We start from the raw sequence: 121,896 nt of genomic DNA, 5'->3' as shown, positions 1-121,896 counted from the left end.
AGTCCAACTCCTAGCTCCACACAGCACCACCCAAACCCTAAGGCTGACAGCAGTGTCTCAGTGTTCCCTCCAGCAGCTTGGGGCCATGCCCACTGCCCTGTGCATGCTCACTGCTCTGTGGGGCAGAGCCTTTCCCTAACCCACACCTGTCCTTCCCTTTGCCACAGCTCCATGGTGTTCCCTCAGGCTCTGTTGCTGTCACCAGCAAGCAGAGTTAGCACTGCCCCTTTGCTCCCTGTAGATGCATGCTGTAGACCACCATGAGGTCTCCTCCCCTCAGCCTCCTTTACTGTGGTCCAAACAACTGAAGTCTTCCCTTGTTGGCTGTATGAGGATTTTGGGACAAAACAGCAGCAATCTCTGTCATGGGAAGACCCCATGATCTTGCTGTCAGCCTACAAGGTGGGGCTGGGTGACGTGACACACAACTTGGGGACATGGGTCCATCCAAGCCATCTGAGCTTTACCAGTCAAGGCCAGCAAAAGCATTTCTCTGCTGGCCAAGGGCAGCTGGGTGACGGCTCAGTGTATTTATCTTCTCTGCCCCATGGCAGTGAGCAAAGTCCAGTTTGTTTTTTGAGGAAAACAGGAAACACTTCTGTGAAGCAAGCTGACACCTGAAGTAATAAGTAGGGATGCACGGGTGCGTAGAGTGGCACGCAGCCCTGAGAGGCGGAATGGGCGCTGCGCCGACGGCAGGCGTTGGAAGAGTCCATTCTCCAAATAGGGGGGGGAATAGAAGAAGAAGTCATATTTGTGTCTGTATCAGTGTTTGCGCCCAGCTGGAGAGATTTTCCCAGCCTTATTCTGAACTACATGCTACGTTGTGTTAGGGAAGCGAGAGGACTGGTGCGGATTAGCCTCTTTCCCGCCCTCCCCAACCCCCCCCCCTCCCTTCCTTACAGGGTGGTACGTGCTGGGCGGGGCGCAGCGGGCGCAGTGCTGCCGGCTCCGCCGCCCGAGCGCTGCATCGCCGTCGCTATGGCGCTGTGCGGCCGCTCCGCGTTCCTCCGGCCGTCCCCGCGCCGCCCTAGGGCCGCCGAGGCCTTCGTCAGGTAGCGGGCACCTCGGGACGTGGGACGTGAGGCTGTGGGGGGAGAACCCTTTGGGGTAGGAAGGGAAGAACTTGCCGGTCTGCCTTGCTGTTTGTGAGCGGGGGTTGCGGTGTTGGCTTGCCTGGGGTTCAGGTGTCAGTGGGTTACTGGAGCGGTGCTGCTTTTTAAAGCCTCCCTGCGTGTGTGTGTGTTAAGCTATAACGTATTAGCTAAAGGGTTTCAGCATCACAGGGAGCAACTCAGGCTGCGAGTGGTTCTAATAGGAGCACTCAGCGGTGTGAAATAGGATGGCAGTTGCACGTTGCCACCAGGCAGGTGGTTACCGGGTGTTGAAGTGGCTGGGTGTGAGCTCTAGGCTTGCTGTTTTGCTCGAGGAGAGGGAATAAAAGCACTTTTGCTTTTCAGACAGCGATGGAGGGCGTCCTGTTGGCATGGAGTAGGTGAATATGGCTGCTGGGTGATGGCTGTAGTTAGAAAGGGAATTGGTTGCAGGAGGGGGAGAAAAAGGGAGGATGGACTGTCTTCTATATATACAGAATGAATAAGTTCATTGCATGCTTGTTTAGAAAGAGTGTGGTACTCATTTATAGCTGGAGAGCATCTCACAGTATGTGATCAGCAGCAAAACACCCAACGAGCAGGAAAAAAACAACAAAAGCACCCAAAACCTGGAAGAGAAAATGGTTTCTACTCGAACCCCTCTCTTTTTCTGAGCCGTTTTTGTAATTTGAGATCCTGTTTCAGAGTTGTCATGAGATCGTTCGGTGAACATCTGCAAGCTGTCGAGCTCCGCTGGGAGATCTGGGACAGCATCTGCAATTTGACTGTTCAGAGGAGGCATGTCATCTGTTCTTTATTTTTCTTCCCCTCTCCAGGATTGGTTCTTGTGCAGTCTTTTTGCAGCCCAGATGGAGGCAGGGTGGTCGTTGCTTGCAATGCATTTCCCGAGTGGTCAGCAGATACCAGGCAGTTAATAAAAATAACTTAAAACAAAACAGTCCATTACCCTCCCTTCCTCTCCCTCCCCCATGCTCCGAGTCCCAAACAGGAATGGAAAAATTATTAAGACTATATAAAGAATAGAGAAACGGGCAGAGATAATTCTTGGAGCTCTTCCATGTGCTTCGGAGTCCTGCTGTGCTGTATGATGTGTTGGGGGCTGACCACAGGGACCCTGAGCATTGTAACAACAGAAGGAAGAACGAGTTTTACCAAAAAGAAAAGAGGAAAAATCGTCCCTTAACTAAAAGATGAGTAATGCCCAAAGAAGGATATGCCTTTTTGGAAGATGATGTCATGCTTCGTGTGTCTGTGTTTTGTGGAGGATGAGTGTTTTAATTGAGAATACATGGCATTTCTGAAAAAAAAAATAACCCACTTCCATTCAACTTGCTGGTTAAATGTCACTGACTAAAATCGATGTGGGCTTGTTAATTTTGCATTACCTTTGTGTAAGATGGAGGGGGCAGATCCCCTTTGTTAGTTACCCATGTTTGTAGCAGATGCACAGCAAGAACTAATCAGTGCTGTGTGTGGGGAAGTGCAAAATGAGTACTTGGGTTCATTTTATGTTGTCTGCCTATACACCTAATATTATTGTCCTATAAAGCGTTCTGGTTTTAATCACTGAGTGGTGAAGTGTGTGGTTTTTTTCCTACAGCTTCAGGGGAGCAGTCAGTGGGGCGTATGAGAGCATAGTGCTGTAGGAGTGGAAGGGCTGTTGTGGTTTCCCAGGCAGTTTTAGCTGGGAACATCTCTGTGTTGAAAGATTAACAGTTTGTACACATGTGTTCCTCGTGTCATTATGCCAGGGTTCAGGATTTGTAATAGCTTGTTTCACCTAATTGTTTTTAATCACAGAATGGCTTGGATTGGAAGGGATCCCACAGATCATCAAGTTCCAACCCTCCTGCCATAGGCAGGACCATCAGCCTCTGGAGAGGTGTTTTTGTTTTTTAAGGAGCTCTCTGTGTTGTAGCTGCACAAAGAAGGACCTCAAGTTCAAGGGGTGAAGAAGAGGAGTTCTCAAATCTAGGTGGCTTCCTACCATATTGGAGAAGTGAGATGTCTTAGGGTCTGTTGACTGCCAGGCTGGGACCGAAGTTGGAAGGGATGCTGAGCTGTATGGTTGATAGAAGTGGGAAGACAGAGTAAGGAGCAAGAGTCACCAAGGAGAGGAGCAGAGCTATGGCATGAACTCAGCTGTCACCTTGTGTTTCTGAGCAAAGGTTGGCTAAGGGCAGAGCAACTCAACTTGAGCTGCTACGCTTCCTCAGACGTCGTCACATTCTTAGGTGATACATTTTTGGAAGGGAAGAGTTGGCATCCTCGGGGGCACGATGCAATTTAATAATGTGAAAATACGGGGTTGGCCTTCATAAATCAGGTTGCTAATTGGGTCATGGTGGCTGCAGGTCTAGCTGGCAGCTGCACATGAGTAGATGATGGGCAGCTATTTGATTGTGCTCGTGGAAGAAATTCGCTTGGCTTTCAGCCCTTAGCTGCTGCTGGGGCTTCCAGTTGTATTGTGGCCACGCTGGCACGTGTCTGCTTGACACTTGCATTAAAGCAGGTTCTGTCTGCTGATGGTCAATAAGTGTTATTTATGCTACTGTCCAGCTGGAGGGCAAGGAGTTTGGTCCTGTGAAACGCACGTTGAGTTGAAGCTTCTTCCTCCACATCCAGTTTAAATATTAAATAACGTTGCAGAGCATACTCAGTGTTTCTAAAGGTGCTTGGTCTCCTGGTTGCAATGGAATTGGCTGCTCATTGCAGAGACACCGAGAATAGATGTGAAATGGTGATGTGTTTAAGGTGAGCGAGCTCCGATGTGTGTCTGTTACATATCCAATGCTTTTGAAATTGCTCAATTTGTGATTGCCTTCAGCTCTGCCTTTATCTCTTTTTCTCTTTTGTCTTAAGATGGGGATCGTGTCAGACTGTGGGAAGTCCAGTGCTCTGCTCTGTGCAGAAAATAAGTGTTTCTGGTCGACGCTGGGAGGTCAGCAGAAAGCCTTGCAAAGAGCAAACTTGATTTATTTCATTTCTGGCGAGTAGAGTGGAAACAGATGGTGGTAGCAGCCAGCTCACTAGGAGTGAGAGCTGGGAAGAAGGAGGAGCCATTCTTTTCTTTCCTTTATATTTAAGCTGGGTAAAAATTGTATCTTAGCTAGGCAGCCTGCATCTATTTAAGTCATTCTCTGAAGACAAACCTTGCTGATGTGAAGGTTTGCATTGTCTTGCTGGGAGTGTCTCAGTGTTCCCCCATGTCTGCTCTCTGTTAAGGCTTCATCACGTGTGGGTTTTTAGCCTTTGTGGGGGAGGAGTGTAACATCTGCCAATATGGAGCAAAACATGCACAGCTCAGTGCTGCCCTGAAATCACATCCATCAGCCCAACAGCACAGCAAGAACAGCTGTGCCATCGCAGACACTGACAGGGATCAACCTGAATCAATAGGAGATCGATGCTGATGGTGCTGGGTTTGTGCCACTGGGTCACAGCAAGAAGCTCGTGCACAGAATGACCAGCTGGTAGCAAGCAAAGCACCATGGAAACATGTATTAAATGGACATTAATTTGTGTGGCATCATTTTAAAAACGTATTTGCCTTTTTTTTTCCCTTTTTTTGCTGATTGAGAAAGGCACAGTTGTTAATTCTGTATGTTTGCAGTCATGCACAGCTTTGTCTGTTAGGAGGTTGTGCGAGGCTGTTACAAAGCAAGGGATTTTGCATAATCTGTATGAAGACCTGAGAACAGATGAGCATTTCTCATTCTTACAAGTTAATGATTGTCAGTTTTCTTCCCCTCTTTCTTTTATTTTGCATCTACTCCAAAATTAGTGGAAGATTGAGTAAGGTAACAAAGGATTTCTTAATTGACCTAAGCACACACTGTTGCCAGATGCTGCCCCACACTGTGGCTTGCCTTCTGACCCCCCTTCATCAGCAGTCAGGTCAGCTTGCTGATGGCTGCAAGCATTATATATATATTTTTAATCCCCTCTCTAGTGTTTGTTTGGATCCATAAGCTCAGCTGACTTGACACGTGGCTTCAAGATCATTAGTACAGATACAAAGGCAACGAGAAGGGAGCCTTGCAACAAAGAGGGCTCTAATTCTGGTATAAAGCAAGGTAGAAATTGCATCTGCTGTTACGAGTGTAGTGGAAAGATTCTCCTTTCTCCTACCCACTTTGAAAGCAGCCTGGCTGCCTGTGCTTGCCTTTTGGGTATGTTTGCAGTAGACATAGTTAAGTAACTTGCAGCTCAGGTCTTGTCCAGAGCTTGCTGAAGTCCAGGAATTAGGGATTGCCTTAGAAGGGCTCAGTAAGTTGTGCTTTCAAATGTTCCTAATGCTCGTTTTCAGCATCGAGCTGCTGTAACATGAAGCTATGGTTGCATACCAGTCAAAATCTTTTACAGTGATGGTGGTAAGGTGCTGGCACAGGTTGCCTAGGGATGTGGTCGATGCCCTGTGCCTGGAGACTTTCAAGGCCAGGTTGGATCAGGCCCTGGGCAACCTGACCTAGCTGTGGTGTCCCTGTTGTTTGCATGGGAGTTGGACTGGATGGCCTTCAAAGGTCCCTTTCAGCTCTAAGGATTCGGTGATTCTGTGTGGAGATCAGAGTCCTGTCTTCCAGGAGAGCATCCCAAAACCCCAAGGGTTATACATCCACAAATGTCATTCATCACTTGTATTTGAAACAGTTTTACTGGGGCATAAGGGAAGACTCAGTACCCTGTATACAGCACCCACTTCAGAGGTGGGAAAAGTCAGGGATTTTGTTCCCAGGACCATTGCTTTGTTTTTGTCAGCTGACTGCTTAATGTGAAATGCAAGAAACTGCCATTTTTTCCTCTGACTTCATGCACAGTCCAGCCTGTATTGTTGAAAAGCATGTAGTGATTCCCTTCGGTGTTTCTGAATAACGCCTTTCTTCAGACACAGAAGTTGCCTGTTTTTTTCTTTAATGTCACCCTTTCAATGTAATGATTGATATACACTTGAAATGACATTGAAAATGTCTCTGAAAAAGCTTTTTCAAAGATTTCCTGCATAGAAACCACCTCTTTAACTGAGGCAAGGAGAAGTGTCCTGCTGAAGGTTGGTTAGAGGTTGAAATAGACGTGTCTGTGGTCTTGCATTTGTTATGAAATAATATACAGTCTGAGCTGCATATTTCCCTTTCTTGCTCCTCTCTGCTCTTTGCATGGGCACGCAGTGCTCCTTTTTCTTGACCTGTTTGATCAGGTCTTGCTTTTGTCAGACTTGAGTGTGTCAACAAAGATGAGCCTGCCTTTGGCTGGAGAATCACTTGTCCCTTGCCTTGAGAGTTCAACATGAGTTGTGGTAGAGGGACTTGTAGACTTTGCCCCCTGAGAGGAGTTTGCTGCACATCTACTGCTTGCACCTTCGCTTCCAAAGCCTTTGTGCTATTTTATTTATTTCTTTTTTATTTTTGGGAAGTCTCTCAGTGTGGCCTGCCCTTTACTGTTAGTGGGGGTGTTGGAAGGGCAGCTAAGATGAGGTGTAACACGCGTCTTTCATCTCTTTCCTGTCTTTCAGATAAAGTAGAGCATGGTAATTGTAGCTTCACTGAGAAGATCTGTTTGCTTTTTTACTTAAGTAGCTATGAAAATCAGATTACTTGATGCTGCTTTCTTGCTTGTTTGGGCGTACCAGAAATCTAGCTCAGTTTAAGAGCTAAAGGTAACCTGGGAAAGATAACCTGCATCTTAATGATGGAAATATTTCAGGTATCTCACTGGGTATAGAGGGGGAAAAGGTTCCTGGTTTATTTGCATTGTGTTATTCGCTCTTAATGTGTTTTGTGTTGTGCTTTCTATCAACTGGAAACCCAGGGACGTAAGTGATGTTTGTTACTATGCCTTTCAGAAACAAATCTGCAGTAAAAAGTTCAGTTCTTTTTGAGTCGAGCTTTTGTTACGAGGTTATAGGCTTCCAGTTTTCCCAGTGTGGACTCAGTAAATCCAGATTGTGTCTGTGCTAGGCAGTAACAAGGGCACATGCTCATAAGCAGTAGCTACAGGTTCTAGTTTTCTCTTTAAGGACCAATTCTCTTTCTTTTGCAGCTGCAGCCGCCTGCGAAACATTCAGAGTATCCTGACACAAAGCAGCAAATCTCAACCTGATGGAATCCTTTGCATTTTAGGTTAGTGTCACTTTTTTTCCCCCCTCTCTCTCTCTCTTCTTCTCATTGTATTGATACAGATGGCCTGAGTTTCAGAAACAGTAACATAATCTCCTTTTATTGCCTTTCATCCTTCGTCTGATAGTTAAACTCTCTCTTTCCTAACATAGGTCTACTTATTAATTCCAGGCATGCTTAGTGCAGTGATAACAGTATCAGTGCTCTTAAGCAAGCCGTGAGAAAAACTCAGTGGCTGGAAGGAGGAGAGGATCTTTCTCAGTGTCCACACTGAAGGAAAGATGGGTGAGCTTCACCTGTTTGGGACAAAAAGTCAGCTATCCAGGCTGTGTTTTGGTTCCAGCTGGTGCTTGGTGTAAAAGGTGAAGGCTGGTGTGCTGCAGCTGGTTCCTCCACAAGTGCAGGGAAGTGGAAGGGACTGGAGAGGACCCCACAAGTGCCAGTTAGTAATGATGATGTGTATGGTCGTGGAGAATGGTGTTTGAGAACAAGCTTGACTCTTCTCCCTGCTTGGCTTACATGGGGGGGGAAATGGGGAAATTGACAATTAAAAGCTGATTTTAGCAGAAGTGATAATTCAAAATGCATTTAAAGAGTTGCTTGAGAAACCTGGGAAGGAGTTAACAAGGTAAGTGGTGACAGACCAACAGCATGTGGTTCCAGTGCTTTAATTCTTCTGGGATCAGGGAAGATGGGCCATACAGAAAAAGCCTGCAGAGAAGGTAATAGGTTTTTTTGTACAGCTTTAGTATTTTTGTATGCAACATAGACTTCTGTTTCTTAATATATATTCAACATCATGAAGTCAAAGTCAAGAATATACAACTACAGTTCCCTGGAGAACAGAACTAAAGAATAGTTTCTCAAAGAACGTGTAATGGTTAAGGATGAAGAAATCTACTGCAGCCCTAAAGAAGCTATGAGCAGTCATTAAGAAGTGCATTAAGGAGTGATAGAAGGATGAATTTCCTGCTGCAGCCTGTTTGTATTAATTTTTATTTAAATGGTGCAGCAAGAAAGCTTGAAGTTTATTTACTCAACCACAAAAAAAAAATAGAACTTAGTTCTCTTCAGATTGATGTTGTCTGTGTGTTATGACTTTTCCTAGCCCACATTTTCTGTAGCAATGGTTTGAGATTTAAGGTTAGTAGTAACTTTTATGACCTATAGAGGTGGCTGTGTCAGTGAAACTTAATTATATGAGATAAAGAGCTTGGTTTTGCTTTTGGTGCCAGCCTGGTTTTGTAAAATACATCTAGTTGTGCCATCTCTGCCATTGGCTCTGCATCACTCCTTGACTGCTGCTAATTCTGAAGCTGTGGTTAAGTCTCAAGCAAAAGATTGACCTGCTTTAAAACAAACATCACAGCTGAAGAGGAATCTTTGTGTAAGCCTCAGAGTAATGTGGAATGTTTAAGACCATGCATAAGACCATACCTCTTCATAAGAGTTTCTGTTGTGGAAGTATAGGAGGCATTTTGTTGTGAGACATGTGCTCTGTGTTAATCTCCTTCTGCACCCACAATGAGACTGTTGTCTAATCTGACCTGTCTAATGTAGTCTGAAGAATTTCTCACATAACTTCTGGTTAAGTAACAATGCATTTCTTACAGAATGCTTTTAAATCAGTCTTCAAATTCATTCTTGGTGTGACAAAAATGTCTTGATTCCTCTTGACATGCGTGCAGAGTGGATAATCTTACACTTTTTTTTTCTTTAAATAGCACGTTATATTTCTCCTGGCTATATTTAAGAACCTGGATTTAGTGTGTTTTTCTCCCCCCAGCTAATTGCAGATAATCCTGGGACTGATATCCATAAGTATTGGACAGTGGCATTCTTGCAAAAAGAATGTGGAGGTCAGGAGAGAAAAGATGTGTGTCAGATGTGTCTTTAAAAAGCTCAGTGGGGCTGTGTAGCTGTTTGAGTTAAGAAAACAGTGTATTGAACTACCTAAATTGCATTGTCCACTTTTTTTTTTTAATGCTGGTGTTTCTCACAGTTTATTTTTCAGCAGATTTTTAGCTCTCTGTTAAATTGGTCTGGTTCCCACAGATGTGTGTTTGGTTTCAGTAGGTTGTGTCTAGATCTGCCCGGAGATTGTAGCTCTTCTGATTGATCTGAAGTTTGATCTACAGTGTAGATAAGTACGTTTTATGGACCTTGACATTTACTTTTCCTATCTTCTTCAGGGACAGTGTGGCAGTTCCACAACTGCTTGATGGTTTTGAGTGGATTTCAGAGTGTCCTGTGTGTTCCCTCCAACCTTACCTTCCTGTGCCCCTCTAGCTCACGTGGGTGCTCAACGTGTTACAGAACAACTGTTGGTTGTGTTGCAGAAGGGCATGCCACAAATGCTTGGCTGGGGTGCAGAAAGCAGCACTTCTCCCTCTAGGTTGTTTCTGTCAGCTTAGCAACTGGGAAATGGCAAATATGTGAGATGGCAGAGCTGAATAACCTTTTGTCGCAGAAAATGAGTCTCAGTCTACCCCCAGTCTGCTCCTCTTTTTATTTTTTATTTTTTTGCATCAGTTCTGGTGTCTGGCACCCAGTACATCATGCTGAGCTGTTGGGCTTTCCATACCTGGCTGACCCTCAGCCTGTTTGATGAACTGAATCAGCCCTGAGAGGCCAGATAAGGACGGGCTCCTGAGGCAGCAGCAGGCAGTGCTGGCCTGAGTCCCTGTCTAGCAACGCCCTTGTGATGAGCTGGGGACAGGGATTACTAAATTTGCAGCTCAGCTGGAGCCAGGCGTGGGGGTTTCCTAGTTACTGGCCTTCCCCATTGTTCTCTTGAGGGCTCCTGTTAGACTTTTTGGATGCATCTTATCTTTGTCATAGTTTCGTTTCCTGTTTATTTTCCACCAACTGTATCTGTTCCTTTAACTCCCTCTGCCTCTGCAGAACACAGAATGTAAAATCCTGGCTCAGAAAGAGGTGGTGTGTACGAGTGCCTCTCTCAAACTCTTCTAACAATAATTACACCTTGTTAATAAGGACATTTCTCATTTTTCTTTTTTCTTTTTTTTTTTTTTGACTTATTCCTTCTGTTTTTTCTTCCTGACTCTGTGTTATTCTCTTAGCCTACCCATGATGCTCACCACCTTGGCTCTCCAGGAGCCTGCAGTTGTAAGCCTGGTTGGATGGAAGTGGCCATGATGTTTGCCCCTTTTCCCTTGTTCAGCCTGTAGTTGGGGATGTCTTGTTAGATTAGTATTGGGTGTGATAAGCTGTGTTAGCTCGTGGAACATGAGTAATGCCTTTTGCAGAACAACTGATCTAACAGCTTGCTGCCACTGAAGGGGACCATCCGAACTCCCACTTTGTTCCCAAGTGATTGCTCATCTGATTGCCTTCAAAAGATACTTAAGTTAGGCAAGTCAGCAGTAAACCAGATTATCTTCAGGACATTGTGCGTGCTCGCTTTCAAATATTATCGTAGATTTCAAGGTGACTGATTACATTTAAATAGCTCTCAAGAGCAAAGGGCTGGTTGCTTCCTGGGAGGAAGCATAGAGGACTGGGCCTGAGGAGTGTTTAGCTGAGTTGTATTCATGCTGTGACCCTGAGTTCCAGATGAGCTACCAGGGCTCCCTTTTGTCAGGGGACACCTCTGAATGTGCAGAATCAGAGCATCGTGGAATGGTTTCAGTTGGGTCACGTTATTCCAGTCTGTGTATTGCATATTTTGTCAGAATACCTTTTCATTATTTGTTCGAAGTTTGTGCTGGCTTTCTGGTGACTCAGGGATTATACTGTAATACTTGCAAGATAATGTTTAATCATGTATTCCAAAGCAGGAGATTTAGGTCACAGGATTAGTTTGTTAGGAAGCTTCAATCAAGAACATATTTGTTAGGATGAACACTGCATGCGGACAGATGTCAAGTTTGTGTCACTGTAGTTGGAATTCTGTTGCTTCAGAACACTGCAGACAAACAGACTTCTTTTTAAAGCAAGGCCTGTCGATTTAGGTCATGGGAGGAGTGTGAGTATGCAGCAGCAAACTTGCAAAAACTCCCTTTTCCTTCTCCTTTTCCACTGTGTTAAACCAGAATGCCTCCAGACCGTGAGAAGGTGTTCAGATAAAACTCCTGTTTAACCAGTTCTCTTATTTGAGAAGAGCACAGACCTTTTCAGGTGTGCTGTATTAAGGCAGATCATCTCATGTATGATTTTGCTTTTGCAGGAATAGATAGTCGGTACAACGAAGGTTGCAGGGAGCTGGCCAACTATCTGCTTTTTGGCTTGTACAATCAGAGTAACAATGACTTTGAAAGAACTGGCTTTCCTGAAGAAGTTCTTGATGGTAAGTAGTGCATTTTCACCAGTTCTTTCCTCTGGAAACAAGGTGGGCTGGGAAAAGAGACTCTGCACTTGTTCTATGGGAAATTGTTCTAAAAAACTGCCAAAGAGCTCTTGATTTCAGACATGCCCCACTCAGATGTTATAAACATGGAGAAATGCACCCATTATGAGAAGTCCTAGTTCAGTCACAATGTGTTTATACCTTCGTTATCAATTATTGTGTGATAAACCAGCAGTTTTAAAGCACTCTGGGTTGTTTCATTGGTTTTTTTTTCCACTTGAACATATTTACTCATTTTTGTAATAGTTGAAAGGCAGCCAATCAACGTGATCCCAGATTATTCCCTTATTTTAACAAAACTTTAAGTATCCATCCTGTGTGCTGCAAGGCTGGTTTTCACTTGGAGCCACCTCCTGATGTAATATCAGGCAAGAGCAGCTGTAGTTTACACTTCTGAGTGCTCTGTGAGTGCTCATCTCTGACACTCTTGGCTCGTCGAAGGACAAGCTGATGCAAGTTCTTTGCAAGACTTCAGAATAAACCCACAGTTGTTCTGAACAGTAGAAAGTACTGCTATAGTTGGAGCAGTGGATAGCTGCCAAGTGTTCCTTCTCAGAAAAAAAATAAAGAAGTGGGGAATGATTGTTTATTTTAAATAGTTAAACAGTTTCTTTTAATGAGGTACAGTGTAGGGAAAGTGCTTTCTGTTCAGTTCCTGCGTTCATTTTGTGGTCCTGATGCTGGAATAATGCTTGTTCTGGTTGTTGCAGATATAATCTTATTAATAAAACCTGATAGTGTCCATCTGTACTGTAACCCTGTGAATTATAATCATCTTTTGCCATATGTGGCTTGCTGGAGGAACTTGCATTTTCACTGCCTAACTGAAAATGAGGTAAGTGGAAAAGGAGTGCAGATAAGAATTGCATTTCATTAATACCTTTCTAATGAGCTCATTCAAAATGGAACATTTTATTTACATCCCTTCTGGAATTCTTTTTCCTATTTCATATTCCATAGGGAATGATCTGTATTTATGTATGGATTTTAATTTTTTTTTTGGGGGGGAGGGCAGTGTTTGCACAAAAAATATGTTTTGAATACTCTGCATTTGCTGACACACAAAAAGAAATTGCTCCCCCACTAATTTACTCTTGTTTTGATATGACTCAGTGATCTCTCAATGAGGAAAAACGTGGGCTAGAAGAAATGCAGAATCTGAATCATGTACAACAGTCAGCACTGTGGTTTCCAATGAGAGCTGTGTTTGCTATCAAAGCAGTGTTTTAATGCATTGTATGCCAGTAGTGTTGGAATAGTAGAGAAGATTGGCTCAGTTAGGCATTTAAAAATCAGCAAACTCTATTCTCTATCTTGGTTTTATCTTTCAACTGTTCCTTTCAAGTGGTATTTATCTCAGTAATGAGAAAGGCTGGGTTATGTCACTCACTTCAGTCAGAATGTGGCTACTGGGTAAGAGTTTCATCTTGCACTTAAAAGCTAAGGTATTCTTAGAAAAGCTGTGTGTCTTGTGGTTGTTCTGGTAATGATAGAGGGGCAAAAAATGAAAATAGCTGCCCATTCTTTTGTCCATCCAGGAGTGAAGGTGCTTGTAGACAATGAGTTGCTTAGCTGCCAAGGACTGTGCCACTGCAGTGTTACAAAGCTGTTGCTTCCCTGTGCTACTGTGCAGGTAGTTCTGGTGGTTATCAAGGTGCAGAGTATGAACCTTTTTATTCCAACTGAGTCTGAAAGTAGTGTTTATTTAGTCCTATTAAGGCAAGCTTCTTTTCCCCATTAAGTTCTGTTTAGTTATTTTTCTAATTTCGAGTGATGCTTGAAATCTGAGGGAAGTGTCTTAAGTGCCTTGATGAGAAGGGGTGAAACGAGTGGAAGAATAAATGTGGAGGTCACAGTGACAATCATTTTGTTTCCTTCATCTTCCAGCCTCAAAGTGAGGCAGATTATTATTAATAATGTTTTTGTGGGGCTGCTTTATGGTGAAATTATATCCCAGAATTATGAAATAATTTAGGTTAGAAAGGACCTTCAGAAGTGATCTTGTCTAACCTCTTGCTTAAGCCAGGGTTAACAATGAGATCAGATCAAGTTTTTATAGCTGGGTGTTGAAAACCTCCAAGGATGACAGCAGAATTTCACTTGGCTGCCTGACTTGTCTGTCCTAATGGTAGAAAGGGTTTCCTTTTAGCCAATACTGGATGTCTTTTTGTTTCAAATCTTGCTCTTTGTCATACAGCCTATATGGATCCTGCCTTTGCCATCTCAGTAACTTCTTTTAGGTGCTGAAAGGAAGCTCTGAGGTGCAACCACAACAGAGCAATAGCAGAATCTCAGCCTCTCCCCGTGGGACAAGTTCTCCAAGCCCTTGATGTGCTTGGTGGCTCTCCACTGAACGTGTTTCACTTTGTCAGTGTCTTATATACCAGTCCCAAATTATACTCTGGATTAGGGTCCCATGAGTGCTGCGTGGAGTGTGATAATGACTCACTGTTAAGATGGAAGCAGCTGAACTGCAGGTTAAAACCCACCACAGCAAAATCTTAAACCTTGACCTCATAAGATTTTGTTTTGTTTTGAAAAATGCTGCTGAGGGGACAAATCTTGCAGCATGCCTGAAGGCAGTCTGCCAGGCATTTTGGAATGAGGAATGGAGGTGTTTTTAACACACTGCTGCTAGCATAACTGCAGTCTAAGCTGTTTAAAAATAAGCTGCATCTGCTTATGGGCTTTTCTATGATTTGTCCTGCTAAGTAGTCACCTTAATCACACAGTGCTGGCTTGTAATGATGACACAGCTGGAAAGGTAAACTGTACAGAAACAAATGGAAAAGTTTGAGATCCCTGGTGCTGAAAATACAGGGTGTATTTCATTGCCTCACACAGCTCATTCATGCAGCAGCACTTCCTGACGTTTCATATGTATAAGAATTGCCAGTTTCCTAGATTACTTCTGAATTACAAAAAAAACCCCCACACAATAAAAGACATGCTGTGTCAATCTTTAGATATATCCTGTTTACACAAAGATTGCTTGGAGAGGCTTTTAAGCAGCCTTCTTTTTCTTTTTTAGTCAGCGATAGAAATAACTTTTGCTTGCTTTTCTAAAAGTGAAACGTTGCTCTGGAAATAAAGCAAGCAGTGCCATGCCTGACTCTGTAGGTCTTGATATATGTGGCAAAACTTTTGCTTCTCCTTCTTTTCTTTCCCGTTTGCCTGTAACTGAACCACGGGAATTTCAAGCAGTTCAATAAATCTTGCCCCTGGGTTGTGACAGTGCCTGCTATCAGTACAAGCTGGGAGAGGTGAGGACAGAGCACAGCCCTATTGAAAAGGACCTGGGGATACTGGTGGGTGGCAGCTGGATGTGAGCCAGCAATGTACCCTCACAGCCCAGAAAGCCAACAGGATCCTGGGCTTCATGCAGTGACGTGTGGCTGGGGCTCTGAGCTGTGGGTTCTTTGCAGGGGAGTTGGACTAGATGGTCTTTAAGGATCCTCTCCAGCTCAAACCATTCTGTGACTAATTTAAGTGGATATCCTGTCTTAGTGAAAGGAAAAACATACAACTGAGGAATGCTTGTTTTCAAAATGGCCAAGGAAGGTAGGAATTTACTGCCAAGTAAGGGAAGGGATTATATAAGCTTTCTGAGTGTCATGACTGTTCTGGTTACAGAACCGATGCAGTATATATATCTACAATAATAGATAGCAAGCCTTTAGCATCCTGACAAAAAACCAGTTCCTGTTCTGATGGCATCTTGAGTTTTGAGAAGCTGGCAATTGTGTAGTGCTTGGCTTTGACCTGAAACTTTGATCTGGTTTTCTGGGACTGAGTAAAGAACACATGATGGAGGAACTTGGGCTGCATCTTAAGTTCAGACTTGTCTGAGATGAGCTTGCTCTCAGAATGAATGTCTTGGCTTTACCCTGAAGCTCCTGAGAGCTGCATACAGAAATTTCTTAATCGTGTAGTTTACCTTGGGCAGTGTAAAATAAAATAAGATAAAAGGTAAGCAAAGCACCTCTGCCTTCTGATCATGCTCTAAAAAGCAAGTGTCTGGTGAAACGAGGTTGGCTGTGTCTTCTGTCCTCCTGCTTTTCTTCCATATACTGCTCCTTCAGTCAGGAATTAGTTCTCATTGCTCACTTGTGGTCCGAGGCATAACAAGTCAGTCTGTTGTCCTGGTTTAATGTAGTCAGTCTACTGAGACTTTTTCCCCCTCTGTTTTCTTTGTGGCACACCAGGTATTCTCAAAATATTTTTAGTTGTAGAAAAATTGTCTGGAATCAAACAGCTGATGTTCAAAAGATTTCACCAAAAACTGGAAAATGCCACATGCATTTATGCCTTCATATAACCTTATTAAAAACCTTGCTGTAAAGCTTGATTTAATAATTAAAAAAAAAAAAAAGGCCCTGTTGGCTCGAATATATCCGTGCTGTGATGTAGTTTCCAAAATAGAGAGGTGGAAGGGAGTTTGCAGAAGCTGTAGGTAGTATTTTGGTGGATTACACAATGTGACACTTACCATGACATTAAAACTATACCGTATACATTCTCTGTATAGCAGAACTAACAGTCCAGCTATTTTAAATGTCATTTTTTCAGTATGAAGATGAAGAAGCTGCAGAGGAGTTCAAGATTTCCAGCTTTGTAGACATGGTTCGAGATTGCAGTCGCATTGGTATTCCATACAGCTGCCAAGGTAGGTTAGCTTGCTGTATGCTTAGCATAAATGTTCTGCAGCATGCAAGTCATGCAGTTCAGGGAGCAAAGATTTCTTTGCCTTTGGTTAAGAAATAAGGATTAATCTGGCTTTTTTTTCTGCTTAGGAGTTGGGTTTCTTTCTGAAACATGTTTAGCCCTTTGACTTCATCTGAAGAGTGAATGTTCTCAGTGTGAGACAGAGAAGTGATTTGCATTCAGGGGAGTGTGTTCTGCAACTACAGAAGTTCTCTGTTCAGATGGGAGCTTGATAAATGCTTCTTTATGTAAAGAAAGAATAAACATTTCGTTATGCGAGTTTCCTTTTTTAGCACTGAAGAAACTGGGCTGTGTGGCTTCCTGTTATGATCTGTAGCCAGCCTTGCACTCTGAACAATTTAATCTTATATTGTTTAGTAAAGTGTGTTTTGCTGTATCCCCAACAGTGAATAATGCTGAAGCAAAGCAGTGTGTGTGCTTACTCACTGTGGGGTTTTTCAGCAGTAGTACAGTAGGTGAAAGACGAGTGGTTTTCTTGGTTTGGGTTTTTTTTTTTCCCTTGTGAAAAAAAATGACTTTTTTAACTGTTCAGATTCAAACCAGACTACTTTCATTAGCTTTGCTTTCTCAGTAACAGTACTACATTTTCCCTCTGCATGTGTTCTTGACATTTAAGCAGCAGAATCTGGAAATCTTGTAGGTGTTCAAGATTAGGTTGGATGAGTGCTTGGGCAGCCTCGTCTAGTGTCAGATCTGGAGGTTGGTGGCCCTACCCGTGGCATGGGGGGGTTGGAATTTGATGGTCTTTCCCATCTAAGCCATTCTGTGATTCTTTGAGGCAAAGAAACTGTAAGGAAAAGGTGATACTCTCTCACTGCCTGTAAAATCCTTAATGAGTTGGGACAGGGGAAGGATGGAGGCCCTTGGTTAGGAAATCCCTGCAGAGGGTGCGTGTCTTAAGGATAATGATTATGCTTCAATTCAGATGACTTACAGCTCCTATGAGGAGTTTTGTTTTACCAGACTGAACATCTTCCCCTTCCCCAACCTAAAATTCTGCCTAAAATGGAGACGGTGATGATTGTATTTAACTTATGGCCAAGTAATAGAAGATGTTGTTATAAGCACTGCTTCCTGCCTGTTATCTGGAATTTTAATGGATATATTTTTCTAATATTCTTGAAAGCAAAATTTTGAGAATACCTTTTGTTAGGCTGGTAACTGGAGAAAGGGGACAAAATTCGAAGTGTAGAGGAAAAAAGAGCCTTCAAAAGCTGCTTTCCTCACCCAAGCACACTTCCAATCACATATTTGAAGTTGTGCAAACAAGATAATCAAATGCCCTTATTACAATCTCAGAACACTTTAACATCATACAGTAACTGACAATATTTGTGAGAGGGATGTTCATGTGAATTGTTTTTTTTAAATGCAGGTCATCTGCAGATCTTTGATATGTTCATTGTTGAGAAGTGGCCTATAGTGCAGGCTTTTGCCCTGGAGGGAATTGGTGGCGATGGCTTCTTTACAATGAAATATGAGGTGAGTACTGAAGATTTTTGTTTCTCTACGTAGTCCTTTTTGAAACAGAAATAGGTTAATGGAATCTTTTTAAGGCAAAAAATGCCTCATGAGGTTATCTACTTCTGACTTGCTGCTCACTGTAGGCTTAAGTGAAGTTTTTCAGGGTCTTACCAAACTGTGTTTTGGATGTCCAGGGGGTGAGACTCAGGTCTCACCAAAAGGCTGCTATGAGCTGCCCTGTCCTGGATAAATGGTTCTTATCCCACCTGGAGCCTTCTGCTGTTATTGAGGAATTTTTTCTTATATTCTGTGGTGTCCTAATAGCAGTCACACGACTCCTTTAGCTCTGCTAGTTGGGAGCAGATCTTCATGAGAGCTATAAGAGAAGCTGCTCAGTAACGAATGCTCTGAAATGAGCTGAGAAAATGACTGTTGCTGAGAAAGTCAGAGGAGTGAGCATATTACCTCGCCTTTGAGCTATGTTCCAGCATGAGTTCTTGCTTCCTTCCTCCTTCAAGTCATAAGGGGATTTCAAGTGGGAAGTGGCATTCTTAACTTTTTACATAACTGTTTTTGCACGGTTGTCTGTTGAGCAGCTGCTGTGTGTCACAGGCAGGGAAAGAGAAAACAATATAAGAAGTGCATTTGGGATTGCTGTAAATGATAAAAGTTAATACTTTTTAATAAAAAGTGCTTTTCTTGATCTATTTGTAGCACCTCAAACTTACCATCCCTCTGCTATGCATTCAGTGCTACTAAATTAGAGGATCTGACATCCAGTGAGAACTTGTTAATCTTTTCTCAGCATTTTTAGAATGCTTGTTCTCTTACACAGCAATACTGTAGTAATGTTTCGGGTGTTTTGTGGTAGAATAAACATTATTCAATTTGAGATACTGTTATCTGGCCATGTTTGGGAAATGGTTATCATCATATTATGAGTAATGGAAATAACTCTGTAAAACAACGAGGCTGGGGGAACAGAGTACATTCAGAAGTAATTCAGATACAGATGTCCTTCAGGGATATGTTTTTGAAGAGTGTGTTTTGTACACACCCTCTTAATGCTTGGAGGAAGGTAGTGCTAATTGCCAGGTTAAACTAGCTTTGCCTAGATGTCAGTTTTGCATGTAATATGAATCGAGTATTGTATAGTCCTTGGGATCTGCAGGAGACAGCTTTCCCTTTCTGGTTGCACCAGCTGTCGTTATTCTGAACAGTTTAATTGGGTTTTCAAAAGAGTTTTGTGAATTTTGCTTGCATCTTTCAAACAAATCTTTGTGCATACACAAGCTACTGAGCGTTGAGAATATTTGCATCCTTTCCAGTCCATTCCTTTGTAACCAATAGTGGAAAAATACTACAGAGTTAAGGAGGACTGTGGCTGGGCAGTGTGCTGCAGGTCTGTTTTTGATGCAGCTCTGTATCTGGGACATTCCTCCTGGCATTTCTCACAGAGCTACATTTAAAATGTTTTTCAGTTAATGGATGTCAGCGTTGATTTGTGGAAAACATACAGCAAGATGGATCCTGTTTCCTTGGAGGACTTGCTCTTTGAGGTAATGCTGGTGTAATGTTCTGAACCAGTGACTAAGCTGTTAGTGTGGCTGCTTAGCCCAGTTGCATGCTGTTTTTTGTTTGTTTTTAATGGTATGTACAGACAGCCTGCATGCATGGCAGGGTCTGTTTCCTTTCCTCACATGGCTGCAAAGTCTACAGAACCTGAAAATAGCTACATATGGATTCCTTATAACTCTTAACATGCCTGAAAGTCTTATGAAAGAATCCCTAAATGGCATAATTCTGTACTTTGTTCACAGTCCTGTGACCTGAAGGTTGCATATTTGTGTGTGTTAATCCTTTCTCTGCTGTAAGGGGACAAACTGCCATACATAAAGCTTTTCTTCCAGGAAAGAACACTTCCACCATTGCTTATTAATTGCTTTAAGCAGATAACAGTGACACACAGTGGCTACCTTGGAGCTCTGTGAAACACAAACACACACTGTAAAGTGATTTCTCAATTGAAAGAGGTGGGCAGATCTCAGTGCTTGAGAACAGAGCCATGAATGTTCATTTATTCTTCAGTTCCTGGCTTGACACTGAAGTAAACTTTTAATAAGTGGCAGCTTTGAGAAGTATTCTCTGTTAATAAGTATCAGTAATTTTCACCCATTTGGAAGTGAAATATCTGGGACCATTTTCTTGAAGATAAGTCTATTCAGAAGCAGGGTTACTCAACCTTCTGTCTTCTTCTTTAAGTCTTCAGCCTGAAAATTGTTAAAATGACTTGAAGCTTTCCCTAAAACATTGACATTAATGAACAAACTTTTCATGTAATTCTGATCTCGTAGGCCTTGATGATTTTGAGTATGCCTAGCTTCCTTAGAAAGAGTGAAGTTGAGTGAACTTAGCATTTCATATATATTTTTCCTTTTTTTAGTTGAAAAAGTGAATATCTTTTAGCTGTTGTTCTTACTCTGTCGTTGAACAGAATTTATTCTCTGTTGCATAGAGAAATATAATTTGGGTTCATAGAAATACCAGCAGTGACTTCTTACTCTGGTGTGGTACTTATCTTAACAATTAATGTTGACTATTTTTCTTCTAGGATTTAATGACTTTTGAGCATCAGTGGACCAACTTTTTTGCTAATTTTGACACTGAAATTCCCTTCATTCTGGAACTATCAGAATCTCAGGCAGGGGAGGTATGCCTGTCTCAATTATTCTTTGAAATACCAATGTCATCTATGCAGAGGTAATAATAAGCATTCCAAGTTGTTGCTATGTTTTTTCTTCCTACCTCATCTCACCTTTGATATTTGAAGAATCAAAACCTATAGTTTGAGTTCCCATCTTATCTGTCCATGGCGTGGGACTGCGTGATGTAACTGAGAGTTGAGTGCTCACTCATAATTCAACTTAGCTGTCTCAGGTTTGCATAGCACATCTCTATTTGTAGGAGGATCAAATATCATTGCAGTGGTAGCACCTGCATGTGTACTGACAAACTGAGGCTTTACATGTTGAAATAGGGGAGAGATAAAAATAGTGCAGTGCATTTGCTTCTTGCTTTTTGGTAGTGGCTGCTTTTTTGTTTTCTTAAGCTCATGTAAAACTTAATGGTGTCTAGGTTTGTTTACAGAGAAGGGAAGTTTGTGAAGGTTGAGGATCTTTTCTGAGAAGGATATTCAGGTTTGCTCTTGGTGATAATGAAGATAAATCACGTTCTATTCATTTGATTATTAATCAGAATGTCTTTCCTTTTTCACAGCCTTTCAGAAGTTATTTCAGTCATGGAATGATCTCAAGCCATATAACTGATAACAGGTATTAGTCATTATTGTGAAATTGTGGTGTTGTGAGTTTCTTGATGGGTTATTTCCATATCTCTGATGCTATAAGAATGCTTATAATTCCTTCCAGAACTGTTCTGATGTTACATCTTGTCTTTGCATACACTCAGAGACCCTTTTGTAAGGGATACCTCAAATTTTCACATCACAGAATTGTAGGGGTTGGAAGGGACTTATAGAAATCCTCCAGTTAACCCCCCTGCCAAAGCATCTCCCTGGCCAAGGTTGCACAGGTAGACATCCAGGCAGGTCTCCACCACATCTCTGGGCATCCTGCTCCTGTGCTCTGTCACCTGCACTGTGAAGAAGTTCCTACACACCTTTGTGCAGAACTTCCTGTGCATCAGTTTGTGGCCATTTCCCCTCATCCTATTGTTTTCCTGGGTTTTAATTCTGTAGATGTTACGTTGGAAAATGTCACTGTAAGATCAATTCCTCCTTCTAATGCGATGGACTTCTTCATGGTCAAATGTAAAAATAAAGCTCAAGAATTTGCTGCTCAGGATAGTTGTGCTTGAAAACTTGGATCTTCTATTTATGATATAAAGAGCTAAAATATGAAGGTTGAAGGAGTCAATATACTGTTGTATGTCACAACACACAAAGCCAGTGTTTAAAACAAGGCAGTTAAAAACCCCGGTCTTAGCCTACTTAAGTTGTGGGATTTAGGTCAACTTAACTTTGTTTTGGCCCAGAATCTTCACAGGAGAGAGGAGGGAGGTCATGTGTTGCAAAACCAAGCTTTCTGCTGTTTTGAGCTACAGAAAGGTTGCTTAGCTCCTCAACGTCTATGCAAATTCTTCTTTTTTGGGAATTCCATGACATTGAACTAACTCCACTGTTGATTGTTTTCAGAATTGTATGTTATTTTGCATTTAAATAATAAAAAGCCTTGATCTCACCAGCTGAGTCATGGGCCCCAGGCCAGAACTAAAACCAAACAGTGTTTGTTGAATTCTGCTGTACTTATTTCAGGGTTTTGAGGTATGCTATTGTGTATGAAAGAAATCAGTCTTGTTAATTCAAGTCATTTTTCCTTTGGAACTTGGTCTTTTCAGTGGGAAGATTTGTGACTTTCATCCATGCAGCTGTATTCATTTTCTTTTGTCCTACTCTAAACACAAGAAATTGAACAGTTTGTCCAATGTGCTTGAGAGCTTTGATTTTGTTTGTTGCTTTTAATTTTCTTCCAGTATCTAGATATAGTAATAGCTTCTCTTGCCCTCAGCCCCAGCCGGCAGCCTTTCGTTCTGTTTGGTAGCCACTCAACGAAAGAAAACTTGAACTCTGGTAACTTCAACTTTCCTTCAGAAGGACACCTTGTTCGAAACACTGGCCTTGGTGGGAGCACTGCTAAACACATGGTGAGGTTTTTCAGCAATTATCCAACATTTTGTAGCAGTGTATATTGTTGTTTCCTTTGTATTGTGCCCTTAAAACGCTTGCTTTCCTTCAGTTAAAGACCCGATTGTTAATGTATAAGAACAAACGTTACCTTAACAGTCAGATGTTTTTCCTCTCTTTCCATGTCAAAATATACTGTCTGACTGCTTTATTTTTTTCCTTTTAAAATTGTGGTGCTGTAAATGTGTGGCTGAGGGAGAGGAAATTATAGCTGTGACACTCATCCTAGATGTAAAATCTTTGCAATGGTAGCATGTGCTGTAGTTAACTCTGACACATGGATTTTGAGTCACAATTATTTAGCTCCTTCTTAACAGCATGATGTGTTTGTTTGTTTGTTTTTCCATAATGGCTTTGTAAGTACACAAGAATACATATGTATATCCAAATTTCAGAGTATGCTTCAGGAGCCAAACGGCTCATGCATGACTTTTTTTTTCCAGTCTTTCTGGTGTTCAAAGAATGTTAAGATTAAGCTGTAAGATTAACTTGTTTCCATTTTCAAGTAAAAGCTTAGTTATAAATCATATCATGAGGTCGATGGCTTGTTGCACTGCTGCACAGGGGACGTAACTGGGGAAGCGACCCCAGGGAATTCAGATCCTCTGCCTGGCTGGGCTGGGTGCATCAAGAAGGTAACTCGCAGCGAAGGAGGAGAGGTAGTGTGCAGCTTGTGATGTGTAGTTCTCCCTGCTGGCTCTTCTCTGCCTCTGGGAGTGTCCGTCAGTTGTGCGAGTCCAGAGTTTGTGCTGGTGAGGAGATGGATGTGGTTGAGAACAGGTCACGTGGAGTGAGCGTATGATTGAGGGATTGGTTTTCTGATCTTGTCGTGACATTTCACACGTAGCTGCCTGATGGATGGATGAATATGGGTACTCCTGACACTTCACGTGTGTCGGAGGCCTGAGAAAGAGTTGTGTTAGCATCCCAGTGAAATCTCATTCACCATTTGCTGCCGTGACTTTATTTCTCTGAAGACACCCCCAGCTTTGTTTTTTTTTCTCCCCATGTTACTGTTCCAGTGGAGTTGAGTGTGTTATCTCTCATAATGCAAGTACAATTTTTTCTATGATGCAGTACCTGCTCCATCTCTTGTCTTGCAATTCTGACGTTGTTCTTAAAAAGATGGTTTATTTACAGGTACAGGTGATACTGTTTTAATAGGGTATCATGAAAATAGTAAATAAGGCCAAGTGCAAGCATAGTTATCGGAACCTGACACACTTCCCTTTTCATGAGAAGAGCAGTTGGCATAGAAAGGTGAAAACGCATTCTTAACACTTACGGAAGTCAGAGCTCATCTCCTTTCCAAAGCCTTTGAATCGTTCAGGTCAAGTCAAAAATGAAATATACCTTTGAAAAACGTAAGTAGTTCTTTTTAAACCAGCTGAGTCTGTGTTGTACGCTTCCTGTAGTATATCAGTTGTTAGAATACTTAAGGGGAACTTAGTTTATTGTTAATCATTGCACCAGTTTTTGATTTTTTTTTACTAAGGTCTTTCTATATCTCATTAATACTGACCACTAGGTAGTGCAGTGTGTGTCTCCAAAGGGACCTCTGGCTTGTTCAAGGACCTATTTTTTTGGAACCACTCACGTTCCTTTCCTGGGTAAGTATGTTAAGCATACTAACCATTATTCTACAGTAGTACTTCTCTTTGAATATTTAAGATTTAAGTTATTAAAAGTTGGTTATGATTCCTATATGAGTGTTAGGCAGCATAGACTTTGTTCAGTGGTTGATCCTGTGGGTTTTTCACAGGGGGCAAGAATAGAGGGACAAACCAAGGGTTTTTGAAAGAACAGAGAAAACTCTTTTGAGTCATTTTCAGTCATCTTTCTAGGCTTGAATACAGAGCCTTGTAATATTAATCTTCCCTAATAAAAACAAGCCAAATCAAAGATGTAAAATTGGCTTTGGGTCTATGGAGGGATCTGTAGATAAATTCAGTCTCCTTAGGATTAGTATACATCTTCAAATTGCATCCAGCTCAGAAAGTGTTAGAAGAGAAGGTAAGGTGGTCAGAGAGACAAAAGAGAAAAATAACTGTATGATGTGTCTGCACTAGTTTTGTTGTGTTTTTTTTTCCTGGGCATCGAGTGATAGCAGCTTTAGAAGACAGGGTGCAGGTCTTAATTCTGACCGTTTTATGTACAGACTGTATTGACATGACTTCATCTGTGCTTTGATCTTTCTTTAAGTCTACAAACCAGTTGAAGGTATATAAAGCACTGGATAATTACACAAAAAAAAAGTATGCAGCAGAACTGTGATGTCCAAGATGTTCTGTGCAAATGCCTTCTAAAAGGGCTCAAAAAAACCCATTTTTTTTCTTTACAGGAGATGACAACGAGGTACACAAGAAACATGAACAAGTGTAAGCTGCCAACCTTATTCCTTAACTCTTCTTTACTCTTTGAAATTTGCTGCAGTAGGTCAAACTCCTTTTAATCAGCAGTGTCTATTGGCATTTTCAGAGCTACATTTTTAGTTAAAATAGCATGAATGTGAGAAGGTTGCAAAGGATGCTGATGAGAAAAACAGGAATTGTAGGTGGCATGACATCTCATCAGCTCTACAGTGAAGTGTGAAAGACAATATTAGCAAACTTCACTTAATTCAGATTACCTCAAAATGCACCTTAAATTGAGGGTGAAACTATTTATAACTGGGAGTAGGCTTCATAAGAAGCAAGTTCCATCAAGCTGAGGTTTGTATTTCACAGTGAAAATTCCAATGTGGAGTACCTCTAGATGGCAGCTGTCCCCTCACCAGTGCTACCTAGAGTCCCTTCCTCGATTTTGGCCACCAAGGAATGCCTAGTTAGCATTTTTAGTAGCAAGGGCACAGTGCTGCCTCAGCTTCAACTTGGTGCCCATTCCTACAGCCTGTCAGGGTCCCTTTGGATGGCAGCACCACCCCTTGGCCAGTCAGCTACTCCTTCCCATTTTGGGTCATTTACAAACACTTTGAGTGGAAAGTAAAGCAAACTTCCATTTTCATGTTTTATTTTTTTAGCAAGCTACGAAGCTTTCAGAGGCTTTTACCTTTGCAAAATAACATGTGATTTATCCACTTTGATTCCTTCTTTTCTTCCATTGATCACAGTAGATAATCTGCTTTGGGACTGTTGCCAGTCCTAACAAACTAGGCCTTTCTAGAGAAGCTTTCTCCTCCTTATTAGTTAGAATATTTTCAGGACCCTGGTTTTAGCAAGAAAGAATGTTCTGGAGTGAGCCAGTAATGGTGACCTTTCATGTTAAGTACTGTCAAATTCTGATTGCTGTGATAATGCTTTTCAAAGGTGTGAAAGCGAGGATACTAGTCTGAGGAAGAGAGTTGTTATTTTTTTTTTAACAATAATAAAGCTCACTTGTGTGTGTAATCTTGCTTGTATATGAGGGTTCTAGTTGAGTCCTATCACTTGTTATATTTATTTATTTTTGTCGGTATCTTTGAATTCAATCAAAGTGCTTATGAAATATCAGTTCACTGCTTGGCTATATTTGGGAACTCAAATTACAGCCTGGAGTACAGATTGGCTGGATTGTGTAAACTGACTGCATTTTTAAGTATCCCCCAGGGCAAACTGTATTCATTTTTTAAAAGACAAATGCTGTTTTTTGCCTCTAGTGTTACAATTTTAAAATGAGCTGAAGATTAGGAGATGTACAGCATGTTAGTTTAAATTGCAGCCCCTTGTGAGATGATTTCTTGGAACTGTTTTGAAGGATGGAGTTAGAAGAACAGTGCCTCTGTAGGGATTGTTTGAATTGGTTGGTGTCTGTCTGGGCAAGTTTTGGTGCGTTTTGATGTTTCTTCATATTGGGCCATGCTTGGGAGCTTCAGATGCTTTCTTTCCATCCTTTAGAAATGCTTTGCTTAGGCTTAAATGCTGTATTGTTTTCTTTCTTTCCCTCACCATCCTTTATCCGTGATCTCTAGCAGTTGCAGAAGGGTACAAGTCTGGAGAAGTAGCAATGTGTTGTTGACCTCTTTGTCTTTCTTTTCCAACTTGGTTACAAGACAAAAGGCTGATGCTTTTCCAGCTTAGTTGCAAGACAAGAGGCCAATGCTTCTTAGTTGGGCACAGATTCTTGTTTTCATTAGCTCTGTAGCTATGAAGATGTCAGGAATTGTAAATCACTCTGGCTTCACTAATCTTTGTTTATTGCAGTAGTATTCTTTCAGTTCCCTGTCCCAGGAGAATTACCCTAAGCCTGATGTAGATGTTCTCTGAAGGTGGTGACTGGCTCGTTGTAGTTCTGTCTTTTGCTTGAAATTCTCCCGATGAGGACAGTCTCCAAAGCTGGTTCCATGTGCTTACCAGCCTGGTTTTTGCAGAATGTGGGGCTGCCATTCTGTTTCGTTTGAACATTTATGGTGCAATCTTTGACACAGTCCCAATGGAAGTCAACAGTAATGTCTTTTTTTCCTTGACCAATAAAAGCAAGGCTACTTTTCTGCCAAGAGGTTTTTGTGAAGATACTCTGTAGTCTGAGCAATACCAATTTGTTTGCTCTTTTTTTTTTTAAACTGAACTATTAAGCATAAAGCTACATGTATAGTTATGGATAAGAACTGTTTCCTTGTGAGGGAGTTTTGTGTTAGGAGGAATCTGAGAACCTTGGAGTTGAGTGAGTTGGAAGGGACCTCTAGAAGTCAGCTGGTCTAAATGCCATGCAGTGAACAGGGACACCCACAACTCCATCAGGTGCTAAGAGCCCCATCCAGCCTGACCTTGGGTGTCTCCAGGGATGGGACATTCTCCTCCTCTCTAGACAACCTGTGCCAGTTCCTCACTTCACTTTCTGGGAAGAACTTACTCCTTATATCCACTCTAAATCCCCCCTTTTTTCATTTGAAACCAGTTCCCCATGTCCTATCACAGCAGACCCTGCTAAAGAGTCTGCCCCCTTCTTTCTTACAGCCCCCTCCCATAGATAGTCAAAGGCTGCTAATAACATATAAAAATGTTCCTTTTGAACAGTGGAAGAAACCAAATTCTGTCCATTTAGTAAATGTTGTTTGTATTTCTCTTCAGTGCACTGTTGTCGCAAATATATACTGCTGTTGTAGAGGCTGTGCTTGCTGGCATTGAGTGCTATGCTAAAACTTCCACTGAATCCAAGGTAAATGAAGCACTGATTCTGCACGTTGATTGTCATTGTTGATTTGAATTATTTGCAATGTAAGATTACATGCAGACACCCCCTCATCTCACCTCCCCAGAGCCCAAAATATTTCACAGAGCATTTCAGTCAACTGCATAACATAAATAAGGTTAATACTGTGACTTCCAGCTGGGCTTTCTGAATTCTGTTGGAGAAACTTCAGAATATCTAACTATTTTACAGTTGTTTTTTGTCTTTCATGAGTTTTCCTTACCTTATAGTAAGAAAAATGAGAGAGGTTAACAAATTTTCCTGGGTGCCTCAGTGTATTATTGCTTGCTGTGTGGTCTCTGCGTATCTTATAGGTGCTCTCATGGTTGCTGGAATGTTGAAGTACAGAAAAAGATGTTTTATTCCCAATTTCCTTTTTTCAGGCCAAGGAGGCAGCAGAGCAGATGCTGATGTCTGTGTTAGACACCCTGCATTTAACACAAATGAGAACTGCACTGCGGTGAGTGTTTTCAAATACCTGTTGATTTACGTATCATGTGAGGCTTCTTTTGGGGGGAAAAAAATAGGCAAAATGTTCATCTAAATTTAATTTGCATGATTGGTGAATTTCAAGACTTCATAACACGTTCAAAGCCTTTAACAATCATGACAAGTACTTTGTTTTTCTTTTCCTGTTTATTTAATCACTGGCAAGTGTTTTGCCTTAAATCTGTTACTGCTTTTTTGTGTTTTGTTCTACAGCTCCAAAGTTGCTTTTCAAATTCAGGCTGTGAATAATCATGGAAGGTTTGTATCACTTCTTGTTATTAATCAGTGTTTTAATAGATCAATAGTTCAATAGATTAATGTTACAAGGTTATGCTTTTTTGATCCCCATATAGTCTAATTAATCGAAATGGCCTACGTAAATAAGAACATATTTTAAGGTGAAACAGCTTTTCTGACTGTTATAAAGTCAAAATGATCCAATCTTTTAATACTTAATTATCTTTTTTGTTCTAGAGTTGCTCCTTTAAATGATGAGGACAGCCTGAGTTTGATTAAAACGGTAAGTAAGCTGTTCAATATTTGCCTTACACATTTCTATTTGAAAATAGAGCTTGACTGGTTCTTTATCTGGGTGGAAATAAGGGAGGGAGATTACTTCAGATGCTGAACCTGAGATAAGATGGACTTCGAATGTGAAGTCAGACAGTGAAATTTGGAGTCAAGCCTTAACTACGGTTAAGATCTTGGGCTTTCCACTTCAAAACAGAAGCATTGTGTTGAAGGAAGTGAAAAATACACAGGATTTGCTTCTTCCCTTGAAATATTTCAATTTCTGCTTTCTCTTCCTTTCCTGTCCAACTGTTCGGTTGCTGCAGGCATCTATGATGGTGTTTGACATTCCAGACTTGCTCACAGGAAGAGGGTGCTTGGGATCTGTTGTCTTTTCAGAGTCATTCCTAACATCACAGATACATGTAAAAGAAAAAGGTAACTAGTTTGAATTCTAATGCTGACATTGTCATACTCTGAACATTCTTGCCTGGACTAGCATAAGGGCTCCTGATGGATGTTATTGCCATTATGTTTTTAAGCCTTTTGGTGAATTCAAGGATCTGGATGTTTTAGCTTGTAGTAATGATTATTGATTATCATCAAGAGATCCCTGAAAGGGTTTTGGTTCTGTAGCTGCCTTGTCATACAGTAGGGCTGGGGTGTCAAAATCCAACTGTGATGGGTAACTTTCACAAATTTCCTTCTATCTTAGTGAATGTTCTCTACTGTAGCTCACTTTCATCACTGTTGTGCTCTTTTCTTACAGTGTCCTTTAATTTCAGTTGCTTTTTGCTCAAAAGCTAAAATGGAAAGATAGAATATTTAGGAAGCTTGGTTTTGGAATAGATTTAGTTTTAAAATACAAAATATTGAGTAATAGCTTTAAACAAGTACATGTTTTTCAGATTCTTTACATGTGACAGAGAAGCATAGTTTGTTAAGAATGACTGGATAATATTCTTGTATTCAGACCTGCTGAGAGGTTTTTAACTGTGTGAGCTGGGATGCTTTTGGTAGAGAGCAGAGGAGGAAGCATATTTTATTAAAAAAATGCTCTTATAAATAGATTGGTTAAAACTTTGTAGTCTGTCTTCAAATAGAAGTCTTCGACTGCAGTTTGGGGTAGGTCACAGGCAGGAATTGAGAAGGGAAATCTGTAGCTCAGGCCGTACTGTGAGCCAGAAAGGGGCAGCAAACAGCCAAAAAAGCTAGCTGTGATAAGAGGTGCACCAGGTTTACTTTTGGTATCATACAGTGGTTTTGGTTGTGTTACAGCACAGGAAGACTGGGAGCTGCTCCACTGGGAAAGCTTCACTCACTAAATGAGTTGGGGCTGTAATGAGGAAACTTGTATTTTACAGAGGAATTTCCAGTCATTAATGTTAAACAGTCTGAAGTATACGGATGGTTTATACTACTTTGCTTTCCACTTACTTCCCTGCAGATGGCAGTATTAACTCAGAAACCAGCCACATAATACTGACTGCAGCTATCCCAAGATACGCATCGTGGCTGGTTAGTACACAAAACCTTATTCCAGTTTTTTTTTCCTGTAAATACAAATTGACAACTGAAAACTTGTAAATGTATGGAGAAAAGGTATAGAACCCACACATTGGTACACAGTTCTGTAATGCTATGTTTTTTAAGTTTGGACAAGATGTGTGTAACTTCTAAATTAAAACTGTCTGCTGTTTTAAATCCTTTTCTCCACTACTTCAATTTTGAGCTGTGTGAAGGCAAGAACATTAATTATTGTGGGGACACTTAAGATCAGTTAAGTGTCTGCCTCAACAGAAAGCAAGGTCTGCTTCTCCACCTCTAATATAGTAACTGTTAGAGGTGTATTTCCTCTGATGTAAATGAATGTTTGGAAGATGGATGACACAATGCCAGCTGGCAATCTGTACTTCTGAACGACTTTAATAATTGTGTTTTCAGGGATTGGGTAGGATGTAATATTTTGTGCCTCTACCACACAATTCTAGTCTGTTAAGAAGAATTTAATACAGTAAATATAAATATTAATTAAATTAAAAAATAAATACTGGTAACACACTATTGAAAAGCATAAGGCTGTCTTTTTTCTGGCTACAGGTGGAAGATAGTGATGTGAAACTCTCTGAAAAGGCACAGCTAATATTGAAGGTAAAGTGAAATTAATGTGATTACTTTTCTCAGGAACTAATAATCTAGAAATCTTGACTGCAAGTAAAATTGGCATTGAGCATGCTTTTTCCTCCTCTTCTGTGAAGGAGTTGTCATCTACCTTGCCTGTTTTGAGCCTTGACCTACAAATAAATAAATAAATACATGGCATGTAAAAAATGGGAGGTTTTCTTTCATTCAAGAGCAAAAAGATTAAATATGGCTGAGATTTTGTGGAAGTACTGAGTATTATCCATGGGCTTCATGTGTTCCAAGAAAAAAAACAAATTGACAACAAAACCAAACCTCAGTGCCACTCTACACGCAACTTTCTTCTAATTTAATTAGGACACTAAAATGTCTAAAGGAAAACACTTCAAGCAGTATGAAAAATAAAAGAATTTGGTGTCTGGGAACATCTTAAACCACACGAGTTTCACATTTCTGGTTTAATTTGCGGTTTCTAGGAATCTTCATTACAAATAGATTTATTTTCCTGTAGTGTATACTTTTAGTTCAGTAGATTGACAACCTAAAAACAAAAAGCTATGCCTTGTGGTTGTGACAATAACTTGCAACTTAATAGCTGTTGGCAAAACCAAGTGGCCCCGGGAAGTGCTTTTAAGAATTATGCTCTTGACGTGCTGCTCTTTCACTGCTTCTTCTGGATCAGTGCAGCTTAAAACTCTTGAAAAGTTCTGACAGATGCTGTTTAAAAGTTTTTGGGTTTTTTTGAAGTAAAAACCTTAAGAAAATATTTCTATCCAAATTATACTATCTGTGATGCTACTGTTTGTTTTTCCTGTTTAGGAGGACAAATCTTTTCTGGGCACATTACTTGCTGGAGATGATGGAGCTTACATTTATTCTGGCAACCCACAGGCCATGCCTGCAGAAGGTGAGCATGTTTTTAGTTGCCTGCAGCACCAGTGCACTTTTTGGTGTGTTTTTAAGTGTAAAAGATGCACAGGTGTTGGGATTCACAAGTTTGGTGTCTGTTCGTACCACAGAATCATAGAATGGCTTGGGTTGGAAGGGACCCCAAGGATCATCGTGTCCCAACCCTCTGCCACAGGCAGGGCCACCAACCTCCAGATCTGGCATTAGCTCAGGTTGCCTAGGGCCTCATGACCTGCTCTTGAAAACAATGTGCCTTTTCCCTTAAGAACTTAATTAGCACAATTATCCCAATAATATGACTAAAGAATAAACTCTGAAGAACTGTTAGCTGGATTTTCCCTCACTTCACATTCATTGATGTATTAATGTCCCTTGCTTTGCTGTCAGAAAACTTAGTGAATAAATGTTTTGTCTTGCAACTTATTCATTAGGGCACAGTACTTCTATGCTCCTCTGTCCAGAGGAGGTACTGCTGTCTCACTGTGGCTGTAAAACAACTGTACTGCTATTTACATCAGAGTGCTCAGCATCAGCTGACAGTCTTTGGGAGAAAATACTCAGCTTTTCTTACTTGTAACTACATGAGGAGAGTACTGAGTGTAAATGACACACAAAGGCAGCTTTCACACGGTGGAATTTATTTTCACCCTAAATATTTTAAGGGGAAGGTTAATGCAGGGTAACATACTTAGCTGTTTGGCAGTACACTGCTGGCTGTACAGGCTCGCTCAGTAAAACCAGGAGGCTGAATAGTGAATTTTATCTTTTAGCTTTGTGAAAACTGGCTGTCTGCCCCACTTGAGCTGCATGCTTTTTTCCCTTTTTTGGTCGATTTAAGTTGCATGTTGCTGTAACTCTGGGGTGGAGGGTTCTAAGTAGGTGACATAAGGACCGTTGTGTAACACGTCAACAAGAGAGATATTTCCTTAGGTGTCAAGGGAGAGTGAACTAGGTGTTGTTCCCTTTCATGTGCACTGCAACACAGTTTGTGCTCCCCTTGGAGCCCTGCTGGGGTTGCAGCCATGTAGATAGGCAAGGTTAGGTGGAAAAAGGTGCTGGCACACGGGCACCCGTCTCCCCTCTGTCATTTGTGCCTTGCTATAATAAGCTTTACATCGTGATGAGAAGCCATGGAAAAAATGCAGGCTGTTAACCCTTTTCTTTGGCGTGTTAATACATCCGTGCTGTGTTTTTGTAGGATGAGCTTAGCTGAGTCAGCCAGTCTTACCAATTAAGCCGTGATTAACGACTCATGAAAAATACATAGCTAGCACATCAGGTTGTTCTTTTGACTGCCTTCACTGTTAGAAGAGACTGTTCTAGTTCTGATTAATTACTGTTCTTTTTTGGCTTCCCTTTTTCTGAAGAGGAAAATCTTTTTATGAAAAGATCAAATCTGGTTTCTCTGCCTCTTTTCCTCACTGCCACATTTGGTGATGCTCTTTGAGATCTGACGAAAACGATGCTCCAAGTGCTGGATTTTGCCATTTTTTCTTCCTCTCCACCTCAGTTTAATTAGGTACAGCTTTCTGGTTTCTTGAACAACGTGGTGGGTTTGTTGATACCTCAGCTCTGCCCCCGTTTTGCTTGCTCTGAATTTGGATCTTGGATTTGTGTTGGTAGTATTGCCCTGCTTAGGGATAGCAGTGTGTTATATAATAGTCATCTTTCCAGTTAGTGTTAACTGGTGGCTTCACTCTGGCACAGCTGTGTTCGTAGTTCACAGACTGCTTTTTAGGTGCCTGATGAAATCACTTAGCTGAACATTGTGACTCGAGTCATATCAAGCTCTTATCAGTATTATGGCTTAATAAAAAAATACAATTTTGGAGATCTCGCTCATTTCAAGAGGAAAATGGTCTGGCTCCTTATTGTTCCTCTTAAATGTTGTTTGATAGATGGAGCTTGGATGTGTGGTCGTGTGTAACTCTATCTTGGAGCTGGTCTGCTGCTCAGCTTAGCTTTTTCTTAGTGCTCTGAGTAGTGCTGCTATATCAAACAAGATAACCTTCCCATGGGGCTGTACTGTGTGGGATGTGATCCCACTTTTAATGCACAGTGTAGCACTGCTAGCAGCGGTCCAACGAGCAGCCCCAACTTACTCTTCTGTTTGTGGCTTTCCTATGCCAGCCAGAAGCTGGTATCAGTTCCTAGGGCTTAAGTAGAGTTGGCTTTTTTTATTATTTTATCCTGAGCCTTGCTGCTGCTTGTCTTTTCATCTGGTTCCCCATGCTAGCAACTCTGTAAGACATCAAGAAAAAAAGGAGATGAATCGGGTGTCTCCTCTCGGCTCTGTAGCTTGATCAGTCACATGCAGGAAAACTGTTGCTACAGAAAGTTATGTCAGAACTACAGAGTAACCGGGGTTAGGGAGAGGAGTCCTGATCCACAACTCGTGGCCCGCTGAGGAAAATGATGACTTGTCAGGAGTGGGATTCGAACCCACGCCTCCAGGGGAGACTGCGACCTGAACGCAGCGCCTTAGACCGCTCGGCCATCCTGACAGTGCTGTGGTGTATCAGAGGCAGTGAGAAAGCATTTATGGCAGTGCGTGCACTGCACGTGTGTTCGGGGTGGGTGTGGTGTATGCAAGAGAAAAGGCAAGCCTGCAGATAAAGGACTTCTCTCAGCGAGGAAGTGAAGGGAAACAGTCACCTCAGACTTTTATTTTTATAACATTTCCATGATGGCTGCTGTTATTTTGTCACGTTGCCTGCAAACCTTTCTGATTCCTGCAAACCTTTCTGATTCTATGATTTTCACGACTGGTGAGCTTCGAGGGGTGAAACTGAAGCAAGCACACATGTAGACATAGCCACGACTACTTCTCTCATGAGTGTGACCCAGTGAGCAGCAGATAACTGTGCTCTGAGTGCTAAAAGCTATTGCAGGATTTTACTGAGTTGTATTCCACGTTGAGTATGATAAAATCGTGCAAGAGCAGAGATTGTTCCTCAGAAAGAAGAGGCATTCTTCATGTAGTGCTGAAATACTGATATATCTCTAAATTATTCTTTTTGTCTTTCAAATTGCAGGCAAATTGTACTTCTTCTCAGATGGCATTCTCTTCTGTGATCCCCACCATGGCAGCATTTCCATTTCAAAGGACCATATCAGTTCCATTTCTCTGTATGATGGGGTGAGTGTTCTGTTTGTTCCTCCTATCATAAAATTTAAATTGAATTTTAGTCTCTAGGGTTCTGATGCAAAGTGTTCAATGTCAGTTGCTCTTTTATATGTGTTTATAAAACTAGTAACTGATGCAAATGTGTAGTTTTAGCATTGGTTACCTAAGCCAGTTATTGGTCCACGAAGCTTTAAGGAAGGAAGAGTTTTATATTATGGTGAGTTACTAGACTATGTTTTAAGCATGTAAAATTGCTCTTTAATGAAAGAGAAAAAAATGAACACAATGTTCACAAAACACCTAGCAGTATGAAATGAAAGACCAGGCAGAGAGAAGCTCAAGACGTTGTGAAATCCTGCCCTAAATACCCCATTCTGTTCAAAATGTGTTTAACCTTCAGCCAAACGTTTGTGGCAGTGCACTCCTTATCTCCAGGGGTCACGAGAGCATCTGTCTCATGTCGTGGGGCATTGTGTAACTGACAGGGTGCAGGGAGGGACTGCTCTATGTTTTCCAGGCTGAGAGATGAGGCAGAAGGACATGCTGCTTGTAGCTGTGCACATGCCAAGTGACAGTGCTAAAAGACATGCTGTGAGCCATATGCTCCTGCCGTTCCTGTGATCAGTTTGTATCTCCTCACTTAGCTTGCTAACTTGCCATCCTAACAGTTTCCCTTTCTGGCTTATTGGAAATTGAGTTAGGTTAATGGTGCAACTCAGCATTTTCCTTTCCACTTTAAGGCAGGCACGTTGCCTCAGCTATTGCTTTTTGAGGATGGGAAAGAGATTATTTTGGCTGGTTATGATCTTCTAAGCACCTCAGAAAATACGTATCTTCGTTTCCTTTAATTTCTGTTTTCTTCAGGTGCAGCACTACGCTTCTGTTTAGTGACCTCCAGAAAGCATTTTGTAGCTGTCATTTCATGGTATAAAGGAGGAAAGCAGTGATATACAAGGAAAGTGTGTTATTCAGAACAGTGAAGAGAATCTTACCTTAGCTGCCTTGTCTTGTACATCGTATTGCTTGCCCCGTGGTAGTTTAAGAAGCTATTTTAACACTGACCTTCCTTCTATTGTTTGACTCAAGACACTCACTTTCATAAAGCTTGCTATTTATGGGACCTGGCTATCATTCTTGAGCTGGTGCCAGATTCTCGTGTAAAACTAAACTTTGACAAGGAGCATATTATTGTTCGACTGACTTGGCATAATACAAGGGTGGAGAGCTTAAATGTTAAGATGTGACAGGAGAAGTAATTGTTAGCATGCTTTTTCTTAAAGTTATTGTGACAACAGGATTGATGGAAAGCTGAGGGTAATTAAACACTGGGATTAAAGTAAGATACAAAGAATTGATACAAACTACAGTTTCTTAGCAGCTGTTTCATGACATCTGTTAGGTGCCTCTTTCCTTGGCTTGGAAAAAGTTTGTATTTCTGCCTCTAGTGTGCAAGCTTCTCTATTTTGGGATTTTGAACACCCTGCTGCCAGCTCAGCTCCTGGAGTCCTTGGTGTTCATAGACATCCAGCACTGGAGGAGAGGGCAGATTGCTCACAAAACTCTACTGTGAAGGCTGAAAGCAGATACCATCCTGTTCCAATCTTGTGAGAGCCAAACACAATCTCTAGTTTCCTGGGATGTGAAGCACCACTTTGCGCTGTTCAAATCTAGCAGCAGCCATCCTAGGGGGCAAAAAAGTAAAATAAAAAATCCAACAGGATTTTATCCTGATTTTTACACTGTTTTTTCCTGATTTGTCAGCCTCTCAGTCTCCAAACTTCCACATCTAGTTCTTCTTCTTTTACAGGAGTGCAGTATAAGTAAATTTTAGCAAGGCCTCTAAATTTTATAAAGCTAGAAACTTAAACACTTAGTTCATTTAAGACCATGTGTTGATGCTTTTAAGTACCTGAATCCAGTATTCATTCTGGTCATTAATCATCAAGTGCAGAAATATTATGGGTCAGTACAGATTTCACAACAGTATGGGCATCTTGTGATGTGACTTCTTTTAGCCATATGTCTCTGGGGATTATTGCTGTTCAGTCCTTTTCAGTTGGTGAACCTCAAACATTTTCCTGGGGGTGGGCTGCATTCTGTAGGGCACTTCATTTGCAGATTGCAGTGTGTGAGTTTGCCTTTTATTTGCTTTTTATGAAATCTCCAGTTACCTGGTAGAACCCAGATCTAGGACTGTGGCCCCAAAAGCTAAAGGCATTTTCTCTTGAGAGAAATGATACTCTTAGAATACCTTCTTATTGTTGTTCAATAACCCCAGTGACTTCAGGAGATGACTTGTAATTAATCCCCAAATCAGCAGAGGGTAGAGGTTCTGTTTGTAAATATCATTGAATTGGTACCAATTCTTATGTAAATGTCCCCCAGTTTCAGCCTTCCTCTAAAATCAGTAAGGAGAATTCTTTGTCTGCTTCTCTTGAGATTCTGCTTTACGGAATCATAATTTCTGTTGATGAAAACAATTGAGTTGAAGTAGCAAGAATTTAGAGGAGTTTGTACTTGTTGAAGAATAGGAAGAAATGGGACATTCCCAATGTGTCAATGGCCCACGTTTCCAGTTGCTGACCCAACAGAGTGTAGCTCATGGTAGTATGGCTTCTTTCAGCTCAGAGCCTGAGGAATGATATACAAGTATGCAATAGCACCATGCCATCCTCGTGCTGTCAGGTTTACTTTGCTCTTCTGGAGTGACTGTGTCAAAGGAGATGGATGGGGTATAGATATAAAGGTGTTCAAGTAACATTTAGGTGCTGAATTGAGGGATGTGGCTTAGTGGGAAATACTGGTGATATGTGGACAGTTAGACTGGATGATCTTAGAGGTCTTTTCCAGCCTTGGTGATTCTGAGATAAGAGTGGCTCTGTTGTGATGCTTCTGCAGCCAGCACAGGAAAGGCCTAAAATTCTGGTTCTGGGGGGGAAGGAATAGATACTAAAGCTAAAGTAGTTTTACTTTGTGTTTTTAAGGATTCAGAGCTTATTGGAACAGTTTCAGGTGCACTCTTTTTAAGTATATGATATTGCTTATAGCTGCAAAGTAGAATCTGAGAAGTACTGAAAGTGACTGTGGTAATTCTTGTGCTCCATACCACTCCGATGGAAGCTAAGACATTAAGACCTTTGTGTGCCAGCTATGGCTTCAACTTTTCTTTCCTGATATGTAATGTTTTAAAATGCTTTTTTTTTTTTCTCACTTTAATAACTGTTATTTACAAATTGTCTCGTTTCTTGTTTTTCTAGGATTCAACTTGCATTGTTGCTGCTCTCTTTGTAGACTTCAAAAGCTCCTTGCTTGCTCATCTACCAATTGAATTCCATACCCAGGACAACTTTCTGATGCTTGCACTTTTCCCCAAAACCAAGATTTATCAAACTTTTTATTCACAGGTATAGTAAATAAAGATTGAAAGTTTTGTTGTTTCCTCCTCCCCCCCCACTCAAAACTATTATCCTTCATGTTTGAGAGGCAAGAGTTGAATATGTTAACATCTATCTTAAGTAATGACATTTACAAAGAAGAAGGGATTTGTTTCTCCTGTTAGAAGAGATGCTGAAGCTTTTAATCTGGTAAATGGATGCAGAAAAGTGTAAGGTGTACGACTGCATTTGAATTGGTTTTCACAAGCAAAACCTTTTCTTGCTTCTCCATGAACAAAGGGAGAAAAGGTGGTTAATATTGGGGGGCTGGCATTTTTGAGGCTGCTTGTCTTCCATGTAAAACCCAGGTGTGGCAGCTTACAACTGTAGGAAGGGCTTTTGCTGAGATCTTGTTCATTAGTGGTAGATAACAAGGGCAGGTAATCACAGTCTGCAGCTTTAAAGGTGCAGACTGACTGTTAGGAGGGTGCTATTCAGCAGAGATAGCTGCAACATTGAAATACACCACCTAGAAAGCAAACCTCCACCTTTGAAGGTTTTGAAAACTAAGTTGGGCGAATCGATAGCTGAGGTAGTTTGGCCTGCTTTCATCAGTGAGTTGCTCTGGAGACTTCCAGAAGCTCTCTTCCAACGTGAAACCTGGGTTTTCTACAAGAGCTGTGGCAGCTCACTTTGCAGGTTTGAGATGGTTTCAGGCTGCCCTGTCCTGTAAGTCCTTCCCAAGAGCTGATTCCTCCTGGTCGTAGGAGCTTGTTGAGAAACTTCAGGTTAATGTATGCATTTCTAGTGGTTGTGCTGCTTGTTAGGTTTAATGGTGACCATGTGCTTTCATTTTGTCTTCTGGAGTCATGTTTCTAGTAGTTGCACTTTAAATGTAGCACTGGTGTTTAATTGGCTACAGCAATTGCATGTAGTGGCAGAGATTCTATTGTGTTTTTTGTGGTTAGACACATTTGGATCACTATCCTTAGGGAAGCTTTGTTAAAGTCTTTAAGTATCCCATATGACATTGTACTATTTTCTGATTTAATTGGCCTCATGCATTCTAATGCAGAGGCTTTTAATAAACAAAACTTTATGACAATAGCACTTTTGAGGAAGTGAGTCTGGAGATCTTAAGACTTCACAAGGGTTTCAGTATGCAGTCATAACCCTGGACTGGAAAAGACCACCTCGCTCTGTGTGTACAATCCCCACTGGTAGCATTATAATGACTCCATAAAATTTCTCCTCCTTTTATCTCAAGTGCTTAGATTTCTCCCACTGTTCCACTCTGAGTGGCTGGGAATGTTTTGTTTGGTTTTGAATTTCTAACTGATTTTACTAGGTCTACTTTTAAACCTGCTTTTATTTATCTTTCCCAGTGGGAATGCTTGAGCTATTCGGAGATTCCAGACCTATTCTTTCTGGCTTCTTTGGCCTGATAAAATAAAACCAGATCCTTTTTAGTCTGCCATTAGAAAAATGTTCTTTTCCTGTAGTCATTGTAATAGGTCTCTTTTCATTTGTTTTTTTGGCTGTAGACATCCAAACTGTATGCAGCATTTCTTGTACAGACACAATAACAGTGCTCTTCAGTAGTTCAGAGTGGTTTGAGTTTCCACTGCTACCTAGAGTTAAGAGATGATGGTGGTGAGTTGGTAGTTGGACTTGATCTTAGTGGTCTTTTCCAACTGTAATGATTCCATTATTCTGCTGATAACCACTGATACTCCAGCTGATACTAGAAGTGCTAGTGTGTTCATTCTTGCCTTGTTACTTACCTGCCTTGTATTTTTCTGTCTTGTTTTTTCCATTGTTATTCATTAGATGCTTTTTTTATTCTATAAAGCATTGCAGCACTCCGTGATGATCTCCCAGTTTAGGTTCCCCACAATCCTATCAGTTCACTTCAGTTCATGTCAAATTCATTGTAGATGGTGTCGTGGAACCTCCCCTAAGCCACCAAGTCAGTTTTTGGGATTTAACAGTTTCTCATCTGACATCATACCAGTTGCTTTGCTCAAGTTCAAGTGGATGAAACATGTCTTTTGACTAGGAGGTGGTATGTCGTGAATGAAGACTATTCATGAGACCAAATGTTCCTCAGTATGTAAACCATGTGAATCAGGTATTATATCTTGTGAGTGTCTATCTTCAGGTGTTTATTTTTTCTCCAGAATCCATTCTAAAACCACATGAAGCTTGAGCTATGTGGACACATCTGTTGCTCTACAGACAGTAGCTGCAAGGATTCACCAAACTGCAGTCCGTGGTTTTACTCTTCTCCAGTCACATGACGTGATGCCTTGTTTAACAGACTTACTGTAAATATGATCTAATTACTTCAAGCCCCCTTGAAATAGGAAGCAGCAGTTAGCCATCCCTCCAGATCTCAGTGCTTTAAATTCCTTGTAACTGCAGTGTTGGTTGCAAGACTTCAAGCACGAGGAAGTGGAATCTGGTTAGAGGATCCTGCAGAGACAGAGCAGCTCCTTTCACATCTTCGCTGTAACTGATAGCTGAGGTGGCTTTGCTTAGGCTTTGTGACTTATGGATTTCTCTGGTTTTCTTCGCATTCTTCTAATACCATAGCCTCTTTTTTTCCCATCTTTTAAGTTCATAGAAGCATAGGATGGCGTGGGTTGAAAAGGACCTTGAAGATCATCTTGTTTCAACCTCTCCTTGCCATGGGCAGTCACCAACCATTAGAGCAGGCTGCCCAGAGCCACATCCAGCCTTGCCTTGAATGCCTCCAGGGATGGGGCATCACAGCCTCCCTGGGCAACCTGTTCCAGTGCGTCACCACCCTTTGAGTGAAAAACTTCCTCCTAACATCTAACCTAAATCTTCTGTCTTAGTTTAAACCCATTCCACCTTGTCCTATCACTATCAACCCGTGTAAACAGTCATCCCCCCCCTCCTGTTTATATGCTCCCTTCAATATTGGAAGGCCACAGTGAGGTCTTCCCAGAGCCTTCTCTTCTCCAAGCTAAAAGCAGTGTTCCTCCTCACACGCTTCCCAAATTGTTTTCTCTTGCAGAAAGTTATTGTGAAAAATGACAATGGCTGTTGCCTTTACTTAGTAAAAGAAGGGGAATACCGAATGCTTAAATGACTGCATGATTCATCTGAATCTGATTTCTAGTTTCAGAATGCCATTCATGTTAATGTGACTTGGCTAGAGCAGTAGGATGTCAGCCAAAATGCTGTTCCCTAGAGAAACAAGGACTAAGTAGGTTGTGAAGAAACCATTTTTCTTAAATTTCTAGAAATCTGATTGCTGCAGTCTTACCTAATGCTAATTACAGCAGTAATTAAAGATGTATATGAATTCAGTTCTTGCTGCTCTGCAGTTGAACTACAAATGCTTCACATTTCTGGTAGTTAGGCATGCCAAGACTGAGAGATGCATGTGAAACTGAGCTGTTCCAATAAAGTTATTTCTTGAAGTAATTCCAGTCCAGCTAAAGCTTTCAAATCTGATCTGTGGAGACTTACTCCATGTTTTGAACACTTTCAGCAAAACCAGAATTGTGAAAGACCATCTTAAGGGCTCTCTTGCAGGTGAATGGAAGCAATTCTTAAAACGTTGCAAAACAGTGGTCCTTACAAGTTGGCCTCATCTGTTGCAGGTTTTCTCTTCGTGGCAAAACCAGACAAACTCAGGATTATCTTTAAGGGTTGTCCAGGAGGAATTTCTGTCCATGGAACAAAAGAGACTGTAAGTTTGTGCTACATTCTCAGCTGTAATTAGAGGTTGACTACACACTGCAATCAGAAAAATGCTGATACCCACAGATTTTGATAATGATTCAAAAAGAAATTGCTGCATTCTTAATACAACACTTGGGTGTCTTTTTTTTTTTGTACTTGCTATTAGCCATGTGGTTGAAAGGAGTAAAAACTCTAGGCTTTTCTTTTGACTAACCAATTAATTGTGTGCTTTTTTTAGACATTCCAGAGTTCAGAAGCTATTCAATTATTTGTCTTTTCCTTCTGAGCAAAGATGCAACGAGCTGAAAATATCTGCTGCCCTCCCAGAATTAGAGAGGTGAGAAATTATTTTTATTTCTAAGGCATTAGATTCAAAAGGAATAGTGCAAAAAATATTATGGTCCATGTAGTGCTTGTCTAAAAATTGCTTATGTAGTAAGTCTGTCTTTCCACTAGATATTTTGACTCCGGGATGAATTATTCTTTGGGAAGCCCCTGTTTGACCTTTTCACAGTTTTACTGGTGTCATACCTCAGCTAGTTGTGCAGATGAAGTATTTTGCTCTCAACTGGAAGAAAACTTTTTCTTTTCTTTCCTGAAAGGTTCATGCAGCACTTTGCTGTCAGCAGTGTCAGTCACGAGCCGATAATGTCAGTGCATCTTCCTATTTTATTGCAGCAGTCAGAAACCATTTCTGACAGCAAAGCAGAGAGTGATAAGGTAAGCAAGCAGTACAATGCCTCCTATCCCTACTGCTGTTTACCACATATTCTGTCATTGGTTGCATCACTGATGTAAACTCTCTTCCTCCTCTCCAGTACCACTAGTTCATCCTGAACTTGCTTCAAGTCTGTTTCTTATAATAAATTGTCCTGCCCCTTTTCCCTGTTTATATGGTTTATTCTTCTGTATTGTTTAAACCCTCTTTTGGAAATGCTGATGGCCCTTCAGCCTGATAAAATAGAGGCAGAAAATGAGGGGCAGATCTTCAGCTGAACGTTGTTCTCTGATGTCCAGAGAGTTAGCCCTGAAGCAGCAGTTTGTTTTTATGAATTGCTGAATAATTTAACGGAATTGTTCTCTGGAACATAAGTCCTTTAAATAGCATGGAGGTAGCACATGATATTTAACATTTGCTGATATTATCTGTGGAACATTCTGTTCTCTATAGGGGCAACAACAATTGTCAAATGCATGGGGTGCTTTAAAGTAGCATTTTAGTGGAATTATTTCTTCCAGCATTTGAGATCTGCTGTAAGCAAGAAAACCAAGGCAGCAGGAATATGGTCTTTCTCCTCAAATATTGCAATATGGTGGCAGTCTTGTTTCCTAGGGTCTAGTTCAGACCCTGTACTGGCACTAAAATTAAGTATTAAATATTAAGTTCTTCATAGTGTTTGTTGATCTGATTTTAAGGTTGGTTTAAGTGTCTTTGTGAATGTTTAAAGATTCTTTTCTTTAACGTTTGTACCCTTTTCTATGAAACACTCGAAGTCATCTCTGTATCTGTTATATGTATTCAATGCCTGTGAATATCCAGAACAGGACAGGATGCAAATAGCCTACAGGTGACTATCTTCAGCTGTAATGTGGCTAGCATCTGGAAGAGGTAATTAATCTGTTAGTAATAGGAGTGGTTACCAGAGTAATTTCCTCAGTCAAGATCAGCACAGCACAGAGTTGTTTTTAACCGTGTTTCCAGAGCTCATTTGCTTTGCCTCTGTACCACGTGGTTTAGAGCTATATATGCTTTGGAGATGCACTCTGGCTCTTTCTCTGTGTTTCTCTACTCTGATCCCTCTCTGAACACCTCAGAGTATGCACAGAATGGCAGCAGGGCTGTTTTATGCAGGAAAAACTCTTGACACGTAGGAGCTGTTACTGTGCAGCCTCTTCCCAACCATGCTCAAAACTGCATGGAGCTTTGCTTAAAGCTGTTATCCATTTTCCTTATGACCCACTCTGTTCATCATCAGAAACCTGGAGTTTCTCTTTGTGTTTGACAATAAAACTGTTCAAAACACACCATCACTTCCTTGGAGCTGTTTTCTCAAATACTGTTGTATGTATGTACCCTTTTCATCACAGGAAATGTAACCTGTTTGGTGTCTGCAGTGTTTTGTCTCACATTTGCATTACACTAGTGTAGGTTTTAAGGTAAGTTTTTAATGTAGGTTTTAACGTGAAGGCTTTGATAATACTTTGTTGTATTTGATTATCCTTTCGTTGTATTTGAGGTACAAAAACAACGATAAAACATCTTTCTAAAATGATGTATCATCTGATTGAATGTGTAAATGTTTTACAGTGATATTGTTTGCTATCTTGCTGGTTTCTGTGAGTTAATGCCACTTGGTTTTTGTACTTTGGTTTGAGGTTTTATGGAGGTAGAGCGTTGTGTGTGTATGCTGCTGGCTCATTTCTAGTCTTTCAAGTTATTCCCTCTTCTCCCCTGTGTTTTAGGTGGTTATCACCATCATAACAGGTCTTCCAGGATGTCGCTCCAGTGATCTTTGTGCTTTTCTCGTCACTTTTAACAAGGAGCATGGCAGGTTTGTATGGTTCTGGTTTTATTATCCAAAGCTTGTGTATCATCCAAGAACTGCTCAATGTGAAGGAAACAGAATTACGAATGCTTCACTTTTTTATAGAAGAATATCTTTCTCTTTCTGACCTGTAAGGTTAGGTAAAGGCCAATGGGATCCTGGGGTGCATTAAAAAGAACATGGCTAAGCAGGTCAAGAGAGGTGATCCTAATCCTTTACTCTGCCCTGGTGAGGCCTCACCTGGACTACTGTGTCCAGTTCTGGGCTCCCAGGTACAAAACAGACAGGGATCTGCTGGAAAGAGTCCAATGGAGGGCTACAAAGATGATAAAGGGCGAGGAACAGCTCCTGCATGAGGAAAGGCTGAGAGAGCTGGGGCTGTTCAGCCTTGAGAAGGGAAGACTCAGAAAATTCAGTAATTATTACCAAGGACCTGCACAGCACAACATAGGGTCTGTTTTTGACTGGGGATGCACTCGATAAGTACAGCTCTGTTATTTCAGGTATCTCATTTAACTGCAATACAAGGTAGGTTTTTTATTTTCCTGGTCATTCAGAGAAGAATGATATTACAAATATTAGAGGAGTGATTATAGATTGGATCTATCTGGAGCTGGTGCTGTGGACAGTTGAATCTTAGAAGGGCCAAATGAATCCTGTCTCAAGCATGGCAGTGGTCATGTCACAATGTGAAGAGCTTCCATTTATTGACCTGTGTGGTAATGCATCATTTCTTCTTGGAGGAAGCACTGCATTAATGATCCTTTAAACAGCATTGTTTTTAATCTGCCCTACTGTTCATTCTGCATGTGCAGCAGGGAGGTATATTCAGGACATCTATTGTATTGCAAAAAGAGAAATCCGCTGTTGGGATTTACCATTCTGTATGTTGATATAGATCTTTCTTCTGGGAAATAAGAAATTCTTAGACTTTTAAATCTTACAGCCAAGCACCATAGAGAGTTGAATCTCTGTGAGGTTCTAGACTGTTCTGTTGTGTCACTTTTAACTCATTGTTAGCAAGCTGATGTGGAATATCTTGGTGGTTCTGTTTTTAGGGCAGACATGTAAGGTGAATTTTGAATGTTATGTAGTAATACATTTCTCTGAGTTCTCCACACAAATGTTATTACATCTTGCAGTGAAATACTTCCATGCCCAAAGTTCTTAAATCAGATTAGTGTAAGTTTTGTTTACTGCATTATGAATGAAGATCAGAATTGCTCGTATGATTTGCATCATTTGTGTAAAAAATAAAATAGGAACAAAAACACAACAGCGAGAAACCACAAACCCTTTTGGAAGTGATTTAAGGAGTGCGTTCGTGCTGAAATGATAGAAAACTAATTCCTCTTTCCCATGTGTTATGGGAGATGTGGAGTCTTGAGGGTTGACCAGTTTATTTTCGGTCTGTCAAAACAAAAATAAACGGAAATGTGATGTCGTGGAACACTAACTTTGTTGTTGATTTGTTGTTTTAGGTGGTTAGTTTATCGACAGACTATGGACAGCCCTGAATGTTTTAGTGCAGCCCACTTCCAGCGTTATCTCTCCAGTGTCCTGGAAGCTCAGCAAAAGCAAAGTGTCCGTCAGTCCACTTATGCCAGGAAGAGCAAGCGACTCTTAGTGGTCTTGCAAGGGTAAATGTTTGAACTTTGTTGGGACTGTAGAAGAGAAAAGGGGATTTTCTGTTCCCTTCCTATTTCCAAGGCGTTTTTAAACGTCTTCCATCACTCAGAAGCATTCATATTTCTGTTCTAATGTGTGGTTCTCTCTTAATTGTGTTTAACATACATACTAAAGTCAACTTTCCTGCTACTTGGTAATTTTGTTGCTTGCTGCTCCATTGCAGACAGAATACCCACAGAAATACAAACCCTTCCTTTACATGGAAGGAAGGACTGAATTCAGTCTGTATCTCCTGTTTAGGAGATAGACTGCTGGCCTCTTACCCTTTCCAGCTGTACCTCAGCCTGTTGTTAAATGGCACTCCATTGGAACACGTATCCCCCTGTCCCCCACCACCAGCTCCACAGACGCCCCGGATAGGGAGGTGATGGTTCTTCCAAGGCTGGTTCATGCTCACATTTATCAGTGTTATCTCTGTGTTTGTATTCTTGCATCTCCTGCAGACTTGTAAGAGTCCTGGTTGCCCACATTTAAAGCTGTAGATTTAGGCAGGGGCAATGGAGCAGAAACAATGTGAGGTTATGCTGCCAGTTGCACTCCAGAGCTGCAGGTGAATATTCTTGAGTATGTCCCACTGTAGCATTTTTGTAATGCATGGAGGGAGGGTTGCATTTTGTAGTTTCTGATGGTACACAAATGAATTACTGGCAACAGACCTATAATTTGCAACTAACAAAACAGTCAAATACACAATAAATGTAGAACTTGCTGAAGAGTGCTGAAAAGCATGTAAGCTAGCTTCATGTTGTACCTTTCATATACAGTTTTCTTTGTAAGGTTGCAAAAATACTGAAATTGTTTTGATGAAAAATAAGGGTGGAGCACCTCCCTGTTTCTTTCAGAGGAAGATCTATTGTGTTTAAGGCATTAGATGACTGAGAACATTTTGGTAACTTCTAATCTGCACAGCTTCAGAGCAGAATTTCATATCACAAAGTGGTGTGAAATGAAGACTATAACTCTACCTCTCTCAACTTGTAACTGCCATCAGCTTTAGAAAGATCAGTGAATGCTAGGCAATTGTTAATGAACAAATTTATAGTTTTCAGAAGTAAATGGCCCATTTGATTTGCAATGCTTTTTTTCCTCAAAATGGGAACTTAAAAGCGTGAGCTGTTGTGAGTCTTGCTTATTTTCTGTAAACAGAACAGTTCAACATTCTAGATGATGAGAAATGAGAAGGAGAGGTAACACTGAAAGGTGTCGCTCTGTTTCTCTGAATCCTTGTTTGGTTTTGTTTTCTTACAGATACACTGATGTTATTGATGTCGTACAGGCTCTACAAACTCATTCTGACCCAGATGTGAAGTCTTCTTTCATCATTGGGGCAGTTAATACTTGTGTAGAGCCACTGAGCTGCTATATGGAGCACAGGTATACTACAAAGTAGTTTTAGTAGTCTCAAAATGGATTGTTTGAGTTTGAGATGGCTGTTTGATGGCTAAATGCCACTGAACTTAAATCTCACAAAACTGCCAGGTGATTTGTCTTGGATAAACTTCCAGTGCTTGGTTTATAATTATTATATTTGATTTGAACTAGGTATATAATTCTATACAATATTAATAGAAGTCTATTTTGTGGAAGGGTAAATGAGGCATTAGCATACTCCTCAAATAATGTTTAATATGCATAATATTTTGTAAAATCTGGATTTTGTTTTTTTATCATCCTTATGAGTGGGACATGCATCTCATTGGGGCTTATTGTTTATATCCCTATTTTGGAACATTAAATGGAGATTTCCCATATTCAGAGTGTGGAACATAAGGAAAGCAGTCACAAATGTGAGAAAGAATGGCAAAGCACAGAGACACAAGCATTGCAAGTAATATAAATCTGATATCCTGGGTTCCCACGGAGGCAGGTTGGGAATTAATTGATTACAAAACCAAGTAGCTATCATTTTGAAGTAGTGTGGTTCTTGGAACATGAACCAGTAACTTCTGTGCTTTACACTGGGCAATAAAACCTTGCTGCTTTTCTGGGGTCTTCATAGCCAAGATTGTAAGTGATACAAACTATGTAAAATATTGGTGAATTGATGCTGGAGTGCTCTTCAAACTTGTTCTTACTCAAAATATAGTAGAGACCAATTCCTGCCCTGGGCATTCTGTGATCATGGTGCTGAGTGGTATTTATAGCAGCAGTAGCCTGCAACCCTTTGACTAACATTGTTTGTCTGCTGAAGGGCCGTAGTAATAGAAGGAAGAGGCTTAGCCTGTGCTGTAGACTATTTATGTCTCACTTTGAAGTTTCTGCTGATAAGAGCTTACAAATGAGCCATGTGCAGCTAATGACAAATCTTTCAGTTGGGAGAACTTCGGCAGTTTCACCATGAGTGTCAAGAAGAGTGATTTTTTGATGTTTGACTTATGACTTTCACAGTCAAGAGGAGGTGAACCCTCTCCTGCCCCAGAAAGCTTATGGCTGTGGAGATCTAACTCCTTCATCTGCTAGAATAATGCTCTTTGCAGTGTTGAACAGCAAGCCAGGGCAGAGGATAGGTAGCTTATTATGAACAGATAAGTTATTGTCTTCTGTTCACAGCTTTTCTGTGTGTCATAAAGTTAACAAAAATAATTACCACTTGTCTGATACAATAGGAGATGCAGTGTAAAATGGTCAGAAAGCCTTATGTAACATCTTCTCAGAAAGAATTGCCACTGTATTCCAAGGGCACAATTCTTATGGGCAAGCTTAGCAATTCCTGCCTTTTTATTTATTTATTTATTTTAAAGAAAATATTACTTCAATATTACTTGAGTTTCTTTCTGACTTCCTAGAATACAGAATAGATTGCATGATGACAACTTGCTCTTAAGCAAATTTTGGGGGAAGAGCTCTTCAAAATGCTAGCCTATAGGGCTGTTCCAGTTATACAGATTTAGGAAAGAAGACCTGGAAATTGAGTAGTAAGACTCTAGCTGTCGATGTCCAAACAAATAAAAACATTTGAATTGAAGGAATGTGTCTAAATAATGCCAATGTCTACATATAAACTTTTGTTCTTATATTGTAGACTTCTTTTTCCCAAGTTCTTGGACCAGTGCTCACAAGGTATGTGCCATCACTCTTGACTGTATAGCTTACAGAACAAGTAGCTGAGCCATGTGGCCAGAAAAATAGACTGTAAATGCATATAGTCAAAGGTCATGATAAGCTCTTGGAGGTAAGAACCATCTGTGAAGAAGTGACAATTTCTCTCTAGGGTTTAGTTAGCTTTGTTTCCCATATCCAGCTCTTCATACCACATGGAGGATCCTTGTGGGTTTCATGTGACGTTACAACAGACAATCATACTTGCAAAGTGCTGTTTCTTACCTTTGTATTCAGTTTTATGTCCTGACTCTGAAATGAAATGTTTACTGCTTCATTTTCCTTGTGAAACGTGGAACCTAGGGCAGCTAGTAGTGTCAGTGGGTTTCCTGACCTACCATCAGGTAGTTTAATTTGCAATAGCAAAAGCAAATTCAGCAGTAGCACCTTCATGGATTTCTTTCCAGTAGAGTAATCTTTATTTTAAGCAGCCTGAAATCAGACCAGTAACAGTGTGGAGATTTCATGATACTTTCAGACCTCGGTTTCCACATACATAACTCTCTGATCTTGTCTCAACCACGGAACTGTATGTTTTGGTTTTGTGAAATACAGTTGTCAAAGCGAGATGCTGCACTCCCTTCTTGTGGCTGCTCAGACTCTGTACTGCTCTGATTTGCTGCCAGAATTATGCCACTTTTTATTTGTATGTGTGAAGGGAGCCCCCCCAAAAAATGAAACCTGAAGGAATGAAGTCATGAGCAGACTGGAAAGTATGTAGGTGCTGTTACATAAATCAGTGCTTTGTTCTCATTTGTTAGTTTAGCAATTTTAAAAATTAAAAGGAAGAAAAAATTGCTTAGAACAAGAATAGCTAATTTTCCTGTGAACCCAAAGCTGAAGGAAAAAAAAAGTATTGAGACTTAAAAGAATGTTCTTTTGGCAGCAGATTATTTCTGCATGTTGCAAGGTTTTGCCATCTAGTTGGCAGATAGAAAAAGTGACATCAGATAGCCTAGAGGTCAGCCCATGCGAAGCAAATCTTTTGTCTAAAAGGTTTTAGGAGGAAAACAGCTTTGAACTGAGGTGACTGGAAAGTTTGGGAGTGTGGCACAAATACAGAACTGTGCCCTGGGCAACCTGGGCTAGTAGCAAATCTGGAGGTTGAAGGCCCTGCCTGTGGCGGAAGGGTTGGAACTTGATGATCCTTGGGATCCCTTCCAACCCAAGCCATTCTGTGATCGTATGCATAGTAGAATAAATGTAAACAGGCTTGGAATGAACAAAGCTTTTATTTCCACCACCCCTTCCAAAAAATCAAGGGTCTTAAAGGTTGTGGAAGTGCAAACACTATGTCACTGCAGAGCAGTAGGAAGAGCAAGAAGGAATGCAAGATGCAGCTTCGTGCACGGCTTAGAGACTTGGCTTTTCTGGCTCAAGAGCAGCAATATCAATGAGACTCTCACAGGGAGACATTTGTCCTATTCTTTTTGTCTTCTGCACCCTGGTAGTGTTAGTGTTACTGCAGCATCTGTGGGCCAAGGCAGCATTGCACTGGGCATGGTATAAGTATATAGAGGGAGTAAAATAAAAAGTTTTGGTAGCCACCTTGTCCTCATAATTATCTTGTAAATTCTAGGAGTGAACAGGTTTTTTTCCTGGTATTGATAGTACTTCAGTGTGTTACCAGCAGGGCATCATTTTACAAGTGACATGTGCTGCTTGGGAAGCCATGAGACCAACAGAAATGGAGGAGGATCAAGGAGAGCTGACAAAGCCCTGAGCTGAGCCATTTGAGACCAACATGAGCAGTTTGGTTTTCTCTCCCTTGCGTGCTTGTTCAAACTCTTCCATGAGATCCTGCTACCCACGCTGTGGTTTCCTTTTGTCTGACTTCCAAATATTTCAGGGGATGTTCAGGTTGGACATAAGGGAAAATTTTTTCTCTGAAAGAGTGGTCAGGCACTGGAACGGACTGTTCAGTGGGAGAGACCCTGATCATGGAGATGTTCAAGAAACCTTTAGGTGTTGTACTAAGGAACGTGGTTTAGTGGGGAAATGTTGATGGCAGATGGGCAGTTGGACTGGATGATCTTGGTGGTCTTTTCCAAGCTTGGAGTTTCTCGTTTTCTGTGCCTCGTTTTCTTGCACAGAAGCTGCAAGATGACACCTTGCTGGTCTAGGGGCACGTTGGCATCTCTTCTGTTATCTGTGAAGTTGTCTTACAGATCGTGACATCACTGTTGCTGAATATGCCCACTGTACACTGGGGGCAGAGAGGATCTGTTGGGTTTTTTGTGTGTGTGTATATTTTTAATCTCTCCACGTTTCCTTATTGTTTCTCTGTGATGTGCTGTTCCCCAGGCTGCGAATCTTGTTCTTTAGATGGATGTACAGATATGAAATGAAACAAAACCAGGTGGTCTCGAGAAAGCAACAGATACAGACATGGCAGTGACAAACAGAAGAGGTCAAAATGATCAGTTGCTAATGCTGTGTAGGCTTTAGAGAGCTATTTTTTTTGGTCTGGGTTGCACCACCTGTCTGTCAGCACAGTGTTGTCAGCTGTTACCAGCTGACACAGGGCACCTCCAGGCTCTATCCATAGGTGTGTGTGGAGCTGAAGCCTGCAAGTTGCACAGGTTTTGTTTCCTGCAAGGCTGCGTGGGAGCATACAACAGGAATGACAGTTAGTGCCTGAGAACTGTCCCCTTTAGAGACAAGAAGAAAAGCAGGGAGTGGTGGGGGAAAAAAAAAATACAAGTGAGAAGGATGGGACAGGATTCCTCCAGTTTTTGGATTTGCTGGGTGTTTTATTCCTTGAATCTTCTGAACTTCAGGCTTTGCCAGCTTAGATGCTAACCATTACCTATCCTCTCCAAGGCACAGCTATTCTAATTGTGAAGTATTCTCCATAGCATTTATGTGACACGGCCTATTTATTGTTCTAACCTCGCAGAAAGTATAACTAGCATTTTAATTAAGCTTTGCTTTTAAATCAATATCAATTTTGAGGCTATTGAGGAAAAAAAACAACCAGAGCACCACACTGCATTTAACACACCCACAGTGTGGTGGTTGCTGATTAGCTGATTCATAATTTTCATCTTAATTGCACGATCTGTGCAGTGATTTCAAGCATTGATGTGCCTTGAATTCCTAAGCATGCTGGCTGTGCTTTTCCCTCATCTCTCTCAAGGGAACTGTGTAGTGTGAAAAATTATAGATGTTTCTGAAATTAGAGTGGAAAATTCTATGAGGGATTAAGAAACAAAACTACTAACGGTGGCAATTGGCATATGTTATTAAAATCTTAGCTTGGAAAGGTCGTGATGCAAGTAACTGTTAGTGGGAGCATATGGCATAATGGTAACCCAGAATGGTTGGCATAGAAATCCATAGAGTCACAGAGACATGGAAGATCTTGAGTTGGAAGGGGCCCATGTGTGTTGTTGAGTCCAGATCTCTGTGTAAGGAAACCTCTGCCATGATTAGTGTACTTTAAAGGCTTATATAAAGATCAGGAATAATTCAAGGCAGCAGGTAATGATGTGAACTCTGTTACATGCTTTAATAGTGATAAGGTGGGATGTGTCCTGGTTCAAACATTCATGGGTAGTTGAAGAGTTTACTGTGCTGTCTCATGCTATACCTGAGCTTACAAAGATGTGTTTGAATCAAGCTACCTATGCACATGTTTGAGCAAAGGAGTAGCATTTCTTCTACGTTCTGGACAATATTGGCATCCTAAGGATTCCTGAGAAAGTTCAGGACCTCTTTGCTGAAGAGTTTTTCTGATGTAACACTGCCTTGATATGGAAAGTAGAGATCCCAGAACACTGAAATTAGTTGAACAATAAATCCTGTGAATCACTGAGCATTTCTTCCTTAGAAATCCATCGCAGTGCAGCTGTGATAGCTGCTCCATTACTTCTGGTTGCCTTCAGAGACACTGGTAGTAGTACTAGTTAGTTCTCATTTAACAGGAAACTTGTCCTATACTGCCAGGTATCAGGTAGAACATAAAGGTTGCATTGACATCTTCAAATCTTGTTTGAGAAGAGTGCTACCTCAGTGAAATTGGTGGCAGTGGGTGCAATGTGAAGGATGCTGCTAGGTCTGAAGAAGGGATTGGTTTTCTCTTGACGCAGTGAAGTCTGTTAGGGGGTTGAGACTTGACAAGTATATCCTGTTGTTTTCCTCCGTTATCTTTTCTTCGGTGGCTTGTGGGTTCTGACTTACTGTCTGAAAACCATTTCAGGGCCTGTCTTCTAAAAAAAAGTACTTAAGGGTTTGGGTTTGATTTTTCTTTTCTAATTTGGAAGTAACAACTGTCAGTGTAGAAAATACTCTTCTTTTTTTTTTTAATTGGCAAAGTAGGACTTCCTCATTAGTCAAATTGTCTTTGATGGTTGGTGTCAGTAGAATGTTTAAGGTTGGAAAAGAGCTCTAAGATCACCAAGTCCAACTCACACCCACCGTGCCCACTGCCCATGTTCCTCTGTGACACATCTCCACCATTCTGGAGCACCTCCAGGGAGTGACCCCACTGCTCCTTGGGCAGCCATACCTGACCACACCTTTGGAGAAGAAATATTTCCTAACATCCAACCTGAACTTCCCATGGTACAACTTAAGGCCATCACCTCTTAACCTATCACTAGTTAATTGGGAGAAGAGGTCAACTCCTTTTGTTCTAATAGGCTCATTCTTTTTCTTTTATTTTTTTTAAGACTTTTTGTCTTGTAAGATTATTTTCAGTGAAACACAAAAACCCACAGATTGCAACAGCTCTTCTTTGAGTCACTGCTGACTGAAAAGGGTCCTCTCCTTCAGAAGGTGCCACCCTTGCGTGGCTAAGGATTGTGTTAAAATGCCATTCTGAGCTGGCTGCCCTTGATGTGCTGCTGCAAAATAGCTAATAGTTCAGTGTGGTGGTTGTTGGCTGTTCCAATGTGAAGTTACGTGGGCTTTTGGGTTTCTTTGGGTAGGCAAAGATAGAAGTTTCCTTGCTTGTAGGTTTGTTTGTGTTCCTCAGTAACTTAAATGCATTAAAGGTAAAGGGAAAAAGAGAGAGAAATGGCTGCTAAACCACTTAATCATGTGTTAGTCACTGCTCTGCACCTGACTTTTGTATACTGTCTTCTGATTTCCTTACACAGGACTGGTGAGTAACGTGGTATTCACAAGTCATGCTACAGATCAGAGGCATCCGCTCCTTATGCAACTGCAGAGCCTCATCCGAGCAGCAAATCCTGCTGTTTCATTCATCCTGGCAGAAAATGGAATTGTAACAAGGTAATGTTAATCACCATCCACTGTTTGTCACTCTTGGCAGACAGGACACATGCCTTTAGGAACCTGTGTTCTCTTGTCTTACTCTGGTGACTTACACAGATGCCTATTTTTCTTAATTGCTTCTATGGTAAAAGGCATCTTCCCCTTACATTTATGGTTGTATAAATATAGAGATAAGGAAACGTATGTTTTTGCTTGTAGAGTGTGATTTATGTTACTGTCTCTGTCATACTGGTGGGGAGATGCTCTAATTTACTGTGGCTAACACAGTCTGTTTTATTTAAGCAGCATACAGATAGTGTTCATTTTACTGAGGTCATAAATTAAAAATGTTCATCTTTATCCCTCTATAGGAATGAAGATATTGAATTAATTCTCTCAGAAAGCAGTTTCTCAAATCCTCAGAAGATTAGAGCTCGATATTTAATGTATCCTGGCTGGCAAGTATCTAGACTGAGAAATATTAGAACTATTTTTCTAATTAACTTGAAGATTAAAAAGTTTCTCTAACTTAATTTATACTCTTTTTAAGGCTACTCATTTGGAACAGAAAATAGCTTTGTAAATCATTTTTGAAAGAGAGCTGATGAGTATTCATAGCAGATACACAACTGGTGTCCTTTTAAGGGGAACAGGATCCTTTCTGGACACCATTTAAATCAATGGCAGGATTACTGTTGCTTTTAAGAAGAATGGAAAAGAACCCTCTGGGAATAAGCTGGGAAGGCTTGAGATGGGTGAGGTCAATAATGATGGGAGTAATTTCATTCTGACAGCTATTCAGCCTTACTGGAATGAACTTGCTATTAGCAGAACAATTATTCATTTAAAAAAAAAAAGAAAGAAAAAGCTGCAACTTTATTGACAGTCTTGGCAAAGGCTTGAGGGTGCAATAATAAGTGGTACCAAGCTTTGCTTTTAATTCAGAGTGATATTTTGCACATCTTGTTGTAGTTATCTGTGCTACACCTATTTGGCAGAAAATGTGAACTTGTCAGCTGTTATAACTCCTGGCTGACTGTTTTCTAGTTACACTGATAACATTGGAAGTGTGATTTATATACTGTGCCTTGCCAGTCCTTTATACACATGTATCTTTTTGGTTCATAATTCTTACTCAAAGTCTGGAATGGGTAAGGTTCCTAAAGTGAATTGGCACGAGGCTGGGTGTGTCCAAATCTCAGGTGCCCAAAGAGTGAGAAAACCTTTGGGCATCAGTTACTGTATTTGACAGTATACAAGAAGAGTAAGGAGTTACCATGTAAGGGGAAAAAACGAGCAGCAGGAAGAGCATTAAAATGATTCTCAAGCTCTTTGTACTACCTCAGACTTAATATTACCCTTTCATAGAGTCACAGAATCTTTTGAGTTGGAAGGGATCTCTGAGGGCCATCAGTCCAACTTCCCTGCAGTGAACAGGGGCACCACAGCTAGGTCAGGCTGCCCAGGGCCTGAACCAGCCTGGCCTTGTAAGTCTGCAAGGATGGGTCACCAACCACAACACCGTGTAACCTGTTCCAGTGCCTTTCATGGATTTTTTTTTCTTAGAAAAAAAAAGAAATCGTGGTGTTTTTCTTGCTGCGAGTAGAAGCCACCTGTAGTGAAAAAATGACCATTCTTTTTAAGAGATCTGCTAGGTGAAAAGCACAGATGTTTTCTTTTTGTTGAAGGTGTATCTGTTTTTTTTTCGTCTCAAGGTACGAAGGTAAATACGGAGCTGGGTCTGTCTTTCCTCCCATGGTTCAGATCTGTGTGTGGTTTAACCGTCCTCTAGAAAAAACACGATTTGTGACCAAATGCAAAGGTACAACTGAACTTTAACTGACTTGATTGCAATCCAAGTTGAAAAGGCTGAGGAACAGAAGGAAAGAAAGACACTGACATAGCACTGTTCTTTAATTACTGCTGAAGCAAACTTTTAATTGAAAATTTGGCTTTCCTTCCTTGAAGTCCAGTAAATGACCTTTAGTATCTGCCCCAGAAAAGTGACCCATGATTTTGTTCACATAAAGATCTGATTTCTAGAGGCTGAGATAGTTATCTTCACGTGTTTTGCTTTTTATTTTATATGCGCTTTCATTTATGAGATCCTTTTCAACCCAGGCCATTCTATGGTTTATTAGTATTGAAATGCAGTTTGTGAGTATGATTTCTACAATTTGTGCCAAACAGTTATTTGTATTAACTAGAAAATAGGCTCAGCTGCATGTTAGGCTCCTAGACTAGATGTATAACCTTGCCCTTCCTTCTTTCCATAGCGAAACAGTGTTAAGGAGCACCACTTTACTTTCCACACGCACTGTAAGCGTTCACTATGCTGAACACATTATTTCCCACCTACCCCATAGAGGAGAGTTGAACGTGTAGAAATGTTCTGTAGTGGGAGCTCTTGGGAGGGGGGCACTGCAGCTTTTCCCCCTGAAGCATTAGGATGTGGATTAGAGACCTGTAGCATAGGACTGATGAGAAGCTGCACCAAGGAGAAGAGCTCTAAGTGAGATAATGTGTTTGCCTTCCATTTCTAACAGCGATTAAGTCACTGCTCAAGCCAAGTCCCTTTTCTGGGAACATATATCACATCATGGGCAAAGTTAAGTTTTCAGGTAAGAGCAAGATATCACTTCTGCACTGTCTTAGAGTTGTATTGCATGTGGTTGCATTTAGAAATGTAGTTTTTACGTGCTGTAGTCTGTCCTCAGCATTGTGTTGGTGTTAAATTAGATGAGCAAGTTATCAAGACACTTTTTTTCCTTCCGTCTTCTCATTAGATTCTGACAAAGTGATTGAAGTTTGTCACAACACATCATCCAACTCACTAAGCCTTGTGCCTGTCCAGGAGGGGCCGACTCCTCCTGATTCAAGAAATGATAGCAGAGATTGCAGCGGTCAACAGGAGTACTTCCTTGTGTTCATTGGCTGCTCTCTAAAGGAAGAGGATATGAAAGACTGGCTCAGAGAAACTGCAAAACAGGTTCGTGGGCATGTTTACTTTTGTTCAGCGTGATCTGGTTGGTATTTTTAAACAATTGAAAGGTGAAATCTGAGTGTCTTGATGAAACGTTTTGGTTAATCTCCTTTCTCTTCTGCCAAGGTATTAACGTTCCAGAGTGTAAATTGTATTTCAAACAGAGCACTAACAGTTTGCCAGTGTGTTTTGTTTTAATATCTGCTCTAGCATATTCATGGATTGATCTGCTTTTGAACACTTGAGTAAATGGAGTACGTCCAGAATAAACACGAGATGATTAAGCTGAGATGTGATTGCCCAAGGCTAAAATGTAGTATGAAATAAATCTTCTTGGAGTAGCTGAACTGTGCTGAAAACTTGTTTTGATTCCCTAAATTAAATCTCCTTGAAAGTAACGCACTGAAATTAGCTTTTTCATTTCTCTTTGCTATATTGGGCAAACGTACAGCTCTGCAAGATAGCATGTGTTCCTGCCTGGTTAGCGGTGTACACACACAGCACAGGTAGGGAATGGTGTATGCACATAAGAAGCCTTGGAGGCACATTTTGCAGCAGTGGTGCCTTCCTGACTTCTCAGACACTGGCACAGCCTGACCAGGAGCGTGGGGTGAGAAGTTTTTCTCCTGCCCTGCACAGCCAAGTAATAACCAGCAGTTTTGTCAGACTGAAGGTGAAGGTCTTGGGAAGTGAGTCTGGAAGTTTTGATTTGGAAGTGTACTTGAACAGAAACTTCTGAACAGTACAAACTGTGTATTTTATTACTTCATCTGGATCCTGAATCTGTAGTTCCAGCTCAGCCCTTTTGTGATGCTCTTTTGGAGCATCTTAATTAAAGATACTCATAATTACTTTTTTTTAATGGGTTAGGATTTGCATAGTATCTCTAGAACATTGTGTGGTAAGGGGAAATAAGTTTCCTGCAGGTTATTCCAAGGAAGTGTGTATTTTCTGTGGTGGTATCTCATTCTCTGCATACATCACATAGATAATAAATGGAGACTGATACTTTTCCATGTAAGGGAGCACTCTTTGAAATACTGTTTTAATCTTATGAAAGCTTGAAACTTGAATTGCATATCTCAAGTATGAATTGTTTATCTGCATTTTCAAGGAAGTGCTTTGTTGTTTGTTTTTCTAATGTAACTGAGCTGTAATGTCACGTTGTCACACAGAAGGTATATAACTGGGGTCTGATTCTTTATACAGAAACCTCAGAGGAAAGCCCTGAAAACCAGAGGAATGCTAACCCTTCAGGAAATAAAAAACATTCACGTAAGTAGAAGCAATTAATAGCAGGTCCTTTTGGATGATTTTCTCAAGTATCCATTTGTATGATAGAAACCTCCCATGTCTACCATAACAAGTGTGCTGAACACTAAATTATAGCATTTACTGTCTCTTTATATACTCAAAACATAGCTGAGGCTGCCCAAGAGGGATTTGAGATATCAATCTTGCTGTTGTGTAGGCATTTATCTCAGTGAGCCCTGAAAAGTGTGTGTGGGGGGGGAAGTGTAGGATGTAATGGTCTGCTTTCCCTGTCTTTTCTTCTAGCACTGTACTGTGCAGGTTATAACTTCCAAATTAGGATCCCAAATGGCTTATCCTGCCCTTATCAAGTAACTTTGGGATGTCACTGCTATCTCTTGGAGTTGGAGTACTTAAAATTTGGCACGGCTGTGATGAGTGTCACTGTACTGAATTCCCTTAGTCTATGAGTCTATGTAAATATCATTAGTCAAACTGTCTTTTCAGATTGCTCCTTTATAGTCAGGTGCCATAACTTCATGCCTGGCTGCTAAAGAAGGGATTTTTCCTCTCTATTTAAGCTTGCTAGGTCTGTATCTAAGCAATTTTCAGATTTAAATGCTTTATGTGCTGTGTATTCTTTCTTCATGTAGGTGAAACGCCACTTGGATCCACTTCCAGCTGGTTATTTTTACAATGGGACTCAATTTGTGAATTTCTTTGGTGACAAAATGGATTACCATCCACGTATCCTTTAATATGCATTTTTTTGGTGAAGGATTAGTGAGGTTGGCTACAGGCTGTGCACATCTGACATGCAGACTGTCAAAGCAGATGATGCACTGGAGAGCCAGTTTGTTTGCAGCTATTTGCCATTTAAAGCTTAATATTAAAACACCTTTTGGGAGCTATGATCTGGGAAGCAAAGTAGAACCAACAAAACGATCCCAAAAAGCACTGCACGAGATCTTGTGCAGTGGATAATTTGTGGACCCCAGCTTGTCAAAGGAGCATTTCTCAAACCAAATAGTCGTGTAACATTGCTATAATTCTTGGTTACGACTGATAGCATTTCCAAATGGGTATTACTGCACCAAAGTAAAAACCATCAGGTTGGTTTGTTTTGCTAAGGTATCTTCCTTTCTGTTGCCTGTCTTTGTGGTGAAGCTGAAGTCCAGATGCTTGGTTCTCATTTTGTAACTCGGTGTGATTAAAAACCTTTCAGGATGCAGTGTAGAAATATGACCAGTGTGTGGAGGTGTGTTTTTTGTAATCACTTCTTAATCACTTTTGTAATCACTTCATTTAAGCAAGTAAAATCTTATTTGAAAACTACTTCAGCTTAGCAAGCAGTATGATGTACTCATCTCATTGTGATGTACATTTGTGAATGCTCTGTTCTTACTGGTATTGCTTGATATCAGTTATAGAAGGGTAACAAAGCAGAGCCCTCTGGTTTTCTTTCCAGAGCCATATTGATTTTTATTATTCTTTTTTGTTTAAGCCTGTTAAATCTGACTGTGTTCTTGTCTCTGGCAAGAGACTACAGTAATACTAATGTTCTTCTTGTTTCTCTTCCTCTGTTTTTTTGCCTTTGTTTTATCACTGACATTTCAGTCTTACACTGGTCTTACATTCCCAGTTGACTCTCACTTTCAGCATCACAAAAACATGAGTGGCTTCTGTTTGGGAATAAGAACAGATGTGTTCATGTTCCTTCAGGACAAGGTTACGTTTTTGTATCAGCAGACTTCTGGCTGCTGGGTGTGCTCCCAGCTACGTTAGCCTGGCAGAAAGTGAAGTAACAGTGAACTTCAGATCCACTCTTCACTCAACCTCTACGCACCAGGATCCTGGTGTTGGGAAGGAGAAGTTGTTTATGCAGGCCTATGTTGGGCACATGTTATTGTCTTTCACTTGCTAAAGTAGTTAGCAGCATTTGCAAACCTGCTGTGGTTTTGCTGTCATATTTTCTCTCTCATGGGAAGCTCCTTTGTTCCCCAGTAATGAGGAGTAGCAGTGGTTGGGTCCAACTGTGGGACTTCTGGAAAGCATTGCATTGAATTTCTATTTTCAATCAGTGTCCCTAAACTGGTGGATCCTTCCAACCTCTTTGTTCTCTGTAATGTACACTGTTTGCACAAATGCTCTTTTTTTTTTAATTTTCCTTAGCTTTTCAAAATCAGTAATGGACCAATTCATGAATGATTACTTGGAAGAAGCCAACAGGGAGATAGAGAAGTACAACAGAGAGCTAGAAGAGCAAGAGTATCACGATCTCTTTGAGCAGAAGACATAAGCATGTGTATTCTGTGGATTTCTAAACCACTTTTTGTCAGTAACCAAAAATGCTGTTGTCCTTGCTGGTTAACTAGAAAATTAAGTTGAAGTATCAGTTTTTCTGCTGCACTCCTTTTGAAACTTAAGATCATTCCTGTAAGGTTGGCATTTTTACTATGGTAACTGCTTAGCTGTTTGTACTGTCAGGTTTGCTTCCACTTCACCTTAATTCCAGACTGTAAAAAGCATCACCTGGAATCTGTGGCTAGTAGTGGAAATTTCTTGAGAAGAAGAAAAGGAAAGCTGTATTTCCTAGCAGGTCAGGATGTGAGCATGGGATTGGTCCAACGTGCAGAGTGTCGAACCACTTCAACCTGTGGATGTCCCTTGAACCTTGTTGCCCAAGAGCATTGCAGAGCAGGGGTGAACTTCAGTATGTGGGACTGGGGGATGTTCCCAAAGCGAGAAATGGGGGAATGTCTCAAACTCCAAGGAGTACCTAATCCTGCTGCTGTAAGGGTGTTCCTAAAGCGAGAAATGGGGGAGCACACACAAACCCTCTGCTCTGTTTTGAAGGGGACAGCGTGTCTCATAAAACCCTCTGCGTGGTTTGAATCTGCAGTCGAAATTTTGCCTTTAGAAAGAAAAGATGTCGATACATTTCAAGGTGAAAGGAGAGACAAGTGGAGATGCCTCTTCCTTTCCAGAGGTGTTCTAGCAATTGATGTCATGGTTTTTTTTACAATGTCCAGCTTGCTGTTGCTTACACAATTCCTACTTCAGTAGTAAAAACTAAGCAGAGCAAGCAGAGGAGGAGAGCATGACAAGCCAGGCTTCTTTAGCTAAAGAACTGCTCTTCTTATTTCCAAAGGTAAAAAATACCAGAAGGCATACTTGAAATAGGAAAGAATTTGGGAAGCTTTCCATAAAATTTGTGCAGTGTGACACCAAAGTGATACTTTTAAGTTTTAATTGCACCCACATCTTTACAGCTACCAAAGGGCACTATCATGGGAACCTGTCCTTCAACTTAATTCGGTCCAGTTTGAGGTTAGGCCTCGTAGCTCACTGACTGAAGGAATATCAGGATGTGGTGACCTTGCAGCTACTTGAACGTTGTTTTTGAAGCTTATTGAATAAGCAGGTTATTGTAGCGTGCCATGTGTTCAGAGTTGAGTCAACTGAAAACAATCCAAGAAGGATTTTAATTTTTCATATTTCACAGCCTCAGAAATAGTTCTGCCTTGGCTCGGATGTATAAAATGTGGAAAGAAGTTGAGTAATTTCTTACAGGTCACCTAAAATCCCCGAACGTAAACCAGCCTCGTTCCGTAGGAGACAAATGAGATTTATCTCTTGCCATTAAAACCTTTGGCTGCACAGGGCTTAGGGAATGTGGTTTTTTTTTTTACCTTTGGAATCCGACATGGCCAAAACTTCAAGAAGCCTATCAGAAACTGAAACGCTTTGTGGGTAAAGTTTCAGTGTGAGTTGCTACTAGCTGGCTCCGTGTCTGTGCCGTGGTGATCCCGTGGTGCAGATGTGGAATTCCAGGTGCTGCAGACTGGGATATAGATGTCGATACGGTTTCATTTGTAGCTTTCCTCCTAGATTTAAGTCGTCTGAACATAAGATTTTCCTGGTTGTTGGTTTGCTTTTGTTTTTTTTGCACACCACGAGGCTTTATAAACGACTTGTGTCCTGTTAAGGTAAAGCCAGCGATAGTTGTGTGTATCTAGGCTTCCTGGATAACCCTGTTACAGGCGTAGAGCATCGTGATAAGGCTCGTGAGTTTATCTATGCATGGCTATGATTTAGTCTTAATATACTGTAGTGCCTGGTAGAGAAGCGTAGCTAGCGGTGGATGTAGGGGCCAGCAGGTGTTTACTAAGTGCAGTTGGCAGAACAGAGCCGTGTATCAGGCCAGAGAAAACAGGGGCATTAGGAAAATTCACAGGTTGAGAATCTCTGCCAACCAGCTTAGGGTAAACCCTGCGTGCTCCTTTTCAGCACGAATTATCTAATCTGCAAAGCCATATTCGTAGGGTAGCGGAATGACGGCGCGACGTCGGAGGAGGCAGCGGTGGCTGAGGCGGCCGTCAGACATTAACCGTGTAGGTTTAAGTGCAATTGATTGAATAGATGAAGATGCTGTAGCTTGCTTTGCTCTGCTGAACTCTTTTTTTAAGAGCCCCCATTTGTGCAGCACTTGAACACGAGTATTCATGGGGCTGATGAGCCCGGAGCTCGCCGTCACAGATTTCAGTGCCCCGTGAGTTGGAAAGGAATAAGCGTGCAAGGCGTGTGTGCACACTGAGGTGTTCTTCAAAAAACAGATCAGAGGAGCTCAGAACAAAGGCCTAGTATACAGATATACCATACTGCATGCTATGTGAGGATAGCTGTGTATTAGGAAGACCTTTCACCATACTGGTACTATTTCAACGGTTCTATTTTGGTATTGAAATGATTTGATTACCTCAATTTTTTTTCTTATTTTTTTTTCATTTTTAACTGTGACTTCAAAACTGAAAAATTAACAGAAAAGAGTGAAACTGTGACGGAGGAATCCTTGAAACACAGTAGTGCCTTGCACACGATGCCATTTATGCCCAAAGTGTAAAATGAATGGACATCGTGGGTTGTGTTGCTTGAAAAAATAAAAACGGTTTTGGTGAAAGGACTTAAAATTTAACCTAGCGAAGAATATTAGCACAAATGGTTAAACTGTTGAGAAGAAAACTCTTTGAGGACTAAAAGGTGTAAATGCCTGATGCTGCTGCTAGCAGTTGCTGATGATTTGGGGTTGTTTGTAACAGCCAGCAGCACTTTTCTTATTTTGTTGTTTTAGAAGAGCATAACTTTTGTACTCTGCTCAGAGATGTCTATGAGCTGGAAATCTGCTTTCCTCGCTCTCTGGGAGTCGAGGTAAGGATCTAGTTTTGAAAACTTTTTAGCTACTGTAAAACTAAACAACAACAACAACAACAAAAAAAAAAGAAATTAAAAAAAAAATTAAAAAATAAAAGCACCATTTCTAAGCCACAAATGTTTGGATACAGAAAAAGTGCCATTACACTGTTCCGTTATCTTTTACTGTATTTTTGTGGGGAGGGAGGGAGGAACAAAAATAAAAATATGGTAACAGTAACTTTGTGTCCAGGCATTTCTGAGATGGGAAAGAAACGCTGAGAGTCCTCAAGGGGTTTACATGCTTTGCTGACCTTCATGTTAGCAGCTTGTGGTGGTGATGTATTCTTTTATTTCTTCCCCCTCACGGAGAATGAGTGTGATCAGAAGTTACTGAAGTTATAGGGAGGAAAAACAAAAGAAAAAAAAAAAGTAAAATAAATGTGACTAACTTAGGAGAGGAACATTTGCAGCTTGAGTGGAGTATCCCATGTTGAGCCGTGCAATTTGGTGTTACCCCGATCTCATGCTTTGCAATCCATGACACTGATTTGCAGGGAGGACTTGAGTTGCATGTCAAAGTTCCCTACTGAGTTGTGGGGTTTGTTTTCGTTGTTTTGTTTTAATTGTTATTGTTTTTTAATGGAGAAATTTCTGAATTTGCACAGATTTAAGCTCTGGAATACGTTGGTATTCTTAAAAGGGAAAAAATTGTAACTAGTATAGTGAATTGTGAACTGTGAGCTGTTAGAACCACGTTCTTGATCTAATTTTAGATTGTTTAAACATGTACCTCAGAAAGCTAGTGAGAAATTGCTTCGTTTTTACACGAGTCCGATGCTAATGTAACACTTCTCACTTTACAACGTGCCAAAATTCACTTTTATACTAGTTCTCAATGCTTTAATATTTGCAACGTGAAGTTAAAAACTCGTATTTTCAAACACTACTGTAACTTCAGTTAAAACTGAATGGTGTGAGTGAAGCTTTTTTTGCCTCTCGTATTTATTACACAACTCGATTGCAGTAAATATGAAATGACCTTTCCATTTATTTTTGTATTGTTTTACATGTTTATACCTGCAGTTTGTGTGACTTTTACACCTGTAACTCAGATGTGATGGAAAGAACCAATAAACAGTGTCCATCAACCGTCTGCTCGGCTCCTTCAGTCGTTATTTCCTCAGCTTTGAGTTTGTGATCATTGAAGTTTCCTTTAAAACCATTATTTTTCTAAGCTACTGAAGAGAAATATAGAAGATCAGGGAGGTGATGAGTTCATATTCAAGCAAAAAAACTAAACATTTAACAAACTAACTGAACATCTGTTGTGTTTTTGTCTTTAAGCTGCTCTTTTTTAGACCATTTGACGTGGACTTCTAACGGGATAAAAAATGAAGATGAGTTGGAGGAGGGATGTTAATTGCCTTTGTGCTTGCTGTCTCAGTCCTTCAGCCAACTCTGCTTAATTGTAAGTCGATAGCAGCACATTACACAAATGCAAGAGTGGATTCCTTCTCTTTGCATTCATAACTGATCTTGAAACTGCATCCTCTGCTGCCATTGAGAGGGCAGTCAGAGAATCCTTGGAGATGGAAGGGGTCCTTAAAGGTCATCTGGGCCAGCTCCCCTGCAATGAACAAAGGAGCAGTTCCACCTTATCTCCCTTTTTCAGCACAAGATCATAGACGTTAGCTTTCCCCAGAGTGGTTTGGCTCTGTTCTTAATGGGGGCATGTGTTCTTTGTGTTCCCTTGGGCTAGATCCTGGTCTAGTGCCAGATCTGGTGGTCCTGCCTGTGGGAGGGGGATTGGGACTTAAATAATCCTTGGGGTCCTTTCCAACCCAAGCCATGCTATGAGTCTGTTATCTTAGTGCTGGCCAAATAAGGAGGAGGATTTCCACTATGCCTTAAATGCTTGAGTAGGGGAATCTACAGCCTCAGCTTAAGGGTTTATTCATGTCTCCCTGTGCTGTTATTCCTAAACTTCTCGAGTGGAACAAAGATTTAACCTGAAATGGGATTGTGATTGATTCAAGTGTAAAAACCCTCATCTTATTAGGTTTTTAAAAGAGGGGGGTAGTCCTGGGATGCTCCATTGTATTGAATTGTTTTTCCTTGGGTAACAGTTGGGGAATTAGTCTTGGGAACATAGAGTATTTAGATGCAGACTTGCAGAAGATGATGACTCATCACAACTCAAAGCATATTCGTTATATGGCCAGCAGTGCTCGGGGAGAGCAAGTTTCATTCTGTTCCTTTTGCCATTGCTTTTCTGAATATTGACCTGAGGCTGAAGAATGTCCCTTCTCTGACCTAACTCCTGGAAGGGGCTTTGCAGGTGCTTCAATTTTTTTTTATTGTTGCATATTTAAGTGGCTTATTCCTCTCCTCTGTCTCACATTCTCTACTTGGCACTGAAGCAGTGTTAAACTTACCAGTTAATGAATATTAACTCGCACTGTAATTTAGGTTTGGGGGTTATGGATCCTATGTCCCCTCAAATCCTCATTCCAGTCTCCCAAACCTTGACTACTGAATCATTTTCTGTGTACTTCCCATGGGAGGAGGGTCTCTAAACATCTCCCTCGTTCTACTGCTGTCCATTCTTCTCCCTTTCAATTGTGTCATCCCATCTTGATGGCATCTACAGTCAGAGCCAGGCTGAAGCTTGTGATGTATGGGCTCTGGGCTTCATCTCTTTCCAGATCTAGCCAGGTAAGCTGTCTGTTCATGCTGTCTCTCATACCCACATTTCAGTGCTGACATGAGGAATGTGCAGGTGAAATCTGCTCGTGGGAAACATGCACAGCGAGTACCTGGCTGTACGCTGCAACCAACCAATTCCTCATCCACCCATTGAATCCCTATCTCACCAACTCAGAGAGGAGGGTGTTGTGTGGGATTATGTCAAAGGCCGTGCAGAAGATATTGATAGTAGGACTCAATCTCTTCTCAGTTCTCTTGTGTTTTGGTGAGGGTGTCTTTGGTGTCTGCAGAGGGTTTCCAGTTCCATTTAGCCTTTCATGAGCTCATCTACCTTCCAGTTTGCATCGATGTGGAATTCCTGAGCCTACGTGTCTGCAGTCAAATGGTGGTGTGTTAACTTTGCAATTTGCCAGCCTAATTAAGGTAATGAATTCACAACAGGAATTGCATGAAAATGGAGCACTTGTTAATTGAATAGCCCTGGGTTCGGCTCCCATTGTACACTTCCAACAAGGTGCCTGTGTGATCCCTTCTATTGAATTTGCTCAAAATAAACCATCGTGCTAGTTTGATGTCTTGGTAGGAAAGAAAACACCCAATGGGCAAGGCCCAGAGGATTTCAATAGCTTTATTGCTTCAGGACAGACAGAAAAAAAAAAAAAAGCATGGAAAGTAAAATCTGAGTGACCCATTCATGGCTAGGAAAATCATTAGGCACACAATGTATTGTATAGATCGCTGTAAAACCACCCGACACGAGTATAACAGGAAATTTATAACAGTTAAAATTGAGCCTTCTGTTAACCCCACCAAAAATCTTCTATTTTTCTGTGTTATCAAAGTTAGTTCAATATTTGCTTTATATACATCCTGTTCCGGACTTTGATTCCTCTATATAGCATACCTTCCTGCCTTCTAATATCTGATTTATTACATAACCGTTTTTCTTCTGAAGCTTTTGCTTTGCTTTAACTCTTTATCTTGTCAGCCTGGGAGCTGGTTCTGCCCTCGAGGCTTCGTGCATGCTGCCTGCCATAGCCCAGGGCTGGGCACTGCTGCCTTCCTGATGCTCTGAAACTTCACCATGGCACAAGGAGGACGGGGAGGAAGTGTTGTGCTCGAGGTCAGAGGGGATGTCAGCAGCAGACAGGGAAAGTCCCAGACACAGGTTAGATGCTGAAAGCTATTGAAAGATGGGTTTCCTGAGTAACAATAGTTTTGTTGTATTTCCCTGTGGAACCTCTTGAGATAAGGGCTGAGGTTCATCCTGTACCAGCAGACACATCCCTTTTCTCTTTGTTGGCACGAAGAAGAACACACAGAGGGAATTAGAAGTGACAGTGCCTCCTCTATGCCTTGTGCAGTCAGAGGTGACCTCCCCCTGTTGAGTGTATTCTATCCTGAATGTGCCACCAGGATGGCACGCACCTTCCTAATGTGCATCTGTAGCAGCGATTACAGATGCTATGAGGAGCTGCTGTGGAGGGAATGGAAGATCTCTTTGTATTTTGGGAAGATGACGAAGGCAGAAAGATGAGTCAGCAGCCCTTCTGTCAGCACAGAATCATAGAATGGCTTAGGTTGGAAGAGACCTTAAAGATCATACAGATAAAACATCTTCGTGTCCTCCTGTGCCTCCAACTGTTGGTCCAGCCCAGGGCAGAGACACGAGAGCTGGCTTCAGCTGTCTCATGTTTAGTGATGTGTCCTTCTATCCCTTAACCTAATTGTTCAGCCCAAGGCCTCGTTGTCCCCCTGCTTGAGGACTCATCCCTTGCAATGGGATGAGCTGCCCAGGGAGGTGGAGGTGTCACTGGCCCTGGAGGTGTTCAAGGAACGCTTAGATTTTGTGTTAGGAGACATTGTTTAGAGAGAGCTATTGGTGATAGGTGGATAAGTTGCACTGGATGATCTTGTAGGTCTTTTCCAGCCTCGGTGAGTGATGCTAAGACATGGTTATGAAGGAGCAGGGTTGTTATGAGGGACGTCTCCTCATTCTGGCTGCAAGAACAGAGAAATAACTTCAGGAGGAAATTTCCCTACAGTAGGCAAGGGAGCTGAGAAGGGACCACTGCCCTCTCCGGGTCTGTGTTGCAGATTAAAATCACTGCTGCAAAGTGAATAGATACAGCTGTCTTCTGCTCCCTGGATATTACCTATAGATGAGCCATGTAGGCTGGGGAAGGGCAGTGTGATCCCTGCGAGCCCCTGGTGATGGGGCTGTGTGCTCCAGATGTGAGAACGTGGTTGGTACAGATCCGCCAAAAAGGGGGACAAAAGATGACAGTAACATCCCTGGAGTGAAAAGGGGCAGATTGGCCACGGTGGGGGGAGTGAGGCATGACTGATTGCTAGGAGTCCTCGGAGTGAGATATGGGGATGCTATTGTCTGCATGGTGTTAGCTGGATGTGACAATATAATTACATCTGCCCAGTGCCTTGCAGTGATGTTAGATTGGAGCTGAGCCCCGATCAATGCACCCAGGCTGTGGTGGAAGGTGAGAAGAACCACCTCCATCCCTGGTGGTGTCCAAGGCCGTGTGGGGGCAAACAGCTCGTGGCAAGGGGTTGGGACTGAATGGTTCCTTCCAACTTAAGCCGTTTTATGATGTAGAACCTGACAAACCCAATGGGGGGCTGCTTTGACTGCATTTGATGAGGAAAGGTGGTGGGATTCCCTGCTGGCAGCACTGCAGCATCAGCCCGGTGGGAAGCATCCCTTGGTTGTGCTTGTGGGAATGGATGGGATGTCCCAAAGCAGTGCCCTGAAAAGCAGGGCTCATAAGCTGTAGGAGAAAGGGGCACCAGAACTGTTGCATGCCCAGGTAGCTGATATCTAGAAAGAGTTTAGAGCACTGGGAAATGGGGCTAACTTCTTTTCACATGGTTAGAACCATGGGTTTTCCTTCTTCTTAAACTTCAAATTTCCCCCCTTGTGGATCTAGATGGCACTACCCAGCACCCTGGGATGCAGTAGCAGAGCAGGACCACATCAGCACCATCCAGGATGTGTTGAACTCTGTCTCGAGCTCACCAGTTCCTCTGGGACACACACAGAGGAGTTCACATCTTGTAGAGCTCCTGATGCAGCTGGCTCACAGACAGTGCTGAGTTCATCCCTCTGCTGCTTTCTTGGCTGACGGTGAGGAGAGAGAAGTTACAATCACTTCTGAACAAAACTGAATGTCTGCAAAAGGCAGCGTGGAGGATTCCTCTGGCAAAGCCTGCTGTGGGGGAATACAGCCACCAGTGTGGGCCGGGGAGGCAGTTTCCCTCCTGTCCTAGACCAAGCTCTTCGCTGTGAGAGAACATTCATGATCATGTGCAGTAAGTTTTGCCCAACATGAGAAGCCTCATCCCTTTTTTTGCACTCAGTAGCCCTGCTTGAGCTCCCAGCTGATGTTTCAAGAGCAAGTGATGCATGCAGCTTGCGAAGGTCTGCCCGGTTTGGGTCATGAACCTGCTGGCTGTAGAGCTCATGTTGTGGGCTTTCCCAGCAGCTTCTCATTGCCATCCCAGCCAGCAAATAACAGGGTGCTGTTGTTCTATGGGGGGGAGCAAATCAGTATTTTCTTTGTGATTTTAGATATTATTGCTGTTTATTTTCCTGCTCTAAATGTGCAGTTCTCCATGCAGTGCTCTCCCTGCCCCATACTATTCATCTAAATCCTTGCTCCATAGAATGGCTTCGGTTGAAAGGGACCTTAAAGATCATCTACTTCCAACCCCCTGCCATGGGCAGCCTTGCCAACCTCTGGATTTCTGGGGAAGGAACTCTAACAGCCTTGAGGCTGTCAGGCAGCCCTTGAAGCATTAACTAATACCTGGGAAAGATTTTAGCTTGCAGAAAGCCATCAACTCATCATCTGCAGATTAATTTTTTAGCTGAACTGGCTTTTTTTTTTTTCTCCTTTTGTCTCTGTATATTGGAGCCCTTCAATTAATTACATATCGTATGCAGCCAAATTTCCTCTTTCATTTCTAAGGGAGGAAAAGGGAGACGGCGAGCCTTGCTTGGAAATAAAAGCCAAGGGGCTGTGGGAAATGATGGTCATGCAGGCAGAGGGAAATGGGGCTGTGGATGGTGGGGAGCTGAAGCTGATGTCTCTGTGGATGGTGCAACTGCAGTGTGTCATGGGGCAGCTTCAACCCTCCCCTTGAACACTTATTGCCAGTGCCAAATGGGGCAGCAGTGAGGTTGCTGAGGGTATATATTGCACATATTGGCACAGGCTGCGCAGGGAGGTGCTGGGATCACTTCCTCTGGAAGTATTCAAGGACCTTGGAGATGTGGCACAGAGGCACATTGTTTGTGGCCATGGTGGGGCAAGGTTGGGCTTGGGAATCTCAGAGGCCTTTTCCAACTTTATTGAAGTCTTCCATAAAGAGCTCAGCTCTTCTCCATTCCCCAAACCCAGCAGAGAGACCTCAGTGTGTGTCTAGAGTCATGTTGAGCTTCAGGTCCCTTGCGTGGAGCCCTTCCCCAGTTGAGCACAGCACGGCCAGGCCATCAGCAGATGTTGCTCTCTGTTATCCTCCCAAGGGTAGGTAAAAAGAAGGTGGGAGAAAGAAAACAAAGTGCAAAAGCACAACTGTTTCCTTGCTTCAGTTTTACTTCTTCGATGGCAGCTGTTTTGGGGATCTGAGCTATGTATCCCATTCTGAGATACCTGAAAGATTCAATTCAAACTCTCCTTGGAGAAAGCTTAGGGGAAAGCAAAAGACTGCCTAAGCATGTCTCTAAGATAAAGAGACTAATTATCCAACCTGGGATGCAGTTCAGCTCAGGAGCTCTGCAGATGGAACTTCTTGGGCTCCAGTTGGTGCCCATTGCCCCGTGTTGTGCCACTGGCCACCACCAAGAGGAGCCTGAACCCATCCTCCATGGGAAGGCTGCTGTCCACACACCAGCAAAAGCAGGAGGGGAGAATACTGCTTTCTCTGGGAACAAAAATGACAAGAGAGCAAAACCCGAGTAACCTTGGTTACCGTGCTTTTATTCACGGTGAGCAGAATTGATGATAGCTGAGGTTTCTTTCTTACCTATCTGAGTACGCAGTGTACCCAAAGCAGCAGAGACACAACAGTGAAGATGTTGGTACAGCAAGTAAAAGTGCTGGAAATATGATGTCATGGTTTTATCATCACTTCAGTGCCCTCAACGAGTCTGCTAAAGGGTTCAGCTCCTCGGTGCCGTGAGAAGCTGTTTCTTCTCTCTTTTGTTCTTGTCCTGCTCGTGTCCTGTGGCTGTTTTCACAGCCCAAGAGGTGGAACATGTTTGGCTGCAGTCATGAAAACGCTAACAGGGTGCCCACGGTTGGATAGCTTTGTAAAATGGCTTAGTAGCTTAAATCCTTCATAACGTGGGATCTGGGAGACGTGTTTGCCTGGTGCTCAGCCTGCCCAGGAGCTAACCTCTGCTGTTACAGAAATGCCATTTGCAGCTTTCCCACCAACCTCCAATCTCTGCAAGTCCTCTCTCCTGATGCCTGTGAAAACACCTGCTCGTTGCCTCCTCCTCCCTTTTCCTGAGGGAAGGGGTCTGTGCAGTCACCTGTGCTATTTCATGCAAGATTTCCCAGATTCACCTTTTCCAGTTACCAGTGTTGCCAACCTGGAGGGGGACAGCACCTCTAGCAAGGTCTGTCTCCAACCCCGCTCACGTGCCAGCCTGCAGAGAGCAGGACGCAGCCCAGCTTTCTCTCAAACATATTTTTTAACCCTTCCTCCCTCTCGCTCATCCTCCCAGCTGTATCCCTGAGGACTTGTTGAACAGGATTGCTCCTGCTTATGCATCTCAGGTGACTGCATGAAAGTTTGGCTCAGCTTTGAGGAACACCCTTCTTACATACATACTTCCTGCCTATATCCATTCTTCTCTTTCATCTTTGCCATGAAATCCCAGTTGTCAGACCGAAGAGGAAATGTTTGAAATCACTCTTGAAAGTTGGTGATGTTTCATCTTTCTGTATTTTGAAGATGCTTGGGCAATGCAAGGACTGCTTTTCCAGCCACGTTCTCTGACCTGATTGAATGAAGCAGTTTTTGTGCTGTTACTGTACTCAATGTGGGATTCCTCTGATTACATGTAGATGTTTTCATTGGGCCTGGTCCTTCAAAAAATCAGCCTCTTCTCACAGGAAACAGTGATAGAATGAGAGGTATGGCCTTAGATGTGCTAGGGGAAGGTCAGGTTGGATATTAGGGAAACATTTCTCCTCAGAGAGAGTAGTCAGGCTCTGGAATGGGCTGCCCAGGAGTGGTGGGGTCACTGTCCCTGGGGCTGTTACAGAACTGTGGAGATGTGGCACTGAGAAACGTGGTCAGTGGGGATGGCTTGGGGTTGATGGTTTTAGAGGTCTTTTCCAACCTTTGTGATGATATAATTCTAAAGTCAGTAATTCTTACCACAATTGTGGATATCCTACTGCAGATTGGTCCTACTCTTTTTATTGAAGCTGCAAGAGCAGCACAAGAAGCTGAAGAAAACACACGTTGTGTGGACACAACTGTTATAGCCTCATAGGATAAACTAAACAAGTCATAACGTGGTTCACTCTAATGACCACCTATGTACAGGTGTAGCACAGGGAAATGGGCGAAGGTGAAGAGTTTGAACCCCACGTTTGGTTGATATCTCATGACTACATAGAAGTTAGCATTTTTAGTATGGAGGTTTCAGCTTCAGCCCATCCTGGTATTACTTTCTTTTGACTTTGGCTCTTGAATTGCTGATAGAGCTGAGCACAAGCCCTCCTGTTCATCTTTGTGCTGCCCAAAGCTCCATGCACGCCTGGAGGCCTCCCATTGACTTTCTGAACCAAGATTAGCTCAGAGCTAGGCGTGTTTTGTAGCTGCAGGTATGTGTTGTAATCCATCCTTACCTAATTTAATCCTGATGGGCAGAGGGAGTGAGAGGAAGAGACATGCAGGAGTGTTCTTTCTCTTCCCATTGTTTTTTCATGAGTGACGCTTGCTCCAGGGCTGTTATTGTTGGAGAAGTGTTGCTGGTGTTTGTTGCAAAGGCACTCAAGAGCTGGGGGGTGTGGGCTTTGAGGTACATACACCTAAACCAGAATGACATTTAGGATGGGTTGCATGCTATACCCAAGCGTGCCTAGAGAGGAAATATGAGAGGATTGACTTCAGATCCTTGAAGTAAAAAAAAAAAAAAAAAAAAAAAATTCCCCTGTGGGATTATGGTTAAAATTCTCAGCACTTCCTGTAATTATATGCTGACATAAGTTGTTTGGACCCCAGATCAAATTAACTCTAACCTGGACCTCATTTATGATGGATAAAGAGGAATTAATTAAAGCTGAGTTTTACCTGGAGGGGAAGATGGCAAGGGGAACTGAGAGTCATTTCTCTTGTTGACCATTTCGGATTGCCATGCCAAAATTCTTCCACAGAACAAAGAAAAAACAGCAGTCTTAGGGAGATATAATTTCACAAGCGGTGTTATCCGTGGCAATGTGCAGGTTGGGGAGCTCTGGACAGCTGCATACTGAGCGTGATGTGGTCAGAAGTCCATTGCTTATGGGATGTCCCTGCAAAGGTGCTCAGCTGGAGGAAAACACTGATTCGAGCTCTGGTTTTGGGGACTGGGCTCTGGGCAGTTGGCTTGGTCTCAGAGGGAGCAGAGATTTTGTCTGTGTTTATTCTGAAGGGCACAGGAAGAAACTGAATCACACAGGGTTTTTTTGTTTGTTTGTTTTTTAATCTATCCAAGCAGTGGCCCCACAGGGAGCCGCAAACCTACAGGTGAGGGGAGATGGATCTGTACATTTCACATTGCTCTTTAGTGTGGCAGGCAAGTGTTTTGCTTGAGTCTGCCATTGCAGGTGCTTCTCTTTGTTCAGAGCAGTCCTTGAACTTTGCTCTTCCCAAGAATCTTCCAACACACCAGGATGGTTCCAGCAAGTTTGTGGAGAAATGCAGATCCTGGCACATCAGCTGTAATTGCCTGACTTCCAGGAGCAGAGAAGGTTCAAATCTATTTCAGCTTTTGCTACAGGTCAAGTTTAAATTGCTGGACCTGAAGAAAGCAGTCTCCCTTCCCCATCTATTGCACAACATCCAAAGTTAACCAGCAGTTCTTCATTACTGCAGCCAGAAAACCCATTGCAGGCATGGAGAAGTATTTCTACTGCGTATTTTCCAGCCCGTGGTCTCTAAATTTATCCCAACAGTAGCACCGTTTCTAAGCATCAGATGATGTAATTGCTTTTCCTGCCTTTTACTTTAGATTCTTACTGCATGTTTTCTTCAAACAACAACTAAGTGTTCTGGATGCTTCATGGGCCCTGCCCGTCTCCTGTTTATGGTGCCTTGCAACACGTGCCAGAATCTAAGAGCAGTTGTCTGTGCTTTCCACTCTGTGGTTGGGAGCCTTGGCTGCAGAACCACTTCCTCGCCTCTTCCCTCTCTTAATTTCAAGCCCTTGGCTCTCAGAAGTGTGCATCTGCATGTCAGCCTTGATGATGAAGACCTGGAAGATATTTTGAAGACGTGGTTGATAAAATACAGTATGTCCTTCCTTCCTTTCCCCTCTCCTCTGCCTAAGCACAGATTTCCTCTGCAAGGAGATCCTCCTTTCTTTACTATTTACGTTTTTTTTTTTATTAATCTTGCTACCATCTGATGCTGTTGGCTCCGGTGTGGGCTTTTTTGTTTTGTTTTTTTTCTTTTTAAATTGTTGTTGTTGTCATCCTCTCCAGAGAGGGAAACTGTGGGTTTCCAAGTTCTTGAATAGATGTCAAACGAAACATTCCAAATGATTATTCAAGCTGGTAATAAGCAGTGAGACATCCTTCCTGTAGAGAAGCTGAACAATGGTTTCCTCTGACAGAAGCAAAATATGAGGAGCCTTCCATATGTTGGTCCTGATTTACGTGGCAGCAAGGTCTCCAAGTGGGATAGGAGGCCCCAGAAAGCATCTGGATATCCTGCGGGAAGAGAAGCTCCGCATGCAACACACAGACTCCCCCCAACGTGATGTAATATTCTGGGATTTCTGTCCGTGTCTCAACATTTTTCATTTTTAAGAACTTCTGCTTCTCCCCTTGGCTTTCTACACCCTTTGCGGAGCGCTCAGCTTACCCTGAGCACCCCATGGAGGCAGGTGGGCCACGTCCCACCTCAAATTCCAGGAGGACCTCCATGGAGGAGCAGCACAGGCTGAAGCTGGCTGCCAGTTGGATGCGCATCCCAGCTGCCCCGCTGAACACCTCCCCTTCCCAAACAGAGCTGGGGTTCAGCTGTAGTGCTGTCTTCTCCTGCCCAAAGACCACCACTCTGTGGGCTTTTGGCACTTTCACCCTAAAGCGGACCCAGCTCTGCTCCTGGAGGATGCCTGTGCGTGGCTCCAGCAGCACACACCCTCTCCTCCACAGGCTGTAGACCTTGGGGAAAGGAGGCCAACGTGGCTCTGAGAAACAGCGCACGACGTAGTCACAAATATGGACAAACTCCTTACGGTCTCTGTTTCTCCCAAAAAGCCCCACTTTGAACACGCCCGGCTCCGGGAGCAGGATGCACACGCTGACTTTAGACTTCACATGGGTGACCAACACGTACCTCTCTAGGGGGTACTCGGTGCTGCTGAGTTTGTCTTTGCTCAAGCTGGCGGTCACCTCGACATCAGCCCGGGCGTGGAAGGTGATGTTGCACTTGCCCAGCTTGGTGGTGATGATGGGGTCAGAGTGACTGGGGTTGGAGAGGCCGCAGCCCCTGGAGCTGATCCCGCTCCCACAGTGCATGCTCAGCCCCAAGGGGAAGAGCTCGTTCTGGTTGACAGGTCCCAAGCAGTGAATGAGGAAATTAGCTGTGTTCCTGAAGGAGGTAGCTCCTAAGTCTTTCACAAACATGGAGAGACGGTAGTAACCCTGGAAAGGACAAAGTATGTGGCAACTCAGTTTCTTGTCCTCAGCTTGAGCAGCCAGGCATTTCTGGCTCAGAGTGGAATCTAAGTCTTTATTCACCAGCTCGTAGGTGGCAAGCAAGGGTCTTGATGTCCAGAAAGTCAAGAGCAAAGTCCCCTGTGGAGCAACGAGCAGCTCTCCTTTGTAGCTGCTTTCCTCAATGCCAAAATCTCTCACCTTTTGATGAAGGCCCCAAAAACGAAAAGGGTTTTCAGGCAGTGCCTCCCCATTATGTGGCTCTGGGCATAGGATTTGATAGGAGCACACCCACTTGTAAGGGTCCGGAGCGTCAGCGTGACGTGCAAAGATCATGAGGTCATACAGACCCTTGGTCGGGGGAATCACCTTGATAGTCACACTGTTCTCAGACACTGTCATCATCCCGTGAGCAGAGCCTACATCCTCTGTGGTTGCAGTGCCCTGGAGTTTGGAGAGCTGGTAGGTGAACTCTGTTGGATGAGTGCTCCCCAGCATCACTGATGCCTCTCCATGGGCTGTAGGAGGATGAACAAAACACCTTTTTACAAACCTTCATCAGCAGTGTAATACATTCCTATCTCAGACTCAGGTCTTTGGTGGTATGGACCGAAATGATCTGTGCAGGAGACTGAGAGTTGTTTCTCCTACTTGTTTTAACCCTATCTGCTGAAGAACCCCAGTGAGACATGCTTCCTCACCTCATACTATTTTTCTGTCGTTGCTGAAAGAGAAATGTTGATGCTATTATGTCTGGAGAGAAAAACGAGTAGTTATACTTTGGGTCCTGAGACACTCAGAACAAAGCTAGCATCCCATGTGGAGGTTATCATGGCATGGCTTCTTGAGCTGGTGTCATTCCTCTAAGCTGCAGGTCTTCTACGGTGGTGTCATTTCAACAAAGCAACTGGCAGGATCAGAATTTCCCAGCCTGGTTGGTGGGAGATCCCACAACCATAAATAACAAGCATCAACAAGCTTCTGGTCTGCAGTGTGTCCTAACCAGGCAGAAGAGGAAAACAGAAGGGACTGGAAGGGATGTGTTGGTATTGCCATCTGGCGATGGTACTTTGTTTGGGTGGGTGAGTTCTGGGTCTTTCCCAGTGACTTTTGCTCTCTGAGGGGACATAAGCAAGCTTCTGCTCGGGGCCATCATGCAGCACCCAGCAGCAAACCTGAAGGCACAGGCAGGGTGCAGGAGGAGGCTTTCAGCCAGTCTGAGCCCGTAGTCGTACCCAGAACTGAAGCATCTCCAAGGGAGATCCCTTTGAAGAAGCACAATGTGGCCTGCTGTCACCCGTCCATGTGTGCCATGTCTTCCAATGATAGAAAATCCCAAGCTGGAAGAGCCCAGTGAGGATCATTGAATCCAACCACACAGGACCACGAATTCAAAGTCGGTGTCAAGGGACGTTGTCTAAATGCTTCTTGAGCTCCAGCAGCTTGGTTCACTGACCACTGCCCTCTACTGCTTGGTGCAGCAAACCCTCCCCTAGGCTCTCCATCTGCTCCTGGGCAGAAGGGCTGGTTGGTTGGTTGCATAGTAGGGACAGAGCAAGGTTTCACAGACCCTGAAGAAGATGGGACCATCTAACCAGCCAACAGCAGGCTGCTTTCAGCATGTGGTGAGCTGCATCACCCCATGTACTGGGATGTACCAGGGGCTGCCTGGCCATAAAACCCTGCTTTCATGGTATTTTGTACCCTTTTGCTTTAGGTTACAGGGGAGAGGATGAGAAAAACCACCACAGAGGACGAGACATTGAGTTCTTTCACCCCTGGAGGATCTCAGTGTGCTTCCCAGACACTGGCGTACTGCAATGCAAGCTCCAACCCGCCATCCTCAAGGCCTGTAGAAATCAAGCCTGCTCCTCATTACCCAGTGCCCCTGAGCACCCAGGGGGGACTCATCTCATGTCCCAAGTGTGGCTGCTCTGCGTCGTCCCATCCTCACCACAACATTTTTGCTGGAGAGAGGCGAGCGGTACGGAGCGATGGCACCGCAGGAGCCCATGGTTGGGATTGGCACCCGCGCCGTGCGCGATGTTCATTTGTTTGGGGTGCTAACACAAAATGACAAAAGCCTCTCTTTTCATGCTGAAAAAATTGTCCCTTGCTAATTCTTGGATTGCGAAACGTGTTGCATAATCTAATGAATATAATGAATAACGGGGAGACTTTTTCTTTTTTTCTTTTCCTTTTCTTTTTTTCTCTTTTTCCCTGTTTGTATCTGGATTTTTTCATTGTTTGCCCCACAGATCTTTCTTGGTAGGTTGAAACAGAGAGACGTGAAAAGAATGGGGAGGCTGGGTTTTATTTGTGCCTTGCCTGTTGAAGCTGTGACTTGGCTCACACAGTAAGTGCAAACAATTCTCTCCTGGCAAGTGTTCAGTGGAGACATTACTGATGACAGACTTTATTAACTGCAGGTTTTCTTGTTATTAAATTCCCTCTATGCTAGTTTCCGAAGCTGCTGGCCTGGCTGGCTGCATCATATTAGGATCTTTAGGAAGAAAGAAAAGAACAGAACATTGTATGCAGCGGAGCCAGCGATGATGAGATAGGGAAACCAGCAATGCGTTTTTGCTCTGGGAAGGGGACCCGAGGAGATAATTGATGGCTACGTTTAAAACAAACATGAGTCTGTTTTACTGAGTTAATTCAAACCGCCAGCTAAAGATTCCTGGTTTTCAGGGAGGCCAGGTGAAGCTGGGGGTGGGTTCCCATGTCAGCACCCCCAGCGCTGCAGGAGGTCAATGTATGTTGCATTAATTGTTTTTTTGGGGGGGAAAAAACACCATGGAAGTACAGGCATGTTTCTAATTTCTCAAAGCTCTGGCTCAAAGTCTTCCCTGCACCTCTCCCACTCTAGCTGTTTCTATCTACAGCATGCCACCAATGTCTGCCTTTCTGTATACAAAAGTCTTACAAAGCTGTAATTCCATAGGACTAAATGCCCTCCTTGTCTGCAGCTTAGGAAGGAAGGTGATGGCCTCAAGTTGTGCCGGGGGATGGTCAGGTTGGATATTAGGAAAGCTTTCTTTTCCCAAACAGTGGTCAGGCACTGGCACAGGCTGCCCAGGGAGGTGGTGGGGTCACTGTCCCTGGAGGTGTACAAGAACTGTGAAGATGTGGCACTGAGGAACGTGGTCAGTGGTCGTGGTGGAGGATGAGGATGGGTTGGGATTGGGGATCTTAGAGGTCTTTTCCAACCTTAACGATTCTCTGACTGTACCGGCTCTAATGGCTCAGGACACATTATCAGTGAAATGGGCTGAGTTTACAGAGGATAGATGCCAGGTGTTTCCTGAAAATCAGGTACTGTTGCAAGGTGTTCCTCATCTAGCTTCCCTCAGATAGTAGTGGTTTGTGGGAGGAATCTTGGCTGAAAGCTTTTCAGCATTTTACAGAGATGGGAACTGTTCAAATGTAATGCGGCAGGAATTGATCCACAGTAAGGTAAGAATGGATAAAAGATTTTACACCAAAGATCTTGGGTGTGTTTTTACTCAGTTTGTCTTGGATGTTTAAGATCCTGGCTTACCTCCCTTGACCAAGATCAATATAATCATAATTTTGCATCAACAAAAGCAGACCTCTGGCTTGGTTTGCAAACTTGGTTTTGTAATTTGGTGCACACTTCTGATATGGCACTGGATGTTGAGACTAATGGCAGCAGTTAAACCATTCAAACCAGGCTCAGGAAAGCTGCTCCCCGACACGAGATGAAAAAATCACTAGGGGAAAAAAAAAAATGTTGGCTTTTTCTAATGTTCTAATGGGAAAGTCTCCTTTTGTCTCAGTTTTGGAGGAAAAAAGGAAAGCTGTGCCTATATCCAGCTCAGCCAATGAGTTCAGTGCGTCAGGATTTCTAAGGGGTTGTAGAGCAGCAGTGTGCTGAAATGTGCTTTGCTTTGCACCCTTAAATTTTCTTCCAAGGAAAACTTAGTTCATGGCATCTAGAGGGTCAGCAAGGCCCAAAGCCCTCAGCTGCTGCTGGGTTCTGTTTCTATGCCTTTTAGCTATCAAAAACTGAGGAAAGGGAGGAGAGAGAATAACAAAATACTTTTTCTCATTCTTCCCTTTGGGCTTTTCTACCACAGTTAATGATATTTGGTGGGAGTCCATGTTCTGCAATTTATCACTTTGGCATGCAGATAAAAGGGCTGGTTGGGCTGCTGATCTCCTGTTTGTCCTCTGAGGCTACAACTTCTGTGTTACTTGGTTGTATGCCTTGGAGCTCCCTCATGGCCGGGACCTGAAAGGGACTTTTCAGCCTCCCCATCCCTCCATTTATAATCATAGAGTCACCAAGGTTAAGATAGGCCCCCAAGATCATCCAGTCCAATCACCAATGTTGCCCGCTGAACCATGACCAACACGTACAACATCTAGGTGTTACTCCCAGGCAGACAACATTTCCAGACAACTTGGTGTCATCTGCAAACTTACTGAAGGGTACACTCAAAGCCCTTGTCCAGGTCATCAGTAAAGATAATTAAATTTTCCCTGGGGAAACACCGTTCATGCTAGCTGGGTTTAACTCCATTGATCACCACTCTCTGGGCCTGGCCCACCAGCCAGTTCTTTACCTAGCAAAGAGTGTACCTGTCCAAGCCACAGGCTGCCACCTTCTGCAGGGAGTGTGTTCACTGTGGGAGACAGTGTTGAAGGCTTTGCTGAAGTCTAGGTAGACTACATTAACAGCCTTCCCCTCGTTTACCAAGTGAGTCACTAGATCATAGAAAGAAATCAGGTTGATCAACAAGGACCTGCCTTTCGTGATCCTGTTCTGGCTAGACTTGATCCCTCGGTTGTCCTGCACATACTTTGTGATCTTCCTCAAGATTATTTGCTCCATAACCTTTCCTGACACTGAAGTGAGGCTGACAGGCCTGTAGTTTCCTGGTTTCACCTTACAACTGTACTTGTAGATGAGAATCACTAAGCCTACAATCCTTTGCCACCTCTCCAGTTGACCAGAAATGCTAATTAGTGATGGAAAGTGGCTTTGGGGCTGCATGGCCGTTGGTAGAAGAAGACCAAGTCCTTTCCCTGCCATGCTCTGAGCTTCTACAGTGGAGAGGCACTGTAAGACTTCTGCATAAAGGTATCACCGTCCTCTCCAACTATTCCCAGTTTCACTGGATTTATGCAAGCTTCTTGCTGCTCCAAAGGTAGCAACAGCCAATTTCAACAGTGCCCAGTGTCCTGGAAATACTGGAGGATTTTTTCTCCTGGGTAAGTAATAAATTCTCCCAGTCAAAAGCCTCCTGGTGGGCCTTGTTGTACGTTCATTTTCTATAAGCCTGACAACAATCTGAGATAGCTTTATCTCCTGGCTGGCTCTGCTGATAAAATAAACTGCAGGGGAAATCTATATGCACACAGAACCATCCAGGGCAATGGATGTACAAAACGTGTCCAGAAAGATTATATGTATCTATCACGATGCATCTGACCTCTGAAAAATAGTCAGAAAACTACAATCAAGGAAAAAGAACTCCACCCTCACTTCACTTTCAGAATATGGGACGTGACTTTCAGGCCATGTTTTGTCTGAAAGTGTCCCTCCCCATCTGGTGAACACAATGAGGATTATTGTGTCTCAGGTATCTCAAAACTATTTTGCTACTGCTGGTGAATTTAGAGGGGAAAAGCCGTGTACAAAAGGGTCCGAGTGATTTGGAGCCATTAGCTATAATTTATGAATCCTAATTCCCAGTTTACTAATCACACAATGGTCGTGACTCCAGACATTGCTCAAATATGTTCCTCTGCTCTACTGGATGTTAAACATGTGCTTAAAAAATAGATAGATCATAGAATAGCTTGGATTGGAAGGGACCTCAAAGATCAACAGATGGTCCACTTTTGAATGGGAAATGTCCTCAGTTTGGACTTCTTGAAAGCAAACTAGTTTTTACATCACTTGGATTTACCCCTTGCTTTGCATTTACCTGTTTTGAGGAGGGAAGTGTTTGGAGAAAGGAGGCAGAGCTGAAGTCTGAAAAATTCTGAAGTTTTAAACACTCTCTGCTCGAAGTCCTCTCGTGAGATGGGGGGCTGTAGGAGCTGCCACGCAGGGTCCTCTGGCCAGTGGGTCTCAATGAAGTGCTCAGGGTCAGTGAGGAAGAAGAAATCATCATGCCTGCAAGGTGAGAGGAGAGGGCACCATGGAGGGAGCAGGAAAACCCTTAGCATCCTGGTGAGTGATGAGATACTGATGTACAAGGAGGGAGCTCACTCACCACCACTCACACCATCAGAACGGAACCGACATGAGTGAGGAAAGGCCAAGCTCTCATTTAGACATTCCAGATTAACTATGTTATAGTAGTTAATAATCTTGTTTTGCATATACCCAGTCCTCTGACCCCTTCGATGTGTTTACCCATGTTTGGTTTTGTTTTTAGGATAAATGCATCTCAATTTGAATGCATTCAACTTGACCTTCCAGATATCAGCTCTGCTTATGCAATTGTTGAGTGGGTCAGTTTTCATCCTTGTGTTGGGTTCATGGTGGGAAGTCTTTCTGCATCTGTTGATCTGATGGCTCTGAGAACACTGACATTTAGTCTGCCCAGCCAGGACCATATCCCCCAGGGGATGGACCCACAAGCAGCTGTTATTGCTGCCTGTTGCCATAGGTGATGTTTTAGTCTGCTTCTGCTCTTTTCTCCGTACTCAGTTAAAAACAACCCATGCTCACTGGTGTTATAAACTGTTCTCAGCAAGATAATTACCTATTAGAAATTCCACAATTATTTCATTATGCATTATTAGGGAGAAAAAAAAATTAAAAATGTCAATCCCATAATATAGTTAATGGAAATTATTAGATTGTACAAATAACCTCTGTGAGAGTCATTATTTGCTTAGCATGGGCTAAGAAATCTCAAGTAATTATGTGTGGAGCCACATAAGAGCGAAGTCGCTGTAAAAACAAGGATTTGTTATGTCAAAAATGACACTCAGCACAAAAGAAAATACGTTGGTGGGGAGTGGAGTTGGTTATTACCTGAGAAGTTACCACCACAGCTTGGAGAGTAAGGCATTGGATGGAAACGTTTGTGTAGATTGTCTATTTTTGCATGAGGTTCCTGAGCAACCACTGTGGTTAAAAGTGGACCATCTGCAAGTGGTGTCTGGGAATGCATCTGAAACGAAAGCTCAAGGCGTGGCAAACCTGGTGAGGGTCTACTAGAAGGTTTGAGATGGTCATCTCCAAGGCCAGCCCTTGTCCATTTGTGCTGAGGAATGTTTCAAGAGGTGGTGGGGAAGGGGCTGTCTCACCTGGGCACGAACAACCTGCTCTCTGTGTCCACAGTGCCTGCGCCCCAGCAGGCATCCAGGAGCCACCACTGTCCCTCCAGCTGCACTGCATTCCACATGTGGCTGCTCTTCTGCTGTTGGCACTGCCGACCTCCACGAGCACACGGTCCTCGACTGAACCCTGGGACCTCCACGCTGCTCAGACCTGCCTCCCTGCCATGAAGAAACAGCAGAAAAGGTAAGAACATACCAAACACTGCTTGGTGTTTGCTTTTTGGAAACCAACCCAACTTCCACGGTAAGCCCAACCTCCTTCAAGCCAAGGCCCTGCTCTTCTTCGTGACAGAAGTTGGCTGAATTCTCAACAACCCCCTTGCTCACTCCAAACCTTTATTCCTTGTATCTCTGATTCTGATCTGCTCCTCCAACCGAGCAGGAAAGAAGAGAGGCAGCTGCTGTGCCCTGGGACGTGGTGGGGAAATAGCGTTGGAGTTTGCTGGAGTTCAGATGCTTTTTGAACAGTGCTCTCAGATACGTGGTCTGATATTTGGGTGGAGCCAGGGGTTGGACTCGATGAGCCTTATTGGTACCTTCAAACTTGGGATATTCTATGATTCTTTCCCACTTGTGGGGCAATGCCCGTACCATCTTTATGTTCCATTCTCAGATCTTCAAAGGGGGCAGGAGGAGAAAGCCCAAGGCAAGTTTTACCTGCACATTTCCTGGCACAAATGAGCATAGCCAGAACACACAGCTCTTCCTGTCTCCAGGACCTGCTCTGGCATGTGGATCTTCTGAGAGAGCCCCAGGAAGCCGTCCACATCATATTCTAGGAAAGGGAGAATACTACCTAATTTCAGGCTAACGTAAGGACTTATTATTTCCAAAATGATCCCATTCCTTCTCCTGCCCAACCCTGTTTCTCTGTCTACCCTCCCTGGAAGCCATGACAGCTCTTCTTCCAATCATTATTCAAGAGTTTGACAGTTGCCCATACGAGCAAAGAATTGCTAAAGCCTCGGGGGAATTGGGTTCTCAGTGCATGTAAACAGTGCTTGTGCCATTCAAGTGAGGTACAGTGACAATCATATTGTCTTGCACACATGGATGTAGTAGGGTAAAGTAGCACGAAGTGGCTGCATTGTGCTGAGATTCTGGTGTCCCCAGATGACTGCTACAGGCATAGCTTGGTTTCTTTGCATTTGCACCATACACCCGTTATTGGGGAAATGCCCTCCGATGCATTGAAGCTGAGAGCTTTACTGGTGTTTCTTTGGGTCTGGTACCCACGTGGTGGGTTGTGCTTTAAGCAGGTGTCATTTTCAGGATGGAGACTCTCAGTCTGTGACCAGTTCCTATCCCAGGCACCTTCCCAAAGTTGAGAGGGGAATATTTCAGTTTGTGGTTGCAGCAAGAACATTGTAGAATCTGTTCTGCAGGACATAAAAAGCCAAAATCCAGGTTTCCTCCAAGAAAGGTGCTGTCAGCTCCACCATGTGACTGCAAAACAGTGGGACCAGACTTACCAATGTTATGGCAAAGCCAGAACCATATGGCCCGCACCATCTCCAGTTTGTTCTGGGATTTGGCAGTGATCAGGGGAACAATGGCCTTGATGGATGTCCTGGTGTGCCCCGGTTTCAGCTGCAATGGAGAGGATAGGTGAGCTTAAAGGCACCCTTGGTGTCATAACTGCATGGGTCTGTGACTGCTGACGTGATGGGCTTGCTGGAAAGAGAAAGTACATCACAAACCCTCCCCCCAAAGCTTCATTTCTCCCCCTCTAGAACTGGAAATCCAAAAATATGGTTTGTGGTAGAACATTTCTCCATTTTCATATGCTTGATCTTAAGGACTGGAGTTTCTATTGGAGGAAATGAAGGTGGCATTTACTATTTCTTTGGAGCAGCTGGTGGGGATGTGGAGTGTCATCACTCCAGTGCCCTCACAGTCAAGGTGTCCCTTTGCACAGAGAGTCTTCTTATAGAGATCTCTCCAGTGGTGTGAATCTGGCGTATAACTGGGCAAATTGTGTTTCCAGCCCTGCACCAAATAATGTCTCTGTATCATCCCTGAAAGTATTTGAGAACTGTGGAGATGTGGCACTGAGGGACATGGTCAGTGAGCATGGTGGGGTGGGTTGGGGTTGGGCTTTGGGGATCTTAGAGGTCTTTTTCTATGAGTATTTATGCATAAGAGAAGCATCCTTGTGGTTCAGATCCTTTTCTTGGCACTGTGAAAGTAGTCAAATTCATGTCTCAAAATGGGTGGAAGGAATTGCTCCTACCACTAAAATTTCACCTATTCCTTTATCCAAAGAAAGCCTTTCTGCCCCTTTCCTCCCATTCACTCATTCACATTCCTGGGCTCTTCCCTCTTTTGTGCTAGCACAAGTATTTTTAGCAGTAGGTTTTTTTTTCCACTGGGTTATATTTAGTCCAGCTCAATTCTACAGCCTCCTGCCCCTGCTATTCCATTCCTCAATGACTTTCCTGCCCCAACTTAAGGTGGAAATCTCTTTCTTTGCACATGGGAAACGTCACAATTTGTAGCAGCCAAAGATTTTCCTTGTGATGCTGAGTTTAAAAATGAAGATGCAACTGGAGAGCAGTTATTTTAAAATGACAGTGCTCTTGCATTTCCATTATGAGATTGTCATGATTGTGTAGCTGCTGGGCAAACAAGTGATGATTATTACTCCCAAGGAAGAAAAGTAGTACTCGTCCATTAAATACCTAGCTTCCAGCTTCCCCATTGTCACATCTTGGTGTAAATTCAGTCTATGATACTCTTTCAATCAGAAATGGCAAAATTAGGTCTTACATTGAGAGCTGCAACACCCCCAGGGGGTCAGCTCTGCACCTGTACTGCCTGGGGTCTTCCATCAAATATCCCCATGTACAGATGCGCAGAGAGAGGAAAATCCTGGATTCCCAGGGCACCACCAGCAAAGCAGCATCTGCCACCAGAGGTGCAAAACTCAGTGAGCTGTTCTGCTGCTGGTCTTGGCACTGGTAAATCCCATGTAAGGGGAAAAGGCCAAGTGCATCAGATTTTAATGCAGCATGAACCATGGATAAACAGGAAAACAAGTTGTTCCCATGGCTTCCCCATTGCCTTAGAGGTATTTTCGGTTGTTCATTATCCTCTCTCTCCTCTCTTCCAGCTCCCTCCCCCTCTCTTCTCCTTTTAATAGACTAGGTAGACTCTGAAACACCACAGCATCCTTCTTCCCAAGGGACATTAGCCTCGGGCTAGGTATAAATTGCAGGTTTCAACTATAACAAAGAGCACAATTATTCCCTGTACCTCTTCACTCTCATTAATGGGTTGACATCTAAGCTGTGAGTTCACTGCTCAGACAAATTGTGCTGCCCCCGAGGGGGAAATTACAGCAGCAGTGTGTGGTTCAAGTAACAGGAATTAAGAATTTGGTGCTCTTCTTCTGGGCTCCCAAGCACCCAGAAAGAGGAAGCATCATATAACAGTGTGCAGACTGAGAAGAGGACACAGCTGAAGCCTCCTGCTTGAGAAAAATAAGACTCAGGCTGCAACAGGTATGGAGAGATTGCTGGATGTGGCCTGACTGCGGCTGTTGCTGGCTGTGTTTTTTATGCACTCTGGTTACCAGCTCCCATCTAGCTAAACACAGCCTGTCCTTCCTTGGAGTATCCTATGGCCCCTTTCTCTCCCCATTGAACCCCTCCAGAAGGGTCTCCAGATGGAACCCTAATACAACCCCAATCAGTGTCCTGGCACGTAGACCTTTGGCCATGGTTAGGGCAACTCCCCGTGTCCTTGAGGTCACCTGCTTTTGTCACAAAGCACCATCTTGTCATCAGAACATATGGTGAAAAGTTGAATGTTAGGAGACAGATCTGCTGAGGGACCACAGGACCTACCTGCTGGCTCACTTGGAGGACATGAGTGTCTACACGTCTGAAAACCTCTGTGTCAGAGAAGAGATCTCTCCTGGTCTTTCTTTGGAGTTTTTCAGTCTGATTCTCTTCTTCTAAGCTAAGTCTTTCCCGGGAAAGGAGAGCTGGAGAGGAGTTTCCTGCAGTCACAGGCGATTTCTGCAGTAGCTTTTGGAAAGTGGTCTCTTTCCTGCTGTTGTTAACTTTGTTGGCCCAAAACATGAAAACGCCCTTGGAGGGGGATTCCTTGCGCTCATCTCTCACTTTTTGCACAGCTGAGACTTTCTTGAGCACCCCATCCTTGTCCCTGTTTGCATTGTTGTCTCGGTGGGGGTGTTTCTCTGAGCTAATGAGGTTGGTATCTTCGGAAACGTGTCCCAAGGTAAAGTTGCCATTACAGACATCTGACCTCTGAGCTCCTCTCTGACCAGGCAAGATGTCATCTGCATGGGATGGCATCGTGTTTTCTTCATGGTTTTTAGGATGGGTCCATCTCGATGTAATGTGGGTGGGTTGTTTTTCATGGTGGTCCCTGTTCCTGGAGTGAGGGGAGAGAATCAGCTCTCTGGCTTTGATGGTGTGGGATTTGGATGGCTGGGCTCCATCATGGCTGGTCTTCATTTGTGGGGGGAAGAAGTCACAACGCCTGTGGGTGGAAAAGCAGATGAGTTTCTTTTAACAAAAGAAGTCCACCAGTCTGTATGGTTGGTTTGTTACAGTGAATGGGGATTTGGCCAACGGGAGTTGGCCAAATTAGATTCATAGAATTACAGAATTGATTGAGTTGGAAGGGACGTTTAAAGCCCAGCTCAGTCCAGTCATATAGCATTTCTCCTTGCCCTCAGAAGCAGTAATCAAGGAATTAATGTAATTAGTGTTTAGGTGTTCCAAAGGGGTTCACCTTTCTGTAAATCTTTCCTTTTTTTTCCCAGCCTACCACCCAAAATATTTTTTATTTGTTGAGCTTTGTTTCTACCACTCAGGGTCTGCAGAAATACTGTCACCCTTTATCATTTTGCACTTGAAATGCTGCTGAGCTGAGTGAGAATCCTGCAGGAGAAAACAGGTGACAAAGTGGAAGGTGCAATCCAGGACTGATGGGGTTATTGGGTTAAAGCTGTAGGCAGAGCCAGCTTTCACGTGCCCTCAGTGTTTGCACAGAACTCACTGGTTTTATCTTGGTTTAGCTCCCATTTGCTGTTGTTGTTTTTAATCATGAAGTGACTATTTGTGCCATGCAAATAGCAGAGCCTGCTGTGAGCCACTTAGTGTCGCCCAGAACTGTCACTCTCTGCATACAGCCTCTCCCACGCTGGCTTTTCAGCATCTGCACCAGGCACTGGCCTTGCTCTTCCAGGAAAGCAAGATGATTTTCCTCTCTCTGCTTGGGATGAGGCTTGTGAGGGTAGGACAGCCTCTTCCAGATGGGATAACACTGCACGCTCAGCAATAATAGGCTGCCCTGTGGTGGAGTCACCATCCCTGGAGGTGTTCCAGAGCCGTGGGGATGTGGCACTGAGGGATGTGGTCAGTGGGGCATGGTGGGGTGGGTTGGGGTTGGATGTGTTGATCTTCTCCAACCTTAATGATTCAATGACTCAATCGGGTGGTTTTTGTTGTTGTTGTTGTTGTTTGTTTGTCTGTTTGTTTTCCATTAATGCATGAATGTGTTGAGACCATGGACGCTCAAAACTGGAGGGTGCCCCAATGGGATGCTGTACTCCAGGTAGGTCCTCCACGCTTGTTGCAAGGCATATTTGTCTTAGCAGGGTTGCTGTGGGGTTTCTGTACTGCCCAATTGAGGTTGTACATTCCCTATTTATTCCCATCCCAAAGAGACAAACAGTTGGTGTGCAGCTGTTGACAAATTCAAGTTGTCCTTGTGCATGCATAGACACCCACTGTCACAGGCACAGAGGCGTTTCACCTGCCACTTTCTAAGTGAGAGGCCACTTCTGAGCCCTTCACAGTTGTTACCTGACGTGACTAGCATTGATCAACTCAAAAAAAAAAAAAAATCCCAGCAAGTCTTGGGGGCCACAGCCTTTCTCTACTTGCTTTGGCAGGGCTTGGAGACTGGTTGGTTTGCTAAACCCAGTTTTTCCCCTAACCCTTCTTTCTTACCCTGAGCACACCTCCCCATGCTGCCTTCATGTTTGGGGTGCTCAGATGAGCCAAGAGAGGCTGAGATGCACAACCACTTAGAAAGAAATAGAGAATAACCCATAGATCTGAAAAGATGGGCATCCACACATGCTCAGTCTTATTTAAAATCGGATCACTTTCACCAGGGTTGAAACCAAACGTTTTATTTCAATTCTGTATCACTCATATGTTTAGGGCTTTAAAAGAGATTTAAGCAAAAGCATCACTTTGACACATCTGGAGTTTTCTCTCCCCTTGCCTTAAACTGGATCCTTCACACACAGCCTATCTCAGAAGTCCTTAAATCATTGCTTACTGGAGGCTGGAGAAAGCAGACTGCTGCTTTCTTTCCCCCCCAAATTTCATCCAGCATTACAGCAGTGATGCCATTGTGTTAACCTATGAAACACCAGCTTCAGAGGTGCTGTTTCATCCCCAAGTTGCTGCTGCAGAGGGCAATGAGAGAACTCTGCTCTGATTTGAATGGGAGAAGAACTCCAGGGACAGTTGTGCTATCAGCAGGTTCTCAACTCATGTTCCTGGGCTGCTCTGGACATGAGTGTGACTCTAAAGCACTGTGTTATCACCAGCTGCTCTGTGCAGTTTCAGTGTCAAGGGGGGTGGGAATTCATAGCAGTGGCAGCTTAGAGATACCACGGGTCAAATAGAAAATCTCCACAGTAGGAGCAGAGAGAGGCTGCCTGACATCCCTGCAACTTCTTCCTGTAAGAACTGGCCTGGTGGGGTGCGCAGAGGGGATGACATGGGTTAGGGGGAGGAGGTGATGGTGGTCAGGGGATGGGGAGACCCAGAGGGGCCAGTAGAGCAGAGCCATGCCAGACCCCATCCCTATCAGATGTGGACATGGCATGTGAGGAAATGAATGGAGCCAAGAGAGCTCGTGCAGAAGAGTGGCAAAAAGGATGGGAAATCACCCCAAATAGGGCTGTTTCTACTCACTGTGCTCACGACCTGGCTGCAGCTCCCCACTGCTTGCAGAAGGCAGGCAGCTCCCAGTGACCCAGTCCCTTATATACATGTGCCAGTGCAGGGATGGCTGGTTTTTGCACCTTGCTCATGTCAGGAAGGCTAAAAATACTATAAAGCACCGTCGACCGTGCTAAGGTTGCTGCTCCCAACCAAAGCCTGGCACTTCTGCAGTGCCAGGAGTGCATTTCGCAGGGAGATAGGAGAGAGGGAATAGACTTTCTCTTATCAACATCCGAACTTTGGCAGGGCAGTGGGGGCTGGCTGCCTGCCTGCTCTTACAGCTGCCCATGGGTTTGGGTGTTGCTGCAGCTTTGCTCCTATTCTGAGCACCTTCTGCTGCCCAGAATTTTTTTAGTTTTTAGTTGCTGTTTTTTTTTTTTTTTCTCATAGCTTGGTACCCTGGGAAATCTCTTGTGCATACCAGGAATAAGAATAACATCTCACAGAGGTGAGCAATAATTTGCAGCATGGATGTTGGAATATTGCTCTTGGTTATTATCTAGCTATGTTCCACTAAGTGGCATCATATCCCTTGTTTCTGCCTTGCTCATCTCAGTTCTGTCTCCTGATACTGAAAATTTTCTTGATCAAACAGGAAATATTAGGGGGGGGGAATAGAGTTGCCAGCTGAATGGGAGCCTGTTCTTGGAACAAAAATTCCCAGTATTTGGCTGAAAGATTTGGCTGAGAGAAAAAGATTTCTTTTCCAAAAGAGAAGAGAAACATTTTGTGTAAACTGTGCCCAGATCTCAGTTCCCATGCTCACCTCTTTTACCTGGGTTTCAGAACCCATGGCCTCCTTGTGCATCTGTCTCCCCCTTTTGGTGTAGGGTTGGTGTTGTTTAGGAGGTGGCTCCATGCTGTGTTTCATTTGGGCATTGAGACCACCCTAATTTGTGGAAAATGGTTTCAAAATGGAATTTTCACAGGGAGCAGGACTTGGCACTGGGAAGCTTCAGGGGGTGGTGGTGGATCTTTGGGGAAAGAGTGTGAAATGCCTCAGCATAAGGATGTTTCCAGTTGCCTATGGCCATTAGTGGCTCCACTTTGCAATGTGACCTATCTCAACCCAATCCAGAGGTTACTGAGATGCTGCAGAAGTATCCAGAAGGTAAAGGATGATAATAAATGTGGCTGTGGGGCTCTTGCTAGAAGAGACATGAGTCAGCACTTAGTGTTACCTTAGATAACAATGGCCAGTCATTTATTGCCTACTTTCAGAAATGGAAAGAGTGCAAAGAGAATTGAGATTTAGAAAGAGTTTTGACCTGACTGAGCCAAAGTCCTAAAAATGCTCTTGCAGAGAGTTGTTTTGCATGTGCAATAAAGGCAGATTTGCATCAGGTAAGCCCAGATGAGAGGTGATGGCTGTAACCCTCTGTGAAGATGAGGGCCTTGGTGGGGCTGTGTGGGTGGACAGGGGATGGCATGGATTGCAAATGCCATGGGGATAGAGTGCAGGCCCCAGATGTTCAAGAAAAGCTACCCACTCCAAATAGGGCAGATTTCTCTGTTGAGGTGTAGTTGTACATCTGTGTTCATGGGTTGGGCCAAGGCAAATTTATCTGTGTTGTCCCCACCACGGTTGTACTGCATGGTAGATGGCTGATAAACAGTCCCATTGAGTTGGGTGTAGCCCTTGAGCTATATCCATCCCTAGAAAGTGACATCTCTGTTGGAGAACGAGGAGAAACAACAGGTAGATGAGCACCTACCTTTCCCTAAGCAGTGCTCACCTCACCACGAGCAACTTGGGATCATCAAGATGGGAGCCCAGCACAGTGCATTCACAAGAGCTGGCCCAGGCGTGGGATCGTGGCAGCCCCTTCTGCTGCCTTCTCCTGCAGAGTGTGGTTGAGAAGTCATTTTCATTGTAATTTTTGTTTTACTTGTGAAGGTTTCCAGACTCAGGGAGTCTCTTGGCTGGAAAGCCGGGAGTTGGTTTGGGGGTTATTTTTTTTATTTTTTATTTTATAAAGCACTCAGCAGGAATCCAGAATTTAAGAGACGCAGAAGAATTGCTCACTCTTCAGATGTTGGCAGTGAGCCGCTTTTCCAGTTTATTTCCCTGGAAAGAGAGGATGAATACATGGAAATAAAGCAGAGGCCGTATTTTAAAATCCTCCAGGCCACCACCTTCAGCTGATGCAGGTCTGTGCTGGCTTGTTGAGGGAGAGCTCTCCTCCTCTGGCAAATGCAGCAGCAGAGCAGGTAGGAAAATCCACAACTGCTTTGGAAACCAGCATGGCAAGGTGTGTTTGAAGGACAACACAATCATAGGATTATTAGAGTTGAAAAAAGAGCTCTAAGATCCTCAACCCGTCCCACCGTGCACACTGACCACATTCCTCAGTGCCACATCTCCACAGTGCCTGGGCATCTCCAGGGAAGGTGACTCCACAACTTCCCTGGGCAGTCTGTGCCATTGTCTGACCACTCTTTTGGTGAAGAAATTTCTTCCCTACATAGCAGGGCTTCCTACTATGCCTAGCCTACTTCTTTCCTAATATCCAACCTGAACCTGGTGCAACTTAAGGTCATTTCCTCTCACAGGAGAGCCCCCCATCCCAAATCAGAACATCTGCATGGGGCTGAATTCACCCCTACCACTTGGAATGTAGCATCGTGTCGGTCTTGCTGCTAAAAAACATGTTTTCTTGAACTACACCCATTCCCAAGTCTGCAAGTGACTGGCACTGGGCACGGGTTACCCATGGATCCACTTGATTTAGAATCATTAAGATCATTACGTCCAATCACCAGCCACAGATCAAAAAATCTGCACTCTTTTTGGGTTGGGGCCATCTTGTAGTTGTGTTTGTACAACAGCTGAAGTGACAGGACTGGTGTGTAAGCGTTGCTGCTCACGTCTAATATTTACAGCAGTCACAGCAGGGGAAGGTTTTGTGTGCTGGGATGGCTTTTGAGAACACAGGATTTAAGCAAGAACAGACAGGTGATGTTCAGCACATGTTCTGACTTTGAGGTCTTTCTAATTCTAAGATTTGTGTAGATTAACAAGAAGACAAGACATTAGGGTGAAAAAAAAGACACAGAAAGCTAAGATTCCTGCTTTCCTGGCTGAGTTAAACCACAGAGCTGGCATCTCCTTATCCCATAGGGAGCAGGAGGATAATTCCTATGTTTCTTGTCTGCTCTCACTGCAGTTAAACACATGATCCTGTGCGGTTGAGTTTGCCCACGTGCAGCACAAAGCTGGAGCTGCTGTGGTGCAAAGGTACTTTTTAAGGAACAATAGAGGAAATAATCAGACAGGTCTGTCACCGAATTGTTTCATCTTATGCATCACTGTCTTTGACGAGCTTTTTCAAGTGTTTTCTTTTCAATGAATAGTGTTTTTTTTCATAGGCAGAGGAGGAACACAAGGCTTTTGACAGTTTCCTCACACCATAATGTCCTTCTCTTTTCTTTTGCTATTCCTTTCAGGTGAACACTTGAACCAGAAATGAGTCAACAGCACAAAATCTCCTGCAGAGACTGAGCAAGTTCTGCTTTGTGAGCTCCCAGTGCTGGCACCTCACAACAGCAAAGGTGTATTTGAAGTGACCCTAAGAGCCATCCCCTCCTTAGGGCTGCCTCCTGGCACCAATCTGCCACTAAGTCCTTTGAAGATCAGATAAGTGTTTAACTGACATCACTGAGTTGGGTCTGGTATTGTTTGCACTAGAAATGTGAGATTTCTGCAGTGGGAAGGAACAACGTAAGTGGTCTTTTTGTGTTGGGGAGGAGTGGGGAAACACAGCCAAGGATTAGAGCATCCACTCTTGGCTACCCTGTTGCATATCTTCCCCAGGGAGGTGGTGGAGTCACTGTCCCTGGAGGTTTTCCAGAACCCTGGAGATGTGGCACAAGTAAGATCGTTTTGGATGTTGGTTGTTCGTCTTGGGATGTAGAAAGTCACCACAAAACTACAGAATATCCTGAGTATGAAGGGACCACAGGCATCATCGAGTCCAACTCCTGCCCAACCATGGGTCAGCTGATGCACAGGGAGATGCTAAGGTTGCCTGCAGGTCTACCAGGAACAAACTTGCAGAGTTGTGGGAAGATTTCCCAATGAACTCGAGCTCCTGTGTGAAAGAGTTCACCCACCTGCAGCACAGAGCTGTGGTACAAAGGTTCATTTTAAGGAGCAGCAGAGGAGATAATACATCTGTTGGACTGCTTTCCATTTGATGAATCTGGTGGATTGGACAACCATCTCCAGTTGCAGATGCCAGTCAGAAACTGGTGTAACATGGAAGGCTTTGCAGTGACTATGCAGTATCTCAAAGCATATGAGATATTCTGGGTATCTAGTAAGGTTCTCAGTGCTGGAAAAATTTCCAAAAGTGACTCTCAGGGCAAAGCTGGGGAAAGTTATGGACAAAACCTCTGATTCCTTGAGGTCTGTTCACCTAGGAAAGGTAGAGAGTCCATGGAGTCCATGTGAACAACACACCAGGTTTTCAGGTACAGTGTTGGGCTGTGAGATTCTGCAGGACAAAACTGCCTGCACTTGTGCATGCAGATCTGTCAGAAGAGGCAAGGCAGTTCCCCCAGGTGTACAATGGCAAATAAGCATCCCAGCTGCACAAGCAGTGCTTACTGTGTTGCATCTTCCAGTCCTCCACTGCTTCTTGGCTCCTTTTCACCTGCTGTAGGTCATGTCTGAGACAGAGTGGGCAGTGCAGGCTGTTATAAGAAGTGTATTTCCAGAAATATGCTGCTTTTGTTTATTTTTACTCATCTCTGCTCTGCAAGGATGGAGTGTGTGGGATAAACAAATGTCCTTGCAGATTTACATAGAGGAAGGAAATAAATGGTATTTGAATGTATGATCTTACCTGAAAATGAGAACACCTAGATTTCGAGCTAAGAGATGGCTTTGCAAGGAAAATGCTGCCAGATCCTGGCATAACCACCAGGCAGGAGAAAGCTTTGAGATGAGTTCCCACTCCACCTCCAGGAGTTTCAAGGAGCACAAGCATTTGTACCTTGGTATGGCAGGCTTTGGCTGAAATTGGTTTGCCTTTGTTTGCTTGATGGCCTGGTGGTCCCAAAATAACGGAGAAGGGACCACGGATGCCATCTATTGGAGATATGGAGGAAGGGAGAAGATAGGTTTGGCTTTGTTTGTGTGGGTGCTATGCTACTGCAAACAGACTGGCTGTTTCAGCCCAAAAATGTACTTCCATCTTGAGTGGGTAGGTGATAAAGTGCCTTGTCTCTGTTGCACAGCAATGAGGCAGAGGTTCAGCCTGCAGTATGGGATGTTCAGTGTAAACATTGTCTAGTCAAACCCTTCTGGGAAATAGAACAAAAAAACAGAACAATATCTTGGCAGTGAGAGGTTTGCCGATGCTGTGTCTGGGCAAAGGAGAAGAGTTAAGGCCGTGGTGTCTGCATCCACACACCAGTTTTGGGGCTGTGAACCCAGAGATTTGCTTCTCTCCTGGTTTTGGGATCAAGGCAGCACATACGAATCAAAGGATCATGGAATCATAGAACGCATTGGGTTGGAAGGGGCTTCAAAGACTGTGGGCAGGGCTGCCAATCACTACATCAGGCACAGGCTGCCCAGGTCCCCAACCATGGCCTTGAGCACCTCCAGGGATGGGGCACCCACAACACCTCTGGGCAGCTGTGTCAAGGCCTCACAACCCATTTTGCTGTTGGACTGTGATGCAAAACTGAGATCTATCCACAGTAATGTTCACTTGTTGGCAACGCTGTGATCATAGCTCTTATTCTTCGCAGATCTCCACAGACACATTAAACACCATTGTCAACTTCAGGATCCCTGGAGAATGTGAAAATTAATAGCAGTGCCTGTGTGCTGCAGTTACCACTGGACAAAACCCAGAAATTCCTTTTTGCTGAAAAGTCTGATTCTCTGGAAAAGAGTGATTCAGAATGACCAACTCTTAGAAAAATAGGAATCCTGAAGGAAAAAAAAAGTTCAGAAGTCGTCCTTCTTGGCTCCTTTGAAAGCTGAGTGTTGAGCTTCTCCAAGAGGGATCAGCTTCTCTCTTTCTTTTAATTTACACTCAATGCTATTCTAATTAGTACTGAGTGAAACAGCTTCTTTTGCCATCTAATTTGATGTGTCAAACAGTGCCCTTCCAGCAATGAGATGCACCTCATACAGGCAGATAAGAAGCTTCATTAGAGCAGGAGCTGCTCTCAGTATTGTAGAAAACTGATAGCAGGCCTAAATAAAAGCAGAAAAAATAGGGAGCCGGACAGACAGACAAGCAGGAGAAACCCTATCACCCCTGTTTTCCCAGAGAGACCATTCAGTGCATTTTTATTCTTTTCCTAGCAAATCAATCTATTATTTATTTATATTTATTTCCAAGAGAGATTTCAGTTTTGCTGAAAGATTTTATTTCTGAGCAGCCACAGTCCTGGTGATGCCCAATTGAGAAACTCCTTTGCAGCTGGAAGCACAGTGCAGCCCCAGAAGATGGAGAGCAGTTTTCTGCCTGTTTTACAGATCAGAGGGATGAGATGTGATCAACCCTTAATCACCAGCTCATAGGAACTGTGATTCCTTCTATGGAGCATGAGCTCCCTAATAAATTCAACATGACAATCCCAACTCTTAAAATGGGATGTTTATTTATTTATTTTTTAAGTTTAAACATAACCAAAGATGAAAGCAAAAGCAATTTGTGTACAAAAATAGCATTCTTCCCTCTGAGCAAGCAAATGAATAGAGATTCCAAGAGTATTCCTGATTCAGATAAACCATGGTTCTCCAAGCCTTCCATGCTGTCCCTAATGGCACAATAGGGACAGCTGTAGAAAATGTCTAAATAAATAAACTTCGACACAGGATGAAACTGTGTTGAAGCACTGATATAAGTGGTGGGTTTGCTGCAGTGGACCTGGACATCTACTGGGCTTTGGGAGTAAGAACTTGAAGCTTGGTGTCCAGTGGGTGCTCCAGCAGCAGAGGTGGTCAAGGGCTGAGCTGGGAGAGGGAAGGTGGCCTTCACTTCTGCCCTTCTGTCTTGGTTCAGGAGTGCTCCCATAGCATGCCAACCATTTTTTAAGTTTTATTTTATTTTGGACAAATTGAGGTTTTCTAAGAGAAGAAAAGAAGACAGATTCCCGATCTGCTCCAACCTGTGCCAATTTCTACCCACTTGTGCAAAGTATGTGGGCAGCAAGGGTCAGAGGACTGGTGGGACCAGACTGAGAGTGAAAAACAAGTAGGAGGAGCAGCACAGACATTCTGCCTGTCTGGAAGTGCAAGCACTGCAGCCACCTTCATAAAATCATCGAATGGTTTGAGTTGGAAGGGACTCTTAAAGGTCACCTGGTCCCACACTGCAATGAACTGGGACACCCACAGCTCCACCAGGTGCTTCGAGCCCTCTCCAATGTGATCTTGGGTGACTCCAGAGATGGAGCATCCACTGCCTTGCAGGACAGCCTGTGTCAGTGCCTTACTGCCCTCTTCATAATAAAAACCCAAACTTTATCCTTATGTCCAATCTAAATCTTCAAATCTTCCCCTTTTTAGTTTGAAATCATTTCCCCATGTCCTATCACAACGGGCTCTGCTAAAGACTCTGTCTCCTTCCTTCTTACAGCTCCTATAGATACTGAAAGGCCACTTGCAGGTCTCCCTGGAGCCTTCTCCTCTCCAGGCTGCCCAGCCCCAGCTCTCTCATCCTGTCCTTGCAGGGAAAGTGTCCTTCCATCCCACAGGGCCATGTCTCTCCTGTCCTTTATCCCTGCTCAGCACTGTCCCCATGGGACAGCTGGGGACTGAGGACAGCGGGGTGCACACTGCGCATGAATAGAGGGCAGCCCTGCACTGCTGCTAGGAGAGAAGCAAAGTCTCTATATTGTTTGAGTAACAAACAGAGGAAATATCTGTAATCTCTCTTCCCTGCCACTCCTAGGGAGCTATCTTGCTGCCTTTCCTGTGGAGTCCTCTGCAGCCGTTCTGCCTGTGGGAAATGCTGCCCCAAAGCGTTATTTAAGCTTTGAGCAGCTCTCCTCAGGGGGTTTATAGGTTCCTCTTTGGGGCATCTGTCTCTCATAGCAGGAGGAAAAAAATATAGATAGGAAAAATGTATAACCTGGTAGTGTCTGCTTTGGGAGGTGAGGTTGACGTGGCAGCAATCATGAATGGGTTAGGGTGGAAGACCATCTCGTTCCAACCTGCCTCAAACAAAAAAACCCACTCCTTCCATAAGAAATGAATGAACCAAGAAAAGAAAAATCCACAGGCCTTACCTGGGCCCTGAACTGCAGGGTTCATTTCTGCTCAAGCTTTGTTTCCAGCACCTCCTTCAGGAAGCCAGGGAAGCCTTGTCATGAGAGCTACCCATATAATCCATCTGCAGAGTAGATGAAGTCCTAGATGAAGATGTTATTGCTCCTAAGTACTTATGATCAAGGCAGGTAACAGAAGCAATGGGTGCTCAAGTGGCACTTTTACAGGCAGCAGGCAGCAATCTCATACCTGTACCCTGACATGGAAACCATTGGCTCATGTAGGTCTGGGTGAGATCCTGCAATCACAGCTGGGCTGTGCTTAAAAAGATCACACCATAGCTCAAGTAATTGGGATTGGAGGGTGGCTACTCAGCCTCACTCCTCTTGTGACCCCAATTCTGCCCCAGCCTTGACACCCTTGAGCAGATTCCTTTCCTGCTAGCACTCTGCTCCACTCTCAACCCCCAGCTAAAGATGCCTTTACACAGATTTTGCTTTTCCTGCTCACTCTAGTACTACTGCAGCATGTCTTTAAGCACGACAGATGATGTTCACCTCCTACAAACAATTGTGATCAGCACTGGTCAGAATGCTCCAGCTGTCTTTTCATGAGTTCCTGATATAGCAGCGTTAAGGTTTCCATGCCAGCATGGAAACTCCTTACTCAGTAGAGTGACATTTTTCCACAGATACTCAGTTGCTTGTATTATAGATATCCCATGCACCCATACTTCCTTCCATTACTTCTAAACCGTAATTTCTACTCTTTTAGAGAAACATTTTGTTTCATCCCCTCGGTGCACAACCTTGGACTGTGCATCGTTGTATTCAACCCTTTTTAGCTCTTAAATTCCGGCTCTTGAATATATTTTGTTTGTGATAATGCTCTCTGCAGTGTCATTATCTCTTGTATCTACAGCAATCAACTCCCTTCTCTTCCTTTAGTCAGAACTATTACATGTGTTTTGTGAGAGGGTCACAGTGGCTCCCCTTTGAACTGCATTAGAAGCTTTATTCCCATCCCTCAGTTCCACTCCAGGAAAACCCTCTTGTGGTCTCCATCCCGTTCTCAGCTTGGTGCTTGCTCATCTTCACAGTTAAAAAAAAAAGATAAAAGAAATCCTCTTCTTCAGGACTGCATAAATAAGGCACCAGGCATGATGCCAGCAAATGGATCGCTGAGGCTTTGAGACAAAAGATCTCTTGTGTCTTGTTTTTCTGTGAAAACTCTGTTTTTTTGGCAGTGAGTGAGGGGAGGAGAACAGCTACAGCTGCTGTCAGGTAATATGTGACAGTTCTTGAGTAACAGCCATCGCAATGGAGTCCATCCTACTGGTTTTTTAAAGGCTGTAGTGCAGATTAAAGACCCTACAGAGCTGCCTTGAAATTCTCATGCTCAAGAGGGAGTGCTGCTTTGGTGCAACGCGTGCAAGAATGAAATATCTTCATAGAACCTTAAAGGCCAAGGAAGACCTCTCAGATCACCACGTCCCACCTCAAACCCCCACACTATGCCCACATCCCTCACTGCCACATCTCCACATTTCTTGAACGCCCCCAGGGATGGTGACTCCACCGCCTCCTAGGGCAGCCTGTGCCACAGTGCCTGACAATTTGAGAATGAACCACAAGTTATCCAGCTTTTCAGAGATCTTCTGAGAGCAGTCTTCACGTGACTGGGTCTGGAACCACTGTGCCACGTGCTGGTTGCATTGATGTGATGACAGAGATGAGTCTATTCCCTGTATCCTGAGCACTAAAGCTGCGGCTGCTGAGAAGAGCTGCTCCAGGCTACGTCTTAACAAATATCTTGTCCAGTGAACATAGAAATGTAGAATCATGGAATGGTTTAGGTGGGAAGGGACCTTTAAGATCATGTATTTCCATCCCCTCTGGTACAGGCAGGGGCATCTCATAGCCTACTCCATTCACCATCACTGTCCCGATCCAAACTGTGCCTTGGTGCTTCTTTATGTGAGCCAATCTCCATTTTATTGATTGGGAGAATTAATTGTATCCCCCAATTATTCAGATTCTTCCTGCTTTGAATGAGATCCTCAGAACCTGGCAGGTTTTATTGATGTCTGTTATAAATGAATGTAGTGTCTGTAAAACACACGCAGTAGTTTTATGTTTGCAGCATCCCCACATCATTTCAATGTTGCATAGGTGTACATAATATATTCCTACTGCAACTTCAGAATTTAAACTGGGGCCCTGGGTAAACCTTCCCACAAGGCTCTGTAGCCCCAGAAGAAGAAAATATTAATGTGTTCATGCCAAATGCTGGTGAAATGCTTGTTGGGGTGCAAACCAGTCGGTAGTGCCAGAAACCCCTTGCTAAAGGAGAGGTGAAAAGCAAGATTTAATGAATTTCTCAGAGCCCCAAATTTTCTTTAATTGACATTTTCTCCATGCTGACAGGTTTCTGAGGGCTCCTATGACAAAAGAACTTGACTTCTGGACGAAGAGGTCTGTCGGATATGAGGCAAAATTGTATTTTCTCACCCCAGGAAGAAAGGATGCAGACACCAGGGTAAGGGCTCATATTTGTTATTTCCTTGGATGCTTTCCTTCCAGGGCTGGCTCCTTAGTGTTGCACTAACGAAGCCTGCTCCCAAGCAGTATTGCTTCACCAGCTTCATTTGCGTGCTGTGAGATAAGGGAATGAATTTGGCTGGTTGTCAGTTAATTAACCCACCACTGATGAATTCATGCTGCTGGCAGTGAGGTGCTGGCACTCTCCTGGGCGTCTGCTGTCAGCAGGAGGTAGAGGACAGAGAGTTTCTGCAACATCCGTGCTACAGAGCATGCAACCCCCAGGGGCTGTACCCTCCTACAGAGGGGGCTGCTCCCAGTAAATGGATATTTCTTTAAAAAAAAAACGTGGGGGACAGGAGGAAGAAGAAGGAGTAAGGAAAAAAGGAAAGGGGAAAGGCAAAAGTAAAGAAGAAAGGGAGGGGAAGGAAAAGGAGAGAAAAAAAAGGTAGAAGTAATAAGAGGGAAAAAAAGAATATTGGGAAGAAGGGATGGAAGAGGGAAAAAGAACAGGAAGAGGGGAAAAGGAATGGAAAGGGTAAAAAATGGAAGGGAAAAAGGGGAAGGAAGGGGGGAAAAAAGGAATGGGAAAGGGGGAAAGGAAAGGGGTAATAAGGGGGAATGGAAAGAGAATAAAAGGGAATGGAAAGGGGATAAAGGGGAACAAAACAAGGGGAAGGAAAGGGGGAAAAGAGGAACAGAAAGGAAAAAGTCCTCATGGCCTCCACCCAGGACAAATCAGCCTGCTTGTATACCAGAGCTGTAATTATTCATGTTGAACACTTGCAAGAGAATAACATTTTCTTTTCTTTTTCCCCATAAACAAATGATAAAAAATCCTGCAAGTGGAATTTGTAGTGCTCCCTTTCCTGCATCCCCAGCTGCCACAGGCGTTTGAAGATTTCAGATGGGGGAATAAATGAATGGATTTCTCCAAACCTCATTCCTTGCACAATCCTTTCACTCTTCTGGGGTACCAAAATGAGCTCAGCCCAAGGGTGAGTTTCATTGAAAATGGGCAGCATCTCCTGGGGTTTGGCAATCAAAGCCTGTTGGCTGTGGGAGACACAGGACCTCACTGTGAACAGATGTGGCTTTGGGGAAATCTCCTTCAGGCTGCATGTTTTGGGGACGGAAAATCTTTTTGTTTAGTCCTTGCTGAGCAGGAGGTAGATCTGCTAACAGATGAGAAAAGAGAAAACACATGGAAGGGGAAGGCAACGTGAACGCATGCACTGTGTGTGCAGAGGTTAACCTGGGCTCAGGTATAAAAGTAGCAATAGGTTTTTGGTGGTGGGGTTTAGTTTTTGTTGTTGTTGTTGTTAAAACAACCCTTAATTCATTGAATTCAAAGAACATGTCTCCCAAGGGACATGATTTAATGGGAATGATGGTGATGGCTGATGGCATGGCAGTGAAGGGCTGACAGCTGGATGAGGTGATCTTAGTGGTCTTTTCCAATCTTAATGTTTCTAAGATTCTGTACTTTCTATCTTTCTGCTTTCCTTCTATCTCAGAAAGAAAGGGTCAGAAGAAATATATAATAGCCATGAGCTCTTTTGGACTTCCATAGCATCCGTGTAGAGGTCCCAGCAGGTTGGCTTGTACCAATCTGAGAAGGTATGTGCAACAAAGGGAATGAAATGCATGCTTCAGCAGAAGTTTTGGTGTCCTACAACACAGAAAACACTGCTGCTCAGAGGGCTGGCTTCAGAGACCTCAGAAATGCCACTGAAATAGAAGCTCATGGCTGAAATAAGTGAATTTCCAAAAAGCTGTGATGTTGGCCATCATCAAGCAAAACATGATCACACAGTGAGCAATGCTGCTTGGGAAGTAGAGTCCAAAAATCTGAGGTTGATCTGTTAAGTTCCAAATGCCCCATGTGATGCTGTGGCCAATGTGGTTGATGGGGCATTGCGTGTTTGAGGTGGAACAGTGCAGGTAGCAATGTGGGATCCTGGTGACTTAGGGCTGTCAACTTCACTTCCAAATGCAGAGGTCTGGAAAGGGAGTTCATAGAATCACAGAGGTTGGAAAAGACCACCAAGATCACCTCATCCAGCTGTCAGCCCTTCACTGCCATGCCCACTAAGCCATGTCCATCATGGTTATCAGACACATATCTGTTGGGAAAAGTGCTCTGCACCACGCCTGCTCCTGCCTTCCCTGCACTGACAAATGCTTTGCTTCCTGACCAGCAGCCTAAGACTGATTGCTTGCAATTGTCTTTTGTCTCTGAGGCCTCTCAGTACCATAATCCCAGGGGTTGTGTTTGTGCTACTGGCTAAGCACAGTCTCAAGGCCTCTGGTTTGCTAGTCATCGTATACATTTAAATGAAGTCCTCCGTGGGAGCAAAGCCTGAACTGATCTATCCTGCTGTTTATCCTGCTTGACCTATCTGGACAGAGACAGGGTTGTGTAATACAGGAGTGTAAGCATGCTGGGTTAGTCAGAACATCCATCTTACCCTGTGCCTTGTGTCTCACCATGGCCACAGGGTCCTAGGGAAAGTCAAAAGAACAGAGCCTTCATACTGAGCCTAGCAAGATCCTCCCAGCCCCCAGGCTTGTTGTCTTAGACACTTCCCGAGCTGAGTGCTGCCTCTACGCATTAGCAATTCTCAGTTAATTTCTCCCCCATTAATTTATCCAGACTCCCTATGAGCTGGCATAAACTGTCAGCATCTGCGTGATCCGGTGGCAAGGAGATACGCAACGCAGATGTGAAGAGCCATCTCCGTAGGCTGCTCTCACATGTTGGTCCTCACTGTCAGCCTTCCCTGCCTCTTCTCCAGGAATCTCAGGAGCTTTCTGGGAATGGTGTGGTTGTTCCGAGCCAGCTCTGGCACACAGCCCTTTTGCCTCACGCAGAGCCTTCTCCTTTCTCTGCCTCACAACAGCAGGCTCAGCTGGGGCAGTTCACCAACATCTGTATTAGCTTGAATGGTGCTAAAAGCTCCGAGAAAATACCAGGCCCATAGTTTCAGAGTAGGTGTAGTCTTAATGCTGTGTTGATAAGCAGGACTTGAAGTTACAAGAGAACTGAGGCAACAAAATCCCTGAGAATTCAGCAAGCTGTGTCTTACCCTTGTGGGAAGCAAGAGCCTTCTCCCTCTGATCTCTTTCACCCCTAAGCTAGGTGAGTACATTGCATCTCACAGTGCAGGGAAATATTTCTCCAGGTCTCCCTCCACTCAGAAGATAATCCTTTGTCATTTCTGGTTTGTTGTTTACTTGTATTTCCTATTTAATCAAAGTCCGTTATTGAGGAATTAAATAGAATTAGTTTTGTTTTGTTTTGTTTGAAAAAATGGGATATGTTTTGTCACAACAAGCCTTATCCAACAATTTCAGAGCTCTACAAGTCAATGCTGTGTCTCTTTCTGTATTGAATTGTTTTATTAGCAATTTGCTCTCTGCTCTTTTGTTTCCTAAGTGCATCTGCAGCCCTTGCTCTTGTGAGCCAGACTTGGAACTGCCCCAGCTCTGATGAGAACCTGTGGAAGAAAGAGCAGGAGGTGGACCAGAAGGCTCCCTTGAGTTGCACCATGTCGGTGGTCTCCTCAGCAAAGCACTGTGTGTCCAAAGAAGAGCAACGAAGCTTGGTATCAGGAAATATTTCTTCTAGGAAACAGAGCTCAGGTGTTGGAACAGGCTGCTCAGGGAGCCACCTTCACTGGAGGTGTTCCAGAACCATGGAGATGTTATACTGGGAGACAATGTTAGTGGGATGGCTTGGGCTTGGTGATTTTAGAGGTCTTTTCCAACCTTTACGATGCCACGATTCCATGATTCTCTGATCTAGGGTTGTACAGGGAAGGCCAGCAAAAGGTGAGCTGTCAGGGATCAGAGCTAGTCAGCAGCTTCCCTTAGCCCAGCGTCATCTGCAGCTCAAGCATGTGGGCTCAGTGTGACAGAGAACATCTGATTGTGAAATCCCCTCCTGCACTGTCACCTCCACTGACAGACCAATGACTTTTGGGAAGGAAGTACAGCTAAACATAAGAATAAAAGAGGTTGCACTGTGGGGAATCAACCCTGAGTGCTACAGGAAAGCAACAAGGCATCAGGCCTTGCATGCAAGGAGATCTTCAAATGCCACCTGGATGTGGTCCTGGGCAATTGGCTCTAGAATACTGTGGTTAAGATGACATCCAAAGGTCCCTTCCAACCTCAAAAATACTGTCATTTTGTAAAATCTGCTCTACTGTGGAAGAGTTCAGACCCCACCACTTAACTCCAGGACAGATCTCCACTGGAAGGCATTAGGTGCCTCCACATGGTTCAGTTTCAGGTTACATTTAATTAGGCTTCTTTTATTATAACAATATTGTTATTGTTTTCAAATGCAATAGAGAAGACAACCATAGTTACCATAGAAAGCCAAAATGCAATTTCTGCCTATGTTATGGAGTAGAGGAGTGGCCTCTGTAAGGAGAGGATATGCAAGCACTGCCATAGAGCAGAGCTTTTTGGCAGTTGTTTCTCCCAGTTCACATTACCAAGGTATCAATAGCAAGGATAATGGCCCCAACGGTTCTGGGTTCGATGTGCAAGACACTGTTTATAGCATCTGCTGAGAGGCAGTTACTTTTACTCTCACTGGCAAATCATTGTTTACGTCTCGTGTTTCGAAATGCAGCTGGGGTCCAGCCTTTCCTCACCAACTGGCAGAATCTGTGCCCATGTGCTGCTCTTTAGCAACACAAACAGCACGGCCAGATTCCACTTAGCAGGGTTTGCTAACCCTCCAAACACGCAAGGCTTGGCTACAAGCACGCCAGCTTGTTTCTGACAGCTCCTCGAGCAGAGAGCGCAGTGGGAGAGTCACCATTGGGTTAAGGGGTAGCTGAGCACCTGCAGAGTATCCCAAAACGAGAATGGGCTTGATTCAAAGTCAAGCGTGTCATTTATCTTCCCAATTTGATCAGCTTCTTTTTCTGCATTCCATTCGTGATTCTGGAGACATCTGTTGACCCTTGTAAACTCTGTTTCACTCATTCTGCTTTTTCTGGGTCTGTCAGCGACATCAGGTTGCAGCTGTTCAGCTCAAAGATGTTATATTGCAGGAAAGAACCTGAGAACTCAAATGGGATCTCATGTTACGAAGGTAGAGATGAAAGGCTATGAGAAGATGTAGAAGATAACTATGGTGAGCTTAGAGGGATCACATTCATCCATTTTGAGCTGCACTCAATCATCGAATCATCGTATAATCATAGAATGTCTCAAGTTGGCAGCAGCACCAACGATCCTTGAGTCCAACTCCTGGCACCCCACGGGACCACCCAAGAACCAAACTATATGTCTAAGAGTGTTGTCTAAATTCTTCTTGAACTCCAGGAGGCCTGGCGTCACGACCACTGCCTTGGGGAGCCTACAGCCTCTCCTACTGCTCTGCTTTTTCCATCCTGGAAGGTGAAAACTCAGTCCTTATGGATCTGTCCTCAGATAAGGGAAGAAGGGACAAAACACAGCATCTAGAGCAACCAGTAGCTGTTATCGTTGGACTTCACATACTGAAGTCCTGCACTACCTCAGTAAGTTCCAGGTGCCTTTTTACATTGGGAGATTTTCTGTGCAGAACAATAATGCTGGCATCTCATGTGTGCTGGGACTTGTGGTCCAACCAGCACTGCGGACATTATCTCTGAACTCTCTTACACAGTTTAATTCCAAGGTTTAGACACATCTTACAGGTGAAGACCAAGCTGAAGGCAGTGCCCTATTTCTTGGTGTGAGCATCAAATGAGATGGGAGTGTACAGAAACTAGAATCATAGAATCACTAAGGTTGGAAAAGACCTCCAAGATCATCCAGTCCAACCATCCACCCGTATCAATATTTCTTCTCTAAATCATGTCCCTTAGTACAACATCTGAACATTTATTGGACTCTTCCAGAGACAGTGACTCAACCACCTCCCTGGGCAGCCCATTCTAGCTGAACTGTAGCAGAGGTGTCACGGTGGTAGGTAAATGCTAAACTTATCCAAATAAGCAAAGAGACATTATTCAAGGAAGAGAACTGAGAAACAAAGGCCAAAGGTTTTAACTAGAGAGCGAAAGAAGAAATTTAAGCAACCCAAAGCTTGTTGGTTCACCTTATACAGGTGAGAAATGTAAGGTCTGAAGGCATTACTTGGATCCAGCTTCCAAGAAACTGAACTTTGAGTTCTGGAGCTGCCTGGGGAAGAGTTGCTCTCTAGAGGACCTGGGAGAAGCCACTCCTTTTTGTTTTCCAGCCTGGTCCCAGCATCAGGTGGCTGACGGAGCGATGAGGGATGGCTGACTCATCAGCTTTTGTGCTGTTTCACTGAAGTCATGCAAAGCTCCTGACACCCTCTGATTTCACATTACATAAAGCGATACACCCCAGTGCCACATGTGCTAGACCACATTCCTCTTTAGCAGAATCCTTCGTCTCTCCAAACCATGTCATGTTTATGTAGGCTCCCAAGCACCAGTTATGCAATCTTTCCCATTCCCTCTAGCCAACAAACATCCAATTAAAATGTGCAGTTACCATGGTTTCTAGCTCACCAACCTAGGTAATATAAATGTGAAAAAAGAAAGGAAAAAAACCCTTTTTTTTTTTTTTGTTAAGCAATATACTCATTCGGTTGATGGCCTTAAAATGTTCTGTCCAACTCACTTTGGGTGTTTTAATGGTATTCTTTTCTATGTTGGGGCTTTATTTTTGTTTAGATGGTTTTGTTGTTGTTGTTGTTGATTTTTATAGGAACTCAAATACGTGGAAAGGGAAGAACTTGGGAATGGTTTGCCATGACAAATACATTGTTTTCAGAGTAAATTTAAGCAGCCAGAGAGGGGAACTGGAGCTGGGGAATGTTTGCTGGAGTATATGAACGTGCTGTTGGAAATAACTTGTTGCTAAAAGCTGGGTTTAATTGTAGTCTCTTAAAATCCCTGAAAATCATATAAAGAAAAGAGCTTTACAACAAAGAGTGTCCTTTAGGATGGAGTTGAAAACGAATGTCGAGCTTAGAAACAAACTGGAGTCGCCTGAATTGGGTTACAAAACCATTCTCCACTGTGTGATTCTGGTCATGCAGGGTGTCCCACCATCCTGCTTTTTGAGATCCTTTCATCACAAGAAATTGCACCCAAAACCCTGCTCCATGTAATACCACAGGGGTCAGGCAATGTAATGCAACTGATTTCTCCCGTTATTCCCCGTGGGAGAGCAAAGGGCCATTGCAAGCATGTTACAGCAGCTGTAGAATGTGTCAGTAATGCAGTGGAGCTCAGCTGAATCCCATGTTCAGACAGTGCAAAACTTCCTGGGCTGTGGAGGGGACCAATAGCACAGTTCACAGTTCTCCAAACCAGTGCTTCAGACCTTCTTCCTTTGCCAACATAGAGGAAGGCAACAGGGGAAATGGCAAGAAAGGTAAAGAATCACTTAAAAACTGAGGACTGCAGAGCGTAGCAGTTCATCATAAATAATTGCCAGCAAATACATGATAATAATGGTTGACCATGCCAAGCAAGGTAATTGGATGGCACTGGGGATTTCAGCTAGAGAGAATCATCAAGTTTGGCTTCCTCCTTTTCCTTCCCACTTCCATGTTTAAGGAATAGAGGCACAGAGAGGAGGTGATCAGATGGCATTAGAATCCATTCTTAAAAGAAAGAAAAAAAAAGAAAGAAAGAAAAAGCCCTAACCAGGGCTGGGATTGCTGTAAAAGTCAGGGACCACCTGTAGGAAGTACAGGGAAAAGGTAAGAGTATGAACACAACTCTGTCTCACTTATCTTCAGGGCCAGGCAACGTGTCTTGGCTCCATTTAATTTGCTAAGCAACATTTTGGCTCTGCCTGTTGTGGTATTTCCATAGAGCTTGGTTGAACTGAGCGGGTTTGTTCGGGGTGAGAAAGAGGGATGGGAAAGAGCTGCAGAAGGCAACAGATTAGCTGCAAGTACTGGTGGTATGAGCTGCAGAGGAATATGTTTTGGATGTGATTTAGGAGGTGATGGCTTTTTAACACTATGCAATGGTGTGTCCTGACTGCATTTCTTCTCTTCTGTGCTGGATTTTGTAGAAGGAAATCCTGAGTGCAAAAACCAGAATGGAGTTGTACTGGGCCATGGCTGACAAGAACTGGGTGCCTAGGCCAGTGTGAGCGTGGACCTGCTGCTCAATGGAGATGGGTTTGATGGGAGCACACTGCTGTTGTGCTCTGGGGAATCACAGCTACAGGAACGTGCACAGGATCGAAGCCATTCTTGCAGCAATGGTGGCTTTCCCGACTTCCCTGGTTAGAGGAAAATCAAAAGCAATGAGTGGAATTGTGCACCGTAGCAAATAAAGGGCCAAGGAAACTCCTCTGAAGGGTAAAGCATGACATGGCCCTGCTCCCTCCAGCCCACTGGGAAAGGGTCATTTCGATAGGCTCTCTGGTAAGCTCGGCCTGTGCAGTTTCAGCTCATGAGATCATCTGCTTCCCCAAGGTTAGGATGGAACAACATTTCACCACTGATGGCAACCTCAAAGCAAAGCAAACCCACTGAAGCCTTAATTATGTCTTTATTGTCCAGGGCCAAGCTGTGTGCGGCCTGGCAACATGCCTTTCATTCTGCAGAGACGATTACATTTATACTACATTACACATTGTGGGTTGGGGTTGGTAGTGCCGTTGTAATTCAGCAAGGGACATCTCCATTCAGATCACTCACTTGGCAGTGCTCGCCACAGTGCTGTGAGGGCCATGTGTATGCAGATCCCATAAAGAAGGACTTTGTTGCCTTTCTCCCAAGCAAGTTCCTCCTGGCCACCACATGGCATGATGCAAAAGGGCTTTGTGTTGCTTGTCAGCAAGACTGCTCCAGCTGAGATTGAAAAGGGCATGGGTGAGGTGGGTGCCTGGTCACGAAGAGTGGGCAGCACAAAGGTGGTTGCTGCTTGGGCTGGTGAAGAAGCATAGGGTTGGGGTGTGACCTTTGAAAAAAGTTTTAGAAGCCGTATGGTCTAGGTGGAAGAGCTTGAGGAAGGAATGTTGATTTCATACCGGGAAAGTTTGGTGGAAGGATTAAAATGTGAGTGGTGTGATAGCAGCAGTGATGGAGATGGATATGGGGTGTAATCCAGGACCAGCTGAGTAATTGGGTTCATTGAGGACATCAGGTGATCCCAGGGCTCTGGTTTGTGGTGGAATAGGATGTGGAGGGAGGAAAGCTGATGGCAGTTGTGAACAAGAGGAACTGCGATGGAGATGGCTGGAGCAGGAAAGGAGTCTGGACTGAAATGTGAAAGACAGTAGAAGGAGGGCTGTAGGAGAACAAAATGTCCTCTGCCTCTTGCAAAATTGAAAAGAGCAGTCCTGACCTTGGGACAGAGGTTGCCCTTTCTGCTTCACTCCTGAGTAGTTCCTCTGGCACATAGAATCATAGAAGCATACAATCATTAAGGTTGAAAAAAACATCACACCCAACCATTGGTCTATCCCCACCATGCTCAACAACCACGTCCCTCAGTGCCACATCTCCGTGGGTCCTGAGCACCTTCAGGGACAGTGACTCCACCACCTCCCTGGGCAGCCTGTGCCAGTGCTTGACCACTCTTTCTGAGGAGAATATTTTTCCTAAATTAGCAGAGCTTCCTACTACACCTAGCCTACTTCTTCCCTCTTCTGAATATTTCCTCTAAAGCCAAGAGGATTCAATGGATTTCTTGGTACTTACCCACCCACCAGACCCTGTGTGTGTTTCAAAACCCTGGAACAAGCAAACCCCACGTTCGTTTTGTGGAAATCATTTCAACAGCTCCTAGCACGTTGATATTTATGTTGACAAAGTGATGATAATTTTCTCAAGGGTATGTAAAGAGCCCAGGGTATTCATACCCACAAGGAACTCCATCAGCATTGCAGGAGTGTCAAAGGACCAGCTTTCAGTGAGGGGTCTGTGTTTGCCCTGGCTGGAGGGAAAGTCCAAGGTGTGATGAATTTGATGTGATTTGACAGCTTCCGTGTGTTCTGTTCCTGGTCAGAAGGTTGTAAGATGGTTCTGGTGAGTAGATCATATAACAGCAGAAGATGCTGGGCTGAACTAATGAGGGAGGGCTGAGAAAGTGGAATAACCTTGGTTAGAGGAATATGCAAGGTTCAGTGTCATGAACTGCTGGGCTGCAGATGTGTGTCTGTCTCTGTGCATTGAATAAATACTGGAATTCTAAGGGAAACGTAGACCTAAGCTGAGAATAGCATTCCAGCCTAATCCTCAGACACCAATGGTGAAGGGAATACCACACAAACCACACCAAATAATTAGAGTGGGCAAGATCTCTGCTAATAATCACATACTAGTGTTCCATTTCTGCAAAATATGTTTCTTTCCCACATCACAGGCTGTCCCAGCCTCCTGCCCTGGGAGGGTGTGAACAGAAGCTGAATCAACTCTATGGGGCAGCAGTAGTTCATGAAAGTCCCCAGGCTCTTCAGTGCATCTTGGCCATGTTTTGACTTCATGTTCAGAGGCAGCATCTTGTCCAGCTGAGTTTCTAAGGAAGGTGTGAGTACGCAGGTACGGGAGGAGATAAATTACACTGTAGTTCATTCTCCAGTGGGGTGCAGTAAGGGAAAAAACTAGGGTATACTTTACAGGACACTTTGGACACAGCTTGGACTTGCTCCTGTCTTGTAACATAGACACAGTCAAGAGTGACAGGAGTAGGAAAAATCTCTTTCATGGGAAGATGCTGGAGATAGGAAGACTGCTTAGGATGAAGAAGCAAGAGGAAGACTTTGGGGACCAAGAAAGCACGTGGTCAATGCTAAATTATGTTTAGACAACACAAGGCTGATTCACTCATCAGGATGGGACTCAGGGGCTCTGGCATAGTTCCCTCATGTGTCTGTGGAGAAATCGTGTCAGTGTGTGTCATATCTGTGGAACAGGGGCTGTTTCCTTCAGCAACAAAGTCCTGACAGCAGTTGTTGAAAGAAAGAAATCACTTGATGTAATTGGAAGAAGGTAGAACTAAATCAAATGAAAATAAATATAGATATTGGAGGGTGGTGTTTCAGAATATATCTGAGCTGAGGAGGAAATGCCGACTGCCAAATACCCAGAATGACCTAGTTTGAAGCAAAAAACAGGAACAGATTCTTGCAGTGTCCCATGTTATTCTGCTGAAGATATTGAAGTCCTCCTGGGGGCTTTTCCTCCCTGTCCTGGATGATGAATGAAATGAGTTGACTCCTCCAGGCCATTCTACTTCATCTAATCAGTGGGCAAACACCCTTACCAGCTCTATCTGGGCATGGCATGGAGGCTTCTCTGTCCACATAAAAAGCTTTATGCAACAGAACTGCATGCTATCACATTAAGATCAGAGTATTTTTGAGTATCTTGGCTTTTCCATATTTAGGGAAAGGATAAATTAGCATCCTGAGTTGCCATGGTATGTAATATAGCAGCATCTCTGCGTAACGTCGCTCTGCAAATACTTTAATATTGAATGACTGTAATTTTGCTTTGCAGTCTGGAAAATAGATTCTGAGACCAACTGAACAGTAGCTGAGGAAAGTCATTTTGCAGCCATCTCTTAAGTAACTTGGCCAGTGAGGTACAAACCAGAAAAGTAAGAAATGTTATATCTTGATTCAGGATATGTTACTAAAGCATTTACTGGGGCTGTGGGCTTGCTAGTGATTAATGGCAGGAATTACTTCAGTATAAATCTCCGTTATTTATTGAGTATTGAGAGTGGGATAAGAGCAACACATAGTAGAGAAGTTTCAGCTCTCAGTGCAGGGATTTCAGTAGCTCTTAGGAGCAGTGCTGCTTCAAGGGAAGTGTTGAATGTGGTGAATAGCTTTGGAAAACTGACTAAATTCTCTTCCTTTCTCTGATGCCATCTCCCTGACTTTTCCCTCTCCCTCTCCCAGTATCCTGAACAGAAATTCTGTGTTGACAGGAGAGCATAAAACGCCTCTCTGTGGCAAAACTCCATAAATTAGCCCTTGCCTAGTGTACTTCTGTATAGAATCAGTTGATACCATAAGATCTAAAAGATATGAAGAGGGGACTGCCTCCCCAAGGCTATATCTTAGATAGTAGGATTCATCTTGGTTTGCAGGCATTATCTCCATTCCAATCTGAAAGTGTATAATAATGAGGTGTAGAAAGACAGAGAGAAAAGGAGCATCCCTCCTCCCAGAATCAATATTCACAGAATCATTAAGGTTGGAAAAGATCACTAAGGTCATCAAGTCAACCGCCATCATCCATCATCCATGCCCACTAAACTACATCCCTAAGGAAGAATCAGAACACATCCCTGGAGTCACAGTAGAGCTGGGCTAAAGTTTGGTCTTAGCACCTTCCATGCTAAAGGAGAAAATCAGCCTCAACCAGATCCTCAGGTTACATTCAGGACAAGGTAGTGACCAAAAATGCACTGGAAGGAATGTTTCAGTCTACCAAAGATACTGATCCACCAACCAGCAGCCTGGAGTGGTGGATCCTGGGTTATACTTGTATTCACTGGAGAGCATTAATAAATGGAAATATATGAAATCTTAATTATATCTTCCAGCTCCCCAGTAGATCAGAGTACTCTGAATGTGTATGTTGTGACTCTGAAGATCCTGGTCCCAAAGTGCAAAGCATTTAGAATCTGTTTAGCACTGAAATCAGCATCTCACAGTAGGACAAAGGAGTGGCAGGTGCTCTCCTATCTGGTCTTTCTGTCTCCCACATTTTTACAGGTAGTCCTTCATGATTTCAGCACAGAGTACCCACCCATTTTCCTTATGCTCAAGGAAAATGAAGGGGGACTATGAAGGGTAGGAGACTGATGAGCAAGGAGTGCCATGCAGGCAGATCTGATTTATATATATTTTTTCTTTGTTTAAATAGCATGATCAAGTAAAAACAAGATAGAATAACAATAAGGCAATAATAAAAGGAAAAGCTGTGTACAAGATCTTAAAAAAAAAAAAAGGCACTCCTGAAACAAGTAGTTCTTCTCCTGTATCTTGCTGCTGATAAAAGATGATGCTTTTTTCCCCTGACAAGATACCAGAGGTAGGTCTCAGAATAACATATCAAGACACCGGTATCTCTGGGAGATTTTTCATTCTTTCCCAGGCCCAGAATACATTTGCTGTGCTTCAACCAGCAGGCAGGCTTGTACTGTCAATCCTCCCTGTGGATTTGGTGGCTGAGGAAGCTGGGCGATGGGATTACTAGATATTCTCTTGCCCGGCTCCGAATTTTCTTCCTCTTTTTCTACATCAATCACTTCATTTGAACAAACATAATTAAAAACCAGAGACACAATTCCTTTTGAGGATCTCAGAGCTGGCCAGTGACTGATTAGGAATAAGGACTTTGGTGTTGCCCTGAGTGCTTATGTTAAGAAGACCTTATCTGTACACCATGGGTGTAGACTTCAACATCAATAAGAGAATGATTTTATTTCTTCTAGGGCATCTAGCTGAATACAGCATAGACCAAGCCTTTGAAGGAGTTGACCTTGCATAGTGTGTCATCAGATAGTGCTTTAAACGAGTCAAGCCTCGCTCTCTGGAGATGGCTGGGATGGGCTCTCCATGCTCCTAGGGCCATGTTCTGTGACCTCAGAATCAAAGAGAAAGATTTTTCAAGGATGCATCTTTCATGTCCTGTGAAGAGAGGTTTCTCCTGTCAGAGCAGCAGACTACTCTGGATTGCACACAAAATCTGAGAAGATTTCTCAAGTTGGCAAGACCTTCTTTCTTCCTGGAGCCCTCATTCCATTTCCTTCGAAGCCAGCCCTGCAGTGTTAGCTGCAGCAAGAAGAGGATGTCATCAGAGCTACAGTGAGCAGCATGGCAGTCCCCAGATGCAGGGCATATTTGCTGTGGAGATGGCATTTAAGGCAGGTTTCCATTATGTGGAAAGTGTGTGTCCAAGCCATCCTGCAGGGTGGCGTGGTGCCTGTATTTACAGTGCTGGCAGCTTTCAATAGCAATCTATTTTTAATGAAACCAAGCTGGAATGTGGTGCCTAAACCCTTGATTTAAGGCAGATTTCTGAAGGGAAGATTTACGCAAATTTGCTTGATTGGAACTTAATTATTGCAACAGTCAAGTTCAGCTCAAATGATCTTGCAGAGACAGCCACAGGAGTCAGATAATTCATGTCAGAGAGAAGACATCAATTTGCATTCCTTACATTTCCATTTGGAAGGTTTCCTAATTCTGGAGCAAGCAGGAGGCATCGCAAAGAAAGCAAAGGGCCAGCAGAACTGGTGGTGGGTTGATTTATTCCCCAAAGTCCTCCTGTGAATGGCACTGTGTATGAGTTATGGCAAACCCAGTGTCACCAGGGAGGCAAAATACTGTAGATTCATGCAGGGTCCCAGCACTGCTGAATGCTGCTGCGAAGACAAAGGGATGTTTGGGGGCCCAGGTGTAAAAGGTAAGGCAGGTCGTGGTCCTGCTAAATGAGAGACTATAATTTGCAAGGCTTTATTGATTTGATCAGTTTTTTGATACATCTATTCAGTTTTAGTTTTGTTGCGGGGAGCCCAATTTAGGGAATAGGAGAGGAACATAGCCAGATCCAAGAGTCAAAAAATGATAGGGATATGCAATGTTTTAAGTTGCCCTGTGTAACTGGGTTGTCTTTAGCAATGCAAGTTCATTCCTTCCCATTTAGTTGCACTTCAGTGCTTAAAGGATAATAGGAAACCAGCTGTCTGGTATGCCCTCAAAGGCATGAGTCCCTTACCCATCTAGGTAAGGCATGCCAATCTGGTATTGCACTTATTTAGCAGGTCTCTCCTCCCTTTGCATGTTTCATGATGGGCACAGTCTTCTCATTCCTGCACCATGACCAGTGGCCCCCAGTTCTCACTGGGCTGCATACCCAAAACATCACCTTTGGACAGGTTTAATTGCCAGTGAGCATCTACAGAAAGCCTGGAGGGAAAGTCTCTGGTTTGGATTTTTGTGAGAAGCCCAATTTTCCCCTATTTGCACGTTCTGAAATTTGGACATTATTCCTTTTGGATCTGATCTGATGCAGAAGGGAGGTGTCAGGGAGCAAAGAGTAGGGAGAATGGCATCAGGTTGGGAAACCCAGTGACGCCTTGGCGGGATGCCTGCTCCCAGCCTGTCTCACACAGTTGGGAGTGATTAATGAGACGAAGTTCTCCTCCTTCCCCTTCCACAACCCGCTGGGCTGTCCGGGTTGGCAGAGACTGTGGTTTGGGTTTCTCTTGTTCACTCGACTGAAATGCAGCTCCGGTGACGAAGAGGGAGGCTCTTGCTAGATTACTTCTGCTGTTCTCAGCAGTGTCTTCACCTCCTCAGCTTCTCCACTGCCTCATGGGCTCCAAGTCTGGTTTCCCTGCCTTCAGCACCATGGTGCACTGCAGACAAACAGACCAAAGATAGGAAGGATGCTCCAAATACCTGGAACGCTGAAAGCTACTTTTCTCTTCGAAGCTGGTTTGTTTTTCCAGCTTTTTCCAATTTGCAAATTGGTCAGCATGACAGGAATTTCTCTGATCCTTTCCTTAGCCAAAGGGGGAAGCAGGACATGTTATCACTTCTCCTTCCAGAACTCAAAAGTGGAAGAGACTTCTAATCAAGCTCTTGCACCCTTGAGGCAGAAATGACACCTCACAACTTGGTGTTGAGGTTCCACTTGTGTGCTCACGGCTATCAAAATGGAGCTTCATGATCTTCATGGCTGTGGACCGCAGGCTGGGACCTGCTGAAACCCCTGCCAGCTCCAAGAGGGATTTCTCTGGGGAGGAGCTGCAGGCTTTGGCTCCAGATGTGTCTTACTGTATGGCTGTCATCTCACTGAGGTCTATCTCCAAAGAATAAATACAGTAATCATGAAAAAGGAGCTGTCTGAAAATAAGGAGAAAAGAAATAGATATTTTGGCTGGACTCCACCTTGACTATTCTCTGCCAGTGGACAATAATGAAAATATGAGAAGAATGTACCTCTATGGTGATAATTAACCGGATGCTATCCCAGACTTTAACAGTTTATTTAGGACCGTCCCAAACCACAAAGCCTTTCACATTTAATATCCTGTGATGTATTCTCCTCTAAACTTCTTCTGTCCCAATTTGAATGCATGTGAAGCACCAGCTGCATCTGGCTTTAGGAACCTTCACATTTCAACTGCATGTTTTGTACCTGACAGAATTAGTTTCAACGAATAGTCTCTCAGTCTTGCACCATTATTCTTAGTTCCCCTTCTCTAAGCCCCTCCTGATTCTATAGAGTTTTTCTTATCTTTTTCAGGTTGGGTATTAGGAAAAATTTCTTCTCAGAGAGAGCAGTCAGGCACTGAAGCAGGATGCCCAGGGAAGTGATGGAGTCGCCATCCCTGGAGGTGTTCAACAACTGTGGAGATGTGGCACTTGGGGAATGGTCAGTGGGTATGGTGTTGTTGGGTTGTGTTTGGTGATCTTCTCCAACCTTAACGAGCCTATGATTCTATGACCACCATTTGTTTCAAAAGTTGAATGTGCAAAGCTCAGACTTAATGTGGCCCATAAACCCAGCTCTGGAAGGGACAGGCTTGCTTAATCAAGGTGTAGGAATCCTTCCTTGGAGACTCAAATTCTGCTATAGATTTCCTTGGTGATGCTGGGCAAGTCAACCCAAACTTTACCAAGAGAGACACAAACTCTTGTTTTCAGTGAATGTGGCTTGAGATGCTGAGGTCTAATCCAGAATGGTGCTGAGCAGTTAACAGCATCTGGGCTTTTCTGGGAGACAATGTGGAATTTAATCAGCACTAGCTCTCTTCTAATTTCTTTGAATTGACAAGTGGGTTGGAGGCAAGCTGGTATACAAATGTGTGAATGGATGAAGCACTCCATGGAGAACAAAATACATTCTACAATTCCTAAGGAGATCTGGATAAGAATAAATAATGGTAATATTAACAACAATGAGTAGACGAGTGTTTTGTACTCCTACCATGGGATACCATGTGTACAGTGAATAACATAAAGCATTAAATCCATTGTGAGAAAGTGGCTGACAGCATCCTTTTAAGATAATTAAAGTAATTCTGGGTAGCTTTTTCTTGCTTGAAATTAGGCAGGGTAATTTTATAGATATTTAGGTCAGCCTGAGTGCACGTACTGTATTTAGCAATGCAGGCTTTCTGACTAATGCGACTGTCTTTGCCTGCATTCATGAAAACCTAACAATTTTTTCTTTGTAGTTAAATTTATCCCTGAATGAAAGATGAAAGATGAAATCTTGAAGATTTCTGCTGCTGATTCTAATCAATGAGTATACACCCTCCTTTGAGCTCAAGGAAGGAAAGGGTGATCTATGTATTTATAGGAAATCATGAATAGTTCTACACAGAGGGAAAGATTTTATTTTCTTCTTTGATTGTTGTTTACCATGCTCTAATTAGTTCATCATTAATGGGAATTAGATGTCCTATTTAGCTGGAGTAGGTGCCCATGCTAATGTTATTAGTGCAGCCAGCTGTATTTGATATTTCAGTGCACAGACTCCTAGGCAGGGAAAGTCACATTGGAGTGATTCTCCCCTCATTGAGGAGCCCAAAACTTCATGTTGAAATAGACTTCCATGCAGGCACCGGGCTCTCACATGACTTTGCTGCCTTATTTAAGGAGCAGTGTGAGCCCTGGGAAAATGAAAGGCTATGAAAAAGGACAGGCTTTCCAGCCAGCTCGTGACATTTGGCCTTACATCAGCATGTTAGGGAGAAGTGGAAAGAATGACTCAATGTGAGGAGGAGGTTGCAACAAAGAGAGAAAGAAAACAGGGCTTACGTGATCAGGAAAAAGCACTACCTATGCCTGAGAAAATCTTGACCAACACCAAACAAAGGGACAGAAAAAAAGGGACATCCAAACATGGTCACCTAAAGGGAAGCTATAGCAAAGAAGGGGACAGACTCTTCAGCAGGGTGTGTGATGGTAGGACACAGTGATAGGGTTTCAAATTTAAAGAGGGCAGATTTAGGCTGGATAATCTTTCACAGTGAGGTTGGTGAGGTACTGGAACAGGTTGCCCAGAGATGTGGTTGATGCTTCATCCCAGGAGGCTTTCAAGGTGAGGCTGGACCAGATTCTGAGCAACTTGATGGAGCTGTGGATGTCTCTGTTCATTGCAGGGGAGTTGGACTGGACGGCCTTCAAAGATCCCTTCCATCTCTAAGGATTCTATGATTCCACCTAGTTCATCTAGGTGGAATTCTATGTTGGATTCTACGACAGATTCTATGATTACATCTCAACTTCTTCATGACATAATGTGAAACTTTTCCCCTTGGAAAGCTTGATTTTTTTTAAATTTTTTTTTAGGAAATGACACCAAAAGCTGTCACTGTGTGCCATCTTCACCATTTACATGGAAGAGGTTCTGTTATTTCCTATCCCATCCCAGATTCCTATCCCACCCTCAGGGTGCATGATGAGTTTCTGTGGCTGGGATACATCAGGAAATCTTTTGTCTAGCTGAGGACCTTTAAATGCGAAGTAAAGCTTTTTTTTCCCCAGGAAATTAAGAAAGAAAAGTTTATAATTTCTTTTGTCTGGTTTTATTATCCGTATTACTGTAGAAATTCAAAGTACCAGTTGGTCCCTGTTGGAGCTCACTGCTGTATATAGGAAGGAAAGACCGACTGTCTCAAATTGCTTACAATTGATGAGCAAAATAAGAGACACCAAAGTGGTTTCCAGGAAGGTTCCTGACCACCACCACTTGATAATGGAGCTAGCACCTTTGTTGGTGGATGTCACCACCTCTTTTATCCAATTTATAGAGCTGTTACAGCCTGGAAAACATAAAGATTGTCACAGTTCCTTATATTTACAACTAAGTGCAACCTCTCTCTTCTGCTGTCACATTGCTCCCTTAGGTTAACATCCCCTTGAGTTGTAATCACCATGTCATTTTGTCACCAAGGCAACCACTGCCTTCACTTTGGGAATCCAAACACACATATCTCCAGCTTTGTATTTGGGCTCCGAAATGTTTCCTTCCATCTGCTTCCACGTCGTAAGAGGGTCCTACATGTACCACATGGTCTCTTTTTTATGAGGATCAGCCATTAGAGAATGCAATTTTCCTTTCCGCACCCTCACAGAAGGTCCCTAAATTATATGAGAATGATTTAACTCTGTCCTGGCCTGCTGAAATCCTCTGAGGTTTAATTACTCGGCGACACAAAAACTGCCCACGTGTGCCAGAACCAGTGGCCAATCTTCCTCCAGATCTCGCTTTTGACATTAATCATTTCCAGCTGTTTCAAAGAAAGATGTAAGAAGCGCTACACTTGATAAATTATGCAATTTTCCCACAGGGGAAGTTTCATCCTAATGGGCTGTTGGTAGCTTGTTTGTGCTCTGCAGTATGAGAATTGATATCCTTTTCAAAGCCATCTAACATAGCTGTAGATGCTCCATTAGACAGATGAATGTCATTTTCTTTCTTTTTTTTCTTTTTCTTTTTGAATCTTGCTCACCCCTGAGCTTGCATAATGGCTCTTGGTGATGAGTTCCACAGCTTAATTAGGCATTGTAATAACACATTTTAAATTGATGAGGTGCTCTATTTGCCTTTTGACTTTGTTGGGTGGGTTTTGCTTTTTGTTTTGTTTTTCTTCTCATTTTTTAGATATGACGGAGGAATTCCCAGCCTGCTCCCACAGAAATGTCTTTTACTGCACTTGGAATCATAGAATGGTTTGAGTTGGAAGAGACCTTTAGAGGCTGCCTGGTCCAACTCCCCTGCAATGAACAGGGGCACCCACAGCTCCATCACATGCTCAGAGCCCCTTCCAGTGCAACACTGGCTGTCGTCAGGGATGAGACTTCTTTCATGTCTCCTCTCCTCTCAACCAGCTTTGAATCCCTAAAGCAGGCGAAGTTTTCTTCTATCTTCTAATCCAAAATCCTCTCGAAATGCAGGCAGAAAAGTCCTCCATTCTCCTCAGAGACATAAACGCTGGGAAGAGACAGAGCAAATATCAGATGTGTGCATCAGCAGAACAGCCAATGGCTCCAGGAGTTCTCCAGGAGCATTGCTGTTTCCCAGGGGCCCATCAGGTTTGACAGTGTTTGTCACAGGAAACAAAAACTTTTTCTTTCACCATTTCCATTTGGAAGCGGGAGGTGCAAGGAGAAAGCTGCATTCAGACTCTGTCATACCACATTGTTTTGACTTCTGTGCTAAACCAGATCAAAACAGGGTG

General features: G+C 43.2%; 2 protein-coding genes and 1 non-coding gene across 3 annotated transcripts; 1 reads left to right on the top strand and 2 right to left on the bottom strand.

Annotated features, from left to right (window-relative positions):
* Positions 1–979: 979 nt before the first annotated feature.
* DNAAF9 (dynein axonemal assembly factor 9) lies at positions 980–62,685 on the top strand. The gene is made up of 37 exons (XM_065735979.1): positions 980–1,055; positions 7,152–7,231; positions 11,418–11,537; positions 12,308–12,432; positions 16,167–16,263; positions 17,698–17,804; positions 19,268–19,345; positions 20,398–20,496; positions 21,063–21,118; positions 22,373–22,508; positions 24,077–24,158; positions 24,890–24,926; positions 27,594–27,681; positions 28,098–28,174; positions 28,417–28,461; positions 28,678–28,723; positions 29,040–29,151; positions 30,161–30,231; positions 30,814–30,864; positions 31,675–31,762; positions 34,800–34,903; positions 38,149–38,295; positions 41,901–41,989; positions 42,221–42,319; positions 42,585–42,702; positions 44,446–44,534; positions 46,010–46,168; positions 47,466–47,591; positions 49,240–49,277; positions 54,419–54,554; positions 54,908–54,994; positions 56,252–56,358; positions 57,083–57,157; positions 57,323–57,525; positions 58,729–58,794; positions 59,424–59,517; positions 60,957–62,685. The coding sequence occupies exons 1-37, from the start codon at positions 982–984 to the stop codon at positions 61,067–61,069; spliced, it is 3,519 nt and encodes a 1,172-aa protein (XP_065592051.1). The 5' UTR covers positions 980–981; the 3' UTR covers positions 61,070–62,685.
* On the bottom strand, positions 34,186–34,268 carry TRNAL-CAG (transfer RNA leucine (anticodon CAG)). Its single transcript has one exon. It is a non-coding gene; the product is annotated as a tRNA-Leu (tRNA).
* An 11,682-nt stretch (positions 62,686–74,367) lies between the features above and the next one.
* Positions 74,368–88,401, bottom strand: LOC136048344 (kyphoscoliosis peptidase-like). Its single transcript, XM_065735978.1, has 6 exons — positions 87,746–88,401; positions 85,370–85,487; positions 84,555–84,672; positions 83,865–84,056; positions 82,529–82,719; positions 74,368–77,086 (listed from the first exon to the last, which is right to left on the bottom strand). Exons 1-6 carry the CDS (start codon positions 88,379–88,381, stop codon positions 75,768–75,770), a joined length of 2,574 nt encoding a protein of 857 aa, XP_065592050.1. The 5' UTR covers positions 88,382–88,401; the 3' UTR covers positions 74,368–75,767.
* Between the last annotated feature and the right edge of the window lie 33,495 nt (positions 88,402–121,896).

This window comes from Cyrtonyx montezumae, unplaced genomic scaffold, assembly GCF_038088225.1.
Source record: "Cyrtonyx montezumae isolate F1298 unplaced genomic scaffold, pur_monq_1.0 scaffold_2, whole genome shotgun sequence".
Lineage (NCBI taxonomy): Eukaryota > Metazoa > Chordata > Aves > Galliformes > Odontophoridae > Cyrtonyx > Cyrtonyx montezumae.
Note: the sequence above shows the minus strand (reverse complement) of the source record. Positions and strands in the feature narration are given on the sequence as shown.

Excerpts from the sequence above, each read along its gene's own strand:
- DNAAF9 (XM_065735979.1), top strand. The coding sequence starts at position 982 with ATGGCGCTGTGCGGCCGCTCCGCGTTCCTCCGGCCGTCCCCGCGCCGC. Across the intron at positions 16,264-17,697 it reads TATTCCATACAGCTGCCAAG|GTCATCTGCAGATCTTTGAT; the intron begins GTAGGTTAGCTT and ends TTTTAAATGCAG. Across the intron at positions 44,535-46,009 it reads TTTAACAAGGAGCATGGCAG|GTGGTTAGTTTATCGACAGA; the intron begins GTTTGTATGGTT and ends TTGTTGTTTTAG.
- LOC136048344 (XM_065735978.1), bottom strand. The coding sequence starts at position 88,381 with ATGAAGACCAGCCATGATGGAGCCCAGCCATCCAAATCCCACACCATC. Across the intron at positions 85,488-87,745 it reads TCCTCCAAGTGAGCCAGCAG|CTGAAACCGGGGCACACCAG; the intron begins GTAGGTCCTGTG and ends TCTCCATTGCAG. Across the intron at positions 77,087-82,528 it reads CACTTCCCTCCTCAAAACAG|CCCATGGAGAGGCATCAGTG; the intron begins GTAAATGCAAAG and ends ATCCTCCTACAG.